General features: G+C 42.7%; 2 long non-coding RNA genes and 1 pseudogene across 15 annotated transcripts; 2 read left to right on the top strand and 1 right to left on the bottom strand.

Annotated features, from left to right (window-relative positions):
• Positions 1-361: 361 nt before the first annotated feature.
• On the top strand, positions 362-56,739 carry LOC106558479. 3 transcript variants are annotated; one of them, XR_005386123.1, is made up of 5 exons: positions 362-677; positions 28,303-28,405; positions 43,763-43,873; positions 46,034-46,195; positions 56,446-56,739. It is a non-coding gene; the product is annotated as an uncharacterized LOC106558479 (long non-coding RNA). The 3 variants fall into 3 exon arrangements; XR_005386121.1 differs by lacking the exon at positions 56,446-56,739 and having other exon boundaries at positions 46,034-46,321; XR_005386122.1 differs by lacking the exon at positions 56,446-56,739 and having other exon boundaries at positions 43,768-43,873; positions 46,034-46,321.
• A 38,059-nt stretch (positions 56,740-94,798) lies between these two features.
• LOC100856071 lies at positions 94,799-95,273 on the bottom strand (annotated as a pseudogene).
• Positions 95,274-102,558: 7,285 nt separating this feature from the next.
• LOC106558423 lies at positions 102,559-113,617 on the top strand. 12 transcript variants are annotated; one of them, XR_005386134.1, is made up of 11 exons: positions 102,560-102,931; positions 103,412-104,211; positions 104,547-105,842; positions 106,009-106,074; positions 106,772-106,991; positions 107,078-108,313; positions 108,794-109,702; positions 109,807-110,499; positions 110,604-110,668; positions 111,112-113,127; positions 113,407-113,617. It is a non-coding gene; the product is annotated as an uncharacterized LOC106558423 (long non-coding RNA). The 12 variants fall into 12 exon arrangements; XR_005386130.1 differs by having other exon boundaries at positions 102,564-102,931; positions 107,078-107,190; positions 107,565-107,647; positions 108,251-108,313; positions 109,807-113,127; XR_005386135.1 differs by having other exon boundaries at positions 102,559-102,931; positions 109,807-112,240; positions 112,343-113,127.
• The last annotated feature ends 30,562 nt before the right edge of the window (positions 113,618-144,179 follow it).

Here is a 144,179-nt window from a genome sequence, read left to right on the forward strand (position 1 = left end):
TTATATTTTAGAGATACAATATTATTTGAAAAGTCACCTCAATCCTATTCAGACATATTGCATTTTGTCCGGGACTCAAGATCTTTGACGAATGCAAACTTCACTGACATTACTCATTACATTTAGTGGAGACAGGTTGGCTGTGGGCATATTTTTAGCTCCATTAGATAGATGAAATTAGATTGTGCTTTTATGTTTTTGGATTTCCAGACCTTCTGTATCTTCTGAAATCCAAAGTCTGCTTATGGGGTAGCTTGAAAATATGTCTACAAATTCTCTGGTATTGCTTCCTTAAGAGGTTAAGTCTAATTCCTCTCCCCTTGAGTGTGGGCTGTACTCAGTGACTCACTTCTAACAAACAGAATGTGACTAAAGTGATGGTACGGGACTTCCAAGGCTGCGAGCTCGAAGTGTGGCCTCTCCTTGCTGTTTCTTTGATGGCTCATTCTCAGGGAAGCCAGCTGCCATGTTGTGAGAACACTCAAAGAGCCCTACGGGGAGGCCCACGCTGCAAGGGACAGGGGCCTCTGCAAGGGACAGGGGCCTCCTGCCCACAGCCATGTGAGCACACCATCTTGGAAGCAGATCCATAGGCCTTCGTCAGCCTTCAGATGACCGCAGCCTTGCTGATGTCCTAACTACAAAATCTCAAGACACCCTGAGTCAGAATCCCCCAGGTAAGCTGCTCCCAAATTCCCATCCCACAGAAACTGTGAGGTGGTAAGTGCCGATTGCTTTGAGCCACTGTTTTGGAGTAATTTGTTGGCAGCAAAGGATAAACAACACAGCTTACCACAGAACTTTGCTGCTGGAAACTCTCCTGAAGGATTTGATATCCACACCATGTGGTGTCTACCATAAGTAGAGTCTGAACTACACGGTGGGTTCATCGTGGTGAGGAAAACAAACCCGGAATCTGCTTTTGGGCCTCTTATCTTTGAATTCCACAAACACGATGTGAAAGAAAAGGAGCCAAAGGTTTGTGATGTTGAGGAAGTTACTTAATATCACTTGTCCTTGATTTATGAAACAGAGAATAATATTTACTTTGCATTGCTGTGAGGTTGAGAAATGACATTAAAGTACCTAGCATGAGTTGTCACTCGTAAGTGCTTGTTATTATTATTAGAGAGGTGGATTTTCACCACCAGCTTTTTTTTTTTTTTCCAGACTTCAAGTTAGAGCCCCTGCATGATGCCAAAAATGTCTCATCATTGCATGAGGGTGGAAAGCAGCATTGTCACTGCTAGTTTTGGAAAGTTAGTAACTTGACTAGGAAAAGCTCTCCACTGTCTTTCTCAAAACTGTTGGTTTTATTTATTTTTTTTTTTTAATTTTTTTTTTTTTAATTATGATAGTCACAGAGAGAGAGAGAGAGAGAGGTAGAGACTCAGGCAGAGGGAGAAGCAGGCTCCATGCACCGGGAGCCCGACGTGGGATTCGATCCCGGGTCTCCAGGATCGCGCCCTGGGCCAAAGGCAGGCGCCAAACCGCTGCGCCACCTAGGGATCCCCTCAAAACTGTTGGTTTTAAAACCTCTCAGGGAAATGATGGTGCCATGGTTTAGATTTGACTCAGTGCCTCTCATGAGCTGGATGTGAATGGATCTTCTCATTACTAATCATTTAGAATAATAAATAAGCAAAGTTTTCACTCTGGTGTGCCAACATACGAAGTGCCATCAGTCATTTTGTTGGAAGAAGGGGGCACGCCTGGGTGGCCCAGCGGTTTAGCGCCTGCCTTGGGCCCAGAGCGTGATCCTGGAGTCTTGGGATTGAGTCCCACGTCGGGCTCCCTGCATGGAGCCTGCTTCTCCCTCTGCCTGTGTCTCTGCCTCTCTCTCTGTGTCTCTCATGAATAAATAAATAAAATCTTAAAAAAAAAAAAAAGAAAAAAGGAAGGAAGGGGAATATTTCTTATGCTGGCCCATGCGTGTGATATTTTATTCCAAAGCAATCCTTTCATCATTTAGGTAAGTACATATCCACCATCCCATTATTTAATCCAAAATTGCAGGGGTTCCTCCTTGCCTTAATTATATTGTAGCTTCAACTCCCTGTCATCAGTTATATCGATTTCTTAAGCTGTTGAGACAAGGGGATCTGACACGTACCCACTTTACGCTCCTCTGCTCTAATATTCTGGGACTATTTTTCAAGAGAAAAAGCTCAGAACCTAAAGTTTAGGTAGACGATCAGCAATTTTAAGAGCCCGAATGTAGATAATTGATGTACAAGGTGAAAGAACTAGATGGCGATGAACAAGACAGTGGCTCTGACCAGAGAGCAGGATCCTTGGCTGCCATTTCCTTATATGCGTAATCGCGGCTCCTGGATTGCTCTGTTGTTATGGCAACCACCACTGTATATCACACTGAAATCTGGTATTGAAATGTACTAGAAGCACAAAGCATACATTTTTCATATTTTTCCCAAGTTCTTTTTTCATGGTTTCATGTAGCACTCCAACACGAAACATTTATTGGAGCTTTAAAAATCATAAATCCATACTCTTCCACTCTTGAGATTTGGAACTAGCTTCTATGACTGTAATGGCAATTCCCCCATCAAACGGATCGAATACATTCAAACAATTAGACACTGTCTCAAAGGAAGGGGTGGGGGGGAGGGATTGCCCTTGGTGATCTTCGGTGAAGCTAATCTACATCCCTGTTCGCTGATAGAAGCAGAATTAGTCTGCGGATTCCAAGCTGCAGAGAGAGACAATGTGGGGAGATTTCAAATGAGGAGTTTTTGCTTCTATTCCATCAGCAACAGATCAATGTTGCAGTTCGTGCTGCTCTTTTTAATTCATATGGTAAAGCCGGAGCCTTCCTGAATGAAGACTGGTTGCTCCTCTCTTAGAGCCGCCACTAGCTCCTTCTTATTGCTGCCTCCATGAGACACGCCCTTATCATCAGAATTGCTGGCATTCAAATAATGCGGAGAAGGCTGTAGATTAGAGTTAAATACAGAGCACTAAAACTGTTTTAAAAAAGAAAACTTTCACCAAAAAAAAAAGAAGAAAAGAAAACTTTCAATAACCTAATTCAGGAACTACCAAGGATGCCTCCTAGAAAGAATTTTGCATTAAGCATTCCTATCAAGAGAAAGACCCACATCCATTTATCCGACACATTTAATTCACATTATTCCTCCTTCTCTAGGGAAAAGATTATATAACCGAAAATATTATAACACATGAAAGTAGGACACAGGAAAACCCTGTTGTCGAGTACGTTGCTGACCTGATCTGAGTTTTTTGCAAACATTTCTTAGATGCAAACTTAACAGCTGTTTTCAATAATAATACTATTATAATACTCATTGCCAAGACTAGAGCATATTGCTAAGAATTTGTAAAGAGATCAAAGATCTGGAGTTTTATTTTATTTTAAATTCTTACCCTCTTTTTTTTTTAAGATTTTATTCATTTATTCATGAGAGACATAGAGAGAGAGGCAGAGACACAGGCAGAGGGAGAAGCAGGCTCCATGCAGGGAGCCCGATGGGGGACTCGATCCCGGGTCTCCAGGATCAGGCCCTGGGCCAAAGGCAGGCGCTAAACCACTGAGCCACCCAGGCTTCCCAGATCTGGAGTTTTAAATCTACTTTTCCAATATGAGAGATAACTTGCTGGTTGCAACATCCTTGCCTTGTGATTTTTATTTTTATTTTTATTTTTATTTTTATTTTTATTTTTGATGGAAAAGCCATTGCCATCCACTGGACAATCGCGTTTTAGAAGACAGCTGGAGAGGAAGGAAAGATTTTTCTTCTAATAGCCGAACAGCCCTAAGCTCAAATTTGTAAACTTTGGAAATGGAAATAAAAGTAAAGGCTGAATGAATCAAAATGCCCTTGAGCCAGAAAGCGAGATAGGACGGAGGACAGAATGTCAGCTGATGTATTTTGCTTCCATTCCAGTACCATGGGCAGACTCCAGCTGCTCAGGGGCCTCTTAAAGGAAATGCCCCAACCAGAGGCCTTAGAGGAGGGGACGAGGCCATGCAGTTCCCAGTCAGGCCACCGTCGAGGAAACTGCTGACCTGGTGAGCTTCTGGAATGGATAAGCGGTGTGGTCAGGGCAAATGGCCCGTCGGCCTATACAGCTAGCATCTGACGTTCCTCATGAGGGGTCAGGCTCCTGATTAGGCAAGCTCTGCATTCCTCCTCGGTCTATTAAACCAAGGACTGTGCCTTTGGTACCAGGGCACCCAACCGTGATGCCAAGTCACAGCCCATCAAGGCATACGCCGGACAGTGTATACTAGAACACTTTCATCATAGCCAGAAGGTCTGTTCTTTTTTTTTTTTTTTTTTTAATTTTTTTTTTTATTTATGATAGTCACAGAGAGAGAGAGAGGCAGAGACACAGGCAGAGGGAGAAGCAGGCTCCATGCACCGGGAGCCCGACGTGGGATTCGATCCCGGGTCTCCAGGATCGCGCCCTGGGCCAAAGGCAGGCGCCAAACCGCTGCGCCACCCAGGGATCCCCAGAAGGTCTGTTCTAAACGCACAACAGGTGCTAAAAATCAATCAAGGTGATTGGGATGGCTTTAGAAATACGTCTTGAGATAACAGACAAGCTTCAAATGCTTCAAAGTACACGACACCGTAGAAATGAAACCTAATACGTTTTGGCGGCTAAGGGAAAATACACAGGGAAGTCAAGTAGAACTTATGGAATGTTTTTCAAAATTGGAAAACTGTACTCAACGAAGATGTGTGGCCCTTCCCCATGCCAGATACTGTGCTAGGTATGCGTCCCAAACCAAAGACGTATACATCCTAGCCTCATGGTGTGTTCTAGAGAAGGCCAAACAACGACATAGGAATGAGCAGTATGGGTGACTTCTCTGGACCCCTTCTCGGGAACAGAGCATCGACACCCCAGCTGTTGGGAGTGTTGCCCAACTAACTGCTTTCAGCTGCCGCCGTCCCAGCAGGGGAGCACACTGCATCTGCTGTGTTTTTGCACAGAAAATCTATCCAAATATAAAATGAGGGATTGGGGTGCCCGGGTGGCTCAGTAGGTTGACCGTCTGACTTTGGCTCAGGTCATGATCCCGGGGTCCTGGGATCGAGTCCTGCATTGGGCTCCCTGCCCAGCGAGGAGTCTGCTTCTCCCTCTGCCTCTCCCTCTGCAAATGCTTCTCTCTCTCTCTCTCTCTCAAATAAATAATTTTTTTTTAAATGAAGGATTTCTTCCCTTCTCTGTGACCTCTCAGTATTTTCAAGAGACACAAGCCATTGGGCAGCCAAAAGCACAAAGGAAAAATTCTAGGGAAGCAGTGATTAATGTTTAAGACAGCGAGGTCATAGTAAGGCAGGTTTTTCTTATTTGACATAGCATGGTTCTGTGAAATTTGGGGCTTGGGGTTGCAAAGGAAATGATGTTTACAGACCAAGTGAGTTCAGAAGGAAAATCCAGTGTTGGCTAGAAAAAGATTAGAGGCTCAGCCAGGGTAGCTAAAACAAGGCATCCTTATCCTTGTGATGGAGAAAGGTCTTTTTTTAATTTTTTTAAAGATTTTTATTTATATATTCATGAGAGACACAGAGAGAGAGGCAGAGACACCGGCAGAGGGAGAAGCAGGCTCCCTGCAGGGGATGCGGGACTCCATCCCGGGACCCCTGGATCACACCCTGGGCCCAAGGCAGATGCTCAACCGCTGAGCCACCCAGGGGCCCTGAACCCTGGTCTTTGCAGGAGGAATTTCTCCATTCTCTGAGGGCAGTGCTGAGCCCAACACCAGAATTTTCTCTTCGAAGCAACTGCCCATCTTGTCTTTTGGTGCTTTACTGTACTGGTGCTTATCCCAGAAGCTTGAGATGGAATGCAAAGCTTTCTGGTTTGAGCCAGTTCTGCAGGTCCTTGAGCCCAGGAATGCACTCTCTGCTCCTTCCTGCGCCTCCATCTGCCTGTGAAGAACAAAGCCCGCAGGCAACTCAACGAAGCCTTCCCGCTGGAGGGAGAGAGCATCCAGTTCCCAGCGGGCCCCAGTGTGGCCCTTGGCCCAGCAGCACCGGCGGCCCCGGGGCCTGTGGCAACCGCGCGACTTCAGGCCGGGCCCTGGGCTTGCGGAATCGAGGCCGCGGCGTAACAGGAGCCCCGGGAGGTGCGTGCGCCCCATCAGGCCTGAGAAGCAGTGCTCTGGTTCAGTGGTCCTCGAAGTCGGACGTTGGGCAGACTCCGAAAAGCAAAGGGTGGGGATCCCTGGGTGGCTCAGTGGTTTGGCGCCTGCCTTTGGCCCAGGGCGAGATCCTAGAGTCCCAGGATCGAGTCCCGCGTGGGACTCTGGCATGGAGCCTGCTTCTCCCTCCTCTGGTGTCTCTGCCTCTCTCTCTCTATGTCTATCATGAATAAATAAATAAATAAATCTTAAAAAAAAAAAAAAGTAAAGGGTGACCTGTTGCACCGCAGATTGCAGGGAGCACCACCGGCCTTTCTGATCAAGTAGGTCTGAGACGGGACCTACTTGTGTTTCCAGCACATTCCCAGGTGCTGCTGACCAGCTCTGCTGTAGCTCCCTTCCCTCCCTGGTTGGGGAACCAGATTTCCTGTATGCCCCACACTCTCTGACCTCTCCAAGCCCTCTCCAAGCCCTCTCCAAGCCCGAGTTTGTTTGTTTGTTTGTTTCTTTCTTTCTTTCTTTCCTCTTTCTTTTCTTTCTTTCTTTCTTTCTTTCTTTCTTCTTCTTCTTTTTTTTTTAAATTTTTATTTATTTATGATAGTCACAGAGAGAGAGAGAGGCAGAGACATAGGCAGAGGGAGAAGCAGGCTCCATGCACCGGGAGCCCGACGTGAGACTCGATCCCGGGTCTCCAGGATCGCACCCTGGGCCAAAGGCAGGCGCCAAACCGCTGCGCCACCCAGGGATCCCTCTTTTCTTCTTTTTTAAGAGTTTATTTATTTATTCATGAGAGACACGATCCCAGGACCCTGGGATCATGACCTGAGCCGAAGGCAGACGCTCAACAGCTGAGCCCCCCAGGCGCCCCCCGAGTTTCTTTTCATATTACACGGAGTGATGCTAACTTCACGGTGACAGCTTGAAGACATTTTTAAACGCCAAGCACCTCATTCCCAGGCCTGGCCACGGAATATGCTCCTCAACCTGGGGTCCCCAGACCAGCAGCAGCAGCAGCATCCCCTGGGAGTTCGGGAGACCTGCAGGCTCCGGCCCCACCCCAGACCTGAGCCATCGGAATCTGCAGTGTCCTCAGGCCCTCAGGGCAGAATTATGAGGGTGAAAGTCTGAGAGAAGTTCTACAAGTATGTGGGTCCTCACTTCACAGTTCCAGCAGACGGTACTGAAGCTCAGAGACTGGGGTTTCTAGCCCCAGATCTGGAATCGGAAGCTGGAACCCCTAAACCTCCCCCGGTGTTTCCACTCTCTCAAATGCCACATGCACCCCAAGGACTTGATTCCCCATCTCAGGCCGGAGCGCTCACCGTGACCCCTGCCCACGGGTTTGCAGCCTACTGGGGGGGCACCCAGTGCCCAGAACGTGCATTCACAGCCTACTTGCCTCCTAAGCCGGGGCGCACCCAGAAGTAGGTACAGCCCGACAGGAGAGAAGGGCTTTCTATACCTGAGGGTTTGCTTATTTGACTTTGTAATTGTTTGCTTTGGGTCTCCACACTGAGGTGCTGCTCGAATCCTGGTGGGAAGGGATAGAAGCAAAAGCCACCCCCGGGTGTAAGGAGCCCCACAGGGAGAGAAAGGAGACTCTGGGCTGCCAAGGAGAATGACTGGCTCGCAGGGAGAAACCGGGTTCTGCTAGAACACATGGTGCAGCTGAGTTCCCACCACAGAAGGCAGCCCCCTCAATGTTCTGGTGTGGGATTCTTTGCGAACCAAGTACTGTTTGGGAATCATTACCATTTGGAGCTCTTTTATTGTACGAACCAAACGAATCCTTCCTGAACATTCTGATGAACACAACAATACAGAAGTGACTTTAGCAGAGTTGGAAAGGCGGCGTGGCTTTTTTGCATACTTATGAATAGCGACATCTGAAAAATAATCTGGCAGGAAATAGAAAATAACCAAATTGATTCGATAATGAATAAAATTCTGGAAACTGTCACTCCTCCACAAGTTTGTGGCTAATTTTGTCATCAAACTTTCTCTTCGACAGCTCTTATGCTGTGACTGAAAGAGTTCGCTTTCATTATATTAGACATCACGGAGCAGGACTACTTTGTTCTTTCCTTGAAGCTGAAGAAGCCTGGGTGCACATAAACAAGCCATGGCCCCAAACGCTGTGGCTGCAAGATTTACACTGTCCATTAGAGTGGAGATCAATGCAGTGCGATACTCACTTTATAGCTGGAAGAAGTTCAGAGATGGGAAGTAATTTATCTAAAGTCATAGCCAGTCCAGGTTGGGGATATGCTTAAAATTTAGATCCCTAGTCTGAAGCCTCTTCATCTAAAGCATAGACGTAAAAATGATGAGTTCCAAGTAAGAGCTAGATTTTAAACTTTGAGTCTTGATTTCTTTTTTTTTTTTTTTTTGAGATTTTATTTATTTATTTGATGGAGAGAGAGCACAAGCAGGGGGGAAGGGCAGAGGGAGAGTGAGAAGCAGACTCCCCAATGAGCAGGGAGTCCGATCCCAGGACCCTTGGATCGTGACCTGAGCTGAAGGCAGATGCTTAACCAATGGAGCCACCCAGGCGCCCCTGAGTCTTGATTTCTTTACCTAGCTATATTTTCTCCTCCCTGGCCCTTCAGCACTGACATCTCCTGAATATAGCACCAGGGTTATGTCCACGAAAACAGAAGCAACATTGGGGAAAATGGATTTCAGCTAGGCCCTAATCAAAAGCCCACTTGTGAGAATTTGGCCTCCAGTTCAAGACTGGGGAGAGCCTCTTTGGATGAATCCACACCTCAACTCATTTAATGAATGAGGGATCTCAGAAATTCGCCTCCTCCCTCTCCAATCCCCAAACACACCTCAAGATTCAGGTGATGGGAAAAGCAAACAGTGACTGCCTCTAAGCTGGAGAGGATAGTGATTTTTGGCTAAGAAGGAAGGAGCAAGGGGGAATTTTCTGGGGTGAAAGTAATGACCATTTTCACCGGAGTTTGCATTAGGTGGCGTGGCATGGATTTGTCAAAACTCACGGAACGGTACACTGAAGATCTGTGTGTTTTGTTGTATGTGAATTTTACCTATAGCAAAACATTGGGTCATGAGACAAACTCCCAGGGTAAATATTTGGGATGGTGACAGGGTTAAGAGCTAAATGTGTTAAATTTGCATTTTCATCAGCTCCGTCATCATCTTCACCAACCACAACGTAGGAAAGTCTTTAGACCATGTCCGTAGAGACGGGTGGGTGGAAGTAAGAAGAAACATGTATCTGAACTAGAAGATGCCTGTTCCGGGACAATTGCCTTTCTGCTGGCACCGCCAGGAAACCAGACCTTTGCCCTGAACTGAGCAGGCTTCCTTTTGCAGTCAGTCCTCATGTAAAAATAATCCCTAGGGTTGTGGGGGTTGGGGGTGTGGAGAGTGAGGAAGCTATAGACTAGCGGGAACTCTGTGGTGAATCCCTTGGAGGAGACCCCACGCAGGCTGGTGGCAGTTGGGCGTCTCCAGGTCTCTGATGTCTTTCCCTAAGTAAATGTAGAAAAGGGACAAGAACTGGCAGGGAGGAGAGGCCCTGCTCCAGGATATAATCCATGGCATTATGGGTTTGGGAAAAATGATAAAAGTATGTGGGTAAAGAATAAATGTTATTGAAATTGTATTGTTTCAGGGTCTTTACCCTCCTGTTCCCACTTTGAATCTCACTCTATATCCTCAGTTTACCAATGTGGCGTGCTTCTTCTATTATCATGCAAATTTCAAGCATAGAAAATACAGAGAATAATATAACAAAGAGTAGTACATCCGTGATCCAGTTTTAGTACACCTGGCTGGCTCAGTCCGTGGAACATGTGATTCTTGATCTTGGGGTGGTGAGTTGGAGCCCCACGTTGGGCATGGAGCCTACTTAAAAAAAAAAAAGGATATTTCCTTTTTCTCTTTTTAAGATTTCATTTTTAAGTAATCGCTACACCAGATGTGGGCCTTGAACCCACCACCCCACAGATCAAGGGTCACATACTCCACTGACTGAGCCAACCAGGTGCCCCAGATGACTTCTTTTTCAAGATTGCAGGCGTGTTTTATTTTTTGATCAGTGATTATTAATAACTAAATAGTTCAACTGAATCAGAGTTGTCCTTCTATTAACATTTACCCTCTTGACTTTTTCCTCACTTTTATGTTATATGCACTCGGAAGTAGGCACTTGGACATGGAAATTGGTAATTGGATATTACTCCTGTTTTCCTAAACAGGTGCGTATATCTGAATGAGTGACTGCTCTTAGCTTTTTTGATCTATAATTTATAGAGATTTTTTTTTTACTTAATAGAGTTTTTGTTAAAATAATGGAGACATACCTGCTTTTATATCTCTACAGACTCTACAGTCTGGTTGCTTTATAATTGTATTCTTTTCAGCTTTATGGAGATACAACTGACGTATAGTGCTGTCTAACGTCAAGGTGTACAACGTGATGAGTTAATACACGTATATATTGTGAGATGATTACCACAATAACATTAATTAACACCTCCATCACCTCACATAATTACTTTTTGTTGTTGTGATGAGAACACTTAAGTTCTACTCTCTTAGCAACTTCCAAGTATATAGTGCCATATTGTTAACTGTAGTCACCATGCCATACATTAGATTCCCAGAAGTTATTCATCTTATAAATGTGAATTTGTACCCCTTGACCAACATCTCTCTATTTTCTGCACTCCCTAGCCCCTGGCAACCACCAATCGACTCTGTTTCCGAGTTTGGCTTTTTTAGATTCTGCATGTAAGTGAGGTCATACAGTATTTGTTTTTCTCTGACATATTTCACTTAACATAATGACCTTGAGGTCCATCCATGTTGTCACAAGTGGCAGGATTTCCTCCTTTCTCATGGCTGAATAATATTCCATTGTGTGTATATATGTGTATTATATATCCATATAGATATTATATATAATGGATATAATGGATATATAATGGATAAAGAAGATGTTTCCATATGGATATTATATATATATAATTACCACAATAATATAATATATTATATATTATATTATTATAATAACATATAATGTATATTTATACAATACATATAAATATATAATATATAATTACCACAATAATATTTTTTAAAGATTTTATTTATTTATTCATAGACACAGAGAGAAAGAGGCAGAGACACAGGCAGAGGGAGAAGCAGGCTCCATGCAGGAAGCCTGATGTGGGATTCGATCCTGGATCCCCGGGATCACACCCTAGGCTGCAGGCGGCACCAAACCGCTGTGCCACCGAGGCTGCCTTTACCACAATAATATTAATTAACACCTCCATAACCTCACATAATTACTTTTTGTTGTTGTGATGAGAACACTTAAGATCTATTATTATTATATATATATAGTATATATATATATAATATCCATATGGAAACATCTTCTTTATCCATTCATCTATCCAGGGACATCTAAGTTGTTTCTGTATCTTGGCTATTGTGAATAATACTGCAATGAATATAGAAGTTCAGATATCTCTTTGAGATCCTGATTTCATTTCCTTTGAATATGTACCCAGAAGTGGAATTGGTGGATCATATGGTAGTTCTATCTTTAATTTTGTGAGAAACCACCTGTTTTCCACAGTGGCTGCACCAAGTGTTGCTCCCACCAACAGTACACAAGGGTTCCCTTTTCTCCATTTCCTTTCCAACACGTGTCATCTCTTGTCTTTTTGATACTAACTATTCTAACAGGTTAGAAGTGATATCTCCTTGTGGTATTGATTTGTATTTCCCTGACAATGAGTGATGTTGAGCATCTTTTCATGTATCTGTTGGCCATCTGGATGTCTTCTTTGAAATATGTCTATTAGGTCCTCTCTTCATTTTTTTAAGTTGGATTCCTTGGTTTTTGCTATTGAGTGGTATGAGTTCCTTACATATTTTGAATAATAGCCACATGTTACAGCACTATCCGCAATTTCAAAATTTTAAAATGGAAATCTTATTTGTAATGTAAGTCAGTAGTTCTCCAACATTTTGGTCTTGGGAGCCATTTAATCTTAAGAATCACTGAAGACTCCAGAGAGCTTGTCTTTGTATGGATTTTAGCAATTGGTGTCACCAAGTTAGAGATAAAGGCAGAGAAAAATTTCTGAATACTTATGTATTAATTTATTTAAAAATCACAGTAACAAACCCAATATATGTTAACATAACACATTTTCATGGAAATAGCTATTTTCTTAAATAAAAAGTTCATTGGGAAAATGGCATTGTTACACACTTTTGCAATCTCTTTAATGTCTGCCTTAATAGAAGCAGCTGAAGTCTCATTTTTGCTTCTATAGTCAATAGATTCTGGAACATTGTTTTGTCTGGAAAATATAGAGAAAATCCAGCCTCCCACAGATATGTCTTTGGAAATAGGAGAAGTATATTAACAGCTTTTTCAGGTAGTTGTGGACGTTCTCCTTTGGTACTACACCAAATTGTGAAAAGTGGTAGTTTCTGAGGAAAATATGCATTATGAGATTTGAAACCATAATAATGATGTTTTTGTACTCTGTTACATTAAAATTCACTGGTTTACCTTACATTTTGAATGAATATTTTACCCATGCATGATTTTGTAACATCATGCATTGATCATGAGGGAAATATTATTTCATTGAGTTATGCAGCTCTTCCCTATACAGTATAGAATGAAAGCACACTCTTTAGTACCACTGATCTCCTCAGAGGAGTCTTTAAGTGATGTGAAGCTGTCAAGCCCATGGGGGCATATTCAAGTTTCCTAAAATTGTAACTGTCACTTGAAAACGCAAGCTCAAACTCAAATGTTATTATTGGCAGCAAATACTGTCAATTGTTTTCCTTAAACTGACAAGCCCGTTTTGTTCATTTTTGAGAAAATGTCTGTCTAATCCTCAACTCTGTAAAGTCCCTGGTTGTCAGTTAGCCTTTCAAGTTAAAATGGTGTCACATGAAAACAGCAGCTAGTTTATCTGGCAACTCAAATATTAGCACTTCAGTCACTGGAGTGCTTTTCCTTGAGACAGTATATGAACATTGGTAGGCGGCAGAAAGGATTTAGACGTACTTCTCACTTGGTCACACAGAATTTAAGAAGATGTGTACCCAAGGGTTGAAAGGTAGTAAAAGTAATAATTTTACTGGCATTTGTATTTTCTGCGAGTGCATGGTGGTGAAAAGCACAATCCCCACTAGTACAGTGTGGTGCCAATGCCTCGATTCACATTCAGGTGCCAGTGGCTGTACTGCTCCCTGCCTTTGGTTGTTTTTTTTTGTTTTGTTTTGTTTTGTTTTTAAGATTTTATTTATTTGACACAGAGAGAGAGAGAGAGCGAGAGCACAAGCAGTTGGAACAGCAGGCAGAGGAGAGAGAGAGAAGCAGACTCCCCACTGAGCAGGGATCCCAATGTGGGGCTCTATCCCAGGACCCCTGGATCATGACCCGAGCTGAAGGCAGATGCTTAACCGACTAAGCCCCCGAGGAGCCCCTGCCCACTGCTTTATAGCACTAGTGCAAATCAAATATCAACAAGGTGAGAAAGGCAAATAACATCTTGGAGGCATTATGAGAATAGTTTTGACTTCACAGAACCCTTGGAAGGGTCTTGGGGACCCCCAGGTATCTGGGGACCACACTTTGAGATCCACTTATAAAGGCTCTCAATATTTTTTAATCTCCTTCAGGGAATTTTTTTTCTTTTAGGTAAATTTGATATCAGAATTTTACATATTTAGCATTACAGATGAATTTAGCATTCTTTTATTCAGGAATTACATGTGTATATACATTGTAATGTGCTGGCAATACAATGGTGAGCAAAAAAGTCTTTGCCCTTATGGAATTTCTGTTCTGGGTGAGATAAGCTGTAATCCCATCATCAGGTAATTGTAAATGTACAGTTGTCTTAAGTGCCACGAGAACCACAGTTGGGCCCGTTGGCTTAAAATGCAGGTGGGAGGTTAAAACACAATGTTCCTAAGGACATAATATTTGCCTTAAAACCTCAAGGGTCAATAGGTATGAGCAGGTGGAGGAGGTGGTGATGAGTGGTGAGAGAGTGTTCCAGGCAGCAGGACTAGCATATGCAAAGGTCCTGAGGCAGGAGGGAACTTGGCATGTTGCAGAAATGGGAAGCAGTTCTGAAAAGGAGGGAGGCTGATGGGAGATAATGCCAGAATGGAAAGTATAGATGAGAATATTTCATAGTCTCCACTAACATGTTGGCTTTTATGTAGAGAACAAAGAGATGCCATTGACGTGTTTCTAGAAAGGGTGGCTTAATCAAATTGGCATATGAAAAGATCACCTGTGCAGCAATGTTGAGAATCAATGGATGATGTCGGGGGTCAGGCAGATGAATGCAGGGAGCCATTTTTCAGATGGGGAAGCTCAGAAATGTTGATGTTTGCCAAGAATTACACCACTCCCAGTCTTAAAAGTAGGATTTCCAGATGGTCTCTTATTTTTTCAGCTTCATTGAGGTATAATATAATCGACAAATAACATTGTAATATATTTAGCTTTGCTATTTTTTCTTCAAGCAACTGAATGATAATTCTGATACAGAGGGTTCCAGGTTTGGTGAGAGGGGTCATGGACCCCTCTCAGATTGTACTGACAACTATTAACCTTCTCCCTAGCAAGGTTCACATTTGTACATGCACAAAATTGATACCACATTTCTAGAGATTTTCAGGTCTTTTGAAACCCATCCAGAGATTGCCCAAGACCATTTGAAACCCAAGGTTAACAAGGCTTATTCTAGGGACTTTCAAAGCCATCACTGGTGTTAAGTTGTCACCGGTGGATTTTAAAAATAATCATTGAAAACACCAACCACTTTAGTTTTCCAGATTAAAAATGGGCTACTCTTCATAGAATTACCATGTAACCCAGCAATTCCACCCCTGGGTATGGGTTCCAAAGAACTGAAAGCAGGTGTCTAAACAAAAACTTCTACACGCATGTTCATAGCAGCACTATTCACAATAGCCAAAAGATGGAAACATCCCAAACGTCCATCAGTGGATGAATGGATAAACAAATTGTGGTCCAGTCATACAATGAAAGTATTTGGCAGTAAAAGGAAATGAGGTCCTGCTGCGTGCTACGACATGGATGAACCTTGAAAAGGTTATATTAAGTGAGAGAAGCCAGATACAAAAGGCCACGGGTCATATGATTCCATTGATGTGACTTGTGCAGAATAAATACATCCGTAGACAGCAAGTAGATGGTGGTTGTCTGGGACTGAGGAGGGAGCAAAGGGAATGGCTGCTTCACGGGTACAGGGTTCCTGTGGTGATGAAAATGCTCTGGAATTAGATAGAGGTGATGCTTGCATAACATTGTAAATGTACCAAAGGCCACAAAGTAGACAGTAATAGATGGACTTTTTAAAGACTTTAAACCCGAAGCACCATTCTTTGTATTTTTTTTATTTTTTATTTTTTTCCCATTCTTTGTATTTTGTCTTTTTGGCCTCTTCCCTGAGCTGCTCTGGGTCAGCTATTTCTTCCTCGTTGACTATGACAGTGGTTCTCAAAGGTGGGGGTGGGGGAGGGGGTGGGTTGTTGTGACTCACAGGGGACATTCAGTGATGTCTGGAGACAGTTTGGTTGCCACAGCCTAATGCTATCTAGCAGACAGAGGCCAGGGATGCTGCTAAATATCCTACAATGCGCCGGACAGCCCTCACAGCAAAGAATTCTCTGACCCCAAATGTCAACAGGGCTAAGGCTGAGAAACTCAGGATTATAGTATAGATACCATCTAATTGAAAATGCCAATAACTACTTATTGTGGGCGATCTTATGGAGACAGCTCCCATTCTCTTGGTCTCTGTGGCTTGTGATGCCAGATGCTGAGACAGCACCGAGGAGAGAGTTCTGGAACTCTATAGGGAAATCACAGACCTCAGCCTTGTGACTTACTGATTCCACAAAGGCTATATCCCATAAGGTCCTGGAGCGTGCAGCCATCTCGGAACAATAAATGCAAGTTAACCCTTCCATATCCAGCCCCATGGATTCTGCGTGCTGGCTGCCCGGCCAAGATGAGCAGATTAAGGAATCAGAATGTTTTTTACAGCATAAGAACAGCATGATCTATAATGGGAGGAAATGAGCATATTTATTATCATTTTTCCTTATCATTTCAATTATCCTCACTAATAATTGCATCGTCAGTGATTTCATTCTGAACCAAGGCTTATTTATTTATTTTTATTAATCTACTTATAGAAGGTTGGTCTTTTTATCTTACAAGGGAAACACTGGCTATATGGATCAGTTTCATTTTCTTGAATATTATTTGAATATTGGTAAAAAACAAATGCTTTTAAAACAGGCATGATCTTGGATGAAAATCAGATCCTCCATCTTAAAAACCTCATCACTGTCTTTCTGGAAGGGAGCAAACCCATGCTGCATAAAATGGCAAAAGATTCTTAAATATTCTCCTTATTATTCTGCAGAGAGACAACATGTTCAAAACACCCTTAACTACACTTACATTGCTTTAGAAAATACCTTAGGGAAAACCTTCAGTAATTATTTACTTGCTGGATGATTTACTCTCTGAAAAATATGCTTGGTTTCTCCCTAGCTGCAGAAAAATGTTACAACTAGGAGATACCATGTTGAACACATTGTTCGAGGATTCAGAGGTCACACGGGGGAGGGGGCTCATTATAGTTCCTCTATAATGGGTTTGCCAGATGCATCTGTACTTGACCCGGCAGTGGTAAACTTTCCAACAGGGGCCATCCAGAATAAATGGAAAAGTCATGTTCGAGGACAGGGGGCACTTGCTTATGTGAATTCACTCTTACTGAAAATGCCAGGAAATCAAATGCATATTTTTCTTCATCTAGGGCTCTGGCCAACCCTTTCTTTTCTTTGTTTTTTTTTTTTTTTAAGATTTTATTTATTTATTTATTTATTTATTTATTCATGAGAGACACAGAGAGATAGAGAGAGAGGCAGAGACACAGGCAGAGGGAGAAGCAGGCTCCATGCAGGGAGCCCGACGTGGGACTCGATCCCAGGACTCCAGGATCACACCCTGGGCCCAAGGCAGACGCTAAACCCCTGAGCCACCCAGGGATCCCCAGGCCAACCCTTTCTAATAGCAGTGCACACTTCCGTGGGGCCACTGAGGCCAGGACTTCATATGTTTGAAACTGGAAGACTATTGCTGCGATAGGAAGTGATGTATTTGAAAGAAATTAACAAATACACACAAGGGCGGGCATGAGTCTCTCAGCACGGAAATGGATTCTGTCCTCAAATGGTTGTATGGAAACATCTGTTTCAAACCATTCTGAACTAGGAAGAATGTGGGGACCATGGGGATCCCTGGGTGGCTCAGTGGTTTAGCGTGATCCTGGAGTCCCTGGATGGAGTCCCACGTCGGGCTCCCTGCATGGAGCCTGCTTCTCCCTCTGCCTGTGTCTCTGCCTCTCTCTCTCTCTATGTGTCTCTCATGAATAAACAAATAAAATCTTAAAAAAAAAAAAAAAAAGGAATGTGGGGGACCAACCATATGATTCGCCTGGAAAACCATTACCTCACAGTCTTGACCTAAGGGATAGTGTCTGGACAGGGGAGGAAACAGAAGCGGCCTTGGAATCACATCCTTTTAAAAACAAAACAAAACCCATGTCCTTATGCTTTTTTTGGAGAGTTTTTTCACAGCATAAAAATCCCCCAAATATCCTCTTTGTGTTTATTTTTTTAACCCCTTACAGTTTCCCCATGGTTAGTATCTTTCAAGACTGTGGCATATTTATAAAAATGAAGAAACTGAAATTGGTGCATTATAATTTAACCAAGCCCCAGACATTATTTGAATTTCACCAGTGTTTCCGTAACGTCCTCTTTCTGTTCCAGGATCCCATCCAGGACACTACATTGCATTTAGTCATTATTTCTCCTACTCTTCTTTCTTGGCTTTTGATGACCCCCTCTTTTCTTTTGCCTAAGCCCACAAGCTTCAAAATAGGCTCTTGAGAAGCCCTTCTAGACACACCAGGGCCAACTTTTCAATGGTGTCTACGGTAAGGGAGAAAAAACTTTTCCCCTACTTTTTCAGTTTTTCGCTTGGGTCCCTGGAAATTAAACGGACACAAGACAGATTAACAAGAGAAAAACTGAGTTTATTAACATGAGCAGAGTGCATATATGTGGAAGAAATTCAGTGCTACCTCAAAGTACTGGTTAGAACTTGAGTTGTTACGGCATCTTAATAAGAGCAATAGATTTGCAGAGAAGTGACAAGACAAAAAGAAAAACAGGCTTAGGCTTTTAGGAGTGACAAGCCATGGCAAAGTAAATACATGGGGGGAAACTAATGGAAGATAATGGCTATTTATCTTCTCATCTCAGGGCTGATAAGAGTCTAGGGTTGTTCCTAGTGGTTAGGAGTCTAAGATTTGTCCCCCTTCTTCCTGGTACCAGACAGAGAGATACCTCTGCAAATGGAATTTTATGTTCTGCTTTGAGGCCAATGGAGGGAAGGCAGGGAGCTTTTTTTGGGGGGTATCTGCTGTTTCCCAATTTTCTTCAGCTCAAAATAATCTCACGCCAAAGTTGTATGTTTGGAGGTGGCATATTGGGATACCCTGCACTATAATTCAAGAAACAAATAAACAAAAAGCAAACAATAACAACAAACAATTTTAAAAACCAATCAAAAACACTTGGGAGGGACACCTGGGTGGCTCAGCGGTTGAGCGTCTGCCTTTGGCTCAGGGTGTGATCCTGGGATCCGGGATGGAGTCCCACATCGGGCTCCCTGCGAGGAGCCTGCTGCTCCCCCTCCCTATGTCTCTGCCTCTCTCTGTGTCTCGCATGAATAAATAAATAAATCCTTAAAAAAAGAAAAACTTTGGAAAATTAAAAAATTCAGCCAAGAGGCTCTCCTGGTTGCTGTTTAACCTGCACAAAATCAGTTATCATCCATTTAATGAATTTGTTTTCTATGTTTTTAGTGCCTATTCTGGCATAAGTCAATGTGTAGCTGGCTCTGTCTCATGGGTCAGAAGAAGAGGTCATCAGGCAATAGGAAAGACTAGACTAAAAAAAAAAAAAAAAAAAAAAAGGAAGGACTAGACTAGGCAAGCAAGATATTAGAAAATAGACTTCTGCATTGGGAAAGACCAGAAGTTTGGACCAGACCACGCCTAGTTATATGAGGGGAAGTTGAGAGAGCTGGACCATAGAACATTTGGGAGACCACAGACAGATAGCTTCAGAAATTGGAGTAAATAGCAGGAGCATGGGGGCAAAGGGTGGGAAAGGTGGGCAGATGGACTAGCAGTGAGTGCCAGAGAAGGGTTAGGTACATGCAGTAGCCAGTCTGCGAGGAGCAGGAGGTTGGCCAGAAAGATCAGAAAGGACATAAGCCTGGGCTCCCAGTGCCTATGAATCAGAGGCAGGATCCCGGCTTGAGATCCAGAGCTTGGGTTCTGAGTTGTATCTCTGGCAGGGCTCGGGCAGGCAGACACTACCCAGGAGCAAGACACCTGGGATACCAAGGTAAAGAGGTGCACACAGGAACCCCAGCATTCTAATTAGGGTAAGGTCACAGCAAGGTCAGAACCCAGGTTAACTTGACGTTGGAGTAACTTCCCTACCAAACAAAAGATGCTCAATTCTCCCTGAAGTTTCAACCTTGGCATCAGTGAGGTTTGGGACTGGATAACCCTTTGGTGTGGGGGCTGTCCTGTGACTTTGTAGAAAGTTTAACATCATCCCTAGCCTTGACACACTAGATGCCCGTAGCACCCCCATCCCCTGCCAAGTTGTGATGATCAAAAATGTCTCCAAATGTTGCCACACGCCTCCTGGGGACAAAATCACTCCTGTTGAGAACCACCGCTCTACAGTGAGGCTGACTCAGTAAGAGGCATTAAATGGCCTCCGTTTTAGTAGAAAAATGTCTGGGGGGAAGAAAACCAGGCCAATTATTACAACTCAGAATGGGAATGAAGGGAGTGATACACCTAGTAAGGCAGTGTGGCTATGCGATGGCTCCGTCATAAAGAGCCACGGCATAGGCAGGGGTTAGACAATTTGATTCTTCAGTGGAGGGAGTCTGGGACCATAAATTTTCTTGCTCCATATAAAGAACACATATGGTAGAAGGGGGTATGCATTCACTGATTTAATAGGTCAAAGGAAATTGAGTTGTGCTTAAAACAATGTTTGACACATAAAGTCAGAAGAAATGAAACTTGTCTTTGTTTTTTCATACCGTGAAATCCTTCCTAGCCTTAAAATGCCTTTGCCCAATGTGGGACATATTTTACCGAAATAATGCCCTTTTGCACTCAAGTTTTTTTCAGTTGAGTTTTTTTAAAAAAGATTTTATTTATTTATTCATGAGAGACACACGGAGAGAGAGGCAGAGACACAGGCAGAGGGAGAAGCAGGGTCCACGAAGGGAGCCTGATTCAGGACTCGATCCCAGGGCCCTGGGATCACGACCTGAGCCAAAGGCAGACGCTCAACCACTGAGCCACCCAAGTGCCCCTTCAGTTGAGTCTTATAAAGGCACTATGCAAACTTTTTTATCCCAGAAAATAGTGGTCATTGAAGCATTTTGGTGGACTTGTTACCATTTATATACAGTTCTAGCCTAGAAATGTCTGATTTTTCTGTGTGGTATTGATGTTTGGGAATAAACTGGCTAAGGACAATGATTTCCATATACGTTTCTGCTTAAATTCACGAGAACTTCTTAATTTCATGCCATGTTGCACCGTTACACTGTGCTTGGCAGCTCCCAAAATGGCCACCACGATCCCCACTTCCTGGTAGTCACACTTTGTGTAGTCCCCTCCCCTTGCGTGAGGCCTGGACCTGGTGACTTGCTGTTGGCAAATAGAATATGGTGCAGGTGATAGGATATGGCTTCCAAGATTAAGTTCTAAAGCTTGTCACTCCAGCTTTGCTTTTTCTCTGGCTCTTCTTGCTCTCTCTGATGGAGCCAGGTGCCATGTTGCAAGCTGGCCTATGGAGACACCTACAAGACAAAGGACAAAGAGAGACCTCTGATCCAAACCCAGCAAGGAACTGAGGCCTTCAGTCCCACAGTATGTACGGAACTGAATCCTGCCCACAAGCACTTGAGCCTTGAGATGACTGTAGCTCCCGGCCAGCACCTTAACTGCAGCCTTCGTGAGAGACCCAGCTAAGCCGCTCCTCAATTCTTGACCTGCAGAAAGTATAAGATCGTTACTTGTATTTTTTTAAGTTGTTACATTTTAGGGTGATTTGTTACACAGCAATAGATGACTAACTCGTACAACTGAGGTCATCCTGCACTTCTCTCGGTGGCCTATTATTGTATCATCTAATGTGGCAACACACAGCTATGAGGACAAAACAATGAAACTTGAACTCCAGCTCCTGATGGGTAGAGAGAAGGCCCTGAGGTAGGAGGACAGCAACTCATTGTGGCACACAGAGTTTAAGGCCACTGAGAGATAAGAGAATCTACGGGTGGCGTGGAAACAGGAAGTTCACCCTTTGTGGCCACAAGACAAAAAGACCCCAGTGTATCTAACCTGCCCAACAAGGGGAGGCAGGAGGAACAGAAAACGAGGGTGACGCTGTGAATAGTAGGTGAGGCCCGCGTTGCACAGTGGGGGTCGGGGGGCACCCGGAGAAGCAGATCCAGGCTCTGAGGAGCACCAAGGAGTCATGGAATAAAATGGTGATATTGCTTTCAGGGCAAACGTGAAGCATGCTTAAAAACGTATTTCTAAAATGTGATGCGTCAGAAGAAGTGAAACATCCCTTTCAATCACAACCCCCACAAAGGAGAAGCCTCAGCCTCCCAGCCCTCTAAGTGACTAAGCTGTACTGGATTTTCTGGACAATTCCGTGGGCCCAACGGATAAGAAAGAGCCTTAGCTGATGGAAGGAGAGAGTCGGGAATGTGAGAGCCGATTCTTTGTACCTGGGCTTAAAACTTAAAAGCAATAGTACTATTTATTGATCACGGCACAAAGCAGTTTACTGGTTCTTGAAACTTCGTGTTTTGCAGCTGAGGAAACTAAGCCCTCAGGACGAGGTGTGTCACTGGTGGAGCCAGCAAAACCCAGGTCATTTGATTCCTAAGTGTGACCTTGACCCATGGGTGATGTTCAGCAGCTGTAACAATCATAGAGCACAAGGTCAGAGCAATCAGAACAGGATGGATGGGCCCTGCCAGCTGGATGGCGGGAGGCTAAGCACAGTGACTGGGGAAGGAGGGGACCCCAGGGTTGTCCAGGCCGCTGTTCATTGAGTGTATGTTTATAAACTCACTGGTCCCGAAGTTCTGTGCTTTGGCCCTTAAGCATCTGGCCAGATGTGCTGGTGTGTGAGGGCTGGGAGCTACCTCATCCCCAGCCAGTCGTGGTCCCAGGCCTCCTTCCTGGAGGGTCCCGTCCCCACTCGTCACATAAAACACGGGCATTTATTTCCAGCACAGACCAACCAAAAGTGAAGGAGAAACCAGATTGTCTGTTCCCTCGAGCATTTGCAGACAGACAACTTTTAAATAGAAGCACACACATGGGATGCTGAAAGCTGCACTAGAACAGTGAGTTCTGGTGGGAGATCCCTCCAGAAAGAGAAACTCAAGCTAGAGCTACCGTCTTATCTCTTGAAAGGGGGTGGGGGTGGGATTTGGCTGTTTAGGGAAAAGTGGGTCTCTTCTGCGTCTCCTGTAAAATCACAAGACGGTGGCGTAAATCTAAAATAGAGAGGTGCCCTCCTCCAGCCTATTTGCGCTCCAAGGGAGAATCAATGCTCTCACTTCTCTGTGCTTCCATTTTATCATCCTAGAAGTGAGAGGACGAGTCCCTATCTGACGGGGCGAGCCCTTGGTGATGGGGAATGACTATTTTTGTCGTGCTCCTATGGGGACACAGCTAACGAACAGGCACGGGTGTTGCTGGAGTGAAAACTTGCAGAACTGGGTACAGTAGCAAGGGTGGGTGTGAAGCCCCATCAGCTGTGGCATTCCAGCCCAGGTGGACCCAGGAGAGGGTTAGGGAAGCCCGGACCCTCTGTGTGTGAAGGTTCCTATAGAATTGTAATACGACAGAGCAACAACCTTCCTGGGGGTCACTGGGCTGATATACGCAAAGACAACTACGGCCTTAGACAAAGGAAGATGTAACTATTCTAAGTCTCCTATGTTTTCTTTTTCTTTTTTTTTTTTTTTTTTTAAGATTTTCTTTATTTATTCATGAGAGACACAGAGAGAGAGAGGCAGAGACACAGGCAGAGGGAGAAGCAGGCTCCATGCAGGGAGCCCGACGTGGGACTCGATCCCGGGTCTCCAGGATCAGGCCCTGGGCCGAAGGTGGCGCTAAACCGCTGAGCCACCCGGGCTGCCCAAGTCTCCTATGTTTTCATGCGTGTCATATTCCTACAGATCCTTGACGTTGCTTGGCCAAATCTGTCTCCCCAACTCCTCCCTCCCAAGTTCTAAGACCCTGACGCCCAATCGCCTTCTCACTGCCTCTCCCAGACTGTCTAGTGGGATCTCAAAACTAGCATGTTCAAAGCAGGACTCTTGGCCCACCCCGTCCCTGGCTCCCCGTGTGTTCTAGCAGTTTCTCATCCCGTAGCTTGCTTCCCAGTGTGTGGCACCGAGGTCCAGCAAACTGAGAGCCATTTGGGGTGATCTTTTTCACACACACCCTTTCCAGTCCATCGACTGGCCCTACGGCTTCTCTCAGAACGTTTCTCCAGTCCATCGTCTCTCTGTCAAAAAATGAAATTCAGCGGAGTAAATTTTAAAGGTGTTGCTGATTTTAATCAACAATATTCATGACTCATTGAATAAGCAGCACCCCTTCAAGCAAATAGGATGGAGCTCCTGAGAACTGTATGCTATGAAGGACTTTTGTAGGTGGAAGGGGACGGGACAAGGAAGTTACCAGGGAAGAAGGAATCGTTTACAGGCAGCTGCCTGCCTTTGGGAACGGCAGGGGTCCCTCAGGCCAATTACTTCACTAGTGCTGACAAGCTCATTCCAGACTGACTGGTTTAAGACTCCACTCCTGCGACAGGCTGAAACTGTAAGTAAGTGAAGTGATAAATCTCAGTTTGGTGATGTGCGCTTAGCACAAGTGACTCCATTTGGGTCTTCTATCTCCCTTTTAACATCTCTCATTCTAGGCAATCACCCTCCCTCGCCTGGACTAGTGCCTCGACTTATCTGGTCCAGAATCTCTTCTTATCCCCTTTCCTCCCACTCCCCCTAGAGCAGCAGTCAGATCTATCACTCACCTCCTCCCTTGCCAGCTGGACACTCAAAGCCCTGCCGAGGTTCCCTGTTGGAATTATTAACTAGAAGCTGGGAAGTCCACAACAGAGATTCCAAACTGGGGGCGGTTTTGCACCCCCACCCGGGGGCAAGGTTTGGAGGCAGTTTTGGTTGTCATCATTAGGGGGCATTACCGGCATCTAGGGGGTGGAGACCAGGGATGCTGCTGGACATTCGCTGACAGCCCACTGATGCCAAAGAATGTCCAGTCCCAAATGTCATTTGCGTAGCCTAGTGTTGAGTGGTAGCCTAGTGTTGAAGATGAGAGTGAGGGACAGTGCCCCAACTCGAGCTGGAAGGTTTTATGTTGACAGCGCTCCGCATTCATGAACATGTTGGTTCTCCAGCTTCCTTCAGCTGCTCCGAGTGGGACCAGCTACTAGCCGGACAGATGTGGCCAAAGACAGGGAACTGAGAGCCTAGTGTGCTTCCGCCAGGTAAGCAAGCGTAACTGGGATGCTTAGAGTTTATATGGCATCGAACAAATGAAACTCCTAGTAAAGCATGAAACACCTGAAAACCAGGGGTACCTGGGTGACTCAGCGGTCCAGAGTCTGTCTTTGGTTCAGGTCATGATCCCGGGGTCCCGGGATCGAGTCCCCCATGCGGGGGTCCCTGCACGGAGCCTGCTTCTCCCTCTGCCTATGTCTCTGCCTCTCTCTCTCTGTGTGTGTGTCTCTCATGAATAAATAAGTAATATCTTAAAAAAAAAAAAATCTGAAAACCAGAGCCGCATGCGCAGCAGGGCTGCGTCTCCCAAGATGCCAGTCCTGGAGCCACTGGGCTATACAGGCTGCCCAGAGAATTTGCAGAGAACAAAGGCCTCTGATGTTCCCCCAAGCTGTTAGCTTTAAGCGAAACAAGGGTAAGAAAGTTCCCTTTGGCGTCTCTTGACAATTAAAGGATGATGTAGGGAAAGTGTTTTGATCTCTCGCAAAAACCATGAAATTTTTTCTCTTCTGTTGAAACATCTTTTCCAATGACATTTCAACAGATTAACAAGGGCAACTTCAAAACGTGTGTTTCTTCCACCTTCAAAAAAGAAGCGAAAACAACTGTTCTTTTCCACTTTATTAAGCTAAACAGACGTGATAGAAGGCTGGCCCTTCCCGCGACTGAGTAATCCCACGGAGTAGGACTACAGCCACCAAAGAACTCATAGTTGCTAATGATCTCCCTCTACTAGCTTTCCTGTTAGCCATTTTTAACTCTGGGTTTCCCCTGCCGGGCAGGAAGCAGGCCATGGCGTGGTTTACCAGAGAAGCCCCTCGAATCCTCTTTCACTTGATAGGCAAAACCCGAGCCTATCTTTGTGCGACAGCTCTCAGGAGCCCCACAGTGATAAACAGGCAAAGTAACATTGAGGCGGTCTGGGGGGTGGGGTGGGGAGGTGGGGATGCAGAACATTCCATGAGACACGCAAAACGGATGCTTTTAGGAATCACATATGTAGGGCTTTGGGATGTTGAAGGAGTTCCCAATTCCGGCTGCATGTTAGAATCGCCTGGAAAGTTTTCTAAAAGCCCCAGTGCCTGGGCTGGGCCCCACCCTCAGAGTTTCAGATTCAGTTGGGCCTGGGGAAGGCCCAGGGCATTGGGATAGCTCTGAAGTTTCCCAAGGGACTCTAATGGGCATTGAGGGTTCAGAAGTCCTGTCCTAGACCAGGATTTCTCCACCACAGGGCTGGGGTACTTTGGGCCAGCTCATTCTGAGCTGTGGGGGAGGGTGTCCTGTGCGCTGCAGGCCCCTAACATCCCCTCCCCCCATCATGACCATCATGATGACCAAGATGTCTCCAGGTATTGCCAAATGTCAAATGTACCCTGAGGGACAAACTCGCTGCCCCACCCCCCCACCCCCCATGGGGTACCACCGTCTTGGCCACTGTGTGCAGAGACGTTGGAGGGGGTGGGTGGGATGGAAGTTCAGCTCTCTGAAATAAAAATCTAAGGAATGGGGATCCCTGGGTGGCGCAGCGGTTTGGCGCCTGCCTTTGGCCCAGGGCGCGATCCTGGAGACCCGGGATCGAGTCCCAGGTCGGGCTCCCTGCATGGAGCCTGCTTCTCCCTCTGCCTGTGTCTCTGCCTCTCTCTCTCTCTCTCTCTCTCTCTCTGTGACTATCATGAATTAAAAAAATAAAAAAAATTTGAAGGTGGAGTGTCTGCCTTGCTCACCTTTCTAAAAAAAAAAAAAAAAATCTAAGGAATGAAAGAACTGCTCACTGTCCCATCCTCAGCCTAGAGGTGGGATCAGTGGTGCATTCCAGAACTCTACCCTGAAACACCTTTCCTCTCCATTACAGACACCCAGACGAAATTGGCCCTGTAATAATTTAGGGTCTATATGTCGTATACACAAATCCACAGTCAAAATTGTTTATATCACATTAAAGACCCAGCTCTGCAAGAAAGAGAAGACAAGCCGTTCCCTCTCCAATCGGGTCCTTTGTTCCCATGGGCAGCCATCTCCCCTCCCTTCCCTGCTGCTCCTGGGGTAACTTTCCAGCCCTAGGGACTCTAACTCTGCTGTCACTAGCCACCAGCCACGTGTGGCTTGTTAGAGTTCAGCTTAAATCAATGTAAATGACATCCGAATTAAAATTCAGTTTCTCAGTCACACAAGCCACATTTCAGTTGCTCCATAGGCAGGCACGGCCAGTGGCTACAATATTTCAGTGCAGAAATAGAACATTTTCGTCATTGCAGGGGGTCCTACGGGACAGTACCGCGTAGCCGTAGTGCTTCTGGTGACATTCTCATGCTTATGTGTCTCTGCCAACCAGATTAGCTTGGCATTTAGGATCGTTCACCAAAGGACCCCAGCCCTCTCTTCCAGAACCCTCTCTGCCCCTCAGTCTCCTGGGTACAGCTCACCACTTGATAGGAGAGCCCACCGAGCTCCTCCGCCTCCAGAGCTGTCCCTATGCTGTTTCCTTTGCTATGAACGCTATTTCTCTAATTTTTTTTCACCTGGAAAACTCATGCATGATCTTCAGATTCAGTCCAAGGTCACGTGCATACGTGTCCCCTATGCCTCAGACAGAGCTCCTGAAGGTCAAGGAGGGACTCCAGTCCTCTTCACATCACTGAAGGTTGCACTGTGTAGGCAGCCACATCTCAAGCGAAATAATCAACTAGCTAATGAATGAAGGCGGCATGATAGACACATTTAACACCACAGAAGTCCAACAACCCACACTTCTATGAATCTGATGGCGCCTCTTTGGGATAAGAATATCTGCCTTTTATCTTCTGAGCAGACTGAGCAGATCTGGTAACTCCGGGCTCTTTGCTGGGGTAAAACATAAATTCACTTAAATCTTATTTCTGATGGGCTGATAGTCACCAAGAATAAGAAAGAAAACAAGGGGAAATTTCATGTTCTCCTATGAGGATTTCATCTCTTCTGTCAGTGAAACGGAAATATCTCAAGAGAAAGAACAGTTAAGGGGCGCCCGGGTGGCTCAGTCAGTTAAGCATCTGCCTTCGGCTCAGGTCATGATCCCAGGGTCCCAGGATCGAGTCCCCGCATGGGTTCCCTGCTCAGCAGGGAGTCTATTTCTCTCTCACCTTCTGCCCCCCCAACCTGTTCCTTCTCTCTCTGCCTCTCTCTCAAATGAATAAAATCTTTTAAAAACAGAGAGAGAAAGAGAAAGAACATTTAAATAGTAAAACAAAACAAAAGCAACAACGGAGAGGACCAGCTTAGCATTACAGCTACACAGTGCTTCTTCCCTGGCGTATTCTTGACTCTCTCTACAGGGTAATTTGTTTGTTTTACGGAACCCAGAGTTGTAGCTTACACTTCCTTTCTTTTTCCCTAGGCATCTAACACACTGTCCAGCACGCAGCTTCACCTCCTCCAGGAAGCTTTCCTTGACTTCCCCTCTTCTGTGATCCGAAGTGCCGTGTACACGGCTTCGTCAGGTACTGACCCCATTGCTTTACATATTATCTCCCTAATGTCGTTTATGTTTCTCCTCGGGTCAGGAATTATACCTTACTCTTCTTTGAGTTGCCATGGCCTATTAGAGTGTCCGACACAATAAATCTTTGATAAATACATAAACCCTGGCAGCAGGCAATCCAGGCTTTAAAGGAGAACAACAGTATTTCCTTGCAATCGTTAACAGTATTAGCAGGAATTTTTAGAATTTCAGTGAGGGGTGGGGAAAAGTTTATGAGTATGAATTTATTTGGATTAAAAAAAGAACCTTTGGGGGCACCTGAGTGCCTCAGTTGGGTAAGCATCTGACTCTTGATCTCAGCTCAGGCCTGATCTCAGGGTCATGAGTTCAGCCTCCACCCTGGGCATGGAGCCCACTTGAAATAAATAAATTTGTTAAAAAATAAAAGGCAAAAGAAACCCCCCAAGAAAAACCTTTGGGGTTACTTGATCTGAATAAAGACACAATAATCATTAAATAATTCTAGAAAGGAGAGACCATTCTAGAAAAAGAATCCACGCAAGACTCCTTTTAAACCTGTTGATTTCGATCCAATGAATAAATACTGAAGACTTAGGATGAGCAAATACCTCTGCCAAGAGAGAAAAAAAAGAAAATACTTCTGCCACTTGACGTTTCATAATTCTATGACCTTATGATGCTGCACGCCTACGGAAGGTATTTTTAAACCGTGGCAGTCACACGGGGTAGATTTACATGAAGAACCAGGCATGACGGGGTTAGAGCTCTTGCATGGATTTTTCTCGTCGAAGTTTCCCTACGAGCTGGTGCCATCGGGTCACTGTCGGATCCGGGCCACGGGTTCCTGGCTTCACCGCAGAGTGCACTAGACGGTCGCGTGCCACTTGGCGGTTGTCAGGGTGCACCCTCGTTCTCTGTAATGTTCTATTCCTTCCTCTGGCAGCCAGATAGTTAATCGCCCTCCCTCAAGCACACACACATTCACAGAAAAGGTGTGAGGAAGGGCCCTGGGAGGGGGAGCCCCTCACCCAGCCCGCTGAGTCACCAGATTGTTGGATTGTTGACCCTCGAAGGTGCCTGAAAGCCTTTTCAGCCACACAAAACCCTGGGCTTCCTCATTAGCATATCAGAGGTGGCACAGTGGTGGGAAATGCCACTGGCAACAAAGGACACAGCTCGGTGGCATCAGCTCATTGGTGCTCACAGAAGCAGAAAAAATGATCCTCGGCCCAGGGCCGCAGTGATGGACAGATGTTGACATATTTTCTGGGGTGACCAATGTCTACCCGGCACCCCTCCCTCCACTCCACCTCCACTCACGGTTGCCCATCCCCCTCCAACGCACGGTCGCTGGACCAGTTCACGGGGAAGAGCCATGTCCCCATCAGAACCTCTCTCCAGCTACAATGAAGACACAGTTTCAGCTTTGACTGCATTGTGCCTGGAAGGGCCTGGCCCTCTTCTTTTCAGACTTGAAAGATTTAGTGGAAGCCTGATGTGATGATAAATAGGAGAGTCCGTTGCCAGTTGCTAATGCCATCCTAGAAACTGAGTCACTGTTTATGTCACCGTAACTCTTGTCAGGAGCCTGCCATCTTACCATTTCATACTGCAAGGAGGAGAGGGGTTTAGTGACAAAGTAATTTCACGTTCTCATTGCTAAACGATTTCCCTTCTGTGGTCGATACTCCCTGGCAGTGGTTCTCAACCCGGGATGATTCCGCCCCATGTGGACACTGGGCAGTGTCTGGAGACATTTCTGGCTGTCACAAATAAGGGGTGTGCGTGCTCCTGGCATCTAGTGGGTCAAGGCTAGGGATGCTGCTAAACATCCAACAATGCACAGGACGGCCCCGAGTGACAAAGACTTCTTTGGTTGGAAATGTCAGTGGTGCCCAGGCTGAGCTCTGTTCTATGGCCTTCTTTGTGAATATCATTTACAAATTCCTATCGAGTCAAATTGTTACTGACAAATGGGCACCTCGAGGGACTTACATTCCCATGTTCACTGTATTAATTTAGAATATGGAACCACCTTTGTTTTTTTTTGTTCTGTTTTGTTTTTTACAAAGAAACAGGACCCAAATGATAATTTCTCGTCTTTGGCTCTATCGTTGGAAGATTTGATCTAAGCAGTGGGTGTAAAATTTTAGAAAATTGTATATTGAGCACAGAGGGGTGAAAATTTTCCTACGTGCAGTAATTTTGCTTTCTTACAGCCAACAACATGTCTTTACTTCACGCTCAGCTGAGTCTTAAATATACTCCAAATGGCATGAAATGTGATTAAAGAATTCATCCTCCTCACTTGGAAATATTTATAACCTCTTAGAATTTGACACACTAGGGGAAAATACACATTGTTCAAATATGCATGCATATAATATATATATATAATTAAATCTATATTTAAAATCACATGTCATAGTAGGTTTATGTTATTTAACATCATGTTTTCCTGGCTCAAAATTTTTTCAGCTCAATATTTAGAAATCAGAATATCAGTAATCTCATATATACCCATATATATGCACATATATACATAGGTATAGATGTATATAAAAACATATACAGCTGACCCTTGAACGATGTGGCTGTGAGGGGTGCTGACCCCCTGTGCAGTCAGAAAGCTGTATATAATTTTTGACTCCCTGAAACTTTACTACTAATAGCCTACTGTTGACCAGAAGCCTGACTAACACAAACAGTCGGTTAACACTTATTTTGTATAGATTTATTGTATCCTGTATTCCTACGATAAAGTAAGCTAGAAAAAAGAAAATGTGATTAAGAAAATCATGAGGACGAGAAAATACTTTTAGAGTAGTGTACTGTATTTACTGAGAAAAAGAATCCACGTGTAAATAGACTCATGTTGTTCGAACCTGTGTGGTTCAAGGGCCAACTGTGTTGTTCTCCTTCGGTACCAATTGTTCTATCCAAGTAGCTCCATGTTGACCAGACCACCCCAGACCCCACACTCTAAGGACTATTGGTCACTAGTTATTACATACATTGAGGTACGAGTTAGTTAAGTGCCCTCTTCATAGCCTCAAGTAGATTGGAGATGCCAGGAAAAAAAAAAAAAAAAGAAGGGTGATTATAACGAACTTTATAAAGAGGCACCTAAAATGGAGACCAAAGTGAATTGCCCGAATCCGTCTTCAATCACCTTATTTTTTTCTTTTTTTTTTTTTTCAATCACCTTATAATACAGTCTGCAGAATCTATGGCTTTTTCCTTAGAAGTTCCTAATTAAAATTATTCTGTTGTTTGAAAATCGCTCAGGCCTGAGGCACTTCCAAAATCAGAGTATGCGCTCTGGTGAAGAGATTCCGTATTTCACCCTTTGTAAAAATAGTTTTCTTTTCTGTAAAACACAGTGGTTCATATTAGAATCAATTGAGCCTTAAAAGCATACTTGTCTCTTAGGTTCCACTCAGACTGGCGGCTGGATTAGAATAACTGAGGCCGACATGAAAACAAAACAACACACACACACACACACACACACATACAAATGTGCACACGCATCAGGCCAGTCTACTGGCCTCCGCAGCGGGAAGGCTGGCTGGAAACCCAGGTCTGAAGCACACACTGCCAGAGACCACCGGATCAGCAGGTGACCTGGGCAAGTATGGCCCCAGGGAGATGGAAGGACATTCCTCTATCTCAGGCTAGTGGGGACAGAGAGTGGGGATCATCCAGGAGAATACATTTGGTATGTTAACAACCTAGTAATGATCATCTTTGACCTGCCATCCTGGGGCTCCTGGGTGGCTCAGTGGGCTGGGCGCCTGCCTGTGGCTCAGGTCATGCTCCGCGGGTCCTGGGATCTGCATCGGGCTTCCTGCTCAGCCGGGAGTCTGCTTCTCTCTTTCTCCCCCTCTGACCCTTCCCATTACTCGTTCTCTGTCTCTCTGTCAAATAAATAAAAATTTTTAAAAATCTTTACACTGCCATCCTGAATGAGAAAGTAAAGAATGTTAGGGATGCCTGGCTGGCTCAGTTGGTAGAGCACATGATTCCTGATCTTGGGTTTGTGGGTTCCAGCCCCATGCTGGCTGTACAGATTACTTAAAAATAAACTTTTTTAAAAAAGATATTATTTATTCGTTCATGAGAGACACACAGAGAGAGGGGCAGAGACACAGGCAGAGGGAGAAGCAGGATGCGGGACTCCATCCTAGGACCCCGGGATCACACCCTGAGCCGAAGGTAGGTGTTCAACCGCTGAACCAGCCGGGTGCCCCGAAAATAAACTTTAAAAAAAGAAAAGAGATTTCTAGAATCCGGGCAGTGTTCTTCATTTTGGCTCTTTCTCTGACTAGCTTCTGTCAAGCCCTTTCATTCTGCCCGGCCTCGGTTTACTCGCCTACAAAATGAGAGGGCTTGGTTATATGATTTCTACTGTTTCATTGAATTCAGAAAGAAAAATAACTAGGAGTGATACTTGCAAATTTAGAAAAATATTAAACAGTTGAACATTTTACATTTTTTGTAAATGTATAAAGCATTATATGACAAAATAATATACAATTTAGAAAGGAATTTGGGGCAGTTTGTAAGAAATATATCTCCTCATATCAGAAAAATGGGCTTAGTGTTCGGGCTATACGGTATTTCTATAGCTCACTGTATCTTTGACGGGCGATCAGCAAATTTTTCTGTAAAGGAGCAGATAGAAAATATTTTCAGCTTCGAGGAGCAGGCTAGGAAAATTTCTGTCCTGTAGTTTTTTCTTTTTTTAGTCATCTTAAAATGCGAAAAACAGGGCGCCTGGGTGGCTCAGCGGTTGGGCGTCTGCCTTCGGCCTAGGTCGTGATCCTGGGATCCCAGGATCGAGTCCCACATCGGGCTCCCTGCATGGAGCCTGCTTCTCCCTCTGCCTGTGTGTCTGCCTCTCTCTCTCTCTGTGTCTCTCATGAATGAATAAATAACATCTTTAAAAAAATAAAAACGTGAAAAACAGGTGAGGGACAGGATTTGCTGACCCTTGTTTTAAACAATAAAATTTACATTTGGGTAAACCCAAAATTGCTTGCTTTCTAACCACACCACCAGAAAACCTACTAGAAGCTCTTGTTACTTGTTGTTACAGGGAGACTGAATTTAGGCCAAAAAAGACGCCCACTGAGGTTGTCACCTGATGCCTACTGGGGCCAGGCCTCCAGCTGCCGGCTGACCAACCTGTCCTGGTTCGCCCGGCCGGGGCTGGGGGTTGCAGCCCTGGGTCCCAGGATGATTGGCCACCATCCACGTGAGGTTCTTGGACAGGTTGCTTTTGTGGGAAATCCGGGGCCAGAATGAATGGTAAGAAGCTTGAAAGGCAAATGCTGCCAGGAGCTTGGACGCGTGCACAGTAGGCAAAGACCCCGGCTGGGAAAGTCGCAAGGGAAATCTACCCTAGACTCAGCTCTTCGTCCTTTTCTGGATTAAGCTCGATTAATCCAGTTACAAGTCCCAACCCCAACAGGTGGCAGCTGAGGAAGAGGCTTATTCACAGGCGTGGCAGGTGGTTTTGAGTACAAGTGTATACATCCTCTGGCTGTGATAAATGCTGGACGTTCTGATGAAACACAGCCCAACCTTATTACTCGAAAGTGACAGATTGTATAATTACTCCCTGGGTTAGTCTGCAGACGACGCGTGGCACGGACCTAGCTGCGAGCCTGGCGACGCGTACAAGAAATTCCTAGTTGGGACTGCTTTGGAAACAGCCAGGGATCAAAGCGAGAACTGTCGTCCCCGTGCTTTTAGTGTGTGCATTATTACCGTTCATTTGAATCTTTGAGACTGCCCCCCGCCCCCAAAACTCAAAAGGCTGTTGTTCTCTTGGGCACTTGAAACCAGGTACACAAAGCTCCCAGGGGAGCTTTGCCATGACCGCACGGTTTTCCATTTGTACTTTATAAAAACAGGAACCCTTAAATATTAAGAAGCAGATCTGATAGCTCACAAGAGGACGTCATCGAGTAAAACGAAATCAAGGAGACAATTTAGAATCTTTTGCAATCCTATTTTTTTTTTTTTCGTTGTCATCAACTTGCTCCAGTTCCGATCTTGTTTAGAGCCATGGTTGCGGCTTTCCGACTCATCCAACTTGGGTCATAAAAGCATCTTTTGTTCTTGGCATCAAAACCCCTTGTATCTTCTGAAGCTGTGGCTGTGGGTAGTTCTCTTTAGAATCTCCTTTAGCAGAATCAGTGATGCTGGAAAATAATCACACAGTTCCTCTACATGGATCCTCCTGCCCCTTCCGTGGTATGAAATCAAGGGGAAAGAGGGGAGACCCCTGTAGGTAGGTGTCTTGATATCTTGATTCTACAAGAAACCTGGCACTGAGTGTCTTTCCCTAAGTGGAAACTTTGCTTCGTTGTAAGGGGAGCAGGTTGGGGCACGAGGGCCACAAACTAGGAAAGCTCAGAATGGTGCAAGGGATCACAGGGGAGCAAACAGAGACCAGGGGCCGCTCGGGCGCACTGAGCATGGCCATGGAGGGTCTGAGCGGTGGAATTTGAAGGAAGTATTAAAGTAGTACTTCGCAGGGGCACCTGGGGGGCTCGGGGGGCTGAGCGTCCGACTCTTGATTTGGGTTCAGGTCATGATCTCAGGGCGATGAGGTCAAGCCCCGCGTTGGGCTCTGCGTTCAGTGGGGAATCTGCCTGAGATTCTCTCCTTCCCCCTCTGCTCCCCTCACCCCCGACCCCCTTGCCCTCTCTCTCTCAAATAATAAGTAAATACATAAAAATCTCTAAAGTACTATTTCCCCAACTCTCTCCCAAGGCATGTAAACGCATAGTGCAATACAGATACAAAGCGCATGCGTGTGTCACAGGTTCTGCTACTCACCCACCACCATTCACTCAACTCTGCAGAACAAGTGGCCATCAGCTTCCTAGTTTCCCTGGTGACAAATCAGGAAACCGTTAATCATATTGTGTGCATTTTAATACCTACTTCCAACGCCCCTGGATGTACACAAGCTACCTATTTCAAGATTAGTTTCGGAGCTACACCTAAATGCAGGAACTGCTTTTTCTTGATGGCCTATGCACATAGACGGGGACTCACTCTGCTCCCCTATAAACCCCTCCGCTGAACAATGGCTAAAATGGAGCCCCATCCAAACCCACCTTTGAGGCCTGAGCCAAATGGCCCAACTATCTCTGGGCCCCTGTGCCTTCCACTGGCCCCCTGAGTCCAATCCCTGGCTTCAATATTATTCACAGGAGGAGGGTCCGATCCGTGACTTCCTGCCACTCTCTCTGAGCGGCCTCAAGTCCATTGTCCTTTGCTCTGAGATCATGCCGGGCCACAGCCCCTCTTTTGTGTATTATCTGCCTCTTAGACTAGTTATTAAACCACAATCTCTCGGCTCAAGCCCTGCCGTCTGTACTCTGTCCTCTGCTGCTGGGGCTGGAACTCTGCAAACCTCATGGCCCCCTTGCCATCTGTCTCCCTGTCTGGCCGTGCCAGGGAAGGGTGCTAGCTCGAGAGGAAGAAAAGGACGGAGGACACGACTGCTTCCCATTTGCTTGCTGGGCAGGTTAGTGTCACCCTAACCATGCTTCCTTGCCCTGTAGCTGTTGCTTCCAGTAATAGTTGGTTCCAATTTCCAGTATTCTCCATCCCCTTGAGGGTACTAACACCAGCCAACTAGCAGCTGCTTCCTCAGAGCTCTAGACCCTGGCTCTACAGGTCTCTGCTCATAGATTTGGGGTTCTGATAGCCCCAATGTCTGTTTGCTCCCGTAGGGCCTAGGAGTGACAGCTGCTTCCAGCAGCAGTGACTATGTCGGTGTCCCTACAGTCTTCCCTCCACGGCTTCTCAGTCCTCTAATACCTATTTCCCTGAGTATATTAAATTCTCTCTGTTAAAATAACTAGTGTGTTTCCTTCTTGTTTAATTGCTTTTCTTTTTTTTTTTTAAAGTTGGTTTATTTATTTACTTTTGTAATCTCTACACCCAATGTGGGGCTTGAACTCATGACCCCGAGATCAAGAGTCGCATGCTCTCCTGACTGAGCCAGCCGGGCACTCCTTTTCATTGCTTCTTGACAAAGACTTTTCTCTGTAAGCTTCTAAGGTTCACATTCCTCAAACGAGGCACGTATCAATAGAAGGGAGCCTGGAAACATCCAGCTTATCCAGGGTTTACTGTCCCCTCACTGGGATCTATGTGCTTGTATAAAGGGGCTCCCCACAGGGGGGCTCCTCCTTCTCAGATTCCCTCTACCTCACCCCACCCCCACCACATACACATTCCTGTTGCAGCTTGTGCCTGCTGCATGGATTGGCCACATGCCAATGGTTCTGCCCAAGGACACTCTTTCATCTTTATTCAGAAAAAAATCAACCTGCCTGCTAAGGAACTACAACAAATAGCCTAGATTCCAGAACATTCCTATCATCGATTCCATCCTCAGCAGGATGGCCTGTATCTTGTTCAGGGCCAGTCTGTGTTCCATTCTATGTAGGAGAGTTGGCCCCTCCCCAGAAGGAGGGACACACTCTAGATCACACACTAGGTGACAAGCCCCAAGACTCCTCATTTTAGGCCCAGGAGTCAATTCTTAGATATACTTACAGTCTATAAAATGAACCTTAAAAATTATCTATCATCTATTCTAACCTTTCATTTTAAGGGGGATCTATACATTCTATATTCTATTTTAAATGACAAGTTGGGGCAAATAACAAAAACAAAGTGGTTGAATAGATAATTCAGAGAATACTAATAGGCCCTTTGCCCAATGCTGTAAAGCAGCCAAGGTATTCAAAGGAAGTCTCATAAAATACATTTAGATTTCATTTTGATCTTTGTGTAGACAGGGGTCTACACACACATTTTCGAGCCATGGGGATTACAATCTCAACAAATGCTGGGTTTGGGAACATGTTGATTTTATGGAAGAGAACTAAAGCAATTTTCCTATGATTATTCAGCAGCTGCCGCTCCTGAAAATTGTAATTGCAGTGAAATAGAATGTTCTCAAATCATGATGAGGGGAGGCAATGTTCTGTGATCTGGAGCATGCAATCCTAGCGAGGAATACAGCATATAATCTGAATATCTTGAATATAAAGTGAAAATATTGCTAGGGCGTATGAGGCCAACATTTTTCAGTTATCCAAAATACTTTATAATATTTTGATCCTTCAAACATCAGTGGTCACAGTCTGATGGGATCTCATGGTATTTTCTGTGCGCTCTAGTTTCGATATTTGGTGATGACATTCCCACCACTATTAAGCAACCATGCTTATGTACATTTAAAAAGCACTTTAAACAATGAACTCTTTCTTTTCCCCCCATAAATGTACAATAGCAGCCCAAGTTGAAAAACAGGGATGAGTCTCTGCAGTGATGTTTAAATGTCTCCATTCCATTCACAATGTTAGCGCTATGGTTATCTGTTCATTTTGTATAGTTACATAACAAACTCCCCCAAATCATAGTTGTTGTCATTTTAAAGATTTTATTTATTTCTTGGAGAGAGAGAGAGAGAGAGAGAACTAGCAGGGGGTGAAGCAGAAGGAGAAGCAGATTCTCCACTGAGCAGGGAGCCCGACATGGGGCTCCATCCCAGGACCCCGGGATCATGACCTGAGCTGAAGGCAGACTCTTGACCCCCTGAGCCCCCAGGGGCCCTCCAAATCATAGTTTAAACCAGCAGACGTTTATTATCTCACCACATCTGTGGATCAGGAATTCAAGAGCATCTTAGCTGGGTGATGGTTCTTGGGACCTCATGAGGTTGCAGTTGAACTGTTGACCAGGATTATAGTCCCTTGACCTCTGGCTGAGGTTGGAGGATCTGTTTGCGGCCCTTCCATGTGGTTATCAGCAAGCCTCAGCTCCAGGGGGCTGTTGGCCAGAGGCTTCAGGTCCTCCGTGGGCCTGATCAAAACAAAACAGTTTGTTTCCCTTAGAACAGGCAATCTTTGCAACCCTGCTTGCGATCCTCTCGGATATATACCCAGAAGTGGAATTACTGGGTCATGCAGTCCTTCTAGATTTACTTTTCTGAGGAATTGTCCTACTCTTTCATACTGGTTGCACCATTTTACGATCTTGTCAACAGGGCACAGGGGTTTCCATTACTCCACATCCTCACTAATACTTGTTTTTCTTTTCTTTGCCATCATACTGGATGTGAGGCGGCCTCTCATTGTGGTACTGATGTGCATTTCTGTAATGGATGATGTTGAGCATCTTTTCATGGGTTTCTTGGCCATTTGGAGGAATGTCTGTTCAAGTCTTTTGGCCACTTATAAATCAGGTTGTTTGCTGTTATTCTTATCGAGTTGTGGTTCTGTGTCCTAATTATTTGTCCCTTGTTAGATAGATGGTTGCCTTTTCATTTTCTTGATTATGCTCTCTGATACGCGAACTTTGTTTTGTTTTGCTTTGTTTTGCGGGTTGGTCGGTTTGTTGATGTCTGACCTTATCGACTGGCTGCTCTTAGAGAATCCTTTTTGACTGGACCCAGACCTAGGGGTAGAAGCTCTCAGAGGACAACCTCCATCCGTCTCTTGGCAATCTGTTCCTGGCGTTTTTCTTTGGCCTCCTTCATTCCCTTGGCCAAAAGTGTAGCAGGTTCTGCAGCCTCTTCCTTGCTTAGTATGCTGCTTCTTCCGAGTGATACGTCGACATTGGCGTTGGAGGACACGTGGAGTCACAAGACGCTGAATCTTGGGCGCTTCGGTTCTAGGTTCCTTACTGTCTTTGTTTAGGGGCTTTTCACAACATACTGGCAGACATCCTCTCCGGGGAGATCGGAGAGTTTGCGGATTCCACGAGTTCTTCTGGGCCCTGGGCGACGAGGCCCAGTAGTATCAGTGAGTCCAGAAATGTCCTTGTTCCTTTTTTTGTTTACCATGACCAAGTTGAGAACACGGAGATGGATACGGTGCAACCCCGAACAGATTTGCGCTTCCTTTCTCCAGGCCTCCTTGGTCTGGGGCAGGAACGTCCTATGGGTGCAGGTGGACACGGCCATGGGTCAAGACACCCTGCTCCCTGGGGAAGCCTTGCCTGCCATTGCCACCCCTGATGTGACCCTTCCATTCTTCACCCAGAGCATCAAAGACAACTTCTACAGGACAGGCTTCTCGTAAAAGGTACGAAGCTTGCGCTCACCATCCACTTCAAGGAGTTGCTGGCAGCCAGTAGCTGGGAAAGAGATGCTCAGCTTTATCCTAAAGCTGCCTCCCGCCCAAAGGCTTGTAAGTTTGATAGAGTCCCATCTGTCTATTATTGCTTTTGTTTTCTGTGCATTTCCAAGAAAGTCACGGAGCTCTTCCCTTATGCTTTTGTCAGAGAGGAAGACCATCCTCTGCTCTTCAAGGCCCTTCGGCTAGAGCTGGACTTAGAATCAAATGGACATAAGACAGATTAACAGGAGAAAATCAAATTGGATAGCACAGATACAGGGAAGCCACCCAGACAGGAGATTCCAGGGACCTCCCGAGGCACCGCGAAGCTCCTAGGAGCCAAGGAAAAAGGAGGGGCCCGCTGACACCAAGGGAAGAAAGCCCATTGGCAAGAAGGTGAAAGGAGAGGTTTGCAGAAACAAGATGGTTTTGTGATGCAGATGAAGCTCCTTCTGGCCCAAGGGGCCTCTGATAGTACTTCCCCTCCCTCGCAGGCTCTCATTTCCACTGTAAATGGAGGCAGTTGGGGGGGTGGGGCAGGACTACTTTTCCTGAATCTGCTGGGTTTTGATTATTTCTAACTCAAAATAATCTTTATGTCAAAGCAGCACATTTGGAAATATCTCATCCTGCTCCCCTTCATTTTCTTCTGGGAGTTTTACAGTTTTGAGTCTTAAGTTCAGGTCTTTAATCTACTTTTGGGTTCATTTTTATATATGGTATAAGAGCAAGGTTCAACTTCACCCTTTGGCATGTGGATATCCAGTTTCCCCAGCACTATTAGTTGAAAAGGTTCATCCTTTCCCCCATTAAATGGTCTTGGCACCTATGTTGAAGACCAGTTAACCACATATCTGACGGTTTATTTGGGGTCTGTCTGTTCTATTCCATTAGTCTAAAGGTCTGTCTTTATGCCAGTACCACACTCTTTTGAATACTATTTCTTTCTTTCTCTTTCTTTATTTTTTAAATATTTTATTTATTTGAGAGAGAGACCATAAGCAAAGGGAGCAGCAGCAGGCAGAGAGGGAGAAGCCGACTCCCCACAGAGCAGGGAGCCTGATGCAGGGCCCAATTCCCAGGACCCTAGGACCAGGACCTGAGCTGAAGGCAGACATTCAACTGACTGAGCCCCCCAGGAGCCCCTGATTTCTATAGCTTTCAAATATGTTTTGAAGGACACCTGGGTGGCTCAGTGGTTGAGCATCTGCCTTTGGCTCAGGGCGTGATCCCGAGGTTCCGGGATCAAGTCCCACATCAGGCTCCCAACATGGAGCCTGCTTCTCCTTCTGCCTATGTCTCTGCCTCTCTCTCTCTCTGTCTCTCTCTCTCTGTCTCTCATGAATAAATAGATAAAAATCTTTTTAAAAAATATGTTTTGAAATCACAAAGTGTGAGACCTCTAACTTCACTCTTCTTTTTCAACATTGTTTTGACTATTTGGGGTCCCTAGAGATTTCACATGAATTTTAAATTTTTTTTTCTGGCTTTTTTGGGAGGGGGTTGGCTGCAAAAAGTGCAGCTGGGATTTTGACAGGGCTTGCATGAATTTGTAGATCGCTTTGGATAGTACTGACATCCCAACAATACTAAGTTTTTCAATCCATGAACACAAATGTCTTTCCATTTATTTATGTCTTTAATTTCTTTCAACTGTGTTTTATAGTTTTCCATATGTGAGTCTTTCACCTCCTCGCTTAGGTTTTTTCCTAAGTATTTTATTCTTTTTGATGCTGCTGTAAATATTTTTTAAATTTTCTTTTCTGATTGTTCACTGCCAGTGCGTAGAGCCACAATTGATTTTAGCACATTCACTTTGTTTCCTGCAACTTTGCTAAATCATTTATTAGTTCTAACACTTTTCTGTGGAGTTCTTTCGAGTTTTCCCATATAAGCTCATGTCCCCTGCAAACAAAGATAATTTTACTTCTTCTGAATTTGAATCCCTTTTCTTTTTTTTTTCTTATCTATTCGGTTTGTCTGGGACTTCAATACTACATTGAACTAAAGTGGCAAGAGAGAGCATTCTTATCATGCTCATGATCTTAGAGGAGATTTTTCATCTTTTACTACTGAGTATGATGTTTGCTATTGGGGTTTTCATATGTGGTTTGTATGTATGTATGTATGTATTTATTTTAGAGACTTTATTTATTCATGAGAGACACAGAGAGAGAGAGAGGCAGAGACACAGGCAGAGGGAGAAGCAGGCTCCCTGCAGGGAGCCCAATGCGGGACTTGATCCCAGGACCCCAGAATCATGCCCTGGGCTGAAGGCAGATGCTCAACCACTGAGCCACCCAAGTCCCCCATATGTGGTTTTCATTATGTGGGGGTAGTTTCCTTCTACTCCTGGTATGTTGGGTGTTTGTTTGTTTATCGTGAAAAGGTGTTGGATCTTGTCAAATGCTTGTCCTGCATTAATTGAAATGATCATGTGGTTTTTGTCTCACATTCTATCACTGTGTCATGTTATACTGATTAATTCTCATATGCTGAACCACTCTTATATTCCAGAATAGATCCCACTTGGTCATGGTGAATAAACCTTTTGATGTGCTCTTAAATTGGGTTTGCTGGTATTTTGTTGAAGATTTTTGAGTATGACATCATCTTCAGTAATTACATCTACAATGATCCTATTTCTAAATAAGGTCAGATTTTGAACTACTGTGAGCTGGGACTTCAACATCTCAAACCCCTATGATTTCCACCCAAAATGCCCACATGCTTTATTTATTTTAAGTTCTACAGTTCCAGAGAATTGCTTTTCATTGTTTACAGAGGCCCTTTGAATGCAAACCATTTGTATCATTCCCTTGATCCACCCCCCACCCCGTGGAAACCAGCCACTTTTGTACAGTGAACTCATTTTTAATTCAAGAGAAAAAAAATAAATGATTGGTATGTAGGTCAGTTCCTAGTTCTGTCTCAGAAAACAAAGGATCAGGGCTCAGCTAGCATAGCGTAGTTCAATTATTCCTTCATATGGCCTTTGTACGTCTGCTCGTGTGCATTTCACCTCGCTCTTTCCTTGTGACCCAGAGATAGTAAATTTCCAAAGATCTGGCTCAGGCTAGGTAAAAAGTCCAAATTTATCATATCTTGATGAATCTTATTTGATGCTTATAAGAATCTGACCTCACTAAACCAGATTGCTTTCTCTACAGAGACATGGATTGTTAAAAATGAACTTCATATGGTTTTTTAAGAAACTGTGTTTTTCTGCCAAGCAGACGATTACTGTATGATTTTAAGCTTTTTGTTGAGACTTTAGTACTAAATCTCTCAAAACACTCAAGGAATGTATAGGGCCTTTGGTTGCTTTCTGGTATGTTTCTCTTTAGGAAGTCTCCCTGGTGCCCTGGCCTCCTTCCCCTGCCGCCCTGGAGCTCTCAAGAGTTTCCTACAGCTTCAAGACCAAAATCCTGCACCTCACCAATTGAGAGCCTTCTACTCAAAGCTTCAACATGTTGGAAATACATTTTCCGCAGTGGGAACATTTTCATTTTTCAAATTAAAATTGAAGCGCAGTTCTATGGTTAGAAGAGTGGCATTTCTAATTAAGGTGACACCGAGTCACACACATGATACAGATGAATCACTTTGTGGCGTTGGCCACACTCGACAGACAGAGCAAGATGCTTCTGAGAAATTAGGCATTGGCTTGTAGCATCTGTCCATGTTAATCTATTCTTGAAAAATGTTCATCTCCAACCTTCTCTTGGGAGACTAGGAAGCACCAGAATGACTTTGACAAACTTGAATACCAGATTTTCTTATGACTCAGGAAGAAGGTTATGATGTTTATTTAGAAGGGACTTCTTATTTATAGCATTTTGTCAAGTGGGGTGCTGGAGCCAGCTCACACTGGCCCATAAGATCTAATTCTTAAAAATTCAGGAGTTGTGTGAGTTGATTGATGACAGGCTGGTAGCTTGACATCGGCCACGATGGAAGTATTTACACCATGGAAATCAGCAAATGCTACAAACCAGGGCTTTTGCCAGTGCACCATTGAATTTATCCCTTCTTTTTAAATACTTAGAAGCAATGAACACTATGCGTGAAATGCCTGCCATGTCCTTTTTAAGCTAGCAGACCCACCAAAATATTATATATCTGTGTGTGTATATATATGTGCATATATATATATCGTGTGTGTGTGTGTATATATATATTTTTTTCTATTTGAGGAAAGAAAACAAAGAAGGAACATTATCCATGAGGATAAAAGGAGTCCAAAGAAGAGAGAGAAAGCAACGGGCACATATGGCAGAAACTTCACGAACATGTCAGACTTGGAGGTAGGCATCGAAGAACAGGTAGGAAAGGAAAATGAGCCACTGAGCAGGGAGAAGGTCATGGAAAAGAAGTGCTGAGCAGAAAGAAGGAATCAGATCTCCTGTGAATAGGAACAGCAAGCGTGGAATGAGAGGGTGCAGTGATGTGGGGCAGCTTGCAACCGTGTGGCCCAGTACAGTCTGTGAAGCCTTTCTTACACGTGGTCTCATTCTTTCCTTCAAGCCTGAGAGATGAGGGCAAGTGTTGCTCAAAGACTCAGTGTGACCCAACTGGATGAGCCCACGTTTGGAACAGAATAGGAGTCTTTTATCCCTTTTGCTCAGCTTTCTTCCCACTGCCCCGTGTTGGTTCTGCTCATCGACGTTGTAAGGCATGTAACACAGATAGGCAGCTATGAGAAAGGATTTTATTATTTTTATTTTTTTATATTTATTTTTTATTGGTGTTCAATTTACCAACATATAGAATGACACCCAGTGCTCATCCCATCAAGTGCCCCCCTCAGTGCCCGCCACCCAGTCACCCCCACCCCCCGCCCACCTCCCCTTCCACCACCCCTAGTTCGTTTCCCAGAGTTAGGAGTCAAGAAAGGATTTTAAATACGTAATAACGCAGTAGAGCCTGGCTCGCTTTAGATGTGCAGCTACGATGCTCTGGGTGGCTTTGCGGGGCAGCAAGCTCTACCTTCTAATTGCTTTCAAGAATTCAGGTACAATTTCTGTGCGAGGTGTCCAATATACCCGAGGCCACAGCTTCATTGTACTCAACGCTGACTCTGGACAGGAAACAGAATGATAATCAAAGCTCAATTTCTAAGAAAAAGAAAGCACAGAACAAGTGAAAAACAGTACTATCCAAACTACGAGGGCTGGATTCTTAGGTCCCCTGAGAGTCAACTTTTCTAAAAGAAATATTTTTGTTCTTTTCCCCACACCGTACACTAACCTTCAAGAGGGATAAACAAGAATTAAACTTTCGAGTTTAAAATTTTCCAGTAACCTGAATCTCACAAACAGTGTTGAGAGAAAGAAGCCAGACACAAATGCAATACTTGATGGTTTCATTTCTGTAGAGTATGAAAAAACAGGGGGGAGAAAACCTAATCTGGGCTGTTAGAAGTCAGCCTTGTAGTTGCTGTTGGTGGGGTTAGGGGGGTGGGCATAGGGCCGGGAAGGGGTCACGAGAGAGCTCCTGGGGTATGGGTGATGCTGAGTTTCTCCATCTGGGTACTGTTTACACAGGTATGTTCACTTTGCAAAAACTCAAGTTTCCACGTCTAACGTGTACACTTTCCCCCTATGTATGTTATGCTTTAATAAAAAGATACTTAAATATTTCCTGCAAAAAATATCAAATAGGTTAGAGCCAGGATTATAATACTTTGAGAGACAAATAATGTCTGATGCTGGAAAAATGCTCAGTGATAAGAGAGTGAAGAACTGGAAGTCTGTCTTCAGCAGATGTTGGGGTAGAGCAGTCCGAGGCGGTTCCGTGGGAAGAGGGCCTGTAACCAGGAGCGATGGTACATTCCGGCCTTCCAACTGGGCGTCAGAGCATAGCTGAGGGATACTCGAGAGGATTACAGGGACAGTAGGAGGCCCGAGATGACATACAATGTATGATATTAAAATATAACAAATAACATCAGGACCTGGCCCACTCTGGGGCCAGTCTCCCATTGTTCAGCTGATTGATTGCCCTTTAATGCCTTAATTCAGACAGAAATTATTTCAAGATGGCAAAGGCCATACTCACACAGACAAAGTAAATTGTTCAAGTTTTATTCTCTCAGTGAATAGGATACGATTTAAAAAGCAGGATGTAGGGGGACGCCTGGATGGCTCAGTGGTTGAACATCTGCCTTTGTGATCCTGGGGTCCTGGAATCGAGTCCCACCTCGGGCTCCCCGCAGGGAGCCTGCTTCTCCCTCTGCCTGTGTCTCTGCCTCTCTCTGTGTGTCTCTCATGAATAAATAAATAACATCTTTGAAAAAAAAAAAAAAAAAGCAAGGCATTGGGCCCCGTGAATCTTGCTCTCTGATTGCTCTTTGTAACTTTAGCAAATACTCAAAATCATGGGATTTTATTTTATTTTTATTATTATTTTTTTTAGCAGAAAGAGGTTTACAATTTAAGAGACATGCTATCTTATCTCCCTTCTAGATCTTCCAAGCCTGTACTTGTACTTGTATCAAGTGAGATCATCAGAAAGTTCTGTACCATGTGAAGTTATCGTTCTTACCTCTCTGGAGTCAGCGTTTGAATTTTTTTCTGTACTACGACGTCCAACGGTGGTCTGACAAAATCCACAGGACCTTGTCTAGAGTAAGCATTTCAATGCATAAGCAAAATGCCAAAATGCATGGAGTTACAAAGAAAACTGCTTATACTAAAATTCAGTTAGCAAAATATTTCAATAGATTTCACTTAGCATATATTCCAATAAATGCTTCTTTTAAAAAAATTTATTTTATTTATTTATTTTAGAGAGAGAGAGAGAGAGAGGAGGGAGAGGGAGAGAATGAGCAATGGGGAGGGGCAGAGAGAGAAGCAGGCCCTCTGCTGAGCAGGGAGCCTGGTGGGAGGCTCGATCCCAGCACCCTGGCATCATGACCCAAGCCAAAGGCAGACACTTAGCTGACTGAGCCACCCAGGTGCCCCAACACATATGCTTCTGAATTAAAGCATTACAAACAAGAGCTCCCTGAGTTCTTTTTTTTCAAGATTTTAATTTATTTATTTTTGAGAGAAAGAGGGAGCACACGTGAGCAGGGGGGAGGGGCAGTGGGGAAGAGAAAATCTCAAGCAGACTCTGAGCAGAGCTTGGAGCCTGATGCAGGGCTCCATCTCCAGACCCTGAGATCATGACCCGAGCCAAAACCAAGAGTCGGATGCCTAACCGACTGAGCCACCCGAGAGCTGCCCGAGTTCTACTAGCAATTGTACTTTCAAAGATTTTTTAAAAATTCATTTATTCACGAGAGACCCAGAGAGAGAGGCAGAGACACAAGCAGAGGGAGAAGCAGGTTCCCTGTGGGGAGCCCGATGTGGGACTCATCCCAGGACCCCGGGACCATACCCTGGGCTGAAGGCAGATGCTCAACTGCTGAGCCCCCCAGGTGTCCCTACAATTTTTGTTTTCTGCTATTGTACGCATGCAACTTTATGTGTGCTTTTATCTGAAGGTATTGTGTACGTGTGCGTGTGTGTGTGTTCAGATGTGTGGCGTAAGTACAATAGAAGAGTCGTTGTTCCATCACAACCAGGGCTGCCGTGCCACCACGAGGGACTAGGTCTTGGTCTCCAGACTCTGTGACCTTTCCCAGCCCCCAGGACCTCCTTACTGCTTCCTCATTGAGTAACAAAACTAACCAATACGTTCGATATTAAAACCTGGAAAAACAATAAAACAAGGGTTTTATTTCTGCAGACAAATAAAAATGACATTTTCAGGAAGGAGGTTCAGAGCTAAAAGCACAGAGGAGCAGGCCGGCAAAAGGAACAGAGTGTGCTAAGGATAGCGGGTACATCAAACCTGGCGTCACTTAGGTGTGGAAAGAAAAGTTTCATTTCTGCTCTCCTTGCTAAAGATAGGGCGACATGGCCTTCAGGTACAGCAGTTTGGCTATTTATTTATTATTATTTTTTAAAGATTTGCTTATTTATCCATGAGAGACCCACAGAGAGAGGCAGAGACACAGGCAGAGGGAGAAGCAGGCTCCATGCAGGGAGCCCGACATGGGACTCGATCCCAGGACCTGAGCCGAAGGGAGCCTCTCAAACGCTGAGCCCCCCAAGCGACCCTGGCTTTTTATTTCATCTGTCCCTCACATGAGAGTTGGAAGGTACCTCATGACAATTCCGACCCATTAGAAAGGTGGTTGGTCTACAAAAGGACTATGTACCCCCCGGACCCATGAGAGCACATGTGAGTTTCTCTATTCTCTCTGGAACGTTCTTGAGATTTAAAATTCAATGTGAAAAAAATAAATAAATAAAATAAAATAAAAATTAATGTGGATGATTCTATCCTTGATCCCAGTTCATTTTCTTCTACACACACATATGTACCACAAACTGGATTATTCCCAGCTCTGAACACTTTGAAACAAATTCGTGATCAGGAACAAGAGTTTACTTTGAGGCTGGAAGGGGGAAAAAAGAAAAATACCCAGCACGAGCTCTTTGTCAAAGTCATATTGCCAAATACTTGAAAACCTTGGTAAATAGCAACCGTACGATTTAGAAGTAATTTGCAGTGTAGTTGAATATGGATTCGTTGTTATGTAAGAGAGACTGTTTTCCAGCCCACAGGTATTGCCTTTGAAAGAGTAGCCCAGGGGCGCCTGGGTGGCTCAGCGGTTGAGCACCTGCCTTCGGCCCAGGGGGAGATCCTGGGGTCCTGGGATCGAGTCCCGCATCGGGCTCCCCACAGGGAACCTGCTTCTCCCTCTGCTTGTGTCTCTGCCTCTCTCTCTGGGTCTCTCGTGAATAAATGAATTTTTAAAAAATCTTTGAAAGTACAATTGCTAGTAGAACTCGGGCAGCTCTCGGGTGGCTCAGTCGGTTAGGCATCCGACTCTTGGTTTTGGCTCGGGTCATGATCTCAAGGTCTGGAGATGGAGCCCTGCATCAGGCTCCAAGCTCTGCTCAGAGTCTGCTTGAGATTTTCTCTTCCCCACTGCCCCTCCCCCCTGCTCACGTGTGCTCCCTCTTTCTCTCAAAAATAAATAAATTAAAATCTTGAAAAAAAAGAACTCAGGGAGCTCTTGTTTGTAATGCTTTAATTCAGAAGCATATGTGTTGGGGCACCTGGGTGGCTCAGTCAGTTAAGTGTCTGCCTTTGGCTCGGGTCATGATGCCAGGGTGCTGGGATCGAGCCTCCCACCAGGCTCCCTGCTCAGCAGAGGGCCTGCTTCTCTCTCTGCCCCTCCCCATTGCTCATTCTCTCCCTCTCCCTCCTCTCTCTCTCTCTCTCTCTCTCTCAAATAAATAAGAAGAAGAAGAAGAAGAAGAAGAAGAGGAGGAGGAGGAGAAAGAAAGAATAGCCACCACAGAATAGCATTGGGTGTGCTGGAGCCCTGCACGCGTGGCCAAGTCCTGTCACTGAGGGTCGCGGCAGAGGGTCAACCAGAGCTCATGTCAGGCTATGGTGTAATCTCCTCTCCCGTTCTAATCTTTCCACCCTGATTTAAATGTGATTTTTTTTTCTTGTATTGATTGCAATTTTAAAAGTCGAGGCTTAGGAAGAAAAATGAGAAGAGTAATATATTCACTGTTTTCAAAGCTGTCAAAGTGACAGAAAAAGTCTTAGCTTTCTGATTTACTAACTTCAAGGTACTGCCTGCGTGATACAAAACAAATCTATTTGCTGGGTTCAAAAGGGGCCAGAGAGAGTAGGTGCACTGCACGATAATTTTCTTTTTTTTAAAGATTTTATTGATTGATGAGAGACATAGAGACACAGAAAGAGAGGCAGAGACATAGGCAGAGGGAGAAGCAGGCTCCATGCAGGGAGCCCGACGTGGGACTCGATCCCGCGTCTCCAGGATCACGCCCGCCCCAGGGCAGAAGGCAGGGGCTAAACCGCTGAGCCACCCAGGGATCCCTGCACGACAATTTTCTTTGTCCCTATTTAACAAATGCTGTGGGTGTAATTCTCTTCTCTGTTCAGCTCAAGAGTGACCATGACAATGGTGGACTCCAATTTAGAAGCAAGGCCATCCTTAAATATGCTCTCCATTCGTCTGCCTCTACGAAAGTGACCGTGATGGGACATGGCCCCCTCCCTAGAGGCAGGACCATCCTGAATTTGTTCTCTTTATTCTTTCACCTCCAGGCTCGAAGCAGGAGCCTGGTCATGCCACGCAAGCTTTTTGGGTAACCATCACAGTCAGCTCCTAAAAACTTTTAAATCTGCATGTTCACGCTAACCAGCCAGCAAGGGCACAGGATGACCGTCAAATACCTTAAAATGTTTTTGTTTTTTTTTTCTCTCGGGTGCCTGGGTGGCTCAGTCGGTTGAGCATCTGACTTGGGCTCAGGTCATGATGTCAGGGTCCTGGGATTGAGCCCCTGCCTCAGGCTCCTCGCTCAGAGGGGAGTCTGCTTCTCCCTCTGCCCCTGCCCTGCTCATGCTCTCTCTGTCTCTCTCGCAAATAAATAAATAAATAAAATTTTTTTTAATTGAAAAAATAAAATGGTCTTCCCTTGGGACCAAGGATTAGGAAACCTGTTAGAGTCCCCTGGAGAAGTTCATCACTCGAGGGTAGATATTTTAACAGTTTTGTCAATGAGCAGATCAGAAATGTCACTACCACTCCCCTCCCTGTTGTATTTAAGGCTCCCTGGGTCAACGTCCCTCTCTATTGTAGCCTACACTCCATGCTTCCCACAAATCTCTGGGCTCTCATGAGATCTGTGCCCATATAACTGGCACATTTTCAAACCAGCAGAATTAAGTAATACAGAGAGAAACCCACTCTACTGGCCTCTGTTTCTGTACAAGACACAGTTTTTACAGGACTTTCTCTCCTTCATTTGAGAGTGAAACCTGTATAAAAGCAGGCTGGGGATTTGATTATTTAGACAAGTGATTTTCCATTTTTTCCAGATCTCATCTTGCTCAAAATTCAACACCCCTCCACTGTCTATGAGGGGAAGCCTAACCTTTGAAAAGCCTGGACTTAATATCTTCTTGACTCATCTCCCCCAACCTGTCCCATTACAAGTAACATGCCAGCAGTACCCATTGAGGGTAACGCTCTCAAAATGCCATGCTTTCTTCCTTCTTTTGGACCTTCACACGTACCATTTCCCAAGATGACTTTCCAGATTTGTGTGCCTGGGAAACTCCTATTCATCTTTCGAAACTTAAGCTCAAAGCCTTCACATCCTATGGTCCCAGGCCAACTAATCCTCTCCCCTATGCTCCAGACACTTCTTACATGTCTATCTGCAAAGGATCTCAACGTAGCCCGCACACTCTAAGCTCATGACCTCACAATCTCTGGAAGCGAGACCCAGGCATCAGTATTTTTTTTAAACTCCCCAAGTGATCTCAGTGTTTAAGGACCACTGTTTTTTTTTTCCTCCCCAAATTGAAGACCCCAGATAAGCAATGACCATGTGCTTACTCTCTTACAAACATAGTGCCTAATCCAAAATGAATAAATACATGGAGTCTGATCAGTAACTTAAAATATTTTTCAGTTATGAATGGATTCTTTAGAAAATAACTCTAGTGCTTAGTCCAAATCGAACTATTTTAATATTCTTATGAACAAGTTTAATTTTTAAAAAGATTTTATTTATTTATTTGAGAGGCAGGGGGGAGAGGAAGAGGGACAAGCAGACACCCTGCTGAGTGGGGAGCCCAATGTGGGACTTGATCCCAGGATCCCGGGATCATGACCTGAGCTGAAGGCAGACACTTAACCAGCTGAGTCACCTAGGCGCCTCTGAATAAGTTTAATTTTTGTATTTCCGAATCTATCTGTCTTTTGCAAATTACATCCTTTCACTTTTAGAGAAGGAAGGGGGCTATTATTCCACAATTGCTATTGTTTGGTGTGGTTTGACATATCTCACTCATTTAGCACAATCAGAAAAAAATTAAAAAGAAAATTAGCAAGTTAGTTCCTTTCAAAAACAACCACCATCTGCAACCAGAATAACATGTGTACGTGCCTAGTAGGGTACCCACTCTGCGCTGTGTGCTCAGTGATGGCGGCTGTTATTATGTGCTTCCTCTTTTAGGAAAGGCTGCCTTATTAACTCGCCTCACACAAAGGCATCTGGAGATGACACTACAAGAGGAAATAAGATGGCTTGCCAAACACTTCCTTTCATTTAGGTTCAGTCCATGAGATTTCCTGACCATTCATCATAAACAAAGAGGTGTTTGCAGCTTTAGGAACTCACCGGATATGCTACTGTCGGGAAGGAAGAATTTCCTCTGCTCTTCTAGGTCCTTCTAACCAGACTAAGAATCAAATTAACATGAGACAGATCAACAGGAGAAAATCAAATTTAATTTTATGCTTATGGGGAATGCACACAGCCATGAAATTCCAAGACAGACATAATGAAGTATGTATGTCATCCTGAATTAAGGAGAAGGAAGTAGGCATTTGGGACTTCAAAGAGAAGGAATGCAGTTTACAGGAAGATGGAGAAGAGTAAATGTTTGATAAGCAAATGTTTGCCAGGCCACTCAGAAACAATGGGACAGAAAGGACTTTGATCAAACGGGTTTGCTAGCTTCATCCCTGTCGTGCCCAGTTCCTATCATAGGGTATTTATGGCGACAGCTGCCTTCCTGGAGCAGGTCCTCCATCTAAACCCTGTTTAGGCAGTCGAGAGGCAGGTAAAGAGCTTTTCCTGAAACCGCAGGGTTTTGATTGCTTTGAACTCAAAATAATCTTTATGCTAAAGTGGCCCATCTTGGGGCAGCATGCCCTTGGCCCCTACACCACCCATGACACAGACAGAAAAGAAATAGTTCTGTCCCCCCCTTGGCTCACTCCATTTGGCTATCGCTGTGTAATGCCTGCTTCTCTACTCTCCTTTTTTTCCCCATAAAACTGCTGGCTCTACATGTACCCAAAAAGTCTTCAGATTGACTGTTCCAGGACTAGCCAGCTACTCCTCAGGTTTAATCACAGGGCTCCCACGGCTTCACTCCTACACGCACATGGCCCTTCTCTCCTGGGTTCTGTGAGTCCACACCCCCAGCTGAGTCATTCAGGCACAATCACATTAATTGCCTCCACCTGACTGAATTTCTTGGGGCAGGCTGCCTTTGTCAAACGCTAGGTGACATGTATTTATGCCATAGCATTTTAGTAGCCATGGTACAAACCAACTCTTCCAATTTTTCCAGCATGAACTAAAGTGACAGCTTTCCACGTTGTAATGACAGCAAAATCCGAATTAACTGCAAGTCTCAATAAACAAGTGTTGTAGAAAACCAACCTCTGTGCTTCAGAACCAAAATATAATGCAAAGACAGAGTCTGGGATAAAGAGGGACAATAGCTTTATCACTTTGCTGGGCGAAGGAGGCTGTGGCAGGCTCTGGCCTTCAAAGACTGCAAGCCTTCCAGGAGGAGGAGGAGGGCTGCTTTACAGGGGAACACAGGATCTAGCCAGTTTTGTTTTGTTTTTTTGGATCTAGCCAGTTTAGACAGGGATTGTGCATGTGTTGCCAGCCTCCTTAGTTGTTTTCAGGGTGGTACTGGGTTCCTGAAACAGAAGGCTAAGAAAGGAGGAGGGGAGGTTTGAGGAAGTGAGGAAAAAGGTTATTCTAAAATCAAACTACAGGCACCTGGGTGGCTCAATGGTTGAGCATCTGCCTTTGGCTCAGGTCGTGATCCTGGGGTCCCGGGATCGAGTCCCACATCAGGCTCCCTGCATGGAGCCTGCTTCTCCCTCTGCCTGTGTCTCTGACTCTTTCTGTATGTCTCTCATGAATAAATAAATAAAATCTTAAAAAGGAGGGAAACTGAGTGGGGAAAAATTAGAGGAAGACAAACCATAAGAGACTCCTAACTCTGGGAAAGAAACAAAGGGTTGCAGAAGGGAAGGAGAGTAGGGGGATGGGGTCACTGGGTGACAGGCACTAAGGAGGGCGCTTGATGGGATGAGCACTGGGTGCTATATGTTGGCAAATTGAATTTAAGTTAAAATAAAATCTTTAAAAAAATAAAATCAAGCTTCACTGAAGCATTCGTGCAGCCATTTTGATTTTTTTGTTCAACTATATGCTGTTAAGTAGTTTCACAAGTATTTTATTTTTATCCAACTCAGGATGAACTAAGAAAAAATCATTCTGTTTTCCATCTTTAGTTTCATGCTTTAGTAAGCACCATATATTAATTTAATAAGGTGTTTGTTTTGACAATTAAATCTTATAGTATTGGTTCATGATTGTGATCACAACTCTTCACGGACTAGGCTTCTAGTAGTTGATAAAGGAGACACAGAAAATCGGGCCTTCATGGCATCGACTGCCTAACTGTTGAACAAAGCCCTCTCTTCTGCCTCTGGAGCACCCACATTTCCCAGCTGCCCTTGAAGTGCGGGGTGGTCATGTGACTACATCCTAACCAATGAAATGTATTCAGTAGTAAAGGGATGAATCCCAGGCCCCGCCCATTACACTCCTCCAGGTACCATCCTTTGAATTCTTTCCTATTACCTGTGACCTTGGAGGCCATATGTTGAAAATGGCAGAGCCACAAGATAGAAGAAAACGAGGTACCAGAATTGTCACTTGGAGGAATGTCACCGACCCATCAGAAGCACCACTTTTGGACCTTGTATGAAAAATAAATAGATTTCTAGTTTCTCTAATCCACTAAAATTGGGGATGTACATGTTATAGCATAGTTTGACCTTAGGTAGTAAAGATTTATACTGTGCATTTAAAAATAAAGTGTTCTCCTTCCCCCTACTAAGGATAATCTATTTTCATTGTTTACTATTGGAGAACGTTCCACACTGACACAGTAATGTAGCCTGAAAGGTGGTTTTAGAAAGAAATCTCTGATAATAACTCTGTTCATCAGTCATAACGTCCTTTCTTTTTCCAGCACATGGAGGGTAAAACCAAAAAAAACAAAAAACAAACAAACAAAAAAGACCCTCTCAATTAAGATGCATTATTCTAGTTATCGTTTTGGCAAAAAATGACAAAGTTTATTCTAATAACTACACTAACTCACAGTGAATTAAGTGAATTGCACCTTTCTCAGGCCCCCAAGACATGATGCAGTATTTCAGTGACATTTCCACTACGACTAAGATACAACTTGGGCTCTGCTAGAAATTCTCTCAACATATGTTGTTACATGCGGAAACGGAAACTCTAGTGCCGATGAGTCTGGATGTATTAAGTTATTGTTTCTAGGACACAAATATATGAAATGTTCGTGCAGTTATATAACCAGCTTTACATTCATTGTCACACTCTGTCAACCTGCGGTATGCTGTTGGCTGCCCTGTGCCTTCACTCACTCAGCAAATGTTTATGAAACGCTGCCCAGCAACAGTCTAGGTGCTTGGAGGCACAACACTGAGTGAGCCGCAGTCTTGGTAATCCTGGAGCTTATGGGTCTGGGCAGAGGGCAGCTAATTCCTGTGAGGAAGAGGATGAGAAAACCTTCAAAGACAAGATTCTCTCGGATACAAATCTGGAAAGGATGAGCAAGGGTCTAAGGATAAATGAAGGAAAGGCATCCCAAGTTGAGAGAATACCAGGGACCAAGACATAAGGTTTTGAACGACATGAAACATGTGGGGAATGAGGCTGTTCATTTTGGCTTGTGGTCAGGGGAAAAGTGGGGAGTGCAGAACAGGGGGTTGGGGAGGTAGCGTGGGGTCAAGTTATGGAATCTTGGATGATATTGTACATATCCTGAACAGTTACTTTCTGTATATGAAGAGAGGTCAACAAGTAGATAGTAATAGGTCAACAAGTAGGGAAATAATTCTGGAATAGCACGGAGGATGGCCTAGAATAGAGATGGTATTCTGGAAGCACGGAAGCCAGTTAGGAGGCTGTTGAAGTATTGGGGTAGAGGTGGCACTTGATCTGGGAGATGTTTCTGAGACAGAATCAGGAGGACTTGTTGGCCTTTTGGGTGACAGGGGGCCCAGGGTAAGCTGCCCCCAAATGTGCCACTTTGCATTTTGATTATTGTAACTAAAAGTTACTTCAGGGGCAGCCTGCACAAGTAGGACTCGCAGACCCGCCTCTGTCCTCCTGAAAGCAGGAGCTAAGTCTCCCACACGAAAGGTACCCGCCCTGTGGTAGGGAGTAAAGAGAGATCCTTATCACCAGAGATGGGAAATTTAGAGCCAGGAAGTCTGTATCAACAACCCGTGGTGTCTCTCTTGATCAGATGGGGTCCCAAAGGTGGGGCAACCAAATCGGGCAGAAGAAAAATAGAAGTTTATTGAATACACTACACGGAGCAGCGGGCAGGACAGAAGAGAAGAGATGCTGTCTGCCAGGAGGCGGTGGGTGGGCTGTATTTAAGGGGGAAGGTGAGCAGGGATGGGGAATGTTTCGAATTTTCCTTTCTTGGTACCTGTGTTCAGTTGCAAGTAACCCATTGGTCAGCCAGGACTTCCGGAGATTTTGAGGTGGCTTGCCTGATAGGCCTCGTCGTAGCCAGCTGGGTGGTCCCTGTGGGCCCTTTGGCCTTGCTCTACGTCCCATTGCTCAAGCCTGTTGCCTAAACGCGGCCTCTACACGACCCTTGTTACTTTTTAGTAATTTACTACCCCAGCCTGAATTGTTTAGAATTCCTTACTAATTGAAGCTCCCAAGATTCACTTTTCTCTGCCCTGTCAATTCCTCCCAGAGGAATTGTCTGTCTAGAAAAGTATAAAACCTGCCTGCCTTGTCAATCTCTTGGGTCTCAATTTCATGATGGGATGGGGCCTCTGTACACATGTAAGAAAACTTGGATTTTTTTTTTTCTCCTGTTGATCGGTCTCGTGTCGGTTTAATCCTTAGTCCAGTTGGAAGACCTTGAAGAGTAGAGAAGAATGTTTCCTTCCCTTCAGGTGCAAAGGAGAAAAAGAAGTTAGAGCTGCCTGAGATTTCTAGCCGAAAACTCTGGGTGGAAGATGACATGACAGCAGAGAGAGGAAATTTGGAAAGAGACGCCACGTACACAGAGTGAAGCCAAAGAGGTTGGTTCTGGACAATGTGCTAGTGCAAGTTCCTGTGGAGTATCCAGGTTGAACAAGAACTAAAAACGTACACTGTATATTACAGTCTCAAAATTTAATAGTTCATATATATTTTTTAAAGATTTTATTTAGGGGATCCCGGGGTGGCTCAGCGGTTTAGCACCTGCCTTCAGCCCAGGATGTGATCCTGGAGACCCGGGATCGAGCCCCATGTCGGGCTCCCTGCATGAAGCCTGCTTCTCCCTCTGCTGGTGTCTCTGCCTCTCTCTCTCTCTCTCTGTGTGTGTGTGTGTGTGTCTCTCATGAATAAATAAATGAAATCTTATAAAAAAATAAAAAATTAAAAAAAAAGATTGTATTTATTTGAGTGAGAGCAAAGGAGAGAGGCAGAAAGAGGGAGAAGCAGATTCTCTGCTGAGGGAGGAGCTGACATGGGGCTCGATCCCAGGACACTGGGATCACGACCTGAGCCAAAGGCAGATGTTTAACCGACTGAGCCACCCAGGTGCCCCTTAATAGTTCATATTAATTGCAAAGGAGAAAAAGGGACCTTTACAGTAGAGAAGCATAGACGACACCGCCTTAACTCAATGATTAGTCAGCACCAAAATGATGTCTACTGATAAAATACGTTGATAAAGACACGGCATCACTTATGAAATTCTCTTGCCAGAAATTCATCACCTGATTGTAATCTTGAGAAAACATCAAATACCCTCCAACATGTTACTGAAACTTCAGCTGCCTCCTTTTAAAAAAAAATAATTTTTATTTTTTTAAAGATTATTTATTTATTTATTCATGAGAGACAGACTCAGAGAGGTAGAGACACAGGCAGAGGGAGAAGCAGGCTCCATGCGGGGAGCCCAATGCGGGACTCGATCCCAGGACCCCCAGGATCATGCCCTGAGCCAAAGGCAGACAGACGCTCAACCACTGAGTCACCCAGGTGCCCCAGCTGCCTCCATTTCGACCTCAGACTTTCTAGTTGGGTTCTTCCCACTTTGTCTCTTGGCTCAAGCAGAAGACATTGCAGGCAAAGCAGGCCCTGATGGGAACCGAAACTACCCTCTCAAGCAACCAGGGCCGCCCTGAGCCAGCGAGCCCCTGCCTGTGACTGACCCCAGGACCATGATGGACTTGACCTTCACGGTCCCACCTGCAGGCACCCACCTGCCCGTGCCCCACATTCTCCTTCTCTAAACCTGGACGTACGTCTGGCACTCTGGACACGGTCTCCGAGACCCTAGTCCACTCTCTTCCCGGCTATTGGTCTCATTGAAATACATTCCTTTCTCATTTCACCACCACCGTCTCTCGGCCTTTGGATTTTGTCAGCGGCGGCCGGTGTCCAAATCTGGTCTGCGTGGGACCCTTGGCCAGGTGCTGTCACACGCCTGCGCCCCGGCTCCGTTGCTGCACAGCGGCCCTGTATTCGTCCACAATGCCAATGCCACTAAAGACCAGAGGAGGCCAGAACTCCTCCAGATTAAAGGTGACAAAAAAGACAGGACAGTAAAATATAATGTGTGATCCTGGCTGGGGGTCTGGGATTGGGGGGGGGCGCCTATTACAAACTGTCCCCGAGTAGGGCTGCTGTAGCTGGCAGGTCCTCTCCAGAGGCCTCTCACTGGGTCCTCGGCCGCCGCCTGCCGAGGAGGACACACACCTTGCACACACCTTGACCACATGCACAGCATCTGGCCACTGCTGAGACCAGACTTCCGGCTCACTGTGGGTTGAGTCTTCGGACTGTGCACCTGCAAGAACACACCTGCCAGCCCAGAAGTGGTTGGAGGTGGGCCGCTAGTGGTCGCAGGCATCAGAAGCCAACAAACGTTCCATAGCCAGAGGAGTTTGGTTGGCACTCCCACCCCCGCCCAATTCTATAAAATACAGCCTCAAAAACTCACACACACACACACACACACACACCCGTCTGCCTTGCACATTTTCTTGAGATCCCACATTGACAGGGGAAGGGGAGCAGAACTTGTCATCCCAAAATATGCCTCTTTGGTGGAAGGGTTGCCTTGAGTTGGTTGTTTTTAAGGAACAGCAAACACAGAAGCTCTGAAAATGGAACAGAAGTTATCCTTTTGTAAGAACATTTACATCTATAAGGGAAATCTCCATTTGTAAGGGTGACTGTCCCTCACTGTACTGGGAAGAAAGGGATGAGCAAATCTCTAGTAACTTCTATTAATGGAGGAGGCACCGACCAATCTGCATGGAGCCTGAACCTTGCTTTCTGCGCTTTGCCGGGTAACCTCCTATCCCTGGCACCCTACCCCCAATGTCTTTGTTTTGTCTTCAGCTGAAGATGACATGGAAGGTGGGGACCTGGGCCCTTTCTGAGAGTCTCTCCCACGGATGTATGCAGAACGTATACATATTATTGAACTTCTGGTTTTTTTTCTCTCTTGTTAGTTTGTCTTTTTATTATAGGAGCATCTCAGCCAAGATCCCAGCAGGAGAGGGAAAATGATTTTTCCTCCTTCACAAAAGGAGGGAAAGAGAGCTGCTGACCTCAGTACTAACTGCTCCAGCTTTGACCAGGAGATGAACTGTGCTTGGAAGCTTAAAATTCAAAGGGTGATCGCATTTATCCCAAGACGCGTGCAGTAGCAGCCTAAGAAAATCAGATATGAGACACAGAGACTAGAGATCCAATACATGGATTATTGATGTGTCCGAAAGAAAATTCCAGAACAAGTGGAAGATAAAGGATATTTGGAGGGATCCCTGGGTGGCACAGCGGTTTAGCACCTGCCTTTGGCCCAGGGCGCGATCCTGGAGACCTGGGATCGAATCCCACGTCGGGCTCCTGGTGCATGGAGCCTGCTTCTCCCTCTGCCTATGTCTCTGCCTCTCTCTCTCTCTCTGTGACTATCATAAATAAATAAAAAAAAATTTTAAAAAAGGATATTTGGAGAAAAGAATACAATTTTCTCAAGTTGAAGGAAAAAGTTTCATCTCCAGATGGCAAGACTGTATCATAGTCAAAGCAAAATGGACTAAAGTTGTTCGATATCTGAAGGTGAGCAGCTAATGGTTTAATTTCAAAGATAAAGAATGACGTAGATTTTTGGTAAAAAAAAAAAAAGGTTGCCTACAGAGTATGAAATCAGGCTTCTCCTGAGTGTCACAGAGCAACAGGGAGACAGGAAAACAGAAGGGACCCTGTGGGAAAAAAAACAAAAAACAAAAACCCTGCCTTTTTGCTCCTTTTCCTGCTTCTGGTCTGGCTAGGACCCGCACCCAGGCCTTACACGTGCCTTAACGTACGTCCTCCTTGTAAAGGTCAAGGAGTTAACGATTTCTCTGGAGTCTTCCAGCACAATCGATAACATCTGAGGGGTGACTGGGCGGGTTGTCACGAACGGTTCCCAAGACCACTGACTCCAGAACCTTGATGCCAAGACCCCTGGCTCCAGGGCCCAAGTGACTTACGGGAGGACACTAGAGCCCTTGTCCTTGTTTGACCAGTTCCTGGATGCCTGAGAGGACTCGCACCCCAGACCATCGTCTTCAATAAAACCCCAAACTCTCGAGGAAAGACGAGACTCACTCTCCTTCCTTCTGAGTCTCTGAGCCACTGGGTCTGTACGTGCACTCTCTCTACGTCTCCAATAAACTCTGTTCGCACTTCCTCTGGGCTCGTGTTTGATTTCTATCCTGCACATGGCCAGGGACCCTCTTGGCTGGTCCTGTGGGACCCCCTCTGGGTCCTTGGACCCAACTAGCCTGTATCAGCAGGATACACAAGACAGAATGTATAATATTTTGAAGGGGAAGGCTGTGTGTGAGTCACTAATCCCGTATCAAGTCATGTGCAAAAGCCATCAAAATCATTCTCATTTATATATGACCTCTAAAGATTCCACCCTTGGTGTGCCCACCTTGCTCAGTCGGTAGAGCGTGCAACTCTTGATCTCAGGGTCGTGAGCTTGAGCCCCACATTGGGTGTACAGATTACTTAAAAATATTTTTTGCGGGGTGAGGGCCTAGGTGGCATAGTTGGTTAAGTGTCTGACTCTTGGTTTCGGCTCAGGTCTGATCTCAGGGTTATGAGATCGAGTCCCACGAAGGGCTCCGAACTCAGCGCAGTCTACTTGAGTTTCTCTGTCCCTCCCTCTGCCTCTCCCCCCTGCTCTCTTTCTCTCTCAAATAAATAAATAAATCTTTTAAAACAATTTTTTTTAAATCATAAAAAACAAGACTCCACCCTAAGAAAATTCACTCACAGATGTACCCTGTAAATGACTGAGTGTTTAATATAGATAAAGACTTGTGAAGTAGAAGTGCATGGTATTAGTCCTGATAGTGAGCATGAAAATTAATTAAATTATAAAGTCTGATAATTATTGTAAATATGGTTTAAAAGCACAGAAATGTTTCTATTTTTAAAAAATTTTTAAAGGGATTTTTCCCCTTCTTTTATTTTTTAAGATTTCATTTATTGGGACACCTGGGTGGCTCAACAGGTGAGTCTGCCTTCGGTTCAGGCTGTGATCCCAGGACCCCAGGATGGAGTCCCACATCGGGCTCCCTGCGAGGAGCCTGCTTCTCCCGAGGCCTGTGTCTCTGCCTCTCTCTCTCTGTGTTTCTCATGAATAAATAAATAAAATCTTTTTAAAAATTATTCATTTGACAGAAAGAGAGAGCACAAACGGGGAGCTGCAGGCATGGGGAGAGGAAGAAGCAGACTCCCGCTGAGCAGGGAGCCTGATGCGGGACTCAACTTCAGGACTCTGGGATCATGACCTGAGCCAAAGGCAGACGCTTAACCGACTGAGCCACCCAGGTGCCCCAACAAAAATGTTTTTAAAACTTCAACTTTAGGGACGTTTGGTAGGTAACTCCTGATCCTGAAAGACAAATGACTTACCCGCTTGAGTGTCTGGTTTTCATAGTTTGAGTTTCCCTAAGCTGATCGATCACATGTGGAAATGTGATTAATGTGCCCACTTCTATCCCACGCTGTAATGTAAGAAAACATAAATTCTTCAGGGCTGTCACTGGTTTATTATTTTTTAAGGCTTTATTTTTAAGTAATCTCTACACCCAACACGGGTTCTGACTCATGACCCAGAGATCAAGAGTCAAGCCCTCTACCATCTAAGCCAGCAGAGTGCCCCATGGCTGTCAGTGTTTTCCACAGGGAAGTCCAGTTAAACTATACTGAAATTGGGATTCTGGCAAAGAGGTGGCCCCTGGGAGGAAAGAGAAGTCCCAGCATCCCTGAGATGCTGAGATTTGTTCTCTGTGAACAGGAGCTGAATTCTTACCAGCCCATTCCCTCCCTCAAAAATATTTAGTTCCCGCAAGCCTAGGCAGGGTTCTTGGGTAGAGATGAGAGTGATTGCTTTATTGGCTCTGCCCCTCCATGGCTGCATAATTATACCCTTTACTCGTGAAGGAAGTGATTGTGTAAACACATTACATGTCATTACCGAAAATCGCAACGTGCCTACTTCCTGGCCGCCCAGCTCAGTACCTAAATTACCCACTCAGCCAAGGAGAGGGTAGAGGACTAGATCCAAGGAAGAGAACTGGTTAGCACAATAGGAATGCTTGTAGAAACTTTTGTTTGGGATTAAAATGCTTCTAAAATATATGAGGGGTGAGGCACCTGGGTACTTCAGTCCGTTGAGCGCCTGCCTTCGGCTCAGGTCATGATCTCGGGGTCCTGGGATGGAGCCCCACGTCGGGCTCCCTGCTCAGCGGGGAGTCTGCTTCTCCCTTTCCTTCTGCTCCTCCTCCCACTCGTGCTCCCTCTTTCTATCTCTAGCTCGAATAAATAAATGAAATCTTTAAAAAACTAAAACTAAAAAATAAAATACACGAGGGGCACTTAAAGTGCATACATGATTCCAATATGCCAGCAGCATAATGATCTTCATTTGTTTGGAGTTCTTTCAAACTTTTATCCATATGGTCATACTGTTTCTAACGTCCATCAAATTGTATATCTTATATATTTATACATTTTGTACATTATACAGCATTATTTTAGAAAGTCTTTCTCTTGGTTTTACATTTTTATCATAAAATTTTTAATAGCCATATACCATCCCATTTTATGTCTACATAATATATATACTTTATTTAACCATTTCCTTATTATTGGCTGCAAATGTTGGGTTTTTTGAAATTATGAATAACTTTGCTGTAAATATCTTCATACATATGGATTTTTCTCCTTTTGAATTTTCATATTTCCTCAATTAAACTGATGTTGTATCTTAAAATTGATACTATCTTAAGAATTGGAGAAATACAATAATTCTATAATATAAAAATCAGAGTAGAGGGTTTACTGAGTCAAAACAGATTTATGATACTTGATATATGTATCAAAATGTCCTCTAAAAAGATTTTACCAATAACATGCAAAATATATGTGTGTTACTATTTTCCTACAGCTTTGTCAGCATATGACATTTGACTTTTCTGTTGACTTTTTGTAGTCGTAAGTAGATGCAAATTGTTTCTTCATTATTATTTGAATTTTAATATATTTAGCTATTCTAGTAATAAGACGTACCATCTTGCTTCTTGGCTCTTCCCTTTCCACGTTGTTTCATCAGTTTTGCTGTCATATGCAAAATTGGAAGAAGGCAATGATTCCTTTACAGAATCATAGAATTTTTAAGCTAGAATCCTTAGGGATCATCTGGTCAGCGCTCTCGTTTTACATATGATTAGATAAAAAAACCAATGAGATTCAAATTGCTCCAGATTTTGCAGCTAGGAAGTGGCAGGGCTAAAACTTGCGATCCAACTTCTAGACCTTTCCACTGGACATACTGCCTCTCTGATGTAAATTCTATTTGAATGCTAATGACATATCTATCAGTCCTTGACATTTAGGCTGGGCAGTATTAAACTTAGGCTTAAAATATTACTAATTCTTGCTAAATAAATTAGTCAACAATTAGTTCGTAGGGTCTTAGAAATAAGATTTAGATCCAAACATGAAAGAAAATGGACTATATCTGAATACATTGCACAAAACTTTAAGTACCCATCATGCACTCCCTGGAATCGGCTTATGTAATAAAGTCTGAGCTAGATAAGTCCAGTAATTCACATTTGTCGGTGATTAAGCCCTCTGAGGAACTGAATCACCATGCTCTTGAATTTTTCTCACTGTTCAGTCTCATTGCTATTAAATATTGATGCTGTGCTTTCTTTCCCAAACCAAATCAGCACTCAAACTTTATATCTGAAGAATGGCGTGTTTTTATCCCATCAACTTTATCATTTATTTTTGATCTTTCATGGTTTTATGCAATGTTCCAACCATTTTTAACCCAAGTCTCAGGCTTCATCAGTCTGCAACAACAATATTAAGTCACACTTCTGTCTCACACCCAAAGTGTACTATGAGCTCAAGTCAGCAAAAACTGCTGGAAACTGGCCCTCCTCAAATTGTTTTTTCAGCCACTTCTGAGGTCCTCAGCATATTGCTTCATAAATACCCAGGAGCAGTCACCATCTTTTATCCCTGCCTCTTTGTCTTTCTTCTGGACAGTATGCTGCCGGGCACCGCTGTCCCTCCCCGGCGACCACAGTTGATCCACCCCCGCTGTGGTCTCAAAGCAAGGTTAGTCCTCTAAATTCCTCATATCTAAACTGTGATGAAACCGTACTTTTAAAAAGTCATGTCAGGGGCACCTGGGTGGCTTAGTTGGTTCGGCATTCACCTCTTGATTTGGGCTCAAGGCATCATCTAGGGTGGTGAGATCGAGTCCTGAGCAGGGCTTTGCACTCAGCAGGGAGTCTGCTTCTCTCCCTCTGCCCCTTCTCTCTCTAAACAAACAAATAAACCTTTAAAAATAAATAAACTTGGGACACCTGGGTGGCTCAGTGGTTGAGCATCTGCCTTCGGCTCAGGTCGTGATCCCAGGGTCCTGGAATGGAGTTCTGCATCAGGGTTCCTGCGGGGAGCCTGCTCCTCCCTCTGCCTATGTCTCTGCGTCTCTCTCTGTGTCTCTCACGAATAATAAATAAAATCTTTAAAACAATAAAAATAGGGATCCCTGGTTGGCTCAGTGGTTGAGCGTCTGCCTTCAGCTCAGGGTGTGATCCTGGGGTCCCGGGATCCAGTCCTGCCTCGGGTTCCCTGCAGGGAGCCTGCTTCTCCCTCTGCCTGTGTCTCTGCCCCCCCACCCCCCCGTGTATAATAAATAAATAAATAAATAAATAAATAAATAAATAAATAGTCTTTTTAAAAAATAAAATAAATTAAAAAAACAATAAAAATAAACTTTAAAAATTAAAAATTAAAAAGCCATGTCTTGAGGGCTCCAGGAAAAGGAAACTTAAAACAGAGACTAACTCATCCAGGAGAAGTAGCTGTCTTTAGAGATGACAAGTCCAAACTCAAACCCTGAAGACTTGCCTAATCCCCAGCAGTCCCTCATGTGGCAGGGAGATGGCTCAAAGAGAAATCGGCAACTCCCAGTGTTGCCCTAGCTCGGAGTTCAGGTCCCATTGCCCATCACCTTAGAGAAAGAGGAAACTCTCCAGATTTTCTCAAGCTCTGGTCTAGCTTTATTTTCCTGCCCTAGAATTATCTTCTCTCAGAATGACTGGCAAGGAGAATACCCATTCATTCCCTTTGGCAGCGCTGAGGAGGCAGGGAGGTGATGGAGAGCCTATACCCACCCTAGGGTGGGATCTGGGCGTTAGAGCTTAAGCAAGATAACTGTGATAGTAGGCAGTGTATTTTCTGAAGTCTGGCTTACGCAGTCTTAAGATGACTACATTTTGGGGGAAAATGTGTTATTCAGTGTGAAACTGGATTTTCTAGAATATATAGGGCACTTCTTGGGGTTATCCAATTAGTGGGCGCTATTTTACAACTCTGCAAATTGTTGATGGTAACTGACATCAATGCAAAATACTTGTTTATGAACATCAAATTCTGTCCTGCCTGGTAGAGGGGTAGAGGTTCAACTGACTTCTCCCTTCTACTGTGGAAGAAACCAGTTTTATCTCAATTGACATATTCATTTCACTATTCCTCATCTATAATTCATATTCTGCATTGATTCTACGTCTGATCACCAACTAATGATTTTAATTCCAGTTCTTTTTTTTTTTTTTTTTTAAGATTTTACTTATTTATTTGTGAGAGACTCACAGAGAGAGGCAGAGACACAGGCAGAGGGAGAAGCAGGCTCCCCGTAGGGAGCCCGATGTGGGACTTGATCCCAGGACCCCGGGATCACGGCCTGAGCTGAAAGCAGATGCTCAATCGCTGAGCCACCCAGGCATCCAATTCCAGTTCTGATGTGTATAAGGTGGGGGTTTCTACACCCCTAAGCAATTCTCTAACACCAACTGGTGTCCTGCAGTTCAATTTAATTTTGACCCTATCTACCCAGAGAGAGTGTGTGAGATCCCACAGGTTAAGGATTCAGTTATACAAGACTACCTCCCTTCCCAACTTCAAACACCAATGGCAAGTCACGTATGCTTGTCATGTGTGCTTCTGACCAAGCATAGATTGGTGGTTCCAAAGACCTCGTCTGTGGATTCAATTAATTTGCTAGAGCAGATTACAGAAATCAGCTCCCAGAAATATTTTCCTTTCTGGATCACTGGTCGATTATGAAAGGATATAACTCAGGAACAGTCAGATGGAAGAGATGCAGAGGGCAAGGCGTGGGGAAAGGGCCCAGAGCTTCCATGCCCTCTCCAAGTGCTGCTCTCCCCAATCTCCAAGTGTTCACCAATTCAGAAGCTCTCTGAATCCCAGCCTTTTTTGTTCTTTTATGGAGGCTTCATTACATAGGCACGATTGATTAAATCATTGACTGTTGGTGATTGGGTCAACCTCCAGCCCCTCTGCCAGCTTGGAGCTTAGGCGGGCAAGGACCAACATTTCCAACACTCCAATCTACTTGGTTGGTTCCCTTTGGCAACACCCCTCTCCCTCTGTAGATGCTTTCCAAGAGTCATCTCATTAACATAAACTTAGGTGTGGTGGAAAGGAGTTGTTAGCAACTATCCAGACACCTTTTTATAGCTCTGATCACTTAGGACATGCCCAGGGTTTTTGGAACCCTGTGCCACAAAGAGACAAAGACCAAATATATATTTATTATAAATCACAATATCACAATGACTGTATCTGCTCTTTGGATTCTCCTTGGAACTGGCCATAATACCTTAGCATTTCCCCCATCAATGAGTAAGATCTTTAGTACATGTTCATTTTTATATCTGTATGAGAGTCATGATTTTAAAAAATTATCTTTTAACACCAGATATGGGATCTTAAAACACAGTTTTTGCTAACTCAAATCTAGTTCAGTTGCTTGTTATATTTTTCTATCAATATGAAGAATAGAGATCAAGTCTGTGGATCCCCCCTCCCACCCCCGCATAATATTCACACACAATACATATGCATCTACACACAACTCCCAAAAATAAGCAATAATTTTTAGCCATATAAAACAGTCCAAAATTCACATTCAAGGAGAAAATACTTTCTAACATAATACACTTTCTAATGTGATCCACCAAGCAGAACACCTGCTGTCTCAGCTTGAAGGATCTTTCCTTGGGGTTATTTCCCCATATCCAGAAATTCTTCAAGAATGTTGAGTACTTAGCTTTCATCTGTATCAGGGTTTGTCAACCTCAGCACTGTTGACATTTTGGACTGGATAATTCTTTGTCGTGGGGCTATCCTATGTATTGAAGGCTGTTTAGCCACACCCCTGACTGCTACCCACCAGATGCCAGCGGCAGCCCACCTCCAATTGTGACAACCCAAACTCTCCAGACGTGGCCAAATTTCACTGGAGGGGGGAGGGCGTGGGCATTGCACAATCATCCCCAGCTGAGAACCACTGGTTCATTTGACTAAAAGTCTCTCAAATGGTTCCTTCTAGAGTAAAGGGAGGATCTGCTCAAAGATAAGTGAGTGAACCCAGCTGATAGGTATCAGCATGGATTGGTCTCAGTAATGGTGTTGAGTGAACACAGAAGGTTGCAGAATGCTTTGCACAGCGTGATACTATTTATGTCAATCTTAAAATCAGAGAGCCTCATAATGTGTGTTGCTTATAGAAACCTGCATCTGGAGTAAAAGTATAAAACCATGTCTATGAAGAATACACAGCAGTTTAACGAGTATGGTCGCCACTGGGAAAAGAGGGAGACACTAGGACAGGTTAGGATTACAAAAGAAAATTGAATCGTGTCTGCAATGCTTTGCTTATTTTTAAAAAGAGATCTAAAACAAATAACTGCGAAATGTTATCATTTTTTCGTTCCAGCTAGTGCATGTATGGATATTATGTTACTCTCCAAACTCCTGTGTTTTTATAAATGTATAATAAAATTTTTAAAAATACAGTTTAAATTTCACATAATGTTCTTTGAAGCCACGTGCTATTAGTTTTTCAATCATCTACTGTTTTACATTATTCATACTGCTGCTTGCCTCCATCATTACAGGTAGCTGCGAGCTGGCAGGGTGTAGAGAGCAATTTTCCAGCTCCGATGCTCACGACAATCATGATACTAGTGCTCTCACCTTAGATTTGTGGAGTGCTTTATGTTTTCCCAGCCCTCTTCCATCCATCTTCTTATTTTATATTCACAACTTCTATCGCCGTCCATCTTACTCTGGGCTACGTTCACCATGGACATATACAAAAAAGGCTTCTATGAAAGCTTTCTCTTCGGCGACTACAGTAGTTTGGTTATCCCTGGAGAGCCAGCTCTGAGCCAGGGATCCTGCTGGAGAGCTGATCCCAGGAAGCACCCCTAAGGGAAGTGAGGCAGGGCCACAAAGGAAGATGCTGAATGGCACACCAGAGGGCAGGTAACGGATGAGGACAATTGGGGCAAAATCTGTAGGGGAGCTTTGAGAAACGCTTTAGAACGTGTCTCAGAGTGCTCTCTGCTGAGAAGCAAGTCGTATGGGTGATTTTTCCTCCAGCTCCCATCTGTTACTGACTGAGGGCTGCTCCCAGGGATGTTGGCTTTCCCTCACTTCTGACCGGACCCACTCTGGGCTCAAGCAGAAGCTCTCAGATATAGAAGCACAGGCTCTGACAAATGGATACCACTGGCATGTCCCAGAACTCTGAGCGCTGGGAGGTTGTGGGCAGAGCCCTCAACACCTCTGCTACGACACCTTTCTACAAGCGCGTCCTGTATTTCCGTGGGTGTCTTATGTTACAGCTTACACGGCATTTTCACAAATATCACGTTAAATCCTATGAGGAAGAGCATATTCTGATTTGTAATTACAAAGCTCAGCTGAATTGATTTACTTCCAGAGACTTGAAAGTATGTTTTTTGTCTCCAAGTCCAATACTCTTTAAATTGCATGGCTGGTGTCTCCCCGTACCAGGGATTAGTGAACTATGGTCTCCTGTCACCTGGCTTTTTTCAATAAAGTTTTATTAGAACACCAACACACCCATTTGTTTCCACATTGTCTACCTAGTGTTCCTGCCACAAGAAAGACAGAATCGAGCAGTTGCAACAGAGGTCTGCAAAGCCAAATGTAGTTAGGATCTGGCTTTTTACGAGAAAAGTTTGCCAACCTCTGGTCTATGCCATAAGACTAGGAGAAAAATTCTCTTTTCAAGAGTTTTGAGAGCTGCTAGCATGAACAAGTTAGTAAGAAGGAAATGTGAATTATTACTCATTGAAATCCCATTTTTACAAAGTAGGTTACGAGCAAAATGGTATTTTTTTTTATAAATTTTATTTATTTATTCATGAGAGACACAGAGAGAGAGAGGCAGAGACACAGGCAGAGGGAGAAGCAGGCTCCATGGAGGGAGCCCGATGTGGGACTCGATCCCAGGTCTCCAGGATCATGCCCTGGGCTGAAGGTGGCACTAAATTGCTGAGCCAGTGGGGCTGCCCGCAAAATGGTATTCTTAAGGACCTTTTTCCTAAGAACAAATATTGGTCATTTGCCCCCCCGCCAAATATCAAGATCCAAGGAGAACCTTGAGGCAGCCTCATCTCTACTATGGAATAAATTTGCAAACACCTAGTTCAGACAGAGAAAATCGTAATCCTCTATTGTGCCAAACCCCAACTCATTAAAAGTGGTGTTGATGATGCAACACTGTGTTCAAGCTTAGTGAAAGAGAGGGCCATAATTGTTGAGCAATGTCTACAGCGCCCAGAGGGGGGAACAGTGGGGGCCAACATTAAATGCAAAAAAATACGCCCAGCCACCTGTCATGGGATGAAGGGAGGAAAGAACAAGAGGCTAGAGGAGGCTAGAGTAGACAGTCATGGCATACTGCCCTTCCTGCGATTCCGGGGAGATAAGGAAGGCTGATGAAAGAGACATATACACCAAGTGGGAAAAACGGAACTGATGGCTCTGGCTCCTAGTACTAGTGGTAGGCTTGGAAGGAGTCTGAAATTGGCAGGCTTTTTCCCTTCTTTTTTTTTTTTTTTTTAATTTATAGACTTTATTTTTTAGAATTTAGTTTTAGGTTTACAGAAAGATTGAGCCAATAGTACAGAGAGTTCCCACATACCCCCACCTCCCTCACCCACACACAGTTCCCCTCATTAACATCTTGTGTTGGTGGGGTACATTTGTTAACAATTAATGAACCAATATTGACACATGGTCATTAACTAAAGTCTCTATCTTACATTAGGGTTCACTCTTTGTGTCGTACGTTTTATGGATTTGGACAAATGCATAATGTCATGTACCCACAGTCACAGTGTTGTGTAAAATAGTTTCACTGCCCTGCAATTTTCGTGTTTCACCTGCTTACACTCCCCCTTCCCCCACCCCCACCCCCCACCTCCCATGTGGATCCCCTGATCCTTCAACTGACTGATAGAGTTCCCTTTTCTGGAATGTCATGGTTGGAGTCATATAGTATGTAGTGTTTTTTGGACTAGGTCTTTTTCTTTTTCTTTTTCTTTTTTTAATATTTTGTTTATTTATTTGAGAGAGAGAGCACAAGCAGGGGGAGTAGGAGAGGGAGACTCAGACTCCTTGCTGAGCAGGGAGCCTGATGCAGGGCTCGTCTCAGGCCCTGGGCTCATGACCTGAGCCAAAGGCAGACACAACCACTGAGCCACCCAGGCACCCAGACTGGGTCTTTTCACTTAGCAATATGCATTTAAGGCTCCTACATGTCTTTTCATGACTTGACAGCTCATTTTGTAGTCAGCAAGTAATATTCCATTATATGGATATGCTAAATTTTATTTATCCATTCACCTTTTGAAAGATATCTTGGTTGGTTGCTTCCAGTATTTGGCAATCCAATTACCTATTTCTTCTTGTGTAAATTTTGGTAGATTGTGTCTTTCAAGGAATCTGTCCATTTTACCTAAGTTATCAAACTTGTGGGCATAGCATTGCTCATAATATTCCTTCATTATCTTTTTTTAATGTCCATGGGATCAGTGATGATGGCCCTCTTTCATTTCTTTTATTACTAATTTGTTTCTTCTCTCTTTTTGTCTCGATTAGCCTGGTTAGGGGTTTATCAATTTTATTGGTTTCTTCAAAGAAACAACTTCTGGTTTTGCGGGTAATTTTGAATTGGTTTCCTGTGTTCAAGTTCATTAATTTCTGCTGCAATGTTTACTATTTCTTTTCTTGTGCTTGCTTTAGGTTTATAGTGCTCTTCTTTCTTGAGTTCCCTAAAGTGGATTTTAGATCTTTCTTTCCTAATATGTGCATTCAATGCTATAAATTTCTAAGTACTGCTTTTGCTGCATCTTCCATATTTTCATAAGTTGTATTTTCATGTAGTTCAAAATATTTTAAAATTTTGGGGTACCTGAGTGGCTCAGTCAGTTGTGCATCAGATTCTTGGTTTGGGGTCAGGTCATGATCTTGGGGTCCTGGGATGGAGAGCTTTGAGTCTGGCTCCCTTCTCTGTGGGGAGTCTGCTTCTCCCTCTGCCACTCCCTCCCACTCATGCACACACTCTTTCTCTAAAATAAAGAAGTCTTAAAAAATTTTTTAAAATTTCTCTTGATAATTCTTTAACACATATATTATTTACAGGTGTGTTGTATGTCTTCCTACAGGGGAGAGACATACAGAGAGAGAGAGATAGAGAGAGAGGCAGAGACATAGGCAGAGGGAGAAGCAGGCTCCCTGTAGGGAGCCCGATGCAGGACTCGATCTCAGGACCCTGGGATCACACCCTCAGCCCAAGGCAGACGCTCAACTGCTGAGCCACCCAGACATCCCAAAATAAATAAAATCTTTAAAAAAACCCAAAAGTCCACTGTGATTTGAGAACACACATTATTTATTCAAGTGGCTAAATCCATAACTATATCTTTCTAAATTAATTCTGTTTTGTTATGACCTATTTTTAGACTTCCATTTGTAGTTTTATTGGTCAGATGACTTAAATTTTAAAAATATGCTTTTGATTTTTCTTTTTTTTCCTTCAACCCTTTGGTTCTCAACTAGGGGCAATTTCATCCCCAAGGAGCCATTTGGTAATGTCTGCATACATTTCTAGTTGACATAATTGGATTGGGGAGGGGGGTGCTACTTGTCTCTTGTGGGTAGAGGCTAAAGATCCTACTAAACATTTATGATGCATAGAACAGTTTCCCACAACAAAGATTTATCTACAAAAAAATTATCTAGTCCAAGATATTAATAGTACTGAGGTAGAAGAACCCTGCCATAATCTGAGACATCAGCCACCGTGGCTATATATATACAGATCTCACATATCTTTTCCTCTCCCTACAATACTATTCATGGATATTTTTGTAGGTTAGTTTATCCTTTCTAAAGTGTAGAAGTCACTTTTATTTTTTTTTAATATTTATTTATTTATTTGAGAGACAGCATGTGCATGAGTGCACATGTGCAAGCGGGTGTTGGGTCAGAGGAAGAGGGAGACAGAGAATCTCAAGCAGGCTCCCTGCTGAGTGGAGCCTGACTTGCGGCTCATCTTAGGACCCTGAGATCAGGACCTGAGCCCTAACTGAATCAGGTGCTTAACTGATTGAGTCACCCAGGTGCCCCATAAAGGCCACTTTTGGGCAGCAGGCTTGAGCCATGGAAACCTGAACAAGGCAAAAGGGCCCACAGTGACCACCAAGCTCAATACAAACAGGCTCATTAGGTGACCCACCTCAAGATAACCATAGGCCCTAGCTGACCAATGGCTACTTACAACCAGGCACAGTTCCTAAGATTACCCAAAAAAGGGAAAATTCCCGAAATTCCCCCAAACTCCCTCACTGTGCCCTTTAACTATAGCCTCTCACCACTGACACCTCCTGGCAGACAGTGTCTCTCCTCTGCTGTCCTTCTCACTGCCCCCTTGCTGTGTAATCAATAAACTTCTATCTCCTTTGTTTTGCCTCTGGTGAATTCTTTCACTGCTTATACCACTGGCCTCCCCCGACCTTCAATCAGGGATGCCCCACACAAAGTTTTTTTTTTTTTTTTTTTTTAAGATTTCATTTATTTATTCATTTGAGAGAGAGAGAGAGAGAGAGAGAGAGAGAGCAAGCAGTGGAGGGCTGGGTGAGGAGCAGAGGGAGAGGGACAAGCAGACTCCACATCCAGCATGGTACCTGACACAGAGTTCGATCCCATGACCCCAAGATCATGACCAGAGCCTGAATCAGGAGTCCATTGCTTAACCGACAGAGCCACCCAGGTGCTCCACATAAAATATGTTAATGGTTGTGAAAGGCTTCATCATCTGACTCCTTCATATAGTTAACCTTTGTCTTTGATGTGGAACAACATTTCTCTGTATAAAAAAACCCAAAAACCGAAAAGAGAACAAAAGTGCCTGAATAGCGCCCAACAGCAGACTTCAACAACAAAACCAATACCACCTCCAACACAAGAGATAAACAAATCTTTGACTTTCCATTATATATCATGAGAAAGTTAATCTATAAATCAGGACCCACAAGCTGGAGGCTGCCCCAGTGGCCCGGCCAAGCTACAAAGCTAAACCTAAGGCAGCCTGCGCCTACGGGAGTGCTTGTCAGGGAAACCTAACGTGGACTGGTCACAATCCTCTGATGGCTTTAGCTAGCTTCCCTTACCCTAGGAAATAGGACCTGCTAGCCTTACAAGAAAATCCTTGGGCTCCTAGCCAGTCGTGCCCTGTTTCTGCGTTGGCTCTCCTAACTCTTTATAAAACTTTCCCTTGCCCCAAACCTTCCCCTCCAAGAGTGCTTCACTGCTGGTGAGGCACTGTACTCCCCCAATCCATGGATTGTTTTCCCTTGAATAAAGGACATGAAACTGGTTACTAAATTGTTGTTTTTTTCATGTGACATCAACAATGCTGGCTTTTATAAATACCTGTTAAATGACATACAAATCTGTGTATATGGATGTTGACATTTTTCGCTGTGCCCAGAAAATCTGATTGTTTGGTGTCTGCTTATAAAAAAGGAAGAAGACAGTGAAGTTAAATACTCAGAATTCATAAATAGCGTAGCTATTAGAAGGGGCAGGCAATCTTCTGTGTGTGTGTGTGTGTGTGTGTGTGTGTGATTTTTCTTGATCTTTTAAAATTGTGATCACACAATATTGTGATTTATTACATTATTAGTCACATTTGGTGACTCAGATGATCAAAATTTATTTTCCATATATTTTTGGTTTTCATCCGTGGTTAATGGCTCACAGCTCCTAAAACCCTAGGTTGGCATTTCCTGGGTGGTAAGAGCAAAGGGAGATTCTTTTGTTTTAATATTTGGTCTCCTGTCCTCAGTTCTGAAATCCCTGCAGAGCCATAAAGGTGTAATGTGTATGTGTTTATTCATACCCAACTCCTTTCCACCACAATTAGGTTTATATTAATGAGGTGAGTTTTGCAAAGTGCCTAAGGGTGGGAGCTGGTCGCCAGGGAAATCAACCTTGCTTCAAGGGTTGAAACCTTCAGTCCCACCCCCTGATCTCCAGGAGGAGGAGGGGGCTGGAGGTTGAATCAATCACCAGTGGTCAGTGATTCAATTAATCAGGCCTGCATAATGAAGCCTCCATGATAACCAGAGGAGGGCTGTTGGAGAGCTTCCAGGGTGGTGGGCTCTCGGAGATTTGGGGAGAATGGCACGCTCGGAGAGGGCTTGGAAGCCCCTCACCCTTTCCCCACACCCTGCCCTCTGCCTCTCTACCATCTAGCTGTTGATGAGTTATATCCTTTTATGATGAACCAGTAATCTAGTAAGTAAAACGTTTCTCAGTTCTATGGCTGCTCCAGCAACTTAACCAAACCCAAGGAGGGAGTCGTGGGGACATCTGATTTCTAAGTGGGTTTATCAAAAGTGTAGAGGCCGCCTTTGGGCAGCAGGCTTGAGCAATGGAGACCTGAGTAAGGTGAAAGTTCCCAGCACCGGGCTAAATGCAAACAGGCTCAGTAAGCTGCCCACCTTGACATACCCATAGGCCCTCACTGACCAATGGGCTACTTACAACCAGGCACAATTACCAACAAAGGAAAAATTCCATAGGTTCCTATACTCCCTCACTCCACCCTGTAACTGTGGCCCCTCACCACTGCCACCTGACAGACAGTTTCTCCTCTGCTGTCGTGCCTGCTGCTCCCGAGTGGTGTATCCATTAAACTTTTCTCTCTTTTGTTCTGCCTCGGGTGAATTATTTCACCACCCATGCTCCAGGTGCCCCCATCCGATGGAGGTGGCCCACTAGAAGCACAGCTAACGGCCAAGGCTTACAACTGAAATCTGAAGGAGACGGGCTGTCTTGTGGCACTGAGGCCATAATCTGTAGAATCTGACAGTATCTTTAGGTCGACAGTGTCAGAATTCAGTTGAATTTGTGGAACACCCAGCTGGTGTCTGAGAATTGGTGGTGTGGTGCAAACCTCCCCTCCACACATTGTATGGGTATTAGAACTCTCAAGTGCCAAAGTAGTACTTTTAGTATCAATCCCAGGATTTCCAAGCTCATTACATAAAATAAAATTATTAGTAGTATCCATACTAACATATGTTTCCTATAGATCATATACATAACAAATACATAGTACTGTGACTGTGTTCAGACATAATAGTCAGGACATGAGACATGGAGGGACGCCTGGGTGGCTCGGTGGTTGAGTGTCTGCCTTTGGCTCAGGGTGTGATCCTGGAGATGTGGGATGGAGTCCCACATCGGGCTCCCCGCAAAGAGCCTGCTTCTCCCTCTGCCTGTGTCTCTGCCTTTCTGTGCCTCTTCTGAATAAATAAATAAAATCTTAAAAAGAAAAAAAGACATGAGATATGTAAATTGAAGAATTAACAAAATTTAAGTATAGTTGACACATGATGTTACATTGGTTTCAGGCGTACAACATAGTGATTCGACATCTCTATGCTATACTATGCTCACCACAAGGGTAGCTACTATCTCAGAATTAATTTTAGAAGGCACCTTTCAGCATGTCCTGGGGAATGCAAGGCTGCTAAAGACAAGGGACCTTGCTGACGCAGGACGTGCCTTAGCTGGAAGCCCAAATGCCAGACTTTGCCCTCTGGTCAGCTGAAAGCAGGGCCCAGCTGTCTCCTGTGGCCAGATAGCTGTTGAGATGCAAGCTCTTCAGTTACTCTAACCAAATTGCTAATGGGTAAGACTGTAAATACATTTTCTCCACTAAAGTCAAAGTATAAAGGGAAAGCCCCCCATGAATCTGACCCTGGGGCTTTTGAACCTAAAGACCCAGTTGGTAGCCCATTATAATCCTAATGCACATCTAATTCCCTGCGAGGCAGGAAATAATTCCATGTGAATTCAACCAGTGACAGTAACAAGATCAGTACTAGCAAAGATGATCTTTTTCACCTAGAAAATGTCAGGGGTGAGGTGGATGAGAAGGAAGTTCAGGAAAGACACAGCCATCGGAACTGTAGCCAAGTGGAGCTTTCTTTTCTTTTCTTTTTTCTACCCCCCGGAATCACCATAAAATTGGCTCCCACACTGTGGACCCAAAAGGCAGAGATGTAGGGTGGTACTTCTCTCGCTTGACATTTTACTTGATTTTCAAAAGAATAGTGACTAAGAACCTCATGAAAACTAAATATGGTTACTGATAGAAATTTAGATTGTCACCAAAAGCACAATAAGAAATTTATATGGTAAGGGAAAGATTTGCTCTGGTAAATGGGTGAGACCCAAAAAAATATATTTTTTTTTTAATTTATTTTTTCGGCTAGCTCTAATTAATGTTTAGTTATTGGGTTCTTTTTTTCAGTGAATTATAAACTTTGTACACACTGAAATTATGTAAGCCCTGGTCAGCATTAATATTATATTAAGTAATTTATAATAAAAGCATTTCTCTATTTTTTTTCATTAACTAAACATTTGGGGAAAAAATTACTTTTTTAAGGATTTCCTTTATTTATTCATGAGAGACACAGAGAGAGAGAGACAGAGACATAGGCAGATTGAGAAGCAGGCTCCTCGCAGGAACCCAGTGTGGAACTCGATCTCAAGATCCCAGGATCACGCCCTGAGCCAAAGGCAGACACTCAACCACTGAGCCACCCAGGCGTCCTGGGGGAAAAATTATTTTAAGGCCTCTGTAGCACAAGACACATTTCATCCACAAAGGTCCCATCAAATTCACTAGAAAGCAAGATTGAATTGTCATTATGCAATAGCCTCTCCCTGTTCATTTATTACTTTATTCATCAGCACATCCTGGGAAATACCTAAAAGAAGAGCCCTAATGTGTAGCATTTGCCAATTTCCATGGTGTAAATACCTCCGCCATAGCCAATTTCCAGGCCATTGAACACCGAGTTGCAAAGAAATACCAGTTAATCAACTCCCAGTAGATGATAAGGGCTGGCTTGAGCATTCTACTGCCTGTAACCAGGAGAGAAAGGAATGTTCAGGGAAGTTCAACTACTTAGAATGTTCACATTATAAAGGATGAGAGGGGAAGGCAGGGGCTGAAGCTGATAAGACAAGAAAAAGTCAAAGGATAAAGAGCCTTAAATAACTATTCAAGAGATTTGGTGACCATAACATTTGACAGATCCTCAGGTAAGAGATGATGGCGGCTCTCACCATTGTAGTGACCATAGTTTTTAAAGGAATTCAGGGAGAGAGAGAATGATGTCCCTACCCACAGTGGTGCCCATGGGATTTTGTAAATCTAGAGTGAACAATGACTGAGACCCAATCATGATAATGTCTGTGGGAGTTTGTAAATACCCAGGCAGGAAATGAGGTGGTAAACATAGAACACTACAGTTCTAGAAGAAAGAAATGATCAGTCTAAGCATGGGAGGGCTTAGTAGATACGGCTCACAGATGGTGGCCTTAATTACAGTACCGAAACTGGGGTTTCTCAAGCCTGCAGGTGGAAGCTGATGGTGTATTCCTTATTACATAGCGAACACGACATTTTGTGGCATTCCAGGTATGATGGGAAGTCTAAACAGAAGCAACCACGGGATTTTTCAGAGGTCCAGTAAAGAGAAAGGAAGATGGGATTTTGCAGAGAAAGGATGATGGGATTTTGCAGGTATGCAGTCAAGAGACGGATGCACTCCTAGCCACAAGAGCGAGCGAGAAATTTTCTAAGTATCCAGGTAAGAGCTGTTGCTGTCCCTAAAAACGCGATGACCATAACATTTGAAGGTATCCAAGTAAAAAATGATGTGTAACTAATAATCGTAGTACCAACGTATTTTATAGTTACCCAGGTTAGAGATGTAGTGTCCCTTAAGATGACATTGATCTGGATAATTTGTAGATCTCCATGGAAGATAGGTTTTTTCTAAACCTAGCAGAGACCATAGGCTCCTGTAGATAACCAAGTAAAGGTGATGTGTCACAAACCACTGTGGTGACCAAGGTATTTTACAAGTATTTGAGTCAAGAACTGACGGTAAACCTCAAATAAATATGGGACTTTGAAGGTATTGTAGGGGAGGAAAACTAATCTTCCCTTTACTCTGCCAGGTTCTTGGTTGAGACTCCCCAGTAACAAAAAGACCGATTAACAAGAGAAAAACAATTTTAGATACTAGCGCACACGCGAACATATAGGAACCCCACAAAGATATGAAACGCAAGAAGGCAGCCAGGGGTTTGAGGCTTATATTCTGTCCTGAGCTAAGGAAAGGGACAGGGGCCTGGGGCTTCCAAGGGGAGGAAGGCAATTCACAGGAAGATGAGAAGAGGAAATGTATGGTAAACAGTTGGCTTTGCCATGCAGATAACTTTTTCACCTGAGAGACTTCTCCCATAATAGCTCTCTTCCTGGGACAGGCCCCCTTTCTTATATAAATTTCCCTTACAAAAGCGTAACTTCTGCTCAGCTTCCAGAGCATTTCCTGTGCCTGCAATTGCTCAAAATAATCAGTTGAAAATAATTCTTAGGCCAAAGAGGCATATTCTGCTTCAGTACCCATTAAATAATGATGGTGACTTAAACCATGGTAATGACGGTGAGATTTCCAGGTGTCCTGGTAAGAGATGATGTGTCTCTACTTATGGGTTCTCAACGTGGTTTTTTTGTAGGTTCCAGTAAAGAAGTGAAGGTGAAATTAACCACGATAGTAACCATGGGATTTGCTAGATAACAAGGCAAGAAATAATGTGTGCTTTAACCAGGTAATAGACATCATGGTATTTTGAAATTGTTCAAATAAGTTATCATGGTGTCACTCACCATGGTGCAGACCATGGGATTTTGCAGGTTGCAATAAATAAATGATGGTGAACCAAACGGAGTAAATGTTTGCTAATATCCAGGTAAGAGATGACATGGGCCTTAAACACATTAGAGACCACATGATTTCCAAATATCTAGAAAAGTCATGATGCTGTCCCAAACTCTTACATCATGTGTTTTTGTAGGTATTCAGGTAAGAAATCAATGTCCCTAACAAAAGTAGTAACCAACAGATTTTACTGTGTTTTTTTTTTTTTTTTTTAATGCAGAGATGATCTGTCTTAAAACTTAGTAGTGACAAAGATATTTGCAGGCAGCCCAGCAATATATCAAAGTCCTCACTACATTAGTACCATGGGATTTTTGCAGGTGTCTGGTGAATACATGATGGCATGTGAAACTCCAGTGCTGATTTTGGAGTTCTCCAAGTATCCAGGAAGAGTTAGCGGTTGCCCTAATGCATGGACGGATGGAATCAGCAGGGGTCCAAATGGATGAACATGTATCCCTAAGCAGGGTTTCCACCATGTGTTTTTTCAGTTCCCATGCAAGAGATGATGATCTCTTCAACTATAAGGTGGACCTTAGAACTAAAGACTCCAGGTAGAATTCGTGGTTCATGGAATTTTTTGAGGCTCGCGTGGAAGCTGTACCCCTACTTATAGTTGCCACCATGTGTTTTTGCAGGTTCTAATCAAGAGATACTGGTGAAGATCATGGAATCAGGTAAGTGATGATGTGGGCCTTAAACACAGTACAGACCATCTGGTCTTCGGAAATCTAGTACATGATGATGGTGTCCCAATATGTGTCAGTACCATGTTTTTTGCAGGTATTCAGGTTAAAAAAATGATACTGGGCCGACAAATACTAGTAACCATGAGATCTAGTTTAACCAGTTTTCTAGTGTAGAGATCATGAGTGTTTAAGCTGAGGAATGAATGAGGGATTGACAGGCATCTGGGTGAGTGAGCACAATTTTCTTCATCAGTATTGACCAGGAGATATTTACAGGTGCACAGTCAAGGGTTGATGGTGTCTGTAACAACGGTGTTAACCTTGAAGCTCTCCCAGTGTCCAGGTACCACTAATGGGTCCATAAAGAAGGCAGCGACGAAAGTTATTAGTCAGTGTCCTGGTAGGAAAAGATAGGTTTTGTGGTCTTTTTTTTTTTTTTTTTTTTTTTAAGATTTTATTTATTTATTCGTGAGAGAAACACAGAAAGAGAGACAGAGAGGCAGAGACACAGGCAGAGGGAGAAGCAGGCTCCATGCAGGGAGCCTGATGTGGGACTCAATCCTGGGACTCCAGGATCATGTCCTGGGCCAAAGGCAGGCGCTAAACCGCTGAGCCACCCCAGTGTCCCAAAAGATAGGTTCTTAAATGAATCTGTCACAGTGTTTTCTCTGGTTTCAGTGAAGAGATCACAGAGCCCCTAACAATGGTTGTTAATGGGACTTTCCTGGTATCTAGTAAGTGATTTTGAGTCTTACACCACAGACCTTCTGATCTTCAGACATTTAGGTAAATGATGATGGTATCCCTAACATTTGTGTTACCATGTTTTGTTTTTTGCAGATACTCCGGTAAGAAATGACAGTGTTCCCACAAATACTTCTGAGAATTCGCCCTTACTGTTTACTAGTTTAGAGATAATATGTTTTGAATCCTGGTCAAGACCCAAGGATTTGCAAGTTTCCAAATAAGTTATCACAGTGTTTTTCATCTCACTATTGATTATGGGATTTTTATAGCTACCAGTCAACAGATGATGGTGTCTTGGTGGTTCTGGCCTTGATATTCTGCAAATATGCAGGTAAAATTGACGGGTCCTCTAATGCTGGTAGTTCCCATGAGATGTGGCAAGGTGTAAGTTGAAAAAGCTGTATTCCTAACCATCGTTGCCACCATGGGTTTTACAGGTTCCACTAAATGGATGCCCGTGAAATTAATAATGGCAGCGAATAGGGGACTTTGCTGGTAGTAGGAAAGAGATATTTTAGAGATCTTCAGATTTCCCAGTATCTAGGTGAGAGATGATGGTTCCAATGATACTATAACGCTATAAACAAGGGTTTGTTTTGGATTTGGGTTTTTATAGGTTTTCAAGTGAAGACTTTGCTAATATACAGGTAAGAAATGATGTGACATTTTCACATTAGAAACCTTCTGAATTTCAGGTATCTAGGTAATTAATGATGGTGATCATAACTCTAATATCCTGTTTTTTGGCAGGTATGCAGGGAAGAAGTTACTTTGCCCCACCATATTAGTAAGCATGAAATGCTACATATTCTTGTCCAGAGATGATGTGGTTTTGTTTTGTTTTTTAATACTTATAGTCGCGTATCAATAAGCAGGAATCCAGGTACTTTATCATATGGCCCATCACTGTGTTATTGACCATGGGGTTTTTGCAGGTAACCTTTCAAGACAGGAAGGGGTCTTTTATTAGGCCTTAGCTTCACAGCTCTGCAAGTAACCAGGTAGCACTGATGAATAGCATATGTAGAAATGATCAAAGGAACAGGCACGCGTCCAGTTAGTACAGGACTAGTACTAGGGAAAATGGCCACAATGAGATCATGATGAGCCTAACGACACTCGTTGCTAATGGGGACATTGCTGGTATCCCGCTAAGCGACGATGTTGGGTTACACTGGAGCAGAAACCATTCAATCTTCACTAAAGAGAGTAAGCGACCTCGCGAGCTGCTTGGAGTACCAGGCATGCCTGCGCATGGGGCCGGAAGTCATGACGTGGCGTCACAGCTCACGCTTGCGCATAATCGAGCCCCACCCCCTGCCGCCATTTTAAAATTAAAGGCCAGTGACGTGGCTGTGCAGGGTAGGAAGTTCTTCAGGGTTTGTGAGGCTCGTGCTTCAGCCCTTAAAGCCAGGGTTGAAGAGTCCTAGGGAGACATCAGTTGCTCAGTACCTAGCACATTCCTGTGCCTTCCTTTATGTCCCAACTGCCTTTTCCGTGGTGATGAGTGACTCGTGCACGTTGGGTTAGGGGAGGCATGGATGGGGGTCTGAAGGGAGGGCCAACGAGAGTAGCCTTGCGCAGCTGAGGGATACTAGACAGGAGCTGGCTTCAGGCTTGAGCTCTGCCTAAAGTGTGGCTGCGACCTACTTAGAAGAACCACCACGTAGCATCAGCAGCTTACTTGGATACTTGTGTGCAAGGTGTGGGCTAAAAGCTTTGGAAGGTGTCGCACTTAGCCCAAACAGCTCCCGGTATCAGGGTAGTTGTGAAAATGAAATCTGATTTTGTGGGATTGCGGGCCCGACAGAGGCACATGAATAAACACACCCTCCCCAATCTGGATTAGGTGGTGAACGATCTCTTCTGTGGGTTTAGGAGGAAATGTTCTGACTACATCAGTTCTGACTACACGGATGCACAAGTGCGGTGACTAATAGGCTCTGACACTTAATAACCGGAGGGGCCCCACGTTAACAGGATTACTAGGCCATCGAGGGTGTAAAGTTCCAGCTCGGAAGCAAGACTGTCTCCCTCGGGTTTTTAAATGCAGGTTGAACATAATAGCACCTATCTCCTGTCTTGTCAGGGTGCGTTGAGGCCTCCGTGGAATCTTGGAGGAGAACCCTTCCAATGATCACCCCAGAACTTGAAGCTGCTATTGGCGCTGGGAGCCCAAGTGCCCTGTACCCTCTGTTTATTCTGTCCCTATCTAAACAAGATTCGGCAGAAAGAACTTAGATGCTTATCAGGTATTTGACATGGGGTATTTATTTTGTGAAATAATGCAAGCAATTATAAATCCCCACATACTGTTTGGTGAAGTGCAGTAGGGTACTCATGTGTGATCTCTTTACTCAGCAGTGCAATCAGTCCCTTGCCTTTACTTGCACAAAAATTATAAAGCTCAGTGAACAAGACCTATGGACTGACCGACAAATCAGCCTACACAATGAGAATTTAGAACAGTATACTGACTGGAATGATCAAATAATTTAAGTCAAACGTTTCAATGTTGCAGTTAAAGTAATCAAGGGTTCAAATTTTTTTCAAGATATTCATTTCTTTAAAGTCTTGTTTAGACAAGGTGCTGTTTAAAAAAAAAAAAAATTCACTATTAGCTTTGTCTACAGATGTAGCATCAAAAGTTACCCAAGGTAATTTGGATGTGAATGCACCTTTAGACAATAAAAAATTGTGTTTTGGTTGCATTTCTCAAAGCAAATTATATAACCAGAGAGCCCCTAAACTTTAAACATCTGACACAAATGCACAAAACAAAATTGGCAACAATGAAGGGGTGGGGGAGAAGGTCAGTGATGACTTAACCTAACCATTGTAATTCTGTTTATTTTGCAGGTAGTGAGGTTAGAAATAATACAATCCTTACCGAAGTTAGAAATCATGCATTCTGTCTACATTTTTGAGAAAATGTATGTTTAACGCTGTGGGTGTTAATTGTTGTTTCATTACCATATCTAGGAAATTATCATAGTGTTCCTTACCGCATTACAAACCATGGGATTTTTTATACATGTCTAGTCAAGAAATAATGGTTTTATCTGACAATGGTATTGACCTTGGAGTACTGTCAGTAGAGTTTTTATGTCCTATAATGCTAGAAGTGACCAAGATTATTTGTAGATCTCCTGATAGAAAAAGTCTCCTTTAACATGTTTCATAATGTGCTTTTCAAATTCCTGTTTAGAGATCATGGTGTAACCAATAATGGTCTTTAATGGGGACTTTCCTTATATTCAGGTTAGTAATGATGTGAGTCTTCCACACTACAAACCATCGGATCCTCACAAATCTAGGTCAATGATGGTGTCTCTAACACTTGTGTTACCATGTTTTGTTTCTTTTTTTTTTTTTTTCTCAGATATCAGGGAAGAACTTTTCTAGAATACAGGTAAGAGATGACATGACATGTACACATTAGAGACCTTCTTATTTTCAGATATTTAATAACAGGGTCAAGAACTTTTATACCAACATTTTTCGACAGGTATGTAGATAAGAAACCAACTTGTCCCTATGTCCCTAATAAGCATGAGATTTTACCGTATTCTTGTTTAGAGATGTGTATCAGAGTGTTGAAGGATTGCTGTATCCAAGCACTTGTGCTGTGTTCCCCAATATAGTAGTAACCATGGGATTTTTGCAAGTGCCCAGTCGACAATAATATTGTTGCTAACAAAGGTATAGACGGAATTTAGAACAAGTGTTCAGGTTGAATCGATGGATCCTGCAATGAAGGAAGCCACACACATTATTTACAGGTGTCCAAGAGGGAAAAGATGTGGAGGCAGAAATACTTGTGACAATATGTTTTTCAGGTTTCATTCAAGAAAACATAGTGAACTTCACCAAGGTTGTTTATAGGGATCTTGCTGGTATCCAGTGACCTTATGGGCCTTAAGCACACTACAGACCAGATCTTTAGTTATCTAGGTAAGTAAGGATAGAGTCCCTAAGATTTGTGTTATGTTTTTTTGATGTATTCAGGTAGGAAATATAATGTCCCAACCAATGCTGGTAAGCATTACTCCTCATTGTTTAAAAATTTCGATATAATGTGCATTTAACCTTAGTTATAACAGAGATATTACATAAATCCAAGTAAGATACTCTGCTAATGACGATGAGATAGAGGGGCTCAGTCAAGAGATGATGGTGTCTTTTAAGAATGTTGTTGTTGACTGGGGTGCCTAGGTGGCTCAGTCAGTTGAGTGTCTGCCTTCGGCTCAGGTCAGGGATGGTCTCAGGGTTCTGGGGTTGAGCCCCTATTCAGTGGACAGCTGGCTTCTCCTTCTCCCTCTGTGTGCTCTCTCTTTCTCTCAAATAAATAAATAATAAATAAATAAATAAACCTTAAAAAACAAACAAACAAACAAACAAGAATGTTGTTGACCTTGGAGTTATGCCAAGAACCAAGTAGTGCCGATAGTTCCCTAATGATGGAAGTGACCAAGATTATTTGTCATCCTGATAGAACAAGTTGCATCCTTAAACAAACTTGCCACATGTTTGGTTTCTTACTTTTTGATTCCATTGTAGAGATCATGGGGCATGTAAAGTGTTCATTAATGGAGCTTTCTGGGTATCCAGGTAATTGATAATATAGATTGTGCAATGCTTACAGACCAACTAATAATCTGAAATCAAGAAATTAGGATTGTGACCCTAATACTTGTATCCTCATGTTTTTTGTTTTTTTGTTTTATTGTGGGTAACCCATTAAGGTCTTGCCTAGTGTACAGGTATGGGATGATATAATATTTACTCATTGAAGATGTCCTTATTTTAAAAGATTTTATTTATTTTAGAGGAGTAGGGAGGGGCAGAGGAAGAAGGAGAAAGAATTTCAAGCAGACTCCCCACTGAGAGTGGAGCCCGACATGGGACTTGATCTCATAACCCTGAGATCATAACCTGAGCCGAAATCAAGTCAGCTGCTCAACCGAGTTACCCAGGTGCCCCTAATTGAAGATGTTTTTATTTCCAGAATCTAATTAATGATGTTGTCAAGACTCCGTGGTAAAATTGTTATGGGCATGTATGCAGTTAAAAACGAATTTGTCCCTGACAGTACTAGTAGGCATGAAATTTTACTGAATTCTTGTTTAGGGATAACATGTATTTAACTCACCTAGTGGTAGATAGATATGCAAGTATCCAGTTAATTTTTCATACTGTTCAATATTATGTCATTGACCATGAGGTTTCTGCAAATATGCCTCCATGAGAGGACAATGTCTTTTACTAGGATTTGACCTAGGAATTCTGCGAAATCCAAGTGTCATTGATGGGCCCCTAAATAATGGGCCAAGTGTCGAGAGACTGAAGGTATACAGATAATTATGTTGTTTGCAGATGTACAATTAGGAAATGATGGTCTTTCCTAAAAATGTTGACCTTGGAATACTGCTAGTACCCAGGTAGAGTTAATATGTCCCATAATGATAGAAGTAAACAAGGTTATTTACAGGTATCCTAACAGTATAAATGGTATCCTTTGATACATACTGTGATCACACCTTAGTGACCATGGGACTTTTGCAGTCATCTCTCCAAAAGTGGAAGATGTCTTTTTCTAAGGTTTAACCTTGGAGAGAGAGAGAGCACAAGCAGGGGGAGCAACAGGCAGAGGGAGAAGCAGCTCTCCACTGAGGAAAGAGCCCAATGTGGGGTTCGATCCTGGGCTCCTGAGATCATGACCTAAGCTGAAGGCAGACACTCAACCAACTGAGCCACCCAGGTGCACCCGATTCTGTGAGTGTTGAGGGATCATGTGTATCCAGGTAAATGTCATGGTATCCTGCCCCCACTTAGTAACCATGGGATTTCTTACAATTTTTATATTATGAAATGATGGTGTTATCTGACAATGGTATTAGCCTTGAATTAATCCAAGTATCCAGGTAGACTTGATGTGCTCTATTGAGTGTCCATGGATATTTGCAGATGTTCTGGTTAAAAAAAAATTTTTTTTATATATAATATATACTTCACAAAATGTTTTTCAGGTACTTGTCAAGATACCATGATGAATCATAAGTCAGTAACTGGGGGACATCTTTGGTATGCAGGCAAGTGACAATATGCAGATCACAACAGACCATCTAATCTTTATATATCTGGCCGAATGATGTTGGATTGCCCAGACCTGTTTTACCATGTGAGTTCTTAGCAGGTATTCAGGTAAGCAAGCAATGATACTGTTTTGCCAGTGCTAACAACCATGTTATCCTGCTATCATATTGTACAGAAAAATGTATGTATAATCATGTGACTATTGAGTAATTTGCATTTATCTAGGTAATTACCCTGGAATTCCACCTCACAGTTGTAACCATGGTATTTCATAGATGTGTAGTCAGGAGATGATGAGGTCTTTAAATATAGCTAGACCTTGAATATTGCAGAAATCCATTTAGGTTGATGGATCCTGCCATGATAGAAGTGAAGGTAGTATTTGCAGGTGTCTATATGGAAGATGTGTGTCCATAGATTAACATCTGTCACAATGTGTTTTTCAGGTTCCAGTCAAGGGATCATAGTGAACCTAATCATCATCACTAACAGACTTTGTAAGTATCTCAATAAATACTGATATGGGGCCTTAAACCCCTTAAAGATCAGATAATCTTCAGATATTGAGGTCAATGAGGATGATGTCCCTAACATTTGTGTTATCATTTCTTTTCTTTTTTTTTTTTGGCAGATACTCAGGTAAGAAATGGTATTGTCCCAACTGATGCTAGTAAGCATTAGCCTTTACTATTTTAGAGTTTAGATATCATGTATGTTTATATATAGAAGGGACTGACGGATAAACAGGTGTTCAAGTTATCCTGCTATTCAATACCAAACACTACTGACCAGATTTCCACAGGTACTTGGTAAAGAAATGATGGTGTTTCTAACAGTGTCAACTTTGAAGTTCTGTCAAGATCGAGGTAGTGTTGAAGCTTCCCCAGTAATGAAGGTGACCAAGATTATTCGTAGGAGTCTTGGTAGAACAAGTTGTGTTCTTTTTTGGGGCAGGGTAGGCAGCCATGGAGCTCAGAGATCAAGACCTGAGCTGAGATCTAGAGTCAAATGCTTAACTGGCTGAACCACCCAAGTACTCTGAACAACTTGTGTTCGTTGTTTTTTTTTTTTTTTATGATTTATTTATTTTAAGAGTGAGTGAGAGAGTGAGTAGGGGTGGAGTGGCAGAGCAAGAGAGAATCTTAAGCAGACTCTACACTGAGCATGAAGCAGGTTGCAGGGCCTGATCCCACGATCCTGAGATCATGACCTGAGTGAAATCATGAGTTGGATGTCCAACTGACTGGACTACCCAGGCACCCCACAAGTTGTGTTCTTTTTTTTTTTTAATTTTACTTATTCATGAGAGACAGAGATAGATAGATAGAGAGAGAGAGAGAGAGAGAGGCAGACACAGGCAGAGGGAGAAGCAGGCTCCATGCAGGAAGCCTGACGTGGGACTCGATCCCAGGACTCTAAGATCACGCCCTGGGCTGAAGGCAGCACTAAACCACTGAGCCACCCGGGCTGCCCACAAGTTGTGTTCTTAAACGCAGTCATTGCATCTGTTTTTCAGGTTCCAGTCAAGAGATCACAGTGAATCTAGCAATGGTCGTTATTCAACACTGCTAGTAACCAGGTAAGTGATAACTTACCCACTTGGGTCTTACCATAGTGTAGACTATCTGATCTTCAGTATCTAGATAAGGATGGTGTCCCCAACACATGTGTTATGTTTTTTGCAGGTATCCTATTAAGGTCTTTGCTAATAAAGATATGATACACTCATTAGAGACTTTTGTTATTTTCAGACATCTAGGTAATTAATAATGTTCCTAAGACTCTTCTAATAACCTGGTTTGGGGACATTTTTACAGTTAAGAACTTGATTTGTCCTGAATAATACTAGGAAGCATGAGCATTAACTATCTTCTTGTTTAGAGATAATGTGTTTTTTATACCCACAGTGGTAACAGATATGCGAGTAACCATGGAATTTTTGCAGATATCCCTCTAAGAGAGGAAGGTGTCTCATATGAGAGTTTAACCTCAAAGTTCTACAGTTATTTTCAGTTATTGACCTTGATGAGTTACAAAATGATACAACTGCCCAAGGGAATTCCTTGGGTGTCCAAGTAATGTGTACTGAATACTTTCCATGGCATGCTTTTCAGATTTCTGGTAAGACTGTGACTGTGAGCCTGTCCCTGGTAGTGAAGGAGGCGCCTAGCAAATAATGAAGTAAGTGATGTGGGCCTACACCACAAGCACAGACCATCTGATCTTCACACACTTAGGTAAGTGTTGATGGTGTCCTTAACACTTCTTGCTACCATGATTTTGTTGCAGGTATTCAGGTAAAAAATGATAGAGTCCTTAACCTATTCTAATAACCATGAGTTTATACTTTGCACATTTTAGGAAGAATCTATGTTTAATCCTGTAAGTATCGAGGAGTCGATTCTATCTAGGTAATTGTGGTGGACTGACACCACGGTGAGAACCACAGGGTTTTTCCAGGTATCCAGTCAAGTAATATTAGTCTTTTCTGACAACACTGTTGACCTCAAATTGCCGTGATGATGCATGTGGAGTTGGTGTGTTTCATCATAATGGAAGGGAACAAGGTTAGGTGCAGGTATCTTGGTAGAACAAATTGTATCTTAAACACATCTGTATGTGTTTCTTTAGGTTCCTGGTAAGGAAACAAGGTGAATTTAAAATGTTTTTTAATACAACCTTGCTAGTAGCCAGGTAAGTGTTGAAATGAATCCTACTGCAACAAAGACCATCTGAACTTGAGTATCTAGGTAAGTGAGGATGATGTCCCTAACATTTGTGTTAATGTGTATTTTTAAAAATTTTTTGGGTATTAGGTTAAGATCTTCACTAGTATGCAGGTATGAGATGATATTAACTGATTAAAGATCTTTTCTTTTCAGATTTATTTATTTATTTTAGATAGAGTGTGAGTGTGGGGGAGGAGGGGGAGGGGCAGAGAGAGAGAAAATCTCAAGCAGATGGCCTGCTGAGCATGGAGCCTGGCTCAGAGCTCAATTCAATGGCCCTGAAATCATGACCTGAGCTAAAATCAGGAGTCAGACTGAACCACCCAGGTGCCCAGACCTTTTTATTTTTCAAGATTTTATTTATTATTATTTTTTTAAGATTTTATTTATTCATTCATGAGACACACAGAGAGAGAGGCAGAGACACAGACAGAAGGAGAAGCAGGCTCCATGCAGGGAGCTCGACATGGGACTCCATCCCCCGGTCTCCGGGATCACACCTTGGGCTGACGGTGGTGCTAAACTGCTGAGCCACCTGGGGTGCTCAGAGATTTTATTTTTAAGTAATTGCTACACGCAACGTGGGTCTTGAGCTTACAACTCAGAGATCGAGTCACATGCTCCACCAACTGAGCCAGCTAGGCACCCCTAAAGACCTTTCTATATTCAGACATCTACAAATTTATGATTTCAAGTCTCTTAAATTTACTTTGTTTGGGGGGACGCCTGGGTGGCTCAACGGTTGAGCACCTGCCTTCAGCTCAGGGTGTGATTCCTGGAGTCCCAGGATCGAGTCCCACATCAGGCTCCCTGCATGGAGCCTGCTTCTCCCTCTGCCTGTGTCTCTGCTTCTCTCTCTCTGTGTCTCTCATGAATAAATAAAATCTTTAAAAAAAATTCACTTTGTTTTTGGCATGTATCTGGTTAAGAGTTTAATTTGTCCCCTATAATACTGATAGGAATAAGATTCTTTTGTATTCCTGTTTAGAGGTAATGTCTACTTAATATAGTAGTGATAAGGAATTTGCAGATATCCAGGTAATTTATCATATTGTCCTTCACTATTTTATTGACTATGGAATTATTGCAGGTATACCTTGAAGAGAAGAAGGTGCCTCTTCCTAGGATTGACCTTGGGGTTCTATAAGTATACAGGTAGTACTGATGGGTCCTGAAATAATACAGTGACCAAGGGAATTTGCTGGTATAGAGGTAGAATGAAATACGCACCAAAAATATTTTCTATGTTTTTTTTTTTCAGACTCCTATCAGTGGTTGTTACCATGGAACATTGCTAATGTCACAGTAAGTGATGATGTGGGCCTAAGCCACAGCACAGGCCATCTGATCCTCAGATAACTAGGTAGGTGATGATGGTGTCCCTAACACTTGTTATTAACCATTATTTCTTTGCAAGTATTCAAGTAAGAAAAAGCATTCCTTGCTAATTCTTGAAACCGTGAGTTTTTCTTCAGTTTTTAGAAAGAATTCTTATTTAACTCTGAGTGATGAGGGATTACATATATCAGGTATTGCTCATTATATCTCAGCCACAGTAGTGATCATGGAAATTTTGTAGGTGTCCTGTAAAAGTTGTATTACTTTGTCCTTGGAGAACTACAGATATTCAAGCAGAGTTGATGCTTCATGATAGAAATGACCAAGCTTATTATAAGTGTCCTGTTAGAACAAGCTGTGTCCTTTTACACATATATCATCATGTGTTTTTTAAGTTAGGTCAAGAGATTATAATGAACCTAACACATCATTTTCTGAGGACATTTCTGTTATGCAGGTAAGTGATGATGTTCACCTTCACCATTTCAAATCATCTGATCTTCACGTATCTAGTTAAGTGTTATTGATCGACTGAACTTACTTGCCATGTGTTTTTTTCAGATAATCAGGTAAGAAATGACAGCATTTTACCAGTTGCAGCAGTCACACCATTCTACCATTTCTATTTCAGAGAAAATTTGTTTAGTCATTTGAGTGTTCGTGAATTATGACATAAATACAATCCTGGAGTGGTGTGGTACGGTAGTAATGTTGGTGTTTTTGCAGGTGAGCAGGGAAGAGATGATGGTATATGTGTCTTTGGCATGGACCTTGAAGTAATGGAACAGCCAGAAAGAGCTGATGGGTCCTGCAGTGATGGCAATGAACAGGATTATTTGCAGTGTCCTCCTGGTAGAAACGGAGTGTCCATAGACACATTTTTCACAAAGTGTTGTTTGAATTACCATCAAGAGGTCATGGTAAGCTTCAAAAGGATCACTGATGAGACTTTGCTTGTATTCAGGTAAGTAATGATATGCACCTTAAACGCCCTACAAATCGATTTTCAGATATTTAGGTAAGTGTAGGTGGTGTTCCTAACTGTTCTGTGACCGGGTTTCCATGCAGATATCCAGCTAAGAAATGATACTGTCCCAATCAGTGCTAGCAAGTATATGCCCTTTTTTATTTATATTTTAAATTTAGATACAATGTGTACTTAACCTCAGTAGTGATAAAGGGCTGTGCAGGTCCACGTAACATCTATACTATTGCACATCAAGTATTTGACCATGAGATTCCTGGGAGTACTCATAGAAGAGATGTTAGTGTGTCTAATAGTGGCATTGACCTTAAAGTTCTGCCAAAATCCATGTCGTGTTATGGTTCCCCCAATGATGGAAGTGACCAAGATTATTTGCAAATACACTATGATTATTTGCAAAAGTTCTTTCTGCTGATAAACAATTTGTATCCAGCAACTGATTGTTGAGTGTGTTTTCAAAAGGTTCTAGCAGTTCTGACATCACAGTGAACCAGACAGCAGTGGTCAGGGGGAGCTTACTGGTAATCAGGCATGGGATCAAGCGGGTCTTATCTCAGTACAGGTATCTGATCTTCAGCTATCTAGTTAAGTGAGGATGGTGTTTCTAACACAATGTACCGTATTTTTTTGAAAGTTTCCTATTAAGTTCTTTGCTAGTTTACAGATACATGATGTGATATTAACTCATTAGATACATTCACTTTTTATATTAGAAAAGGTTTGTTTGGCCCTGTGAGTGTTGAAGAATAACACGCAGCCAGCTATTTATCACTGTGTCTTCCACCACAGTACTACCCATGGGTTTTCTGTTGGTGTCCAGTGAAGTAAGGCTGACTTTATCTGACATCAGTATTGATCTTTGATTACTGAAAATTCCCAGGTAGTGTTGGTGTGTCCCATAATGATGGAATGACCAGGTTATTTGCAGATACCTTGCTAGAAAAAGTTGTTTCCTTTAACATAGATTTCATCGTGTCTGGACAGCAACCTGAAAAAGACATCGCTATGCACCGAGCACTGATGTTAATGGCACACATTGCTGGTATGTTTGCAGGTGAGTGAGATTGTGAGCCTAAACCACAGCATAGCCCATCCAGTCTCCAGATAGCTAGGTAAGGGATGATGGTATCGCTAAGAGTTGTTACCATGATCTCTTTGCAGGTATTCAGGTAGGAGTTGATAGTCCTAATTCTAGAAACCATGAGTTTTCGCTTTTCATATTTTGGAAAAGATTTTCGCTTAACCTTGTGAGTGATGAGGGATTGCCATATCCAGGTAATGAACATTATGTCCTCAATCATAGCAGTAACCATGAAAATATTGCAGTTGTCCCATGAAGAAATATTGTCTTATCTGGTGAAGATTTTGATCTTGGAGTATTACAAGTATTCAGGTAGAGTTGATATGTCTCATAATGATAAAATGACCAAGGTTACTTGCCAGTGTCCTAGTAGAATAAGCTGTGTCTCTTTATACATATATCATGTGTTTTTCAGGTTCCTGTCAAGAGACTGCAGTGAATCTGACCATGGTCGTTAAAGGGGACACATTTCTGGTGTTCAGGTATATGATGAGGTATACTTTCACTACATCAGACCCTCTGATCTTCACGAATCTGTTTCCGTTAAGTTTTGTTGATTGTTTGAATTTGTTTTACTATGTGGGTTTTCTAAGGCATTCAGGCAGAAATTATAGTTTTTACCAATTACAGCAAACCCTATTATCCTACTTTTTTATATCTTAGAGGAAATTTACATATAACCATGTGAATATTTAGTGATTCATGGGTATTCATGGAATAAACAGAGTTGTGGGTCATACAAGTTACCATGGTACTTTTGTAGGTGAGCAATCAAAACAGGATGGTGTCTGACAATGGCATAGACCTTGGAGTATTGCAAGATCCCAAGTAGAGTTGATGGGTCCTACAATAATGGAAGCACACAAGATTATTTCCCATGTCCTGGTAGAGAGGATATTCCATAGACCCCTCTGTCACAGTGTGTTTTTCAAGTTCCTGTCAAGAAATCGTGGTGAACCTCATAATGATCAATAATAGGACTTGGCTTTTATCCAGGTAAGTGTTCGTGCTCGCTTTGGCAGCGCATATATTCAGGTAAGTGATGATGTGGGCCTCAAGCTCCCTAGAAATAATCTAACTATCTGATATGTGGTTAAGTGTGGATGCATTTCCCAACTGTTTTATAACTATGTTTTTGTTTTTACAGGTATTCAAGGAAGGAATGATACAGTCTCAACAAAGGCTAGTAACCATGCTAGTAATTATTTAAAGTTTAGATATAATGTGTTTATAGCCCTGGTGGTGGCAGCGGGATATGTAGGTGTCCAGGGAAGTTATCCTACTGTTCCATACCGGTTTTGAGCATGAATTTTTTTTAAAGATTTTATTATTTATCTATCTATCTATCTATCTATCTATCTATCTATCTATCCATCTATCTATCTATCTATTTATTTATGAGAGACAGAGAGAGGGAGGGAGGGAGAGAGGGAGAAAGGGGCAGAGACACTGGCAGAGGGAGAAGCAGGCTCTATGCAGGGAGCCCGATGTGGGACTCGATCCCGGGACCCCAGGATCATGCCCTGGGCTGAAGCAGCGCTAAACCCCTGAGCCACCCGGGCTGCCCTTGAGCATGAAATTTCTTACAGGTACTCAGGAGATTATGGTTTCTTTAACAATGGTATTGGCCTTGAAGTTCTAGTTCTACCAAGAGCCAAGTAGTATTGATGAGTTTTCTAATGATGGAAATAATCAGTGTTAATTATAGATATTCTTTTCTTTTTTCCAGGTGAAACAACTTTTATCTTTTTCTTTTCTTTTTTCTTTTCTTTTCTTTCTTTCTTTCTTTTTTTTTTTTTTTTTTAGGTGTATAAACTATTAACAGACAAGGCCTACAGATTTATTTCTTCCTGGACACACCCACAGTTCAGCCATGGCAGCCTGTGGTCTAGGTGTACTGGCCTTGGACACAAAGTCCCCAGAAGTGGCACAGCCCTCTGTGGACCTGAATCTTCTTTAGTCACTTCAGGTCTTCACAAAGTGTGTTTTCCAGAGCATTGGCCAGGACCTGGCTGTATTTTCCATCCTACGTGTCCTTTTTGTCTGTTCAAAAACTGGTCTGGGATCTTGTATCGACATGGATTCTGCATAATGGTGATCACACAGTCCACCTCATCCTCAGTGAGCTCTCCTGCCCCCCTGGTGAGATTGATGTCTGCTTTCCTCAACACCATGCTTTCCTCACCAACATGAGCATATCTTCACCCCACACCCTTAATTGCAGTTATGGCAAAGGCTGCTTTCTGCCACCCATCGATATTGGTGTTGAGTACTTAGAAAATGTGCTGGAGCTTCTCAGGGATCATTAGAGACATGACAGTGGGGATGCCTGGGTGGCTTGGAGGTTTAGTGCCTGCTTTCAGCCCAGGGCATGATCTTGGGGTCCCGGGATCGAGTCCCATGTCGGGCTCCCCGCGGGGAGCCTGCTTCTCCCTCTGCCTGTGTCTCTGCCTCTCTCTCTCTCTCTGTGTCTCTCGTTAATAAATAAATAAAATCTTAAAAAAAAAAAAAAGACATGACTACCCAGAAGTAGTGTGTAGGCCTCCTGTGGAAGAACAAAGCAACTTTTGTCTTAAACATATTTGTCAATTGTATTTTTTCAGGTTATGGTTGTTAGCCACGCTACAGTGAACCTAGAAATGCTTATCGATGGGACCCTGCTAATCACCTGGCATGTGATATTGTGGATATTACACCATAGTTGAGATGACCTGTTCTTCAGATGTCTAGGTAAGCGAGAATGGTGTCCCAAACACAGTGTTAATTAGCATGTTTTTTCTGCAGATATCATGCTGAAGTCTTTGCTGTTGTATGGGTATGAGATGATGTCATGTTAACTCATTAGACCTCTGTATTTTCAGGTATGTATGTAATTAATGATGTTTTGAATACTCTTATATTACCCATATTTCTGGCTTGTATGCAGTAAGATTAATTTGTCCCTAACAATACTAATAAGCACAATATTTTACTGTATTCTTGTTCAGAGCTTGTATTTTGTACACTCCTGCTGATAAAAGGATAAGCAGGTATCCAGATAATCTATCATATTGTCCATCTTCACAATGTTAAGCAGGGAATCTTTACAGGTATCTCTTTAAGATAAGGTGTCTCTTACCAGGGTTTATTCTTGGACTTTTGCCAGAATCCAGATGGCGCTGATGAGTCTCACAGTGATGCACTTGACCAATGAAAACTGCAGTAGACCAGGTAAAGCAAGGCGTAGACTGAACACATCTTCCACACTGTTTTTCAGGTTTAGGTCAAGACCTCCTGATTGGTAGGCTCCTCCCTACCATATTTAACAGGGCATATCGAGGTATCGAGGTAAGTGATGATGTAGGCCTAACCCACAGCACTGACCTTCTGATGCTACTATGTAGGTAAGTGATTGTGTCCCTGACACTTCTTGTTACTATGATTTTGTTGCAGGTATTCAGGTAAGAAATGACAGTCCTTACCAAGTCTCTAGTGACCATGATTTTACACTTTTTACATTTTAGAGCTAACTTATGTTTAACCCTGTGAGGGTTGACATTTGTTTGTATCTATAATTGTCAAGGAGTTCCCACACCAGTAGTAACCACATTGTTTTCACAGGAGTCCCATGAACACATTATGGTCTCTTCTGACAAAGGTGTTGACCTGAATTAATGTAAGTATCAAAGTAGAGTTGATATGTTCCATAATAACGGAAGCAAAAAGGCTTATTAGCAGGTGTTCTGGTAGAGCAAGTTGTGTACTTAAACACATTTGGCCTATGTGTTTCTTCAGATTCTTGTCAAGAAAACCCAGTGAACCTAACAGTGTTCGTTAATGGAACCCTGCTTTTAACCTGGTAAGTGATAAAGTGGGTTCTCTGGCAATCCAGACCATCTGATCTTCAATACAAAGTTAGGTGAGGATGGTGTCCCTAATGTTGGTGTTACCATGTTTGTTTGCAGGTATCCTATACGAAGGTCTTTGTTAGCATACAGGTATGAGATGATGTGACATTTTTTTTATTAGAGACATTTTTATTTCCAGGTATCTATATAATGAATGTTTGAGACTCTTACATATATTTTATTTTGGGCATGTATTCCATTACATTAATGTGTCTCTAATAGCACTAGTAAGAATGTGATTTTCTGTATTCTTGTTTAGAGATACTGTGTATTTAACACTTGCAGTGACAGAGGGAGCCAGGTATTCTGTTATGTTGTCTATCATAGCACTATTGACCATGGAATTCTTGCAGGTATCTGTCAAGACAGGAAGGTATGTCCTCAGCTTTCACCTGAGAGTTCCACAGGTAACCCAGAGAAATTGCAGGTGTAATGGAAGAAGGATTCATTCTCCAAAATTTGGTTTTCAGGTTCATGTCAGAACATTATGATAAGCCTATTATTGGTAGTTAATATGGGACATTGCTGGTGTCAAGGTCAGTGATGAAGTGGGCTGAAGCTACAGCACAGGCCATCTAACTTTCATACATGTAAGTAAGTAATATTAGTCTGCCTAAATGTTCCATCGTCATGTTTTTCTTGCTTCCCGATTGTGTGTTTGTTTAGGTGTTTAAGTTTAGAAGCAATAGTATCCTTATCAATACTAGTAACCATGTACCTTTCTTTTTATTTTTTGTATATTTTTTTAGTACCTTTCTTTCTTTCAGAGAAAATGTATGTTTAACCCTGTGAGTTTTGAGTGATTTGTGGGTATTTACATAATGATTATGGAGTTCCATGTCACGGTCGCAACCATATGCTACTTGACAGCAGTTAGGAGGTGACAGTGCTTTTAACAGTGGTGTAGACCTTGGAGTACCGCAGGTATCCAGGAAGAGATGAGGTCATTTGCAGGTGTTCTGGTGGGAAATATGTGTCCATGGACACACTTGTCACAATGTGGTTTTCGGGCTTCTATCAAGAGACCGTGGTGAACTTCATGGTGATTTTTATCAGCGACATCACTTGTATTGCTGTAATTGATGATATGCCTCAAGCATCCCCACAGACTTTCTGATCTGGAGATTTCTAGGTAAGTGATGATAGCACCACTAACATTTGTGTGATGACCCTGGTTTTGCTTTGGGTTTTTTGGGGGTGTAGTTATTCAAGTAAAAAACAGAATCCCGAACAATGCTAGTAAGCATTAGCTCTTACAGGATTAAGGTTCAGTTGGTGGGGCACGCAACTCTTTTTTTTTTTTTTTTTAAGATTTTATTTATTTATTCATGAGAGGCACAGAGAGAAAGAGAGAGGCAGAGGCACAGGCAGAGGGAGAAGCAGGCTCCTCCCAGGGAACCCTATGCAGGACTCAATCCCAGAACTCCAGGATCACACCCTGGGCCGAAGGTGGCGCTAAACCGCTGAGCCACCCAGGCGTCCCGGAGCACACAACTCTTGATCTCGGGTTGTGAGTTCAAGCATAGAGCTTCCTTAAAAAGAAATAAAATTTGAAAAAACCAGAGTTTATATATAATGTGTGTCTAACATAAGTAATGACTGAGATCGATGCAGGTCTAAGTTATTTAGGTTCCACACCACAGTATTGACCATAAGATTTTTCCAAGTGGTCAGTCAAGAGGCAATGACGTCTCTAATATCCATGTTGACCTTGAAGCTCTGCCAGGATCCAGGTAATGTTGATGGTTCCCATAGTGAGGGAATGGAGCAAAGTTACCTACAGGGGTCTTGGCAGAACAAGTTGTTGCCTTACACACACACACACACACACACACCTCTTTTTTCAGGTTCCTGTCAAGAAATCCCTTTGAACACCATAATGGTCATTAACAAAAGCTAGTTAGTGACCAGTTGGGGGATAAAGAGAGTTTTACCACAGCAGTTAAGACCATCTAATCTTCAGATGATCAAGGCAAGTGGGAATGATGTGTCTTACCTAACATTTGTGTTGCCCTCTTATTGCAGACAGACTCTGGAGTTCTGCTAGTAAACAGGTGTGAGATGATGTGACATTAACCCCAGGAGACATTATTTTCAGAAATCTGTGTGATTAATGGTGTTGTCGAGGCTGTTAAAGTAACATAGTGTTAGGCATTTATGAAGTTAAGAAATTAAATTGTCCCTTACAATTAGTTATTATGCCTGAGAATTTATTATTGTTTAGAGATAGTGAGTTTTGGGGTGATAGAGGGACTTTCAGATGTCCAGGGCATTTATCGTATTATCCATCACTGTGTTACTAACCATGGGATTTTTGCAGGTATTCCTTCAAGAGAGGAAGCTTGCTCTTACCCCAGGCTGACCTTGGAGTTTTGCAAGTATTCAGGTATTGATCATGAGTCCCAAAGTAATACAAATGACCAAGGGAATTTGCAGCTGACTGTTAGAATGAACTTGGGCCAATTTGTGCCAAACACGTTTTCCGCAGTGTGTTTTTCAGCTTCCTGTCAAGACGTCTTGATGAACCTAGCAGTGGGCAGTAACGGGGAGCATTATGCAAGTATGCAGATAAGAGAGGCTGTGGCCTTAAACCATGGGACAGGCCATCTGATCTCCAGATAGCTAGGTAAGTGAGGATGATCATAAAATTTCTTGTTTCCATTATATTGAAGTGCTAAGACAAGAGATGATGTCCTTACCAGTAATAAAAACCATGAATTTTCACTTTTATATTTAGAGAAAATGAATAACCTGTTAGCATTAAGGGATTGAACTCACACAGGCGATTGTCATGGAATTCACAGCCGTAGTAACCACAGAGTTTGCCACATGTCCAGTCAATGATGGTCTCTCCTGACAATGGTGTTGACCTGAATAACCCAAGTCCCTCGGTGGAGTTGAGGTGCTCCATAATAATGGGAGTGCAAAGGTTATGTTTAGTTGTCCCCATAGGATAATTTGCACTTCAAGCACATTGTTGTTTGTGCTTTTTCAGGTTCTTGTCAGGAGAACACAGTGAACCGAACAGTGATTGTTAACGGATCCTTCCTAGCAACCAGGTAAGTGCTAAAGTGGGCCTTACTACGATACGGACCGATTTAATCTTCAGTATCTAGGTAAGTGAAGATGGTGTCCCTAACACTTGTTTTACTGTGTTTGTTCGCATATATCCTGTTAAGGTCTTTCCTAGTACACAGGTCCACAATAACATGACGTTAACTCACTAGAGACATACTAATATGTTTAAGATTCTGATATTTACATTGTTTTGGCATGGATTCTGGTAAGAAATTAACGTGTTCCTCTAATACTAGTAAGAATGAGAGTTGTATCCTCGTTTGGAGATACTGTGTCTTTAAAACTAGTAGTGATGGGAGGATATGCAGGTACCCAGGTAATGTATCATATCGTCTATCATAGCATTATGGACCATGGCTTTTTTGTAGGTATCCCTTCAAAGAGGAACTAATCTCTTCCTGGCTTAAAGCTTGGAGTTCCGCAAGTACCCAAAGTGTTGATCCCAAAACAACACAAGTGACTCTGGAAATTTGCAGGTGTATGGGTTAAATGAGACATAAAAAACAATAACAGACTTCCGACTGTAGGTTTTAGATTCATTTCAGGATATCATGGTGAGTCTATCAATGGTAGTTCCTGTGAGACACAGGTGGTGTGAAGATAAGTGATGATGTGGGCCCAAGCCCCAGCACAGACCATCAGATTTTCATATGTATGGTTAAGTGATTATGTGTCCTCACATTTCTTGTTACTGTGATTTTTGTTTTACAAGTATTCAGGGAAGAAATGACGGTTTTACCAACTCTAGAAAACATGAGTTTTCACTTTTATATTTTAGGAAAGTTTATATTGAACACTGAAAGTGTTGAGGGATTACATATATACAAGTGTTTATCTTCTTTTTTCCTCCATAGTACTATCTATATGATATTTAGTAGTATCCAAATACTGATGGTATTCTGACATTGGTGCTAACTTTTAATTTTGAGTACCCAGCTAGAGTTGGTTTGTTCCATAATGACGAAGTGAACAATGTTATTTGCAGGTGTCCTGCTAGAAAAAGTTGTTTCCATAAACACATTTCATAGTGTGTTTTCCAGATTCCTGTCAAGGAATGATGAACTTAGCATTGGTCATAAATGGGGGCAGGGCTGTTGCTAATATGCAGATAAGGGAGGATGTGGCCCTACACCACAGCACAGGCCATCCGATCTCCAGATAGCTAAGTGATGTTGGTGTCTCTAAGGGTTATTAATTATTAACATAATTTCTTTACAAGCATTCAGGTAGGAATTGGTAGTCCTTACTAATTCTAGAAATGTTGAGTTTTACTTTGTGTATTATAGAAAAGGTGTTTGTGTAACCCTGTGGGTGTTGAGGGATTGCCATATCCAGATATTTATCATGATGTTCCCAACCATAGTAGTGACCACGGGAATTTTGCAGGTGTCCTATAAAGAAATATGTCTTACCTAACAACAATGGTCTTTATTTTTTTCTTTTCTTTTTTTTTTTTTTGGTCTTTCTTTTTTTTTAAAGATTGTATTTACTCATGAGAGACACAGAGAGAGAGAGGCAGAGGGAGAAGCAGGCTCCATGTAGAGAGCCCGATGTGGGACTTGATCCTGGGATCCGGGGATCACGCTCTGGGCCAAAGGCAGATGCTTAACTTAACATGCTGAGCCACCCAGGGATCCCAACAATGGTCTTGACCTTAGAGTACTGGAAGCATTCAGGTAGAGTTGACATTCTCAACTATTGTTGAGGCAAATGACAACTATTGTGGAAGTGACAAAGGTTATTTGCAGGTGTTCTGGTTACAGCAAGTCACATCCTGTTACGTGTATATCAAAATGTTATTTTTCAAATTCCTTCAAGATCATGAAGTGCCCTTAACAATGGGTGGCATTTCTTGTATCCAGGTAAGTGGTAATGTGTGCTTTTACCACATCAGACCCTCTGATCTCTGTGTGTGTATGTGTGTGTATAAATAACGTGTAAGGTGTTGATTGCTTTTTTTTAAAATTTTTATTTATTTATGAGAGAGAGAGAGAGAGAGAGAGAGAGGCAGAGACATAGGCAGAGGGAGAAGCAGGCTCCATGCACCAGGAGCCCGACGTGGGATTCGATCCCGGGTCTCCAGGATTGCACCCTGGGCCAAAGGCAGGTGCCAAACCGCTGCGCCACCCAGGGATCCCTGTTGATTGCTTTAGTTTGTTTTACCATGTGATTCTTTTTTTTTTTTTTTTAAGATTTTATTTGAGAGAGCGAGCAGAGAAGAGCAAGAGAGAGAGCACAAGCAGGGGGGTAGGTGCAAAGGGAAAAGGAGAAGCAGACTCCCCACTGAGTGGGGTTCGATCTGGGACCCTGAAATCACAACCCGAGCCAAAGGCAGACACATAACCAACTGAGCCACCCAGGTGCTCCACCATGTGATTCTTTTTAAGACGTGCCAGTAAGAAATGATGTTTTTCCAATTCTTTTTTTTTTTTTAAAGATTTTATTTATTTATTCATGATAGTCACACAGAGAGAGAGAGAGGCAGAGACATAGGCAGAGGGAGAAGCAGGCTCCACGCAGGGAACCCGACGTGGGACTTGATCCTGGGACTCCAGGATCACGCCCTGGGCCAAAGGCAGGTGCTAAACCGCTGCGCCACCCAGGGATCCCCAATTCTTTTTTTTTTTCCAATTCTAACAATCATGTTATCCTACTGTTATCTATTTTAGAACAATATTTGTAAGAAAACCATGTGAGTGTTGATCAGTTTGTGGGTATCCGTGTAATGATCATGGAGTTGTGCATCACACTAATAACCATGGTACTTTTGCTGATAATCATTCAAGAGATGATGGCATTTCTCACAGTGGTGTAGATGGTGGAGTGCTGCAAGAATTCAGGTAGATCGATGGGTCCTGCATTGATGAAACTGAACAAAGTTAGTTGCATGGTCCTAATGGGGTAAGTGTGCCCATAATCACCTTTGTCATAATCTGATTTTCAGGTTCCTATCAAGAAATCATGATAAACCTCATAATGACCATTAACAGACCTATTCTTGCATCCAGGTAAGTGATGATATGAGCCTAAAGCACTTACAAACAATCTGGTCTTCAAATATTTAGATTAGTGTGGATGGTCCTAACATTCTTGATAGCATGTTTTTCTTTTTTTTTTTTAAGATTTTTTTTTTTTTTATTCATGAGAGAGAGAGAGAGAGAGGCCGAGACACAGGCAGAGGGAGAAGCAGGCTCCCTGCAGGGAGCACCCCTATGGGACTTGATCCTGGGACTCCAGGATCACGCCAAACCACTGAGCCACCCAGGGTTCCCGCATGTTTTTCTGTATATGTTCAATTAAGAAGTGATATTGTCCCTACCAGTGTTAGTAGTAAGCATTAGCCCTTAGTACTCTAGAGTTTCTATTCAATGGGTAGTGCTGAAAGGGGTCCTGAAACAACACATTGACCAAGAAAACTTGGAGTATTCAGGTATAATAAAATGTGTATAATAAAATGTAAATAAAAGTTTTCTACTCTGTGTTTTCAGGTTCATGTAAGACGTCATGGGGAGCATATCAGTCACGGCAAATGAGGCACATAGCAGGTATTGAGGTAAGTGATGATACGAGTCTGAACCACAGCACAGACCATCTGATCTTACATGTAGGTAAGTGATTGTGTCCCTAATACTTCTTGTTACTATGATTTTGTTTCAGGTATTCAGGTAAGAAGTGATAGTCCTTACCAAATCTAGTGATCATGCCTTTACACGTTTTACATTTTATTTTTTAAATTTATTTATTTGAGAGAGAGATCGAGAACACGTGAGCACATCGGTGAGATGAGCAGAGGAAGAGTCTCAAGCAGGGGCTTGATCCCACGATCCTGAGATCCTGAGATCACAACTCTAGCTGAAACCAAGAGTTGGACGCTTAACCAACTGTACCACCCAGGTGCCCCTACACTTTTTACGTTTTAGAGATAACACGTTTAACCCTGTGAGTGTTGAGAGTTGATTGTATCTGTAATTGTCAAGTTCCCACCCCAGTTGTAACCACAGTATTTTTGCAGGAGTCCAGTTCAGACACCGTGGCTTTCTTCTGACAAAGGTGTTCACCTGAATTAATGCAAGTATCAGGATAGAGTTGATGTGTTCCATAATAACAGAAGTAAAAAGGTGTTCTGGTGGAGTAAGTCATGTCCTTAAACATACTTATCCTATGTATTTCTTCAGTTTCCTGTCAAGAAAACACGGTCAACCTAATAGTGCTTGTCAATGGAAACTTGCTCTTAACCAGGCACATGACATCTTGTCACATTGTAAACCATCTGATCTTCAATATGAAGGTAGGTGAGGATGATGTCTCTAATGTTTGTGTTACCATGTTTGTTTGCCCGTATCTTGTTCAGCTCTCTTTGTTAGTATACACGTATGAGATAATATGATAGATATTAACTTACCAGAGACACTTTTATTTTCAGCTATCTAGGTAATTAGTGTTCGAGACTCATACTTACCTTGTTTTGGCATAGATGCAGTGAGGACATTAATTTGACCCCACTAATACTAATCTAATCTAATAAAAGTTAGATTTTTCATTTTCTTATTTAGAGATAATATATAATCCGAGCGATTTATCCCAGTACATTCATCATGTTCTTGACCTTGGGAATTTTTTCAGGTATCCCTTCAGGAGAAGTCGATGTGTCTTCCCAGGGTTTGACCTTGGAGTCCTGCAATTAAGTATCCAGGTTGTGTTGACGGCTTCTGAAACGATAGACGACCAAGAGAATTTGCAAGGTGGAGGTAGAATAATTCCTGTACCAAAAACATTTTCCACGATGTGTTTTTTCAGGTTAATGTCAAAACCTCATGCTGAGTTTATCAATGATAATTTGTGTAGGATATTGCTGGTATGGAGGGAAGGGATCTGGTGGCTCAAAAGCGCAGTACATGCCATCTGGCCTTCATATACCTAGGTAAGTGATGAGTGTACTTACACTTCTTGTTACCATGAATTTTTTTGAAGGTATGAGGTAAGAAATGATAGAGTCCTTATGAATTCCTGAGACCATGTTTCTCTACTTTCTATGTTTCTGAAAAATGTTCATTTTAACCCTCTGAATGTTGACAGACTGCATGGATATAGGTATTTATATCATGATATTCTCCATGATAGTACAATCCATAGGATAACTGTAATAGAATAACAGTGTTCTCTGACATTGGTATTAACTTTGAAGTATGGTAAGTTTCCAGTAGAGTTGATGGCGTCTCATAATGATGAAGTGAACAACGTTATTTGCAGGTTTCCTGATGGGAAAAAGTTATGTCCTTTAACACACATTCATAATGTCTTTCCAGTCAAGAAATTGGGATGAACCTAACACTGCTCATCAGTGGGGATATTCCTTGTGTGTAGGTGAGTGATGATGTGGGCCTAGCCCTGATCTCTATATAGCTGGCTAAGTGATGAAAGTTTCCTTGGCAATTGTTACCATTTTTCTTTGTAGGTATTCAGGTAGGAAATGATAGTCTTTACCAATTCTAGAAACCATGCATTTTTTAGAGAAAATTCATTTTATCCCTGTGAGTAATGAGGGATTGCTGCATCCAGGTAATTATCATCATGTTCCTACCAGTAACCATGGAAATTTTGCAGGTGTTTCATTATGAAATGTCATATCTCATAATGGACTTGACCTTGGAGTACTGCAGGTATTCAGATGGAATTGATGTTCTCATAATGAGAGAAGTGTTCAAGTTAATTGCTTTGAGGGGTCATGCTACAAGTACTGGTTTTTTACACGTATATCATGCGTTTTTCAGCTTCCCATCAAGAGATCAAGATGAAATTCATGGTTAATGGGGCATTTCTGGTATCCAGATAAGTGATGATGTATACCTTCACCACATGAGACCAACTGACATCCACATACCCAGAGAATTTACCATGTGATTTATTTCAGGTTTTCAGGTAGATAATGATAATGTTTTATTAATTCTAGCAATCATGTCATTCTACTGTATTATATTTTTGAGAAAAATTTATTTTTAACCATGTGAGTAGTGAGCAACATGTGGGTATCCACAGAATGATGATGGAGTTGTGCATCACAGTAGTAACCATGGTCTCCTTGCAGGTGAGCAAGGAAGAGATGATGGTGTGATGACAATGGCATAGACTTTGGAGTACCGCAAGAATCCAGGTAGAGTTAGATGATGGGTCCTGCAGCAATGGCAGTGAACAAGGCTATTTGCAGTCTCCAGTAGAAAAGATGTATCTATAGATACCTATTTTATTTTATTTTTTAGAAGATTTTATTTATTTATTCATGAGAGACACACAGAGAGAGGCAGAGACATGGGCAGAGGGAGAAGCAGACTCCCCACTGAGCAGGGAGCCCGATGCAGGACTTGATCCCAGGACCCCGGGATCATGCCCTGAGCCAAAGGCAGATGCTCAAACACTGAGCCACCCAGGCATCCCTAGATACCTATTTTACAATGCACCTGTTAGGTTCTTTTTTTTTTTTTTTTTTTTTTACATTTTTATTTATTTATGATAGTCACAGAGAGAGAGAGAGAGAGAGAGAGGCAGAGACACAGGCAGAGGGAGAAGCAGGCTCCATGCACCCGGAGCCTGACGTGGGATTCGATCCCGGGTCTCCAGGATCGCGCCCTGGGCCAAAGGCAGGCGCCAAACCGCTGCGCCACCCAGGGATCCCTCCTGTTAGGTTCTTATAAAAATTCATGGTAAATATGCTAATGATCAGTAATAAGACTTTGCTTGTGTCTAGGTAAGCAATGACGTGGGCCTTTAGCACCCTAAACACTATATGATCTTCAGATATAGGGAAGGATGGACAGTGTTCCTGACTCTTGTGTTTCTATGTTTTTATGCAGGTACTCAGTTAAGAAATGATACTGTCCCAAGAACAACCTTAATTTGTTCTGGAGTTCACATATCATGTATGCTTACCCTGAGTGATAACAGAAAGATACGAAGATGTGCAGATGAGTTGTCATCCTGTTCCACACCACAGTGTTGACCAGGAGATTTCTACAGGTGCTCAGAGATGATATGTCTAACACCGATGTTGACGTTGAAGTTTTGAAAGATCAGGTAGTTTGGGTGGTTCCCTTAATGATGTGGCTATGAAATGATTTGCTGGTACCTTTTTTTGTTCTGTTTTTATTTGTTTCTTACAGGTAAAACAAACTGTGTCATTCAGGCCCTAAACACTTATTTTTTAAGTTTCCAGAAGTCATGACATCATACTGAACCTAACCATGGTTGTGAATTGGACCTCGATAGTAAGCAGGTATGTGATAAAGTGGGTCTTACCCCAGTACAGATCACTTGATCTTCACATATCTAGGTAAGTGAGGATGGTGTCTCTCAGCACAGTGTTACCATGTTTTTTTGCAGGTATCCTGTTAAGGCCTTTGCTAGTGTACAGGTAGGAGGTGATGTGATGGTCACTCATCAGAGACATTCTCAATTTCAGTAACTACAAAATTATTGTTTTTGAGACTTCTTATATTTACCTAGTTTTTGTCATTATGTAGTTAAGAAATTACTTTGTCTCTAGTAATACTAGTAAGGATGAGATTTTTCCATTCTTCTTTAGATAATATGTATTTAATGCTAATGAAAGAGGAGTATGTGTAATTTATTATGTTGTACTCCTTGCAGGTACCCTTGCAGGTGTACCCTTCAAGAAAAGAAGGTGTCTCTTCTTAGGGTTTGACCTCGGTGTTCTGCAAGCAAGTATCCAGGTACTGCTAATGGATCCCAAAATGATACAAGTGACCAAGGGAATTTGAAGGTGTGGAGGTAAAATGAGACATGTACTACAGTACGTTTTAAGATTTGTGTCAACACATCACAGGAGGTAAACCTATCAATGGTAGTTAATGTTGGACATCGTTGTATGGAGGTGGGTGATGCTGTGGGCCTACAGCACAGCATAGACCAGTTAACGTTTATGTATTTATGTAGGTGATCTGTTCCTCACACATTTTTTTGCAGGTAGCCAGGTAAGAAATTATAGAAACTTTATAAATTCTAGCAACCACATTATCCTACTCTTTAACATGTTAGAGGAAATTATGTTTGACCACATGATTATTGAGCAATTTACAGTTATCCACATAATTATAATTGAGCTGTGAGTAACAGTAATAGCCTTGCTTGGTATTTTTCAGAAGAGCAGTCAAAAGAGATGATGATGTCTCTAACAGTGGAATAGATCTTAGAGTACCACAAGCTTCCAGGCAAAGTTGATGGGTTCTGCCGTGATGGCAGTGAACGGGGTTATTTTTAGCGTCCAAGTATAGAAGGTGTAACTATAGACTCATTTGCCACAATGTGTTTTCCAGGGTCCTGTCAAGAGATCGTGGTGAACCTCCTAATGATCATTAAAGGGACATTGCTTGTATCAGGTAAGTGATGATGTGTGCCTTAAGCACCCTACAGACCATCTGATCTTCAGCTATCTGAGCATTAATGGTGTTCTTAACAGTCATGTTACCATGAGTTTTTGTTTTTTTGGGGGGGGTTTTTTGTTGTTATTGTTACTCAGTTATGATGTTGTCCCAACCAATGCTAGTATGCATGAGTCTTTATTATTTTAGGTTTTAGATATAATGTATATTCAACCTTAGTAGTGAGTGAGGGAGAGGTAGGTGTCCTGGTAACTTACTCAACTGTTCTACACCACAGTATTTACAATGAGATTTCTATAGGTATTCAGGAAAGAGATGATGGTGTCTCTAACAATGGTGTTTACCTTTAAATTCAGCCACCATCCTAGTAGTCTTGGTTCCTACAGCAACGGAAGTGATCAAGATTTTTGCAGGATTTTTTTTTTTTCAGATAAAACAAGTTTTGTTCTTCAGCACACTTGTCCATTGTGTCCTCAGGTTCCGGTACTCATGAGATCGTGATGAACTTGACAGTGATCGTTAATAGGACCTTATTGGCAACCAAGTAAGTGATAAAGTGGGTCTTACCTCAGTACAGACCATCTGATCTTCAGATATCTTTTGTTTGTTTGTTTTTATTCATGAGAGAGGCAGAGACACAGGCAGCGGGAGAAGCAGGCTCCCTATGGGGAGCCCAATGTGGGACTCGATCCCAGGACCCCGGGATCACAACCTGAGCCAAAGGCAGACGCTCAACCACTGAGCCACCCAGGCGTCCCTGATCTTAAGATATCTGAGTGAGTATGGTTTACCTAACACAGCGTCACCTAGTTGTTTTGCACGTGTCCTTTCCTTTCCTAATATGCAGGTGTGAGAATATATAGTATTAACTCATTAGAGACCTGCTTGTTTTTCATATGTGAATGGGGTTTTCAAGACTCTATATTAACTCTGTTTTTGGCATGTAAGCAGTTCAGAAATTAATTTGGCCCAAATAGTACTCATAAGTATGAAATTTTACTGTGTTCTTATTCAGAGATTATATGTTTTATACACCCAGAGTGGTGGATAGGCAGAGATCCAGGTAATTTATCATATTATCCATCACCACATTATTGCCCATGAAATTTTTGCAGGTATCCTTTCAACAGAGGAAGGTATCTCTCTCCTTTTATTTTTTTTTTAATATTTTATTTGTTTATTCATGAGAGACACAGAGGGAGAGGCAGAGACATAGGCAGAGGGACAAGCAGGCTCCCTGCAGGGAGCTGGATGCGGGACTCCATCCCAGGACTCCGGGGTCATGACCTGAGCCGAAGGCAGACGCTCCAACCACTGAGTCACCCAGGCACCCCAGGAAGATGTCTCTTATTAGGGTAGCAACCTCAGAGTTCTGCAATTATCCAGGTAACATTGATGAATCTCAAAATCATACAGTTGACCAAGGAATTTACAGGTGTCCCACTAGAAAAAGATGTGTACCAAACATGTTTTCTGCAATTTTTTTTCAGGTTCATGTGAAGACCTCACTGCAAGCCTTTCAGTGGTAGTTAACAATGTGCACATATCAGATATTAAGGTAAGTGATGATGTGGGCCTAAACCACGAAACAGGTCATATGCTCTTCAAACACATAGGTAAGTGGTGATACTGTGTCTAACACTTGTTACCATATATTTTTGCAGGTATCCCTCTCGGGTCTTTGACAGTACATAGGTTTATACGTGGTATAATATTAAGTCATTATAGATATTCTTGCTCAAGTCCCCTACCTCCCTTGTTTTTGGCAAGTCTAAGTTATGTTAGTTGGACTCTGATAATACTAGCAAGCGGTAGTTTTGTTTTTGTTTTTGTTTTTTTTTAAAGATTTTATTTATTCATGAGAGAGGGAGAAGCAGGCTCCATGCAGGGAACCTGATGCGAGACTGGATCCAAGGACTCCAGGATCATGCCCTGAGCCAAAGGCAGATGCTCAACCGCTGAGCCACCCAGGCGTCCCGCAAATAATAGTTTTTATTGTTTTCTTGTATGGCGATAAAGTGTATTTCTCACTCATAGTGGCAGACAAATGGCAAATATCCAGGTCCTTTATCATATTGTTTGAACCACATTATTATTATTAACCATGGAGTATTTGCAGGTATCCCTCCAAGAGGAAGATAAACCTTACTAGTGTTTAACCTTAGAGTTCTGGAAGAGTCCAGGTAATGTTTATGGGTCCCCAGATGATACAAGCGACAAGGGAATTTGCAGATGCACGGATAGAATGAGACATATACCAAACACATAAACCACATATGTTTTTCAGGACACCCCAAGAAATCACATGAACCTATCCATACCAGTGAATGGGCAGACATTGCCGATATTGAGGTAAGTGATGCTCTAGGCCTAAACCACAAATATTTGGATAAGTAGTAATACGTGTTGACACTTTTTGTTGCCATAATTTTGTTGCAGGTATTCAGGTAAAAAATAAGAATCCTTACCAATTCTAGAAACTATAAATTTTTGCTTTTTACATTTTAGATCAAATCTCTTTAACACTATGCCTGTTAGGAGGTTATTGGTATACAGGTATTTATCATGGTTTTCCCCACCACAGTACTACCCATGTAATTTTTACAAGTGTCCAGTCAAGAAATGATAGTTTTCTGGCATTGGTGTTGACCTTGGAGTACTGTAAGTATCCAGGTAGTATTGTAAGTATCCAGAGTTGGTATGTCTCATAGTGATGAAGTGACCAAGGTTATTTGCAGGTGTCCTGGCAGAAAAAGTTATGTCCCTTAACATATGTTTCATAACATTTTTTTCAGATTCCTATCAAGAGATCCCAGTGAACCTAACATTGGTTGTTAACGGGGGCAGGGATGTTGCTGGTATGCAGGAAAGGGAAGATACAGGCCTAAATCATTACACAGACCATCCAATCTCCAGATAGCTAGGTAAGTGATGATGGTGTCCCTAACACTTGTTATCATGATTTCTTTAGGGGCATTCATTCAGGTAGGAGATGATATAGATCCCTTGCTTGTATAGAAACCATGAGTTACCATTTTCTATTTTAGAGAACATTTTTATTTATCTCTGTGAGTGTTGAGTAATATCATATCTAGGCAATTATGATAATGTTTCCTGCCACAGTAATGACCATGGGAATTTTGCAGGTGTCCTGTTAGGAAATGTCTCACCTGACTATGATCTTGACCTTGGAGTACTACAAGTATTCTGGTACAGTTGATGTTTTACAGTGATGAAAGTGATAAAGATTATTTGCAGATGTCCTGGTAGAACAAGTTGTGTTATTTTACACATATATCATAATGTGTTTTTCAGGTTCATGTCCCTAATGTTTATTTTTTTAAGATTTTATTTATTTATCCATGAGAGACACAGAGAGACAGAGACACAGGCAGAGGGAGAAGCAGGCTCCCTGTGGGGAGCCAGATAAGGGACTGGATCCCAGGACCCCGGGATCGTGACCTGAGCTGAAAGCAGACGCTCAACCACTGAGCCACCCAGGTGCCTGAACCTAATGATCATTAACAGGAGACATTTCTGGTATCCAGGTAAGTGATGTTACGCACCTTCATCACATCACAGACCATCTAGTCTTTATATACTGACATAAGTGACATCTGTTCTTCTTTGACCATGGGATTCTTTTGGGTAGGTTTTCAGGTAAGTAATGATAATATTTTACCAGTTGTAGAAACCATGTTATCCTACTGTTTTATATTTTAGAAAAAAATGTATGTTTAACCATGTGAGTGTTGAGCAATTTGCAGATATCCATGTAATTATTATGAAGTGAAAATCATAATAGTACCATGGTTTGGGGTTTTTTTGTGTGTGTTTTGTTTGTGTGTGTGTGATTATTTGCAGGTGAGCATTCAACAGACAATGCCGTCTCTAACAATGAGATAGACCTACCTAAGATTCTAGGTACACTTAATGACTCCTGCAGTGATGCTAGTGATAAGATTATTATCAAGGTCCAGGTAATAAAGGTGTGTCCTGACACATATGTCAAAATGTGTTTTTCAGGTAATTGTTAAGAAACCATGGTAATCCTCATAATGATCATTAAAAGGATTTTGTTTGTATCCAGGTAAGTGATAATGATAGCCTTTTCCATGCTATAGGCCATCTAATATTCAGGTATTTAGGTACGTATGGATAGTGTTCCTAACCTTGTGTTGCTATGTTGCTATCAAATCTACAGCTATCGTTAGTTGAAAATCATCTCTTGATTTGTGTTTTTGCAAATATCCACTCAAGAGGAGATCATGTCTCTATTCAAAGTCTTGTCCCTGGATTTTTGCAAGTATCTGGATAGGTTTTATGGTTCCCTTTAAGTCTGCAGTATTCAGTAGATTTTCAGGGGCCCATGTTATGAATTATCGTTAAACACTGTTCTCTCTTTGGCTTTTGTAGATTCCAGTTAAGAGATTGTTGATGAGAACCTCCGTGTGTATTGAAGGCAAAATTTTATTTGCACCAAGTACAAGATAATCCATTTGTACTAAAGTTAGAGCTCATGAGATTTTGTACATACCCAGGTAGACAATGTTGGTGTTCTGAAGCCAACATAGTGGCCATATTTACTTGCATTTGTAAGTTGTAAGCAGTGATCAGGGAAATTTTGCAGATATGCTGTCACACTATGAAGGTGTCTGTAACTAAGGTATTTTTTGGAAATTTATAGATGTCCAGATAAGAGATGATGGTGCCCTGAAACAAGATAATGACCTTGAGATTTTGCAGTTATTCAAGCAAGAGATGACCTATCCCTACTGTGATCTCGATCCTGCACCTTTCTAGGTATTCAGGTAAGAGATGGTATTTGCCTGATTATATTAGTGACCATGGATGGGGCTTTTACTGGTATGCAGGCCGATGATGATTATGTCTGTATCTATAGTGCTGACCTTTGAATCTTACATGTATCTAGGTAAGAGTTGATCTGTCCCTTACCATGCTAGTGGCCTTGGGATGTTCTAGTTGTCCAGATAAGGAGCGGTGTGTCCTTAACCATGTTAGTTACCATGATATTTTTGCAAGTATCCAGGTAAGATGTCATGTATCTACAACATACTATTTCTCTTTAGATTTTTTAGATATTCTGGGAAAAGATGATGGTGTTCTGACAATACAGATGACCGTAGGATTTTGCACATATCCAGTCAAGAGATGATGGCATATCTATCAACATTGGTGTTTGTGGAAAAGAAAGAAATGGAATGCTTTTTTTGATCAGTTGTATAATTTGTTAAAAGAATTTTAACATTCAATGACTAGTAAATATTATTCATGGTCGTATTTTCTTGTATCTGTTTGTTTATTCAATTTCTCCATATTGACATCTGCACCAGGAATCTTAGGCCCACATTTATGAAATATGTTAGTATCTTGGAGCTATCAATACAGATAGACTTCCTATGAAATGTGGTTATTCCTAAAGAAAACTAGGCTATAGACCCAATTCTTAGTTAGAGGGTTGAGGGAACCAAGGAAGAGGAATATTGGTGTATATATTGTGGGCAACAAACATTTGTACTCTCATCCTCCTGGTATAAATAAGCATTAAGTGTTATGTTAGGAAAATATGTGAAACATAATAGAGCTTAATGGGGAACTTGAATATCTCTTATCTAATCATTCAGTTACTGTATTATTATTTAGCTTGTATCATTAGCACATAGAAAATGAGAGCTGAAAAAAAAAATGAGAGCTGAAACAGAATTCAGTGATCATTTAGCCCAATACCACCATGAATGAGAGAGCCCTGAGTGTGGAGAGGTTAATCAAGGTCACACAGCCATCTAGTTGTGAAGTGCTCTTTCCACTATTCTGTTTTCTTGGTTTGAAAACCCGAGACTGATTAAAAAGCAATAAGACAAGTGCTTGTTTGAATCAATATTGCTCAGGAAATGCACTTCCAATTGGCCAGACTACTCATCATGTACTTGGCTTTTTTGTTCATATATTCGGTATAAAATTGTCCTTGGCCCTGGGTCTCTGTCCTAAACCCCCAGCTACAAATGTCTCCTATCAAGGGAAGCAACCTAGTCTGAATTTCAGTTCAGCCAAGTGGGATCCCTGTGAACTTTCATTCTCCTCTGATATAACTGTTCCGAGATCCATTTACAGCCATTGTTCATCTGAGAATGGAACCATGCTGTGCATTTCAACACCACTGGACATATGTCAGAGTACATTCCAATAGGTAACTATAATTCCATAGGAAAAGAGAAATAAAGGGTTTAAACTGTTACGGTGGATGATAATGATGTAGAAAGAAAAAGAAACGAGGACGAACAAACAAGATGCCTTCACCCCAGGCCATGCACATAGTAGGTACTCAGTATTTTTTTTAAATAAATGAATGCTTCTTGATAGTTTGGATGATTATGGATCAGCCCATTCAACCACCATTCTTCTACTGTGTGAAGGCATGAAGGCTAAAAACTCCCATTTCCCAGACTTCTTGCCACACGGGTGTGTGTGAATTCACATTCTGTCAACCAGTGTCACAGTATGTTTAACTTTTACTGGAATCAAGTCATAGGTAGAAGGGGAAGGAGTGGACCACAATTTTACTGGCATGGGTTGTGGCAGGGTACCAGGTTCTGGACAGAGGTATTTGAGAGCTTGGAATTCCTAAAACAGGTAGGCCAAACCTGGAACTGTAGCTCAGGGTCCAGTATGTTCTTTAAGGAAACATTCTTTCATTTTCCCATTTTTTTTCCTTGTAGTTTTTGAAATTTTTACAGACAATACTGTCACAGAGGTAAGAGGTCGAAAAAAAGAGAAAAAGCCAACCATTACATCACCAGTGAAACAGAGAACGAAGGAAAATTGAAAGTGTTTGTCATCACCCATATTAATACCTATTACATAGGTACCGTAAGGTTGATATAACTTTGGGAAGATTTCTTTCTCTTAAAATTACAAATACATATGCACATATTTTAATATCTAGAAAATAACAAAAATGACCAGGAAGAAATAAATGTGTAAATCTGTGCATGTAGAAGTCCTTCATTCAACAATGAGTGCCTACCCGTGATAGGTACAGTTCCACGCCCCAGGGATCAACAGTGAAGAAGCTAGACAACATCCATGCCCTAAAGAAGATTCCATTTTCTAGTGTTACAATTCCAATGATCCATACATCCTGTCATTTCAGCATTTCATTGTCCCAGCATAATTATTAATAGCTCTTAGTCTCAAGGTTGTCTCAGTTTGGACAATGCATTAAATGGACACCCTGGATATCATAAGATACAAGTAAAGTCAATTTTTTCTTTTAGTCAATTTTTTTTTTAAGATTTTATTTATTCATGATAGACACAGAGTGAGAGAGGCAGAGACACAGGCAGAGGGAGAAGCAGGCTCCTTGCAGGGAACCCGATGTGGGACTCAATCCCGGGACCCCGGGGTCACACAGTGGGCCGAAGGCAGGTGCCAAACTGTTGAGCCACCCAGGCATCCCAAGTAAAGTCAAATTTTAATTAGAGTCATAGGTGCTATAAAAATATAAGATAAGGTAATAGTAATTAGGGAAAGGGAGTTCTTCAGTTTGAGTGGTCAGGGATGTTCTTCCGGAGGAGAGCTTAAACAATGAAGAGAGAGCCAGTCAGGGGAAGATCGAAGGGGTGAGCGTTCTAGGAGTAGCGAAAGCAAGTAGACGTGTCCAGAGGACAGAAACAGCAAGTGGATGGAAGGCAGTGCGTGAGGGGGGAGAGTGGCCCACGGACATGCAAGGGCTAGATTGTTCAAGGCCTTGTGCATCATGGGGAGGGGCTTGGCTTTCTTTGGAAATGCAGTGGGTGGTCGTTGAAAGAGAACAAAGTGACCTAATTTGTGGGTCTTTGCCCAGTTTATTCAATTCCATAGTACAGCGAATCAGTATCTGGTGAGGCCCTCTCAAATTTAAAATCCAGTGGTCCCCATAGTAATGCCACAGGGACTGTGATTTAATGAAAAATCATATCCATTTATTACCAACCCCGGAACGAAAGGTAAACGATGATAGGACTTCCAACTTACTACTAAGCTGAAACTCTCAGGAAACGTTTTTACAACTTCCTCCCAAAGTATCACAGGACAAAATCCATCAAAGTGTTCGCTTTCAGAACATTAGAACAGACTCGCAAACAAATGCGAATTTTTGCAAGTTTATCCAAGTTCCCCTCTCATCCTTAATGTCATTTGCTCAGGGTTTTGCAGTTTGAAAGTAGCTGGGACAAGTCTCCAGACACAAGGGAGTGGCGATTTGGGGCAGACTCACACCCCGGGTTGGAATTGGTTTGGCCAGGGAGGGAGGAGTAAGATGCCACAATCTGGTAGAGGTCCTTGATAGGTGTTCCAGCAGCTTCCACATTCCTTTTCCACCCTGCTGTGCTCCACCTCCCAAGGCCCAACACTTGGCCACACAGATGGTGCGCAACACAGGGGTGCCAGGCTGCAGGAGGTGAGGCGAGGGCCAGATTCTAGGACGTTCTGCCCCACCTACCCCCCCCAACCAGGTCAACTCAGAGGAAGGGAGGTGTCCTCGGTTCAGCTTTCCTTTGCCTTGGGGTTTTATGAATCCCAAAGCTCCTCAAATACATGGTATCTCTGCCACAGTCGTGTCAGTGAAGTGGGGATCTACCCCCTGCCTTTCTATCTCCCTGCCCCGAGGGGATGTCACCAAGACTTCTGAGCCCCTTAGCTCTGTGTTTTGGGTGTCCCTGGGGCCCTAATGACCTCTGACCAGGTTCCCTATTGTCTGAATCTCTCAGCGGATTACTGAGCAGCTGGCTAATTCGGTCTCCTGGTTCTCACTCCGGATTGGAGACTGTTGTTTTCTTGTTTCGGCAACATCCGAGGCGTAGAACAAATAGAAGCATTTCCATTCTTCCCTCACATAAATAATTAGCTGCTCAAGACTGCTCTGGAGAGCAGGACTGTACTCAGCATGCCAGCTAGGAATATATCATTATCTCAAGCACCACCTTGCCTGGCGCCAGGAGTCCTGTTAGGACCTCCATCTCTGTCACCCTTTGGTACTTTCTAGTCTTTTCTGTCTCCCTCAGGACTAGTTAAGACAGATGCTAGTGTGTCGGTGAGGTTTTGAAAATAACACTTTTCATAGCAGTGGTTTGAGCTAATGGTGTTTTCCATCTCAAAAATGTTTTACAAACATTAATTAAGCTTTAGCTCCCTGGTGGGCTTAGGCCAAGAGAATGCTTCTGGACAGAGTTGCTGCTTTTCCCTCAAGCCACAGAGAGTCCTCAAGGAAACCCAAGGCCTGGGGGCTTCCGCCTAACAGTCCTTTGCCTGAAAGAGTATTTAACACACCTTTAGGACTTTTGTGATGCTTCGTAAAATGACCCCCCCCCCAAATGAACCCCCCCCCCGAAATGCTTTTTTTAAATGAAGTCTGGTTAGTGTAAACCACCTGTCAAGAAACTTATTTTTTGTTAATTGTGATGGAAAAGCCTACATCTGTTCGGGTCAGCGCAGTAGGAAAATAAACTGCGAGCCTAAATCAATTCAGTAAGACAATAGTTATTTCTCAGTAGGAAGAGCAAAGAAAGAAAGAAAAAAAAAAAAAGCCCAACCAGGTGTGAGTAAGAAGGAAGGAAGGATATGAGAGAACAGAGATCTTCAGAAACATTCCTTCCGTTTCCTCATTCTGGCACAGAAATCCAAACAGAAAAGCTTTAAAAGAAACATCTGGAAAAACCGCATCTCCACATTCCTAATGCAGAAACCCGGGCATAATGCAATGGCAAGACTCCTTCACAGCCATTTGTATCTAAATGATGCTCAGACAGGTGTGCTTGGGTCCCACCTCCCACCCCCTGGGACGTTTGACAGTGGCTGGAGGACGTTTGTGGTTGTCCTCACTTAAGGGGCACATGGGGTGTCATTGGCACCTAGCGTATGGCAGTCAGAGCTGTGCCCACGACGGCTCCCATCACCAAGACCAGATACCAGAGGAACCCTGCTGAAATCATTGCTCCAAATCCCCACACCCAGTTGGGGTTAGTGATGGGTCTCAACGCCCCCAATTCCAAGCTGCCTCTCCATGGGGGTCTTTCTCCCCTCCTGCTCCCCCATGCCTCCCTGAGGCCTGGGAAGGCCTCTGTGCGCAGAGCTGAAACTCTACCGTGTTCCCAGCTGCTGCACTGTGGATTTTCTCAGAAGGTCATGGTGGTGGGTTTTCTTTTGAAGTGATCCAGGGTCCTTTCTTTCTTTTTTTGGGGGGGGGGGCGGGTGGTCCTTTCAATTAGGAAGCCATAGGCACATTTCTACGCTAAGATATGGGCCAGTTTATTCCACTGCAGCAGAAGCAAGGTCAAATGCCAGGGCAAGGAAAGACCCTTCTCGACGAGACCTCCACAGAGCATCGGGTTAACTTTTCCAAGCTAACTAACAGGGAGAAAGAGGAGGCGTTGGATTCTTCTTCAACCGTGTCACAGAATTCTCTGGTGAACCACATCTGACCCTTCTGCTTAAACAACTGTGGGCCACAGTCCATAGAAAATGCAGTGGCGGAGAGAAAGGATACGGGGGGCATGGTGGGAGCTATAACCCGTTGTAACAAGCATCGCATCCTCCCTTTTTTACTTACAAGTTCTAGTATGAGACAAAAATGTCAAGAACTGATAAAGCCAACCAAAATTCAAGTTCAGAAAGCTGTGGGAACCGTGCCTGTTTATATTTCTCATTCCACCGCAGTCAAGATTTAGTTCGCGATGTACAATACAAACACTTACTGTAGAATAAAATTCCTCTCTTTGAGTTCACTTAAGCAGGGAGATAGGTAATAAAAACAGCTCTCTCAGACTCAAAGTAAAGAAGGGGTTTCCAGGGGCTGGGGGAGAGGAAGCGGGGGGTCAGCACTTTGGGGTTACAGAGTCTCTGGGCCGATGGAAAAGTCTTAGAAACAGACAATAGTGATGGTTGTAGATAGACTTTGAGAAGGTATTTAATGTTACTGCACTTCACACTGAAAAATGGTTAAAATTGCTGATTTTATGTCTGCGTGTTTTCCCGCAGCTGAAAAACAAGTATCTGAAGTGTGCCGGTGGTGGTAGATGTGCCAAAGGCCTCGACAGTAAGCAGAAGAAACGATCATTGAGGAGCAAAATGTATTGACTTCGTGCTTGTTCTTAGGCGCTGGAGAGCATCTCCGTCTGCATCCACCAAGAAGCAAAGGGCAAGGTGCAATGAGGAGTGAAATGTGCCGGGGCTGTCCTGGGGGTGCGAGGGGGGTGTCCCTCTGCAGGACAAAGGGGAGGAAGCAGAGGGGGTAAGAAGTCTCCCGAATGCAATGCTGGTCTGTGACATGGAAAGGGAAGGGAGGGGGTGGTAGGATCGAGGAGAAAGAGCCTCAGGTGGCCTTGCAGTGCAGGCAGGAATGTTTCCAGAGTGATGGGCCGTCTTGGAGTCCAAGTGGCCTGTCACAGGAGTCTCTCATCCTCCAGCCATGGGCCTGAAAGAGTTTCTCTGCTGTGCTTCATTGCTGGCTGCCTGCAGCCTAGGGGGAGCGTGGCTTCAGGGCAAATGGGGGGGAAGACCCAGAGGGCAGCAGCCAAGGCTGTGAAACACGTTCCTAGAGGGAGCTCTGACTGGGGCGCTTCTGTGGCCACCCGCCACTCATCACCCTGAAAGCTCACCACTCCTCTCTTCCAGACATTGTCTTAGCTCCAGTTAACAAAAGGGGAAACCAATTCCCCTAAAGCACATGGCTCCTAAGTGGTCAAGTCAGCTTCCAAAGTCAGGTTTGAAAGACCCCAACACCAGTGTTTTGCCCCCTATGATGTAGTAGGTGAAATTACTGTTCAGCAAGTTGTCGTCTCCCATCCCTTTCAGGGTTCACGGGAAGGGTTACTCTCAGCCCCACTGATGTGGATTTGGCTGTGTGTCTCATTGTGGCCGTGGAATGTGAATGTGAAGGACTCTGGGCCAGTTCTGAACCTCAGCTCCAGGAGGCACCGTGTGTTTGCACTCACCTCTTCCAGGAGAAGGCCATGTCATGGGAAGGTCACAGGCCAAGAATGAGAGCAGCCCAGTCAATCCCAGCCTGAAGCAAAGCACCCCAGCTAGCCAACCTGCAGATCCAAGAGTGAGAGAATCTTATAAGCCTTTGAGATTTGTTGCCTTGACGGAAGAAATAATTGATCCTGCCTGGGAGAGATGGCAAAGGCTTCACAGAGGAAGGAACATTCACGCAGATTATTCTCTATAATTGCACTTTTGAAAATAAAAACATGTCTTCATTGTCAAAAATTTGGAAAATATGCAAAGCATTAAACGTAAAGCCAAAGATATTATATCCATTGTTTTTCTTAGAATCTTTCTCTCCATGCCTACCATGGCTTTAAGCACTTTGAGGCTTTGCCTTTTTTGCCCTCAATCTTATCAGCCCTCTGCATTCTTACATATATATGATCAAATATTCTTTGAAAACGTAGCCGATCGTGGTTGCGTAATAATCATTTCAGTGAAAACTTGAGCTTCAAGGACAAGTTGAAGCATACCAGAAGGACATTCTTTTGTTCATTTGTTTTAAATTATTTACTAAGTACTTACTCTGTGCCAGGCCCTGATCAAGGCACTAGAAAAACAGTTTTTACGAAGTAGACAAAATCCCAATGTCTGTCAACAGATAATTGGTAAGTTGTGGTATATCCATACAATGGAATACTGCTTAGCAATAAAGAAGAACTAACTAGTGATACATGGTACAAGGCGGATGAACCTCAGAAACCTCACGCTAAGTGAAAGAAGCCAGACACCGAAGGCTGTATGTTGCGATTGCACTTTTATAAAACTCTGGATAATTCAAACAAATCTTTAGAGACAGGAAGCGGACTGGCAGTTGCAGGAAAAGGAGGTACAAGGTGAGAAGAAAGGAATTATAAGGGGCATGAGAAACCTTTAGAGGGTGATGGATATGTTCATTACCTTGATTATGGTGATGTGTTCATAAATGCACACATATGTCAAAACTTTAAATACGTGCACGTCAATTATGCCTCAATAAATCTGTTTTTCAAAAATGCCACAGGAGTAGGGTGGGTATTCACGAAGTGGAGGGTAAGCATCTAAGCAGAAAGAAAAGCACGTACAAAGCCATAGAAACATTTTATTTAATAAGCACGTAGGACTTATCCACTGGGCTACGTTCCAAAAGTTTTACAAGTATTAACTCATTTTATCTTTACAGTATCCGTGCCAGAGGTAAGTCCTATTAATGCCATTCCCCACCTTGCAGATCAAGAAATTAAGCCACTTGCCCAAAGTAACAGGGACTGTCACAGTTGGGCTTTGAACCCACAAGCCTAGATCTAGAGTTCATACTTTTATTTTTATTTATTTATTTTTAAAGCTTTTATTTATTTATTCATGAGAGAGAGAGAGAGAGAGAGAGAGACATAGGCAGAGGGAGAAGTAGGCTCCCTGCAGGGAGCCTGATGCAGGACTTGAGATCCCAGGAGCCTGGGATCACGACCTGAGCCAAAGGCAGATGCCCAACCACTGAGCCACCCAGGCGTCCCTAGAGTTCATACTTTTAAATACAATGACATGCTGCCTCCACAATCTGGGGACATATTTGCTAGTATTTTCAGGTATACCTGAAAAGTCCCTCGACTAGCCAAAAGTGAAGGGGAGAGAGAGGAAAGAGAAGGCCGAGGCATGGCGTAAGTTCATTTAAGTGTGAAAGTCCAGTCATGTCATGTCAAGTCAAGTCCCATGCAATGGGAAAATATATTAGAAGCCTCCCGAACGATATCTTTATTTTGCATGGACTGATTTTCATTCGTTAGCAAATTCTAATTGTATCCTCAGTGGGACTCATCTGAAAGCCACTCTTCCACCGCTCTTAGAAAGGACTTAGTCCCAAATGCACAAAGTGGTCAGATAGTGTGATATACTCTCCAAGTAGCTTAAAAATCAGGTGATGTGACTCACAGAAAGAGACACGTTCCCTTTCAGAGGGTTCAAGGGCTTTCCGTTGTACCCACTCAGGGAGATGCAAATAGAAGGACCTAAGAATCCTCTTTGCTTGCCTGAAACCACAAGAAGGACCTGCCTGGAAATTGAGTTATTTATTTATTTATTTTTTTATTTTTATTTTTATTTTTATTTTTTTAGATTGAGCTATTTAAAGGCTATCACCCAAAAGTGGAGGTCGCTAAGGTTCTTGAAGTCTATGCCAACTACAAAATACACCTTCGGCAGCAGATGTGTTAGGGACACGAGGCTTAATGCCTTGAGTGTTCTGGAATCCAGGAGCTCGTTGCCGCTCCTCTTGACCAGCCCTGTGTCCCTTCAGTTCCCAGCCTTCAAACTGAAGACTCCTCCTAAATCTTTTTCTCTCTTCATTTCCTGCCAAAACCGATCTGGAGAATACCGAAGGGGTAAACGTGTCATTAGTGCGGCTGCCCGGAGCTCAGCAGCCCGTCCCTCACAGGGGCCAGGAAATTTGAGCTCCTTGCGTTAGTCTCCTCTGGCTGCCTTAGCAGGGTACCATAGATTGGCTGGCTTGAACAATCAAAATAGATGTTCTCACAGTTCTGGAAGCTGGACGTCCCAGATCAGGGTGCCAGTGTGGTCAGGTTCTGGTAATTGTGCTCTTCCTGGTTTGTTGAGGGCCTCCTCTCCTTTGTGTCCTCACATGGCCTTTCTTTGGATGGCCAAAGAGCCTTTTCTTAAAAAGCCACCAATCCCATCGCAGTAGGACGCTACCCTTATGACCTCCTTCAACCTTAATTACCTCCTAAAAGCCCTGTCTCCCAATACGGGCACACTGGGGATTAGGGCTTCAGCATGTGAATTTGAGGAGGACACATTCAGGCCATTGCGACTCTGTGCTGCATCCATTATACAGAATGACCCCAGCATCCTCGCCTCCCCCTGAATGAAAGCCACCCTCGCGCAACGCACGCATCTGAGATTGCAAATTTGAGAGCTGTAAGCTAGACTCAGCTTTCACAAATGTTTTGTTTAGTCCGCAGATTTTGAACAAATTTAAATTAGTCGTAACATTTAAAACTCGGAATATAGCAAACCCTCATTCACTTTCTAGCTTTCCCTGAAAGAAGTCTGTAATGGAGTGTGTTTTAGTCTTTGCATTGGCCTTGAGAGTTCAAAGTCAAGCTTGTGTCCAAGGGCTAAAAAAGCAGAGCAGGCAGGACTTTCTGGAATCTATTGGTGGAGCTGGACACTCTGGACTGTTTCATCTTTTCCATCCCTAATTAAGTTCTTCTCTCCTTTTCCTACAATTATTTATCTTTTATTGCACCTTGTGGATATTTAGAATCCATTTCAAATTTAGAGAGAGATAAAACCAGCTATTTAAAATGTATACATATAAATCGCCCCTCAACGTGTTTGCTGTGAGAATAAATGAATGAATGAACATGTGCATGCACTCACACGCACGTATAGTTTCAAAATGTCCAAAGAGAACTCCTTATTCAACCCCAAAATAGATGTAACATTTGAAAGGCAACTTACTGTTTAACAAGATCTTGAAAAGAACTAATATTATAGGGGCGCCCAGGTGGCTGGGTCGGTTAAGCGTCTACCTTCAGCTCGGGTCATGATCCCAGGGTCCTGGGATCGAGTCGCTCCCTGGTCAGTGGGGAGTCTTTTTCTCCCTCTTGCTCTGCCTCCCCATGCTCGTGTGTTCTCTCTCTCTCTCTCTCTCTCTCTGCTTCTCAAATAAATGAATAAAATCTTTTTTAAAAACCTTATATTTAATAAGGGGGAATGTATCATTCATAAACTAATGAATCTGCATGGCACTTCACAGTTTACAGAGCACTTTCCTCTATGTTATTTCACGTCTGGTTCATATCTGTTAACCACGGGGTGGTGGGAGCTCAATGCTTACAGCCCAGCTATAAGGATGAACTGCAGCTCAGATCAAACACCTGTGTCGGTTTATCACTATTTTTTTAAAGATAGATTTATTTATGTATTTATTTATTTATTTATTTATTCGTTCGTTCATTCGTTCGTTCATGAGAGACACACAGAGAGAGGCAGAGACAGGGGCAGAGGGAGAAGCAGACTCCCCGCTGAGCAGGGAGCTCAATGCAGGACTCGATCCCAGGACCCCGGGATCAGGCCCTGAGCCGAAGGCAGATGCTCAACCACTGAGCCACCCAGGTGCCCCTATGTCTATTTTGATGTGGGCCCAAAGACATGGGCTCACAAGCAGTGCAAAAAGAAGAGTTGGAACTCGGATAAAGATGGCTCTTGAAGTGTTTGTCCAAGGCTGGGTCCTTGCATATATACACACTATAATCATTCAGGATGTTTTCACATTCATGGTCTCACTAGAAGCTTACAGGCTAATATTATTTCCGTGTAACAAATGTGGAAATTAAAAGAGAATTACGAATGATGTACCAAGTTCACCCTGCTATTTGGAGAAAGAAGTGGACCTAAAACCGTGAAGACCTGACCCCAAGCCCAGGTTCACTGCCACAGCCTGGCCCAAAGGATAGTCAGGGAATGGTAGTGCTTGGGATGCTGATAGGTGTTATCCAGAACATGAATATGGACAAAAAAAAAAGGAAAGAAAAGCTCCATGATGAAATAGATTTGGAGAGCAGGACTAGTTTTGCAGGACTTCTCAGAGACTTGAACACATTACCACCTACTGCCAAGCTACAAGGAAGAATTTGGTATGTAGCATTTTCCCAAACCAAATGACCATGCAGGCCAGTCTTTTAGGATGTTTCGCACAACTAGCTTTCTTGAGGACATGCTTTGAGAAACATTTTCCTACATCAGTCATAGATTACGTCGGATCCTGAGTGACGTCACAGCCCTGTGACATCATTCATTCTCAAGACTGAGTGTTATGGGACCTAAGGACACGGAATTAGAACAGAAGACTTCATTTGAAATATGGGAAGTCTTCTGTGTTCACAGTCACTAGCACTCTCTAGGGAAGGGTCACTAAACGCCGGCTGGAATAAATCACATCTAGCATCTTCTTTGATCAGATGGCACAAGAGAGAGAGAAGAGATGCAGACACTTCACTCGCACGACCATTGCTGAGTCCTCCTTCAATTTACTGAAAACACGTGCCAAGCACTTGCTGGACTAACGGCGGAAGAATCAGCTCAGGAGCTCAGAATAGGATACCAGAGCAGAATCAGGGTTTGCTAGGAAAGAAGAAAGGAGAGACAGACAAGAGCTAATACTTGGTAAGGCAGCTCAACAGGAGAAGATCTAGCACCTCATGCGTTTCCACAGACCTGTGAGAACTGTTTCGTGTTCAGATTTGCAAACCTGATAATTGGGCATAAGTAAAATCTCCTAACACTTAGCTCTACCATCTGTTGCTGACATAACAATTTTACATAATATGAAAAATGCCAGATGGAAGCTACGCATTAACCGTGTCCAAGATGTTTCATGCCCACAATGTACACAGAATAGAAGAAGTAGCTTTGTTCCATGCCCGATTGAGCTTGGAGCGCTCCAGTTATAATTCTGGCCATTGACGAAGGACAACCTCAGAGCTTCCTAATCGTCTATGCCCCCTTGGTGTTTGGAGCACATGCACTGGTGGCCCCAGAATATCAATCCAGGACAGACTTGGAAGCTCCAATTCGTTTGGAGCTGGGCACCGGACGGGGGAAGGCACCCCTATTTGAAATTATGTCTCAGAGCAAATATTATTTTTTAGCTTAGATTTATAGCACGGTAAATATGAATAATGAAGTTTTCTAAAGATGTTTTTATTTTTACTGTATATCTTATCCCTTATCAATCTTCTATATAGATTATGCTCCGCCATACGTGCGTGTGTCCATATTAGTTTTGAAAATGGTGCCACACGTGGTGTCATCCCAGCAGCTTGCCTTTTCATTCATTGTTTAGTGAGTCTTACCCTTGTTTCTTTAGCTCCCTCTTTTGAACTGTTCTATAATATTCCGTTACTAAATATGGTACAATCTACTTACCTGTTCTCTTGATGAACATTTAGTCTTTCCATTTTCCACCATCACACACAAGGCTATAAAGGACGATCTGGGGAGTCCTTTCCCTGTGCACAGCTCAGAGATCTCTAGGTTACAGAGCCACAAGGGTAGAGTGAAGAATTCCATTCCTTTTTTTTTTAAAGATTTTATTTATTTATTTATTCATGAGAGGCACAGAGAGGGAGAGAGGCAGAGACACAGGCAGAGGGAGAAGCAGGCTCCATGCAGGGAGCCCGACGTGGAACTCAATCCCTGGTATCCAGGATCAGGCCCTGGGCTGAAGGCAGCGCTAAACTGTTGAGCCACCCGGGCTGCCCAGGAATTCCATTCCATCATGACTTATCATGTCACATCTGTCCCAGCAAGGTAGGAAAATTCCTTTTTCTTCATTTTCCCAATCTGCTGGCCATGAGATGGTGTTTTCCCAATAAGTAGAGAAATAGGGCCGCTTTTCACTTATTGACATTCAGGTTGCTTCTTTTGTGAATTTGCTTCTTGATATATTTTGCCCATTTGGGGGCCTTTTTCTTGCTGAATTGCAAAAGTCTTTCCATATATTTTAGATACTAACATTTGTCAATTATATGCACTGCAGATACCTTCTTTCTAAGACTTCTCTTTTATTTTTTATTTTATTATTTTTTTAAGATTTTATTTGTTTATTAATGAGAGACACAGACAGACAGAGAGAGAGGCAGAGACACAGGCAAAGGGAGAAGCAGGCTCCATGCAGGGAGCCCGATGTGGGACTCGATCCCAGGACTCCAGGATCAGGCCCTGGGCTGAAGGCAGGTGCTAAACTGCTGAGCCACCCAGGCTGCCCAAGACTCGTCTTTTAAATTTTATTTAAGATGGTTTTTGTTGCATTTCGGTTTATAATTTTAGAGTAGTTATATTTGTCTACCTTTTCCTTAATTCAGGGGTTTGTTTTCTTGTGTTTGTCTACAGAAGCTTCCAAAGATTCAAGATGATAAAGAGATTTTCCTTAATTTTTTCCCAAAAGTTTTCATAGTTTCTTTTGACATTTAGATAGTCTGTCTGGAATTTATTTTTGTGAGGTGTAAGATAGTGACTTAATTTTCTTTCCAGAAGGAGAACTAATTTTTTCAGACTCATTTGTTAACTAGTTCATACTTTCCACACTAATTTATAGGGTCTTCTCTGTCCTACATCAAGCCTCTATATCTGCTTGGGTCTATATTGTCCAACTTAAATAGCATTCCGTCTACATTACTGTATCTTTTTAATAAGTCTTGATACATACCGCAGAGCAAGCCTTCTGGCTGTGTCCTAGCTATTGTGATGGTTAATTTGGGGGGTCAACTTGACAGCCACGGGGTGCCCAGATTAAACATTATTTCTGGGTGGGCATCATCTAATCCACTGAGGGCTTAAATGGAACAAAAGACAGAAAAAGGGAGGATTTGTTCCCTTCCTCCCTGTTTGAGCTGGAACATCCATCCATCTTCTCCAGGCTTTGCACTGGGATTTATGCCATCGGCTGCCCTGGCTCTCAGCACTGGAAAGACACCACCAGCTTTCCCGGGTTTCCATCTTGCAAACAGCAGATTGTAGGACTTCTCAGCCTCCCCAGTCATGTGAGCCAATTCCCAATTCCTCATAATAAATCTGCTTTTGTATCTCATTGATCCCTCTTCTCTGGAGATTTCTGACTAGTATCATCTCTTTTCTATCCTATACAGAAGTTGGGATCAACTTGTCAAATTCCATGGAAGACCCTGTTGAGACTTTTCTTTTAACTCCATTGTATTTATAGATTAATTTGGAGATAGGTGCCATGTTCTTTTTTTTTAAGATTTTATTTATTTATTTGTTTGTTTGTTTGTTTATTTATTTGAAAGAGAAAGGGAGAGAGCACAAGAGGGGGAAGGGTCAGAGGGAGAGTGAGAGATGGAGAAGCAGGCTCCTCGCTGAGCAGGGAGCTTGATGCGAGGCTCGATCCCAGGACCCTGAGATCATGACCTGAGCCAAAATCAAGAGTGAGACATCCAAGCAACTGAGACACTCTGGAGCCCACAAGTGCCATGTTCTTGATCTCTACTTCTGGGAACCTATGATCTCTGCATCTATCCAGATCATCTTTTACACCCTACAGTACTGTTTTGTAATTTTCTCCATAAAAGATTTTTCACATCTTGTGCAAATTTATTCTTAGGTATTTTGTAGTTGTGGTTGCTATGATAAATGAGAACTTCATTCTAAAACATTTCTTTTTTAAAAAAATATTTTATTTATTTATTCACGAGAGACACAGAAAGAGACAGAGACACAGGCAGAGGGAGAAGTAGGCTCACTGTGGGGAGCCCAATGCGGGACTTGATCCCAGACCCCAGAATCGTGCCCTGACCCAAAGGCAGATGCTCAACTGCTGAACCACCCAGGTGTCCCTAAAACATTTCTAATTGGTCATTACTGTGAGTAGAAATGCTAAAAATGTTACTGTGTTGATTTTTCATTCAACACAGCATTGAGGAACATTATGGAAAAGACATGACCACTGATGAATCCATGAGCTGGACCCAGGCTCCTTGTCCCCTCCCTTGTCCTGGGAATGTGGGCTCCATTTGTCTTTCCCACTCCCACAGGCTGCTCCGAGGACATGGGCCTGAGACAGTGATGTGATAGTGAGAACAGCTGCACAGTATACGTGACTAAACCCAGTTGAGGCCTCTTTATAAACTTCTAAGATTGGGTGGGTGGGTGTGGAGATCCACTATGTAGGTTCCCTCTGCTTATTAAAGCTGCCAGCTACCAACGGAGTGGCCTGCCTCTTCTGTTCTCCTTGCTCTCCAAGGAGGGAGGCTGGTTTCAGTCCACACCCGGGAAGCTCCCGAGAGGGTTATGAACTGACACACATTGGCCAGACCTTATCACTCGAAAAGTTTGTTATAAATTCTCTTGAATTTTCTACAGAGATAATCATATTGTTTACAAATAAGGACTATTTTAGCTTCCTTTAAAAAATTCTTAAACCTCTTATTGTTTGGACTTATCTACAACTTCCAATACCAAACTGGCCCATGAGCTTATTCTTTTGATCCTGTTGGAAATGGCAATGATTCCAAAGTGTCCAGAGAAGTCTGATACCTGACACAAAGGTTGGTAACTGACCTGCCTTGTCAAGGAAAGAAATTCCCTTCCTTTACTGGTCTGCTAGAAGCTTTCATCACAATTACTCCTGTTGAGTTCTTTTATTAATTGGGAAAATGCTTCTTATGCTCTAACCCTTAAATATGATATATAACAGTAGAATTCTAAAAGTTAAAATATTGTTTTTGATGTTATTTGTTTACTTGAGAGAGCACGTGCACGAGTGGGAGGGGGCAGAGGCAGAGGGAGAAGCAGACTCCCTGCTGAGCAGGGATCTTGGCTCAGAGCTAGATCCCAGGACCCCGGTATCATGACCAAAGCCAAAGGCAGACACTTAACCATCTGAGTCACTCCAGCGCCCCTAAAAGTTAAAATATTTATTCAGCGCTAAGAGAAAATCCCCTTGAAATATTATGTGGTATGTGTATGTAATCTTTTTTGACATAAGTAAATTTTATATTTTTACGTAGTTAAATGTAATAATTTTAGTCCTTTTCTTATTTTTTATTAAGTTTTTCATTTTTATTTTATTTTAGTTCTTTTTCTTATTTATTAAGGAAATAATCTTGTTTCTTTATTCTATAATAATCTTATCCCTTTTAGCTTCCCTCTCTGACTTATGCTTACAGGGTCCTTCCCCATTCCAATATTCAACTATGAACAATTTGTCCACTATTTTTTGCAATTCTTTAAAGTATTTGCATTTTGTTCTTTGTATGGTGTGAAATCTAAATTTAACACTTGCACCACAGATAGTCCATTCTTTTTAACTCTTTGATGAATAATCTCTTGACCATTAGTTTGTGATGCTTTCTTTATTATATATTATCTTCTCAAATAAATTAGGATTGTTTCTCTATGATCACTGTTTCCATTGATGAATATATCCATTTTCATGCTAATGTCACCATGTTCCCATTTCTGTCATTTTTAAATGTGTTTTTGTGTGTGTGTACACGCAAAAGTAGAACAATGTAATAATGCATCTCTTTCTAAATGGAGTATTGAACCAGGGTTCAATTACTGACATAATTTTTTTAAATTATCGGTACGCTTTTATATCTAGCAAAGAAGTTCATTTAATTACTCTTAGAGTTGTATTAAATCAGTATGCTAATTTGGGGTGCCTGGGTGGCTCAGTCGGTTAAGCATCTGACTTCAGTGCAGGCCTGATCCCAGGGTCCTGGGATTGAGCCCCGCATTGGGCTCCCTGCTTTCTGGGGAGTCTGCTTTTTTCCCTCTCCCTCTGACCCCCCACCCCCTGCTTGTGCTCTTTCTCTCATGAATAACTAAAATCTTTTAAAAAAACAAATAAATCAGTATGCTAATTTGGAAAATACATATATCTATAATATTCGGTCTTTTTACATCCTGTTACATGGGCTATATATTCATTTATTCATATTTTCTTTGATTTCTCCGAGTAAAGTTTGTAACCCTCCTCACATAGATTCACTTTTTAAATTAAATTTATATCTAGATATTTTGAAGTAGAGTGTTGTTCCCCCAGCATAGCGTATTTTTTTGACTAGTTACTTTGGGGAGAGCAGGAAAGCTGGTTACATTTGTACATTTATCTTTAACCAGGCATTTTACTAAACTTCCATAAAGATAACCATTTTTAATTATTTGGGGTTTCTCAATAGGCAATTATCCCCAAATAATACATTTTGTTTTCTCATTTTCTTTGTTTTTTTTAATTTTTTAAAGTAATCTCCACACCCAACATGGGACTCGAACTCACAACCCTGAGATCAAGAGTTGCATGCTCCACTGACCGAGCCAGCCAGGCGCCCCTTGTTTTCTCATTTTCAATAACAATATTCCTATAGCTGTTTTGGAATTGTATTAACTAATACAATTCTGCAAAGATCCTTGTTTTCTTTCTGATTTTAATGGCATCCTGCTTCCTGGTTCGGTTCTTTGTCGAGTAACACGTCTTTGTCAAGTAACGCGTGGTGCTAATGAAATGACTTCATTTGTGTTTTGTGTGGATTCTCTAGGCTGCTGGTAAGCTACTTGCGAAGACAGCTTTCTGTGCAAACATGTCTCATACTCTGGGTCTGGTCTCCACAGCCCCTGGCACAGAGCAGGGAATTTGGTCGGGGCCAGAGAGAATCTGTCTTGTACTGAGTTCTGGGGAGGCCCAAACAGACTGGGGCTGCTTGTCTCTGGATCTGGCCACATGTCTACGCAATTCTGCTCTCTCAGAAGCCCAGAGCTTCTACTTCAGCCCCAAGCAGGCAGTAGGGTTTTCCTCACATATTACTGTCTGTCTTTGATGACATAATCAGGAATAAATGGAAATTGCAGGAATTGTGTCAGCTGAGTTCCACTTGACAGACTGAGAAATATTCTAAACAGAACTATTTACTTATTAGAAAATAAAATATTTGAGGTCCAAGTTTCCCACCAATCCTGTCACAAGAGGTAAACACCATTAACCATTTGGAGTGAGGGGTCAGGTATCTATGCATGCACATACATATAAATACACGTATTTCTTTTTTTTAATTTTTTGAAAAAGATTTTATTTATTCATGAGAGACACAGAGAGAGAGAGAGAGACAGAGAGACAGAGAGACAGAGAGACATAGAGAGAGAGGCAGAGACACAGGCAGAGGGAGAAGCAGGCTCCACGCAGGGAGCCCGACGACGTGAGACTCAATCCCGGGTCTCCAGGATCATGCCCTGGGCCAAAGGCGGCGCTAAACCGCTGAGCCCCCTAGGCTGCCCAAGCATATATTTTTTAAATTTAGCTTAATTTTAAGAGATACTTTCAATCAGTCCTTTGTCTATGAATTCAGAGTCTGGTTCATGAACTGTTACTTACTGGTCCGTGATGACATAAAAACAGAACTTGAGAGTAAGTACTCAGAAACATTTATCATAATTTGATATTTCCACAATATCTAAGTGTGCGATTTTATATTTTATAAAAGTATTGGAATTTTTAAAAACCTGATTATTTTAAATAATAAAGCTAAAGCAAAAAACAATAATGGAAATAGTCCATTTGGAGAATATATTTATTCTTTATTTATTTTAGAGAGAGTGTGTGGGCAGGGCGGGGGGGTGTGGGGAGCAGAAGGAGAGGGTCAAGTAAGCTCTGAACTGAGCATGAGCCTGACACGGGCTCAATCTCACAACCCTGAGATCATGACCTCAGCCAAAATCAAGAGTCAGAGACGCTTAGCTGACTGAGCCACTCAGGCACCACTGGAGAGTATTGATTATATGATATCAAAAGCTTTCTCCCTCTCTCTCTTTTTTTCCCTTTGCTTGTTTGTTTCTTAAATTCCATATATGAGTGAAATCAGATAGTATTTGTCTTTCTCTGACTTCCCTCACGTAGCATTATACTCTCTAGCTCTATCCACATCATTGCAAATGGCAAGATCTCATTCTTTTGATGGCTGAGTAATATTTCCATCATGTATATATATCACATCTTATTTATCCATCCATCAATGGACACAGGACTGCTTCCATATATTGGCTATTTAAATAATGCTGCTATAAACATCAGGGTACATGTATCCCTTTGAATTAGTGTTTTTGTTTTGATTTTTGTTTTTTTTTAAGATTTTATTTATTTATTCATGAGAGACACAGAGAGAAGGCAGAAAGAGGCAGAGGGAGAAGCAGGCTCCATGCAGGGAGCCCGACATGGGTCTCAATCCCGGGACCCTAGTATGATGCCCTGAGCGAAAGGCAGATGCTCAACCACTGAGCCACCCAGGCATCTCTGAATTAGTGTTTTTATATTATTTGGGTAAATATCCAGTAGCGATTGCTGGATCATTGAGTAGTTCTATTTTTAACTTTTTGAAGAAACTCCATACTGTTTTCCACAGTAGCTGCGCCAGTTTGTATCCCCACCAACAGTGCATAAGGGTCTTCCTTTCTCCACATCCTTGCCAATATCTGTCATTTCTTATGTTTTTATTTTAGCCACTTTGACAGGTGCAAGGTGATATCTCATTGTAGTTTTAATTCACATTTCCCTGATGAAGAGTGATGTTGAGCATCTCTCCACGTGTCTGTTGGCCATTTGTGTGTCTTTTTTGGAAAAATGTTCATGTTTTCTGCTCATTTTGTAATTGGATTATTTGTGGGTTTTTTTTGAGGTGTTGAATTGTTAAGTTCTTTAGGTATTTTGGATACTAACTCTTTATTGGCTGTCATTTACAGATATCTTTTCCCACCCCATAGGTTGCCTTTTAGTTTTGTTGGTTGTTTCCTTTGCTGTGCAGAAGGTTTTCATCTTGATGTAGTCTCAGTAGTTTATTTTTGCTTTATTTCCCTTGCTTCAGGGAACCGGTCTACAAAAATATTGCTATGGTCAGAGACATTACTGCCCGTGCTCTTTTCTAGGATTTTTATGGTTTCAGGTCTCACATTTAGATCTTTAAACCATTTTTAATTGATTTGTGTGTGTGGTGTTAGAAAGTGGTCCAGTTTTCCTAGCGCTATTTGTTAAAGAGACTATTTCCCATCGTATATTTTTTCTTGCATTGTCCAAGATTAATTGACCATATAATCGTGGGTTTATTTCTGAGTTTTCTATTCTGTTCTATTGCTCTCTGTGTCCATTTTTGTGCCAGCACCATATTGTTTTGATTACACTACAGCTTTGTAATGTAACTTCAAGTCTGGAATTGTGATACCTCCAGCTTCGCTTTTCTTTTTCAAGATTGCTTCGGCTGTTCAGGGTCTTTTGTGCTTCCATACAAATTTTAGGATTGTTTGTTCTAGTGGAAAATGCTGTTGGGATTTTGATAGAGATTGCATTGAGTGTGTAGATTACTTTGGATAGTGTAGACATTTTAGCAATATTTGCTCTGCCAATCCCATGAGCGTGGAATATCTTTCCAGTTCTCTGTGTTATCTTTATTTTTTTATTAGAGTTCAGTTTGCCAACATATAGCATAACACCCAGTGCTCATCCCACCAAGTGCCCCCCCCCAGTGCCCATCACCCAGTCACCCCAAACCCCCCACCCATCTCCCCTTCCACCACCCTTTGTTCGTTTCCCAGAGTTAGGTGTCTCTCATGTTTTGTCTCCCTCCCTGATATTTTCACTCATCTTCTCTCCTTTCCCCTTTATTCCCTTTCACTATTTTTTATATTCCCCAAATGAATGAGACCATATAATGTTTGTCCTCTGATTGACTTATTTCTGTTATCTTTAATTTCTTTAATCAGTATTTTATACTTTTCAGAGTATGATATCAAAAGCTTTTCATTGTGAAAATACATTTTAGGAAAAGTTTCTTAAGAAACATTGGAGATAAGTGTAAAAATTGTAAACATTTTTAGTATTATATTGTGAAAAATATATATGGTGTAATTATGATTGGATATGGCATATGATCAGTAATAGAATACATTTTTATTAGAACAAAGAATAAAAGAACCTGATTCTTCACCACAAATAGTTTGGGAAGCACCGTTTTCATAAGCAGCCCATTCCATTCTCTTTTCGAAATCCTTTCCTGTAGTTGATATTGTCAAAGATTTAAATGCCTATTAATCTGTTGGTTATGATCTCTCATTTGTTTTTTTTTTTTTCTCATTTGGTTTTGATGTGAATTTTCCTGATTACTAATGGTGTTCATAGCTTTATTAGTCATATGGGTTTCTTCTTGCTACTTGTATTGTTTATGCTATTTTTTATTGGTTTGGAGATTCTTCTTTCTGGTACCTGTGGATTTCACATTCTTCTTTTTGAGTTCCTTTATTATTTTACAAGTATTTTTGTTAGAATTTATTCAATAATTTGGCATATTTAGAGTGTGAGGAATCGGCCTCCCCTGTAGGCTCCATATGGTTTCTTATTTGGCATTGCTGGTTTAATGAACAGTAATAGATTTTTGTATAGCTGTCTTTTCTCTGGACTTTTCATTGGTAAAAACAGTTTTTTAAGAAAGTCAGTTTTCTTTCTCTATACGTCTTCTTTCATATTCTTTCCTCACAGGAGTACCATATTTATTGGACATGCCCTTATGGAAAATTTCAGTTTCTCTTGGTAGCCCACCTTATGGTCTATAGACTGTTGATCTGTCATCACAGCCTATATGATGGTCCTCCCTCCCACCCCCCACAAAAAAGTACAATTTGCAAATATAAAATTGCTGTTCATGAAGTAGAGATTATTTGGAAAAGGAAATGTTTGGGATCCCTTTCATGTCGGTCTCTGGTATCAGGACTTTTGATTTTCTTAAACAAGTACTGTCCATCCTCTTCAGAAGCTTCCAGATTTGACCCTACTTCTATCTTCCACCCATGAATTATCTCCACTCGCCACTCTACCTCCTTTACCTGATACTAAGCCAAAAAATAGTAAGTCATATTAAGTCCCCAAAATACAGCCATCTGGGGGTGTTGAAGCAGAGATAATTGTGGTCAGCTCTGGGAAGCTAAGCATGTATGTCAGGGGAATGGCGGCTCACAGATTTATAAACAACTGCTCTGTGGTGAGCTGACAGAGGGCAAAATGAGCCCATGAAAGCAAATGAAGAGCTTCAAGTGATCAAATGTCAATGTGGACAGCTGGGTGATGAGGCTAGCTGACACCACCTGCTGGAGCACAGCTGTCGGGAAGGCAAGTGCCAAGTGTCATGGCCACGGCAATGCCAGCCCAACAGGTGACAGCCAGGACAGAGAAGAGCTCATAAGCTCTGAGACACAATTGGGTCATGGCCTGGGATATGTAATCATGTTCTGTGCCCAAAATGAAATGCCACCAACTATCCTTCTCTACTAAAAATAAAACAAAAAACAAAAAAACAAAATACCTCTTTCCCATGAGTCTTGATTAAGATTTAGGGTCTTGAGGCAGCCTCTTGAGCCATGCCAGACATAATTAAATCGATAGCCAACTGGCCTGAGTTCTGGGATTACTAACAGTCAACATCCTGACTATGTGGTAGGCTTCAATCAAGACAGGCTGTCAGGTAAAGCACAAGTAGTTATGCCAGAGACATACAGGACAGAGGTCAGATGCAGGGACAAGTATGGACCCAACACCAAACCAGTGTCTTCAAGAAGACACTGCTCAGGACCTAGTACTTGTGAACACCAAAGTGGCAATCACCTAGAAAGTCTAGAAGTCACAATGCAAGGGGTTGACTGGGAAAAATGACTCAGGAATTAGTGTCAGGCTTCTTTTCAGGGGCCCAAAATCCCATCACTAGGAACAAATCTTTGTGCTTTAAATATGTTCATTTCCAAACCCCACATCTGATGAACAACCTGTGAGAAGGTAAACTGAGGCCTTTGCAGGGAGTAAGGTGGTGACCAAGATCAAACCTTTCAAATGTATATCCCCTTTGTTCTAGAAACTCCACATGTATGAACTTATTTCAAGGAAATGATCAAGGGTATATACCAAAGTGCAAGTGCAAAGATGTTTGATGCTGTATAACAGCAAGATAAGAAATCACTGAGGCGGGCACATGTATGCTCCATGCCACCCTCCTCAGACCCTTGCTCTTAGCATACCTGTGGTGGACAGGTCCATGCTCTGTTCCAGCCTCCCACCCCAAGCTTACATTGGTGGCTCAAGGCTTTTCTGCTTCAGGATTTTCTTGGATGCCATAAGAAGGCCATTCTATGAAACATAGCAAAGAACTGAGGGATAGTTAATATTTCTAGGAAACCACCCTCTTCCAATGGGAGAAATAGCTAGAGTATGAATGCCCCAACTTCTTCCTCCAGTGAAACCATTTGAGGAACTATTCTGTATGATTCCTAAGAAAGACCCCATGGGATTGAGCTTCAGTTGCCCACAGTGATAACAGCTCACTAACACCGCTTTTTAGCTTTCCCTGATTGCTCCTTTCCCTGATTCACTCTCTGTCCCCCTTCTTTTCTGTTTCCTGGAATCATCTCTCAAATAAATTACCTGAACCCCAATCCTTGTTTCAGAACTTGATTTCAGGGAACTCAAATCAAAGGTCAATCTAAACATAAAAAATATGGGTTAAATTAACTATGATATATCCATACAATGGAATACTATGCAGCCATTCAAATTACCTTGGACCTGGGACACCTGGCTGGCTCAATGGTTGAGTGTCTGCCTTTGACTCAGGGCATGATCCTGGAGTCTCGAGATCGAGTCCCACATTGGGCTCCCTGCATGGAGCCTACTTCTCCCTCTGCTTGTGTCTCTGCCTCTCTCTCTGTCTCTCATGAATAAATAAATAAATCTTAAAAAAAAAAAAGAGAACAAATTACCTTGGACCCAAGGAACAAGAAAGCAGATGACCATGGAAAGACTTATACATGCATGCTCATAGCAGATTTGTTATAGCCCCATATTGGAACAATCCAAATGTCCATTAGCATGTGTGTGAATAAACAAATTGTGATATATCCATATAATAGATACTATTCAGCAATAGTATTGCTAGATTAACTATTAATTTAACTACTGAAACGCACAACAACATGAACCTCAAAATAAGTATGCTGGGTGAAAGAACCCAGACAAAAGAGTACACAGAGTATGAGTTTATTTATAGAAAATTCAAAAAAAATCTATAATAACAGAAAATAGACCAGTAGTTGCCTGGGGGCAGGGGAGGGTATAGAAAGGGGGAAATAGGATTACAAAGAGACACTATGAAATTCGGGGGGTTTATTATCTTGATTGCAGTAATGGTTTGATTGCAGTAATCGTTTCATAGGTATATACATATGTTAAAATCTACCAGAATGTACCCTTTAAATACATGTGGTTTATTGCAGGTCAATTATATCTCAATAAAGCTATTAAAGATGAAAAAAATTCTCTCTGATAAAAATAATCAGTGACATGGAAACGATTCGTATTGAATTGTTAGGTTAAAAAAAGGCTAATTTTAAATCAGTATGTACAATATAAGCCTAGATACTCATTCGGATTAATGATTAACAATCAAAATGACAAAGTCCAGAATGTTAGTGTTCATCTCAGAGTCTGAGAATTACACTGATTTTCATTTTTTTCTTTTTGTGTATCTGTAGCTTCCTCTTTTTTTTTTTTTTTTCTTGAAAGAGAGAGAAAGAGAGCAAAGAGCATGCATGCATGCACAGTGGAGGGGCAGAGAGAGAGAGAGAATCATAAGCAGGCTTCAATGCCCAGCACAGAGCCTAATGCAGGGCTGGATCTCACAGCCCTGAAATCATGACCTGAGCCAAAATCAAGAGTCAAATACTTAACTGATCCACCGAGGCGCCCCTCTTCTAAATGTTTATAATGAATATGTGTTATGTCTGTAATACAGAAAATCCATAAATAAAACACAACACAGGGTATCCATCCTATGTTACATGCCAGAAAAATGGTAGAGGCCAATGATTTCCAAATTGGGTTTTGTTTTTCATTTTGGAGACTTGCAGGTTTCACAAAGGTGTCTCAGGGATTAGCCCAGGGGAAAAATGAAGATACATAAATCAGAATCTTCACTTCTTAAGTAGAGTAACTGTTTTCATTTCAGAATAAATATGAAAGCCTAAAGAGGGCCAATTACTGAGGCCTGGGACAGTTGTGGAATGCTTCCTGGTAAAGACAGAAGTTAGTAGGAATGATGGGCCTTGATTAAGCAAAGAAAAGAAAGTGGGTCTTCTAGAAAAGTCTGGGTAGAGACACTAATGGAACCTGTTACCCTCTGCAGCCTACTTTTTCCCCCTACTCCCATTGCTATTCAATTCTTCACTCAAGTCGAGCTAACCCCTGCAAGATTCTCAGCCTCATTCTAGGCCACAAGATCACTCAGGTTGGGAATCCAAAGAACTCCATAGCCGTGCTATTTATTGCAAAGGGAGGTGGTAGAGATGGCTAACAAGCGAGGGGACTTTATCTCTTTCCTCAATCTCCACCAGATCCCCTCCCTCATTTTTCATGTGTGCCAATAATGTTTTCTCAAGATAATATTAATGTCTTTGCTATCCTAGCTTTGAGGCCCTGCTAACCCTCCAAATAGGTCATTGTTCTTACGTTCCTCCTAGAACTGCCACGGAAAGAACTAAAAATTTGGAGAGGACCACCTTGAGTCGTTGCCCTCATGAGAAATTCTCCAAAGAAGCTTGTGAGATGTCAGAAAGACCTTTTACTTGCTCTCTTTTCTCCAAGGATCCTTAGTAGCCCTTGAGCCTGCTGCAGTAAACTTGTATAACCTTTTTGGAATCAACCCAGTGGGGCCTTGGGAGGGTAGGTGGCATGAGCTACTCATGAGACATACACGAGACAATGAGCTGGCTTTGCAGAGACTCAGCCCAAAGTCCATGAGCCAACATGGGCTCCATGAACCAAAAGGAGGGAGAAAAGGATGTGCAGCGGAGTTTACTGCTTCTTTGATCCTCATAATCCTAGCTCAGTACTGGTTAAAATGGTTTTGCTAGGGCTGAAATCTGAGTGACGTACTTTCTTGTTAGGTCAATATTTTGAATACACTTGAAAGTACATAACAGGGCCACCTGGATGGCTCAGTTGGTTGAGGGTCTGCCTTGGGCTCAGGTCATGATCCCGGGGTCCTGGGATCGAGCCCCACATTGGGCTCCCTGCTCAGTGGAGAGCCTGCTTCTGCTTGCCACTCTGCCTACTTTTGTGTACACACACTCTCTCTCTGTGAATTAAATAAATAAAATCTTTAAAAAAAAGTACGCAACAGTCTAAGTCTTGCCAAGGGAGGAAAAAGCAGCTATTTGTCTCCTGATTTGTTTCTATCAAAGCCACCTACACAGCTTTCTTAAATGACAGTGGGGAAGCAGTAAATCAGGTACAATGGAGTCCTCGCCACGGAGAATTTGCTTCCAGAAATTGATGTACTTCAAGTAAAATGGTCATGGACAATTGGACTTCAGAATGACTTAAAATGGTGTTTTCATCTACTTGAATCTGGGTTCCAATTAAAATAGAGAAGCACAAGTCTAATCCAGTCCTCCATTGGCCGATGTACTCTGGAAGATTTTAAAAGAAGCACAGCCGTGGACTCAGGAACGAATTTCTGATTTACTCGCAGAAAATACAAAGGTCCTTTGAATCTCACTAGAGAGAGACAATCCTGTTAAAATCACAGTTTTAAATGTAGCGTGTACGACCAAGAAAAAGTGTCAGCTGAATGTATTTGATATTTCTCAGTTTAAAAGAGAGTGAATAGTTAAATTTAGCTTTATCCAAAAAAAAAAAAAAAAAGCTCCACTTATTCCTGTGCAAGGAATTTCAATAACTTGAACATAGCGATTGCATTGGTGGCTGCTTATTTCCTAAGGCATCGCTTCCCAACTTTTTGTGTCCAAAGTACGAATGGAAGGTGAGCACATATTTAGGGCACACTGGGGTAGAGTGATGGGGCTGCTCACAGGAGACCCTGCCTGGTCACCCCAAGGTGTAAGGAGGTCCCTATCCATGCACACCTGCTACCTACCCAGGACCAGATGAATCATGCCCTTCCAGGTTGGGATATAGGACTGGCTTGCTCCTGGGAGCTATTAAAGCAGGTGTTTTCAACCTTGCCGGCACATTGGACTCAGCTGAAGAATTTTAAAATTTTAAATTACTGCAGCTGAAGAATTTTAAAATACTGCAACTTGGGTCCCATGCCCCAGAGATCCTAATTTAATTGGCCTGGGGTGTGGCCTGGGCACCAGTGATTTAAAAAGCTCAGGTAGCTCTCTCCCTACCTGGCCTTGTTTGTCCCTAACTCACTAACTAGCACTGCCAAACATATTTACCACCTGGTCCTTTACAGAAAACATTTGCCAAGCCTGCTTTGGGGAGAAACTTCAGGAGAACTTTCAGTATGGTGTGAAAAAATCATTTTAGAAGGATTTTTGCTCAAGGTAGTGAGAGAATTCGCTTAAGGGATTCTGACAGAGACAAAATATGCGTACATACATTTCAAGGCCCTGTGGAGGTAAAGGAACCTTCAGAGCTGTCCTGTTCTCCACCTGGAGCAGCATGGGAGGAAGGAAAGGCTAGGCGGGTTTCTGTGGAGAAAGCCTGGAGCTGCTCTAAGGAAGAAACCATCAGGAATGGAAAGGAACCAGCTGTGAGGCAGGAAAGAGCCAGGGAGCTTCAGATAAGTGTTTTAAGAGTTTCTGGGGGGAAGGGGGCTGCAGAGCTGTCACCCTGTGATGAGTTGACACTGCAGAGGTGGATGATTCTGGGGATTTTTAGAAATGTGGCTGTGTGCTATGAATCATGTTCCCCTCAGCCTAAGAGACTTCTGTAAAGTTATATATATTTTCCATACTTTTTCATTAATTATTTTTATTTTTATTTATTTACTTTGAGGCAGAGACAGAAAGAGAGTGCAAATGAGGGCAGAGTGGGGTGGAGGGGGAGAGTAAGACGGAGAGAATCTCAGGTTGACTCCATGCAGAGCGTAGAGCCAGCTGCGGGGCTCGATCTCACAACCCTGAGATCATGACTGGCGTGGAAATCTAGAGTTGGATGCTTAACCGACTGAGCCACCCAGGTGCTCCTTCATACTTTTTTTAGATGTGAATTTAGTCTTTGCAGTGCGACTCTGTACTATGGCTCCAATGGAAGCCGGAAGTATCTGGCTACAAGATGAATGTACCTTGAAACCACCAATCTTCAAAAGCCTCGTAGCCATTGGAATAGAACATCCAGCGAGTTAGCAGCAGGAAAGTGAAAAAGGAATCAGATAAGACTAAAAGCTTAGGAAAGTAATGTGACATTACTGGGTCAATTTTCCCGACTTTGGACTGACTCTAGGTAGCTCTGATAGGACATGCGTAAAGGAGCTTTTGCTCTGCTCCCAGTCACTGGTATCCAAGACCACTGTGGACATTGATATATATTAATACATCTCCACTCCATCGCAAGGAATAGAACACTGGCACGTTAAGTGATGGTCCGAGCCAACATTGTCAGGAAAGTAACAGCCTTGGACAATCCCTCTTCAGATCTCAGATTTTCATCACCCAGAATCAAGGCTTTTAGAAAGGTGAAAGGAAAAACTGGAATCAATACAAATGCTTGCTCTCAGGGCATTCTAGAATTATCACCAAACATTTGTCAGATGACCAAAATAATATAGTTTAGTAACAAGTTTGATGTACTTTATTCAAGGGAAAACAATGCATGGATGGGAGGGTATGGCGCTTCACAAGCAGTGGAGCACTATTCCCCACAGATTTGGGGCAAGAGCAAGTTTCATAGAGCCTGAAAAGAGACAGCATGGAAACAAGGCCTGATTGGCCAAGATTCAGAGATTTCTTTGAAAGGCTACCAGGCCCTATTTTCTAGGGTAAGGTAGGTCAGCTAAAGCAGAGCTGGAGGATTGTGACTGGTGTATCAGGTTTCCCTGATACGGTATTTCCCATTTTTGCAGGCTGACTTACCTTTAGATTGGTGATGTGGGCCGGGCCACTGGAGTGGTCTCCATTTTGTGGGTGCTCGTTAACAAATTAGCTTTATCACACTCTACCCTTTCCCTGGTTGATCAGTTCTCCCAACAAGAGAGTGGCTTAGGAGCCTGGATTCCCCAAAACGCTGAAAATCTGGTGAACCTGAAGGACCAAGGTGAATCATGGGACTATCAGCCTTAGAGCAAGGGATCAACTCAGAGGTCAGAGGCAGTAGACAAATCTGGGCTTCCAGCATCTTGGACAGCCAACATGAGCTGAGTATTTATCCCCACTTCAGAAACCAATCATCACCATTGTCATTTGTTTGCCTTTATCATATCCCTATAGATTGAACCCTGACAGCATCTAACTCGAAAGAGTATTATAGTAAAATATCAACAGGACACATGTGCATGCGTAGAGGTATATTTCAACAGTAGAATCCTCCAGTTTCAACTATCTTACCATTTCTGTCTGTGCTTACTTATCTCTCTATATGTGTTTTATCATATCTTTTCATAAATACTGGAAGACTTCACTATCCAAGGATAATTTGTATCTGAAAAAAGCCATTTAAAATGAATCCACCTAAAATAGGAACCAAATATCACAGTAAATATATAAAAAAGATTAGACTAGGATTTCATTCTAACAAGAGAACCAGTTTGGTTTTTTTTTTTTAAGATTTTATTTATTTATTCACAAGAGACACACAGAGAGAGGCAGAGACACAGGCAGAGGGAGAAGCAGGCTCCCAGTGGGGAGCCCAATGTGGAACTGGATCCTGGGACCCCGGGATCACGAGCTGAGCCAAAGGCAGATCCTCAACCGCTGAGCCACCCAGTTGCCCCAATTTGTTTTATTTTTTTAATTTTTTTAAAAGAAATTTTTTAAATTTTTATTTATTTATGATAGTCACAGAGAGAGAGAGAGAGAGAGAGGCAGAGACACAGGCAGAGGGAGAAGCAGGCTCCATGCACCGGGAGCCTGACGTGGGATTCGATCCCGGGTCTCCAGGATCGCGCCCTGGGCCAAAGGCAGGCGCTAAACCGCTGCGCCACCCAGGGATCCCCCCCAATTTCTTTTAAATAGTAGGAAAATAATTGTATACACTTTCATAAATTAAAACTTCAAGATGTAACTGCTATATGTTCTTAAAATTAATAACAATGATACCTGTTGATTTTTCTTTTGGCATAATTGTTCTGAAAAAATACTATGATAGTTTTTGTGGCTCTCTCTTCACAGCTGACTTCCAGGCAAAGTCATAAGGAAGGTCATTTTTACAAAAACATTTGAAGGTTTCATCAATTTCCCTGAAAGACCTCTCTAAAGCCTTTGATATTCAAATCTTTTTTTCAAACTCCATATTCTGACATTGAAGTGGCGAAAAATA

The sequence above is a fragment of the Canis lupus genome, chromosome X (assembly GCF_011100685.1).
Source record: "Canis lupus familiaris isolate Mischka breed German Shepherd chromosome X, alternate assembly UU_Cfam_GSD_1.0, whole genome shotgun sequence".
NCBI lineage: Eukaryota > Metazoa > Chordata > Mammalia > Carnivora > Canidae > Canis > Canis lupus.